We start from the raw sequence: 144,179 nt of genomic DNA on the forward strand, positions 1-144,179 counted from the left end.
CAGGATGGAAGGGAACTTGCACGATAGGCTATCTAACTAGCCAGGATATGGTGTTTAATCAGTCTGAAATCCCCTCAGGAATGCTGAGAACACCTTGGAGGAGAATCCGGGGAGTGGAAAACCCTCTAGTGACGAGGGGAACAAGGTTCCACAGCTTTGTAAGATGGTTTATACCGTTCCTGGGCGTCAGTGAATTGGAAAAGGCAATTGTGAACATATCGGCCACTATAGAAGTGCTTGAGAAATCTACAATCGATGCTATACAAGCACTTCAACAAGAAGTCCAGTCATTAGCAAATGTGGTGGGACAAAATAGAATGGCATTAGACTTATTAACCTGGAAAGAAGGAGGCTTATGTGCAGTGATTAATCAAAGCTGTTGTTCATATGTAAACCAGAACGGAAGAATAGAGAAAGACTTACAAAATCTCATAGATAAAACTCAGATTTTGCATTTGACTGCGCAAGATGACACCACATTCGGGTTTTCTGATCTTTGGGAAAAGTTAACCTCGTGGTTACCTAACTTTGCTTGGCTTAAGCGACTGTTTATCCTTCTAATAGCAATACTTATGTTAGGAACTTTAGTGTGTGCATTAATTAGATGTCTTATGTGTTGTACCAGGGGGGCCAAAGACGAATACATTCAATGGAAGAAGCATCAGCTCCGTGAACGAGTGGAATCTGGGAAGTATTTTAGAAATCAGATGGGGAGGGAGAATGTGTTATAGGTGATTGTAAAAGAATTTACAAAGTTGAAAGAAAAGGGGGGACTTGATTCAGAAAACGAACGGTTACAGGTTGTTAGTGTGGATGTAATACAGCCTGGGAAAGAACAAAAGCTCGGAGCCCCAGCATTCCAAGATAAAGAAATGGCCTTGTGTATAAGATAGCGGGAGCAGCTGCATGCTAAGGAGGTGCTAAGGAGGAACCTAACTGTCTGGAAAGGTGTCCATTTGGTCAGGACTGGCTTTGCGGTTTGGGATCCGGCCAACCCGGCAAATATGGGCCAAAGGTGAAGGTACCCGGTGAAGAAGACTGCGAGCCTTCCTCCAGAAGACCCCGGCCCACGACCACCAGGAGGCAGTGCGCATGCGGCAAGGGGAGGAGATTTATGATAATGAGTTCTTAGAAATAATTAGAATAGTAACGCCTTTAATTATAATAACCTGCCCACCTTAATGAATATGTATGCTTTTCACCATAAATGGACGCTTGCTTCACAAACCGGTGTGCAAGTTTGGTGGAGAAATCCCCCTTGCACCCAGCGCTGCAATAAACATACCTGCTTTATAACTCTCTGCGAGTTGTAAGGTTTGTTTCTGCGCGTCACCACACACTGCCATCCAGCAGACACCAGGTTCTGCTGTTTAAAATATCGAAACCTAAAATATTTTCATAATGAACTTTAATTGCAAAGCGATTAGACGACATGCGTTTCTCGCCCGGGAGCCATAAATTAACCTAGGCAATTTGACATAGATCAGTTCCCCCGTTCACTCTTTGCCGTCCGGATCGCACACCCAGCTTCTGGGCATCTTGTTGTGTTAATATTGAAATTTGTGCTCCCGTATCTATTAAAAACCTTACTAATTGTCTTCGAGGACCAACTGGAATTAATATGTATGGGCCATCATCATTTATCCACTGATAAGCCTGTACTTTCTGGACAGGTAGGCCCAACCACCTTCCGGACATCACTCGTTTTTTGACTCTGTGTCCTGCAATTCCTCCTTAAGAGGAAGAAAGGGATTATTCCCCTTCAAAGAAGTTGAAATACGGTCTCTGTTTTCACCACTATCTCGTTTCTGGAATGCTTCAATTAGCCACAAGATATCACCAGTAGGCTGACCTTGAATCATGACTCTGGGAATGCCTAGTGCTAATGCTTTCCTCCACGCTTCGTTCCTTGTCTGTGTTTGCAAGTTTTTATTTCCCTTTGATTTAATTTCTGTTCCCTGATTTGCGGGCCTTACTTTCTGATCTCCTCCCTGGGATTTCTGTCTTTGTTTTTCAAGTGCTGCAGTATCCCAGCCTGTTTCACGGCCATAGTTAATGATGTCGTGCATTAATTCTGCCCAAGTGGGAAGTCGTCTGGGAGGTTGATTGCCCTGTGCATTAAATTCGGTATCTCTTCTAATTTCATCCCGTTTTTTGACTAGTCGGGATTTAAGAACTGCTGGGGCTCCTCTGATCAGTGGTTTTAACATTTCAAAATCTACTGTAGCAGATAGTGGAATATCATGTTGTCCTCGTTCATGCATGGTTTGTATGCAAGCAGCTTTTGTGATGGCTGTGGGTAACTCACTTAGAGATTCAATGGGGATTAGGGAGGGCTCACCCCGCTCCAGAATGTCAACTCCTCCTGCCCAATAAGCTACTCGGCTGGTGATAGAATGGGGTGTATCTGCCGGGTCGGGTCCTAGATTTAAGATAACTCCCGGATCCCAGTAGCCGCTGGCTTCATCCTGGCTTAACATTATTTGGTCGCCGCCAGTTAAGCATACTCGCCACAAATATTGAGTTTCAGTTTCACCAGCATTTGTGCTATATTTCTCTTGCAAATTTGTCAGTTGCAACAGATCCCCGGGGCTGGTTCTCCCTGAGGTCCTGTAGTTATTTCTCTTTTGATAACAAGTCTGGCTTCATATTCAGGAGGATCTGTGGGGAACAAAGGAACGTCTTCTTCCGGCTCACTATCATTGGGACCACCCCAAATGTCTCCATCCCAATCTTCAGGGGATACTATCAGTTTCCTAATCTGTACAATGTCAGGGGGGTGGGGAGCCTGTATAAGCATCATTTCAACCTTTTCTCCCAATTTTTGCCTTTTCTCCTTTTCTTCCTGCAGTTGTTTTCACAGCTGTTTATTTTCAACATACAGGAGTGACTCATTAGCCCTCCTGCTCTCTATTTCTTTCTTTAGGTCCTGCTCTCTCTTTTTCCTATCCTCCCTGTCTTGATACACAGCTTCCAAACAAGTGCCTAACATCTTGCAGATAACTCCCTTATCTTTTCCATCCTTTGTGCGGCCCCTAATTTCTTTTAAGTGTTCTTCAACAGCTTTCCAATTGTACCAATTATCAGCTTTGTTATTTGCCCCATTGGAGAGCCGGAAGCGGAAGAGCATAGAGGGATCCCACCTGTGGGAAGGAGCAGACAGGACAGGTGACCCAAAACTGACCAACAGGGTATTCCATCCCATCTGCCTTATGCTCAGTATAAAAGCTGAGGGATTAAAGGTTTAGGGCTCTCTTTCTTCAATGGCTGGCATCTGAGGAGTACTCTGTCTGGTTTTTTGCCTTTGATCCTGATCCATGCATTCCTTACTCCAGATCTGGAATCCAGTTCCCGTCCATCACTGAGTCCAGTCTGGGACTTCCCTAGTGCCTGCCGGTGACGTGATCGTCATCCTAGTTGCTCAATACTGGTTTTGTATATATTGTATATATTTCTTTTTTTTTCTTTTTATTTTATTATCGCACCCTCAGAATCATTATGAACCCCTCCCAGACCAACAATTGGACCAGGACCTAGCAATTATTAATATTTCATTGAAGTAGTTTGTTTTTTTCTAAATTCATAAGTTTCTTTCTCTCTCTCCCTCCTCTCCTTGGAGAGAGAGGTGGGGGAGAGCATCTGTCATTTGTTTCAGTGGCCAGTCTGGCCCAAATCACGACAAAACATTAAGATCTGGGCATGACATACATGGTATGAGGGTGGATACTGTCCTTGTTCCAGTGGGGATAGGGTTAATTTTCACAAGGAGTTGGCACAGAACATTTTTGAGCAGTCCGGGGTCTTTCCAGGTCTGGTCTGTGAGTGGTTTTGCATTAATCGTGTTTTTTACATTCCTCTATCAGTATTATTGTTTTCCTCTTTCCTTTGCTGTTCTATTCATTTGCAATATTTCTTGTATTTTTCAGCCTGGCAATTATCTGTAGAGTCAACATGGTTTTGTCTTGCAATGTAGGCAAGCTCTTTTAGTCTTATGAGTAGGCAGAGACAAATATTAATAAATATAGCTAGTCCATTGAAGACATCTATTGGCACAGCCCCAGGTGTGCTTCTGTCTGGTTTGGTACACCCAGCAGCAGTTTGCCATGAGAAAGTGGCTACCAGGTCCCTCTTGGAAGGGGTAGTTGGGCCCCTGGCTAGCCCTGTGCCACGTCCAGCAATGTGGGGCACCTGGAGCAAAAGCTGAGGAACGTGTTGGGCTTAAACCTGCTCCCTTGTGCACTTTCCTGAGGAGAGTACCGACATTTAGACTGAGATCTAAATTTGGACATGTAGAGTCAGTCAGCACACAGGACCTAAGTATTTTTCTTTTTTATACTTTTACTGTTGAGTCCATCCAGGATTTTCTCTGTTTTATCATGTTGCTTCATCATCAACACCATCCTGCTGAGGGCTGTTAGGAAATGGGGAAAGGACAGCCAGACTGACCACAGTGATGGTGCTTCAGATCCACTTCAAGTATCAGATGGTCTCTGTTGCCAGCTGGATGCCACCAATTTAGGTAATGCTAGTAGAGAAAGGCAAATTAACTGTTTACATAATAAAGGTAGATATTAAACTCATTAGTCCATGAGTGGTTGATTGGGTTGAGAATTAACAGTGCTACAAATGCAGAGATAAGACTATGCTGTCTCAAGGGATAGCTGGGTGCTCAAGGCTGTGGACTTCCTTCACCCTGGTGAAGAGCTGGAGCAAATACCACCAGGGAATTGAAGCTGGCTCAGGGCAGATCAGGTTGGAGCCAGACAGGATCCAGGAAAGTCTTCCAGCTTCGTTGATGCCAAAACACCGACAAAAGCAAAATCATTCAAATGTGGCCCAGAGTTTTGAACACACTAAAGCATTTTTCTCTGTGTCCTTTCAAGGAGTGAAGACAGCAGATCTCCATTTCCCATGTGTTGCAATAGGAGTTAGGACCTAAATTTTTTCTGGATCTGAGCAGTAGGAGTGTAAATGCCCTCAATGTCTGTATCACTCTTCAAATTAAATGTAATCATCTTAAACATTTGACCAGATATTGAAACCAAAAGATAGGCATTCATTTCAGTTGGATAACTGTATAGGAATGTTTGATGTCTTCACACCTCTAAAGAATGAACCAACAGATCCTCAAGCCAAATAAGAAGAAAAAAAATCAAAGTGAATGAATGCCTAAATTCCCTTTGAATATTTTTATTTCGATGCCTCTAGTCATTTTCCAAAGCAACTAGAAATTATTTAAGAATTCCTCATTCTGACAAGGTTGGATTCTTCCCTCAGCTTAGCTGTGTTCTTTGCAAAAAAAGAGTAAAAGGGGATGTTTTAATGTTTTAGTGGACAAGAGGAAACTAGATTAACATGAGACTGCTGGTCTGTTTTACAATAAACTGTGAAGTGCTCTTGTCCCTCTATGATGGTTGGACATTACTGGAATGAAGACCCTCTGTGCTGAGAGGGAGATCATGTCCCTCAAGAATTCCCTTGTATAGGACAAGAAAGATTTTTTTCCCATTGCTCTGTTTGTCATCTAGATAGCGAAACAAGTTGTTTAAAGTAGCTATTTTGTACCCATGACCCACTACCCTCAACTTTTTCTAGCCCTGGGAAAGCCCTAGTGATCTTCTTTGCAAAATCTTTGTGGGTATTTATTTGTTCCACAGCTTTGTTGCATTATGTGGACTGGAATCAATCCAGAAGCAAAACTTCTACCCCAGAAGAAATTTCAGCACCTTAGTCCTACCTTTTGCACTTTCTCAACATCAAAACTCACAAGGTTGGTTGTTACTACAAAACAAAGTTCTTCAGGTATTTAATTTTGAAAATGCTAAAAATGCTTTTAAATGAAATATTCGATTTGGAAAAGGCCCTTATGCCTTATTCTGTTTAGGCTAAGACATTTTGGTCTGACTTGTTATTTTTTTAACTTTTAGGTAAAGGCATAACACAACAGAAATCATACAGGCCCATCATACAAAAGGCATTACTAGTTTTCCATTGAAAACTGTGACCAGTGACCAAGTCATTTCTCTATTGGCTTTTTTATTTTATCACATCAGTGTTTTATGAAGGAAAAAAATTGACCTGGAAAATTTCCAGCCAGTGTTACTGGAAACAATGTTCCTGTTGCTGTGTCCATCTCCTTTGAGGTCAGCAGGCTGGTTATTTATTGACAGGAATGTATGACAATGAATATGCCCTTATGTAAAAGTCAGCAATTTCTGCTATTTCAAAAGCAGCAAAGTTTATATAGCACAGACATGAAATCCAAAACTAACAGAAGCTAAGCAGAATATAACCTTGCACAGGCTATGATGACTATGATAAACATTGCTAGCCTCGCTTGTCTACAAAACTGGCTGCTTAACAGGAGGAGCCTTAAATAGCACAGAGGCCTCATGCTGGGGGGCATGGCTTCCCTGGGAGCTCATCACAGGCTGTCTCTGCAGTGCCATGTGTCAAGAACTGCTCATCCACATCCAGCCCTCGGGACAGCAAACCTCTGCCTGCCCTAGGGGCATCTTTTCAGGGCTCCCTTTCTGCTGTAATGGGAGATAGGATGTATATTCTCTCCGTGGCTTTATGCTGAAGTGTCAACGCTTCATTAGCTCCAGGTCTTAATGTAGAAAGTGGTAGATAACCTAATTGTGCCCTATCGGTTAACTGCCTGGTTCAGCTGCCCTCATGTCAGGGAATACTTGTGTGGACCAAAAGCCCATTGCTGTTGACTGTTTGGCTTAAACTGAAGCGTAATTTAGGCCTGTAAAATATTCTGCTAAAATGATGTTTTAATCAATATAGATTAAGGTGTATAAATAACAGGCAAATAATATATTTGCATCAGAGTTCCAACACAAGACTAAGAAATTAAAAGACCCCTCCCAGTAGAAATGCTCACTTTGGTGGAAATGTCACATCTGCTGCTGAATCGTACGCTATGCTCTTCGTTAATCACCTCCATATAGTGATATTGTAGATAGTGTATAGAGAAACCAATCCCAACCGGTGCAGTGCCAATGCTGACAGCAGCTTGAGCCCTAGAGCCACAGGGTGGGCAGTTCTCAGGACGCTGTGTTATGGTAACACTGAAAATACCTCAGAGGGTCGATTTGAAGGAAAGCTAGGGGAGCCTGCAGGTACGAATGCCCCACCAAATCATCCTGCAATACAAATCTCACACAGACAAGGTGTGAGGATGCAAGGCACATTTCCACCCAATGTCCAAGATACAGAGCACAATGATAATATTGCCCTTGCATCCTGCACTGGTGTCGTGGCTTTGGCCGGATTGACCAATCAGAATGACAGATGGCCTCTCCCTCCCATCTCTTCAAAGAGAGGAGAGGAAGAGATAAGGAGATTTATGAGTTTAGAAAAAAACCTAAACTAGTTAAATGAAAAAAATAATATTAAAATTAAAAAAGGAAATAATGAAATAGATACAATATATAAAAAACTGTATCAAGCTCCCAGGATGACGTCACTGGCAGGCACTGGGGAAGTCCCAGACTGGACTCAGCAACAGATGGGAACTGGATTCCAGCTCTGCAGTCAGGAACACACGGATTGGGATCAAAGGCAGATGAACAGACAGGGTCCTCTTCAGATGTCGGCCATTGAAGAAAGAGAGTTGACCCTTTGATCCCTCAGCTTTTATACTGAGCATGGGGCAGATGAGATGGAATACCCCTGTTGGTCAGGTTTGGGTCACCTGTCCTGTCTGCTCCTCCCCACAGGTGGGACCCTTCTATGCTTTTTCTGTTTCCGACCCTCTAACGGGGCAAATAACGAAATGGGCTGACCTTGGTTGTTATAGCAATAAGTATAAGCAAGAGCCTCTCTGCATACCTTTCCTTGGCATGTAGCACAAACATTGGTCTTATCACTCTGAGAACGAGCATTTTTCTCCACAATATGCTGTTAATTTCAGAGAGTTAGAAGAGGCCTAGCTAAGATGTAGAATTACTGAACAGAAAGTTGATTCTGTTTTACCTCAAACCAGGATAACCGGCCTTGTGCAGGCTGTGGAGCAGACCAGTCCTGAGCTGGTATCAAGCTTTCAAGGACAAGTTATTCTTTCACAGATTTTTTGAACAAACGTGGGTGGGTAAACCAAGTTTGTACCAGTTCAGAGCTCTACATACCCGTGAAGGTGATTGATCTGGAAGTAAGGGGCCAGCAAAACAGGCTTAGCACCTCAAACTCCAGAGCCAGTGACCGCTGGCTATTCCTAGACAGACACAACCACAAATGCCTTTACAGAATCTCAGCACTTATAATTATTTGGTTGCATACTTCCCATCTGGCCACAAGGCATGAAGGCCAGTTATCTCTTAATAGGGTCTGAAATCCCTTTATCTAGGAGGAATCAGCCTTTTGCTTGCAAATATACAAATTTATTAGTTTTTTGAATGCTGAAGAAATCTGGACCATGCCATGTACCGTGAGCTATGTCTGAAAGATGATAAGAGCAGGACTGCTTTTGTATGCTAATGCATTAGTCTTGTGCTGACAGCTGTATACCCAGCCCTGATATTCCATTTGTTTGCCCAGGACTGTCTGGTCTTTCCCTTGCTCTTTGCAAGTCTACTTCACGCTTGTAGGATGGAAACCTTTTTCCTAAATCAGACTGTTCACGGAATCACGGAATTCTCAGAGTTGGAAGGGACCTCTAGAGATCATCTAGTCCAACTCCCCTGCTGAAGCAGGATTGCCTAGAGCACATTACTCAGGACTGCATCCAGGCAGGTCTTGAAGATCTCCAGAGAAGGGGACTCCACGACCTCCCTGGGCAGCCTGTTCCAGTGCTCTGTCACCCTCACCGGAAAGAAGTTTCTCCTCATATTTGAATGGAACTTCCTATGTTCCAGCTTGTGCCCGTTGCCCCTTGTCCTGTCATTGGGAACCACTGAAAAGAGTCCAGCTCCCTCCTCCTTCAACCCACCCTTTAGGTACTTGTAAACATAGATAAGGTCTCCCCTCAGCCTTCTCTTCTCCAGGCTAAAGAGTCCCAGCTCTCTCAGCCTTTCCTCATCAGGGAGATGCTCCAATCCCTTAATCATCTTACTACAACATTGCCCTATGTTGGACTCTCTCCAGTAGTTCCCTGTCTCTCTTGAACTGGGGAGCCCAGAACTGGACACAGTATTCCAGTTGTGGCCTCACCAGTGCAGAGTAGAGGGGGAGAATGACCTCCCTCGACCTACTGGCCGCACTCTTCCCTATGCAGCCCAGGATCCCATTGGCCCTCTTGGCCACAAGGGCACATTGCTGGCTCATGGATAGTTTACTATCCACCAGGACTCCCAGATCCTTCTCCTCAGTAGTGCTTTCCAGAAGATCCACCCCTAACCTATATTGGTGCCTGGCGTTCTTCCTCCCCAGGTGCAGTACCCTACATTTGCCCTTGTTGAACCTCATTAGGTTCCTCTCTGCCCAGCTCTCCAGCCTGTCTAGGTCACGCTGGATGGCGGCACAGACCTCTGGAGTGTCGGCCAGCCCTCCCAGTTTGGTATCATCAGCAAACTTGCTGAGGATACACTCTGTCCCCTCGTCCAGGTCATTGATGAATATGTTGAACAAAACTGGACCAAGTAGTGACCCCTGGGGGACACCGCTGGTTACAGGCCTCCAACTTGACCCTGCTCCATTAATTACAACCCTCTGAGTTCTGTCACACAGCCAGCTCTCAATCCACCTCACTGCCCCCTCATCTAGCCCACACTTCCTTAATTTTCTAATGAGGATGTTATGGGAGACAGTGTCAAAAGCCTTGCTGAAGTCAAGGTAGATGACATCTGCTGCTCTCCCCTCATCCAGCCATCCAGTTATAACGTCATAGAAGGCTATCAGATTGGTCAAGCATGATTTACCCTGTTGTGGTATGGCAGCAAGTGGTCCCATCACATCAGTCCCTAAAATATATCTGGAGGGGTGTGTACGTGTGTGCAGAGCGCCCACACCGCTTCATTTGGATTAATTTCCCCACTTCAGTAACTTTCTCAATTCATCTGCCCTCTACCTTGCTCCCATATCCCAGGATAAGCTTCAGGGCCAAAATAAACAAGGTTCTTATTTAATAAGGCTGAATATCAGGCTTTTCAATGCAAGACTAGGAAAAAATTACAAGAAAGGATAGTGTAAATACAGCACTCCAAATGGAAACTGGATAGTTTTCTAGTGCCCAGGCTCTGCTATGCAAGAGCACCCATATGTGAAGCCCAGGGAAAGCAGCAGCTTTCTGTTTACTTCACTTTCTGGAGATAAAGCTGGATGAGCTCTCTGTGCCACGTCCTTTCTGGCTACAGCATGTATCAGCATGAAGGGCCGTGGGCCTTGTTTTGATGTCATAGGGCCCCCGTATGCTCCTCCTTAGCTTTTAATACCCACTTTACCCTCTTCTCCTTTTTAAAACTACTGCTTTGCTACAAAATTTCAGTTCATTTTTCCCCCTGACACTTATTGGAACTAGGGATTTTAGGTAAAAATGCAAATGTTATAGACAGCTCCATTAGGAGGTGGGCTGGTTGGGTGATTAAGGACTCCTGTCTCTGGTTCATCACTGTCAGCTTGCTGTTTAGTTACTGCTGCCCAATTTGGACCATTTAATGCTTGTGCCTGTCAGTTCTACATACACTGCATACTAAATAGTACCAATAGTATGAAAGGACCTAACTATGCATGTGTCCTGTGAAGGTTGTGATCTATGGTGTGTTATCAGCCTCCTAGAGAGACCAAGCAAGGTGCATGAACAATACTGATGACAGACTTGTGAGAAAATGATTTGTCTAGTCCATCTCTTAACCGCCAGCAATTATTAGTATTAGGAACTTTGGTTTCATAGCTGGTCAAAAAACTTTCTTCCACTGAAAAATGGCACTCATACGTTTAGATTAAATATTGGATGCAATTAGGTGAAATATGTTGTCCTGGGTTGAGAGACACAGGACTAGCTTTTCTTCTAATGCTGGGGAAAACTGCACTTTTAGAAGACTCTAGTGTCTGAATTTGTGAAAATATTTACTTTATAGCCAGCCAGGCTCTGTGGGATTCAAGGTTAGTGTTTTCGAGCCTTGCCAGGTGCAGGGACAAGGAGGAGCAAGGCCTGGGCATTTGACCCAGGCTGGCCAACAGGAGTATTTCATACCATGAACGTCACATCCAATATAAATTAGAAAAGTTTGCTGCGTAGCGGGCTCTCTCCCTGATGGCGGCGGTCCGGACAACTCCTTGCCCCGGTGCCGGAGCCCTGAGGCCTTCCCTTCCTCCTGAAGCCATTGCGCTCGCAGTGTCTGATACTTGCTATCCACTGCTGGGAGTGCACAGCTTCCTACTGATATAGATGGCTGAGTATAATTCCTGTATATCTTATATCAGTATCAGGATTAATACTGGTTCTTTAGTATTATTGTTAATTATTTAGTCTTAGTCTATTAAATCTATTTATACTTCAACCCTTGTGTTTCTTTGTGTTCCCCGATTCCCCTTTCCGGGTGGGGAGGGGTCATCGGGTGATAGAATAATTGTCTAACAACGATAGATTGTTATGGGTTCTCTCAAACCATAACAAATTTGGCATGCGGTGTGGTATTTTAATGACCTTGATACTTAATCTGATAGTTTGCATGTAATTTAAATAGTGCTGGGAGAATCAGAGGCTTTAATTTGAGAGTTCTGAAGGGTTGAAGTTGTAAACAGATTTGATCAGATTTGTAAAACAGTCATTATGGATCTGTTGGAGTGGTTTCAATGTACTGTAAGCGGAGTTCTCTGGTATCTCTGTGCAGCTGTATGTGGGCAGCTATGGGAGTGGTGCAAGAGGTTGTTGCCATTTCTCACTGGTTTAGGGAAGCTTATCATTTCTAAATGTGGAGTTAAAAGCATTGCCTTGTTATTGTGCGCGGTGGTGTTTTGCTATGTTATTGGGTCTTCTGTAATTGTTCCGTTTTTTGTCACTTATGTAATTGCATCTCGCAAATCGCCGCGATTAGAATCACCTCAGAACGGGGAAGGATCCTTTTTGGGCACCGTGCATAATTACACCTTGGGTTATATTACGGGCCACTTAGTGAGGGGGGGGATATCTTTTAAGGATTTGTATGTTCCGGTAGCATCAATAGCAACAGTTTTTGAGAGTTTGAAATACCCTTGGAATGTTTTGGTCATTGTGCTTATATTGTTAATTTTTGCGGGCTTGTTCTTTTTTATGGGCTGGATTTACGGTAGCAGGAAGTGTCTGATAGAGATCCCACTGGCCCCCCCCGACAGACATAGCTCCTTCAGAGAATCTGCCGGCCTCCCCCACAGTCAGTGCTCCTGTGCAGCCCCCGCAGACTCCTGCAGCAGATGTTCCTCCCGCGCAGACACCGCCAGTCCCCGTGACAACTACTGTGCCTGTCCAGACCCCACTGGCCCCCCCGACATACATCGCACCCGTGCAGACCTCGCCAGCCCTCCCGACAGACCCTGATCTTATCCAGACCATGCTGGCTCTCATGACAAGACCTGCAGCTGCACCAAGTACTGAATCTACTTCGACCTTAGTAATGGATGATGCAGCTGATCTACAGACTCAATCAGTGCCAGTGTCAGTCAACCCTGTACATAAGAGGAAGCGTGCCGTAGCATCAGATGGCAATGGTCAACCAGGGACATCAGGCAATACAGTAACACAGGAAACTACACGATCATTAACCCTAACTGAGCTGCGAGACATTCGTAAGGATTACAGCCGCCAGGAAGGCGAGCAAGTGATTCCTTGGCTGCTCCGATGCTGGGACACTGGGGCTGATAGTTTGGACTTAGATGGTAGAGAAGCCAAGCGGCTAGCACCATTAGCTAGAGAATCAGGTATTGACAGAGCTTTTGGAAGACCACCACAATCCCTCACCCTCTGGAGGCAACTCCTGTTAAGTGTGAGAAGCAGGTATCCCTATAGGGATGATATCATGTACCAGCCATCCAAGGGGACAACTATTGAGAGAGGTGTTAAGAATCTGAGGGAAATAGCTGTGCGAGAGATGATTTTCAGTGACTTGGATGACCTGCAGACATCATTAGATCCAGATGCACTCAAAATTACTGGACCTGTTTGGCACAAATGGGTACTGAGTGCACCGGCAGCATATGCTAATGTATTGGCATTATTTTGCTGGACAGATGATGAGGCACCGACGGTGGGTGATATGGATGTTCGAATGCAGCATTATGCAAATAATCTTCTTTCTGCCCCACAGGCCAGTATCTCAGTGCTGAAGAAATCATTTGGCAAGGCCAATATCTTAGGTGGGGACAAACCCTTCCCTACTAAACCTGGTCAAGAGAAGCAAAGCACACCACGACACATCCTGTGGTCTACCCTGCGTAATCAGGGAGAAAACATGAGGAATTGGGATGGAAAACCTACTTCAGCTTTACAGACACATGTACGTGAGTTGCGGAGTAAGACACCTCCCAGGAGGGGTTCTTCCAGAAGAAGTGTTGCTCCAGTTTCCAGGGAAAAGTCCCCTAGAAGGCAGAGATGGGCCTCAGAGCCTGATTTACGACACACAACTGTCACAGATGGAAGTGGTGCGCTCTCTCATCAAAACTAGGGTTGCCCTGCCTCCAGCCAGGGGGAGGAGAGGGACAATCGAGTTTATTGGACTGTGTGGATTCGATGGCCTGGCACATCAGAACCACAAAAGTATAGGGCCCTGGTGGACACTGGTGCACAGCGTACCCTAATGCCATCAAATCACATAGGGGAAGAACCTGTCACTATTGCTGGAGTGACAGGAGGATCTCAAGACCTGACTGTACTGGAGGCTGAAGTGAGCCTAACTGGAAATAAATGGGAAAAGTTCCCCATTGTGACTGGCCCGGATGCACCATGCATTCTTGGCATAGATTACCTCAGGAAAGGGTATTTTAAGGACCCGAGAGGCTACCGGTGGGCATTTGGTGTAGCGGCGGTGGAGACGAAAAAAGTTGTGCAACTGTCTACATTGCCTGGCCTGTCAGAGGACCCTTCTATTGTAGGGCTGCTGAGAGTCGAGGAACAAAATGTGCCCATTGCTACTACAACGGTGCATAGGCGACAATATCGCACTAACCGAGATTCTTTGCTCCCTATTCAGCAATTGATTCGTCAGTTGGAAAGCCAAGGGGTTATCAGTAAGACTCACTCACCCTTTAATAGTCCCATATGGCCAGTGCGAAAGCCTAATGGGGAATGGAGACTGACAGTAGACTATCGTGTCTTGAATGAAGTCACACCACCATTGAGTGCTGCTGTCCCAGATATGTTAGAACTTCACTATGAACTGGAGTCAAAAGAGGCTAAATGGTATGCTACAATTGACATTGCTAATGCTTTTTTCTCTATTCCTTTAGCAGCAGAGTGCAGGCCACAGTTTGCTTTCACCTGGAGGGGCGTCCAGTATACCTGGAATCGATTGCCCCAGGGGTGGAAACACAGCCCTACTATTTGCCATGGACTGATACAGACTGCACTGGAGAAGGGTGGAGCTCCAGAACACCTGCAATACATTGATGACATCATTGTATGGGGTGATACACCAGAAGAATTTTTTGAGAAGGGGGAGAAGGTGATTCAAACCCTCCTGGAAGCCGGTTTTGCCATCAAACGAGGTAAGGTTAAGGGACCTGCACAGGAAATTCAGTTTTTAGGAATTAAGTGGCAAGATGGGCGTTGCCAGATCCCAATGGATGTGATTAACAAAATAACAGCTATGTCCCCACCTACTAACAAAAAGGAAACACAAACCTTCTTAGGCGTTGTGGGTTTCTGGAGAATGCATATTCCTGGTTACAGTCAGATTGTGAGCCCTCTCTATGAAGTGACTAGAAAGAAAAATGATTTTAAATGGGGCCCTGAGCAGCAGTCAGCCTTTGAGCAGATTAAATGGGAGATTGTTCATGCAGTAGCCCTTGGGCCAGTCCGAACCGGACAAGATGTAAAAAAATGTGCTGTACACCGCAGCCGGGGAGAATGGCCCTACCTGGAGTCTCTGGCAAAGAGCACCTGGAGAGACTCGAGGCCGACCCCTAGGGTTTTGGAGTCGAGCATATAGAGGATCAGAGGATCGCTATACTACCACTGAGAAAGAGATATTAGCGGCATATGAAGGGGTTCGAGCTGCCTCGGAGGTAATTAGTACTGAAGCACAGCTTCTCCTGGCACCTCGGTTGCCAGTGTTGAACTGGATGTTTAAAGGGAAAACTCCTTCCACACATCACGCAACTGATGCAACGTGGAGTAAGTGGGTAGCACTAATTACTCAGCGAGCTCGAATAGGGAACCCCAATCGTCCAGGAATTCTGGAGGTAATCATGGATTGGCCACAAGGCACAGATTTTGGAGGATCCCCAGAGGAGAGAGTGGTGCGGGCTGAGGAGGCACCACCATATAATCAGTTATCGGAAAACGAGAGGCGATACGCGCTGTTCACTGATGGATCTTGTCGTATTGTAGGAAACCAGCGAAGGTGGAAAGCTGCTGTGTGGAGTCCTGTTCAACGAGTCGCAGAAGACTGAGGGAGTGGGTGAGTCGAGTCAGTTTGCAGAAGTGAAAGCCATCCAGTTGGCTTTAGATATTGCTGAGAGAGAAAAGTGGCCGGTACTTTATCTTTATACTGACTCATGGATGGCGGCGCATGCATTATGGGGGTGGTTAAAGCAGTGGAAGAAGAGCAACTGGCAGCGCAGAGGTAAACCCATCTGGGCTGCTGACTTGTGGCAAGATATTGCTGTCCGATTAGAAAAGCTGTCTGTGAAGGTACGACATGTAGATGCCCATATACCCAAGAGTCGGGCCATTGAGGAACAACAAAACAATCATCAGGTGGATCAGGCTGCTAAGATTAAAGTGTCCCAAGTAGACTTGGACTGGCAACGTAAAAGTGAATTGTTTTTAGCTCGGTGGGCCCATGACACTTCAGGCCATCAAGGAAGAGATGCAACATATAGATGGGCTCGTGACCGAGGGGTGGATTTGACTATGGACACTATTGCACAGGTCATCCATCAATGTGAAACATGTGCTGAAATTAAGCAAGCCAAACGATCAAGGCCTTTGTGGTATGGAGAACGGTGGCTGAAATATAAATTTGGGGAGGTTTGGCAAATTGACTATATCTCTCTTCCACGAACTCGCCAGGGAAAACACCATGTTCTTACTATGGTAGAAGCAACCACTGGATGGCTGGAAACATATGCAGTGTCTCATGCCACTGCTCGTAACACTATTTTAGGCCTTGAAAGACAAGTCCTGTGGCGACATGGTACTCCAGAGAGAATCGAGTCAGACAATGGGACTCATTTCCAAAATAATCTTATAGATGCCTGGACTAAAGAGCATGGTATCGAGTGGATATGTCACATCCCCTACCACGCACCAGCTGCTGGGAAAGTAGAACGATGCAATGGACTACTGAAGACTACACTGAAAGCGATGAGTGCTGGAACATTTAAAAAGTGGGATGAACATTTAGCAAAAGCCACCTGGTTAGTCAACACCAGGGGAACTGTCAGCCGAGCTGGTCCTGCTCACTCGGAGCTTTTACCTACTGCAGAAGGGGATAAGGTCCCTGTGGTGCATGTAAAGAATATGTTGGGAAAAACAGTCTGGGTTACCCCGGCCTCAGGTAAAGGCAAACCCACTCGTGGGGTTGCTTTTGCTGAAGGACCAGGGCATACTTGGTGGGTGATGCAGGAGAATGGAGAGGTTCGATGTGTACCTTTAGGAGATCTGATTTTGGGTGAGAATCCTTAATTTAAATGATACGGTGTCAATTGTTGCCTAATACTAACAGTGTTCAATAAGTGTTTTTCAGGATAACATAATGGTAACGGACCCAGAGTCAGTTCTGTCGAATGGTGTCCAGCGACAAGGAACATGCTGGCCGTGAGCACAACATCTTATATGGATGCACCCAGCTCTAACCATCTGCGATCCTTTATTGAGGCCTGGTCCTGATCCGACAACTGAGTGAATGCCACATCACTTGTTCCTACCCTAAAAGACTATTATGATAGATGGAACTCACAGTTTTGGACTAAAGAAATTTAATGGACCTTTTAGAGGAATAGCTCATAACTTTAGAGGATTATATATGTCTCTCTATATATATATGTATATCAGAAGATAAATATAATAGTACGCTGAAGTGTGACATATATATGGTATGAAATAAGGGGTGGAATGTCCTGGGTTGAGAGACACAGGACTAACTTTTCTTCTAATGCTGGGGAAAACTGCACTTTTAGAAGACTCTAGTGTCTGAATTTGTGAAAATATTTACTTTATAGCCAGCCAGGCTCTGTGGGATTCAAGGTTAGTGTTTTCGAGCCTTGCCAGGTGCAGGGACAAGGAGGAGCAAGGCCTGGGCATTTGACCCAGGCTGGCCAACAGGAGTATTTCATACCATGAACGTCACATCCAATATAAATTAGAAAAGTTTGCTGCGTAGCTGGCTCTCTCCCTGATGGCGGCGGTCCAGACAACTCCTTGCCCCGGTGCCGGAGCCCTGAGGCCTTCCCTTCCTCCTGAAGCCATTGCGCTCGCAGTGTCTGATACTTGTTATCCACTGCTGGGAGTGCACAGCTTCCTACTGATATAGATGGCTGAGTATAATTTCTGAATATCTTATATCAGTATTGGGGTTAATACTGGTTCTTTAGTATTATTGTTAATTATTTAGTCTTAGTCTATTAAATCTATTTATACTTCAACCCTTGTGTTTCTTTGTGTTCCCCAATTCCCCTTTCCGGGTGGGGAGGGGTCATCGGGTGATAGAATAATTGTCTAACGACAATAGATTGTTATGGGTTCTCTCAAACCATAACAAATGTCTATTTTAATAAGCTTGCATTTAGAAAAATGAAAATTAATTGCTTGGATTCATTTTTTACCTTATCAGAACAGAATATTTTCATATTTCATTTTATGTTGCTTAGCTTTGAATTAACATGTTACAAATTATAAAAGTTTATGTTACTTATATTTTCATGGAATTCAGGTCTTGTCAAAGAAAGGTAGCAATCTTGTATGACATGATTATGGGTCTGGTTGACATAGGTAATTGTATTGATACAATAGTTGACATCTTCAAGGCATCCTGCATGACAAGTTGATTAAAACACTTGAATTATGCAATTTATGGGTATCATGTTAAATGGATTAAAAATCAACTCTCTGATATGTTTCAAAATGCGATTGTCACTGAGGAAGTATCAAAGAAGATGCATAGGGCTGATCCTGGTGAGGTTCCTCATACATCTGTTCATGGTCATAAAGTGTTTTATACTCCATATACAGATATAATCTTGTCACAGTCATCATCTAATTATGAAGATCAGCAAATGGGATGTTTAACTGCACACTTAGATCATTATTCTTGAAGGATGAATTAATCTTCTGGATTGAGGCTGGTATGACTTCATGTTTGCAGGAGTTTTTTTTAATAAATAGTTGTGTTAGTCTGCATCTAAAGCAACATCATGACTGTGGACACAGCTGAATCATATGAGAGGGCAAGGGACCTGCCAAGAAAGTGTTAATGTCAGTGTGATCAAACTACTTCCTGTAAGAATGATTGCCAGCCCCTTCAACAGGTACAGCTGAAGGGTCATCTCTAGATCATATCAGTCACAGTATGGCCTGCAAATCTAGTTTCATTTTGTACACTTTTTCCTTTTACCAAAAAAAGAAAGAAAATGAGCAAAAATTATCTTACTGTTTCATTGTATGTTTTTTGCTAAACATCGCAACAATTACAGCATATGTTGCCTCTGACTTTTGTGTGATCACATCTGCATATCATCAAGGTGCATGGAATGAAGTTCCAGTCCATGAATCTGTGAAGGCAGTAATCCAAGTCTCCCATCAGGTTCAGTCCTCTGATAAGAGCAACTGCAATGACCTACTTCTGACTGGGATAGAATCATCACTGCAATTCTCAGTGGCATTTCAGTTTAATGTTAATTGCACTTGTTGCTTCTACATGTCAAATTGCTCCCCCACATATTTATGTATGAAAAATATGTCATCCAAAAAAATTGCTCCCTATTTTCCAAAGAACTATAATTTCCAAAACAATGATTTAAGGAGTAGCAAACAGTCAAACTAGAAAGTTAAAATCTGTCACTTTGTCCTTCTTCAGAGGTTTCTCATTAAAACCTGGATAATCAGGGTAAGAACAAATCCCAACTGCAACTGAGCCACACACAGGACATACACACAGGAGCTCTGTATAACAGATACATACATGCACATAAAAGCATTCCAGATGCAGTCTCAGTCTTTTTCTGCCTTTCATTTGTGCAAGACCATCCTCTGCCCTTGGATATTTAACTATGCTTTCTACTTTCTTTAGTAAGAGCCATGGATATGAATCTCTCCTTTAACTTTCATTACCAAGTCACCAGCTTCTAGGTAATGCTTTGAAAAGCTCCCTTGATTCATATATCAAGAGAGCAACAGTATCATCAATACTGATATCTTGGTCTTCCCTAATCTAGCCCCTGCCATCATCGAGCTTGACTAGATTCATAGTCACAGATATTTTACAGGGAGATTTGGGGCCCAAAGCAATTGCATCCTCCAGAGAACTGGAAACTGAAAATAATTGTTTGAGATAGAGTCACCAGCTGGAACAAAGCTGTTCCATTTCCATTCCAGGTTTGGGCATGGATGATGAAGGTAGGGCTTGACCAGAATGATCTCTAGTTTGTGCATGCCATTGACAATGACAGAGAACAAGACAGGTCTCAAGTTATTCTTTCTTTGTAATGAACCCTTCAATTCATGTGACTGGAGCCAACAAAGTACTGCCTACAGAAACAACACTGTCTTGTTGCTTTTCCATAAAAACCTACTATCCAAGGATTGACTTGAGGCAGTCGGAAGGAATTTGTGAGATTTACATTAGCAGACCTTGAAACACTCACCCCACAGGTGTGAACTCCTCATTTTGAAGACCACAGCTCTTTCCTGTCTTAACAAAACATGTCTACTCACAAAATAAAATGGCAGACCTTCCTAACTGCTTTTTCTTTCAAAACAAGATGTTAACTAGCAGCAGAAAAATTTATAGTCAGTAGAGTCATGTACATCACTATCATTGTTTAGGCTGGTATCCTGGTTTGAAGTAAAACAGAACCAACTTTCTGTTCAGTAATTCTACATCTTAGCTAGGCCTCTACTAACTCTCTGAAATTAACAACATATTGTGGAGAAAAATGCTCGTTCTCAGAGTGATAAGACCAATGTTTGTGCTACATGCCAAGGAAAGGTATGCAGAGAGGCTCTTGCTTATACTTATTGCTATAACAACCAAGGTCAGCCCATTTCGTTATTTGTCCCCTTAGAGGGTCGGAAACAGAAAAAGCATAGAAGGGTCCCACCTGTGGGGAGAAGCAGACAGGACAGGTGACCCAAACCTGACCAACAGGGGTATTCCATCTCATCTGCCCCATGCTCAGTATAAAAGCTGAGGGATCAAAGGGTCAACTCTCTTTCTTCAATGGCCGACATCCGAAGAGGACCCTGTCTGTTCATCTGCCTTTGATCCCAATCCGTGTGTTCCTGACTGCAGAGCTGGAATCCGGTTCCCATCTGTCGCTGAGTCCAGTCTGGGACTTCCCCAGTGCCTGCCGGTGACGTCATCCTGGGAGCTTGATACGGTTTTGTATATATTGTATCTATTTCATTATTTCCTTTTTGATTTTAATACTTCATTAGTTTAGTTCCTTCTGAACTTGTAAATCTCTTTATCTCTTCCCTCTTTTCTTGTGGAGCGAGTAAGTGCAGGGAGAGCATATTCATCCTAAACCTTGACTGCTGGGCTGGCCACTAAATGAACAACAGATGCTCTGTTTTAATCTCTCTCTCTCAAGGGAGACACTTATGGGTTGAAAAGAAAACTAAAACTAATGAAATATTAATAATAAAAAGAAAAGATTATAATATAAATAAGAAAATAATGAAATATATACAATATATACAAAACCAGTATTGAGCTCCCAGGATGACGATCATGTCACCGTCAGGCACTGGGAAAGTCTCAGGCTGGACTCAGCGACGGATGGGAACTGGATTCAGGAACTGTATTCTGGAACACACAGATCGGGATCAAAAGCAGACAAACAGGGTCCTCGTACACTGGCCATTGAAGAAAAGAGACTGACCCCTTGTTCCCTCATCTTTTATACCGAGCATGATGCACATGGGATGGAACACCCCATTGGTCAGTTTTGCGTCACCTGTCCTGTCCGCTCCTCCCCACAGGTGCAACTCCTTTACACTCTTCCTCTTCTGACCCTCCAACGTGGCACATAAGTTAGCTGACATTGGTTGTTATAGCAATAAGTATAAGCAAGAACCTCTCTGCATACCATTCCTTGGTATTAACTATAAACATCAGACATTATTTGCTAGAAGGAGACACTGTCTGAAAAATATGCCATTAATTTCAGAAAGTAGTTTGTTAGAAGAGACTGAACTGAAAAGTAAAATTACTGATAGGAAAATTGGTTTTGTTATACCTCAAACCAGGACAATCATACATATAATATTTACTGAAGTATCATGGAAGCCACATATTATTTTGAACTCCATCCCCAGTTGAAATTCAAGACAGAAGTTACTTGCATTTCTCAAAAAAAAAGTATAGCCAGGAGACTACAGTTTTGGGTGGTCTTGAAACATCTTTAAGAATTCAAAATAGATGGGGAGCTAGGAATTAGACTGGCACTACAGCTAGCGCATACATCTAAGGTCAAGAGTACCTCAAGAAAAGGTCAGGTAGAAATCAACACAATACAGGAGTTCAAAAAATGCCACAGTTTGTGGCTTCAAGTCTTTCTCTGAGGTTTTCTCACAGTACATAACAAGACAATTCCCATGTAGAACTTACTTTAGAGATGCAAACAAAAGCTGACAAACACAAAACAAGCTTTCCCTTGATGACAGAAATGCTTCTGGTGTTAGGTCACATCAATGCATATTCTTTGCTATTTTAGTCAGTCTTATGAGCTGGGTTTCTCTTCATTAGGAAAATGTATTATCAGTGTCAGAGTTGCTGGGAGGTTCTTTTTCATTTTATAGGACTGTTTTCTTTTCTTTTTATTTTTCATTTGCAAGAGCAGCATCAGTGGGTGAACCTATAGCTCTATCCTGCAATGTGTTTTAAAGAAAAATTTTCTGCCAGACCACAGAGCTAGCACATGTTGTGTGTGCAGGGTAAACACAAGAACAACAGTTGTCTGTGAGAAGGAGACAACAGTACCTTTACTCAGAGCTCTTACGCAGCCCACTGCACTGAACACTGTCACTTCCCTCCATTTGTACAGCTGCTGCACGAGAGGAAACCAATAAAGCATCATCTCAGACGTTCTACTCTGCCCACTCAGGATTCAGGCACAGGTCTCAGTCCTTGGGAGGAACAAGTTTATGTGCATCAGCAGAGCCACAATAACAAACTATGTTTTCTCTCAGCCTGAAGCAAGAGTAAAAGGGCGTAGTTTAAGCATCAGTGAAAAGCATCTGACCCTGCATATTTGAGGCTAGGAGTACTGTAGGCACTGTACTTCAACTGGTGCACAAGAACTTCTCCATCACAGGAGCTCAGCTATACCTGAGGCATCTCCCACCTAGTAGGTAACCCCATGACAGCAGCAGCAGTCAAAAAGATCATAAATGAAAGAATGAGTTATAAAAATGTCACTCTGTCACTGCTGCATCTCCATGTGGAGAGCTATGTTCTACAGCTGAAAAAGCAGAGAAGTTGGCTTTTGAGGGCAGTGAGGGGCTTCCTATGTGGAGGATCCCACAGAAACGGGGTTCTCGGTTGAGGCTGGGAAGAAAAGAACAGCAGGGGACATTTTTCTCCTGGTGCAACAGGGACCTCAGTACAACTCTGCAGCAATGCACATTTGACCCAGCTGGCAGCTAAGACCACGCAGTCACTTGTGCAGAAAAGGAAAATAGCAATAATAATAATCATCATGGTAAAAGAATACACAAGACACAAGCCACTCTCACCACCCAGTAAATTGGTGAACTGGTACCGTCCTAAGTAGTGATCACGAGTACCCACCTCCAGGCTAACCCCATTTATATACTGAGCATGATGTCTATGGTACGGAATATTCCATTGGTCATTCCATTGTTCTGTCTATGCTCCTCAACTTCTATGGGAAGCTGAAAAGAGTCCTTGAAAAATATTGTCGTGGTTTTGGCCGGATTGGCTAATCAGAATGACAGAAGGCCCTTCCCCCTCCTCTCTCTCCAAAGAGACGAGAGGAGAGGAAGAGATTTATGAGTTTAGAAAAAAACTAAACTAATGAAAATATTAATAAATAAATAAGTATACAGTATATACCAAACTGTATCAAGCTCCCAGGATGACAATTACATCACCAGCAGGCACAGGGGAAAGTCCCAGGCTGGACTCGGTGATGGACAGGAGCTGGATTCCAGATCTGGAGTCAGGAATGCTCGGATCGGGATCAAAGGCAGACAAACAGACAGGATCCTCCTTGGGCATCAGCCATTGAAGAAAGAGAGTTGACCCTCTGATCCTTCAGCTTTTATACTGAGCACGATGCAGATGGGATGGAATATCCTGTTGGTCAGTTTTGGGTCACCTGTCCTGTCCGCTCCTCCCTACAGGTGGGACCCCTCTACGCTTTTCTGCTTTCTGCCCTCCAACGGGGCAAATAACAAAGTTGCCTGACCTTGGTTGTTATAGCAATAAGTATAAGGAAGGGCCTCTCTGCATACCATTCCTTGGTATAATCAGGTCTTATCACTATGAGAGTGAGCAGTTTCTGAACAATATGCTGTTTATTTCAGAGTTTAGTTAGTTAGAAGAGGCCCAGCTAAAAAGTAAAATTACTGAACAGAAAATTGGTTCTGTTTTACCTCAAACCAGGACAAATACAAACATCACCTGGCAACAACTAAATATGCATTATTGACATTCCTTTCGTACCAAATCTGAAACACAGCAACCACTAGAAAGAAAATTAATTCTATCCCATCTGAGACCAGGACAGTATTTACCCCATATTCTATACCATTACGTCATGACACTTTTCTATAAGTCACCACCACTTCTCCTGTCTTTGAGATATATATATAGAGATATAAATATATATATTTAACCTCAACATAAACAAGTCTATGGGCCCAGATGGGATTCACCCGAGGGTTCTGAGGGAGCTGGCAGAAGTGCTTGCAGAGCCACTTTCCATCATCTACCAACAGTCATGGCAAACTGGGGAGGTCCCAGCCGACTGGCGCCTAGCAAATGTGACGCCCATCCACAAGAAGGGTCGGAAGGATGATCCAGGGAACTACAGGCCTGTCAGTCTGACCTCGGTGCCTGGGAAGGTCATGGAACAGGTCATCCTGAGTGCCATTATGCAACACATGAAAGATGCCCAGGTGATCAGGCCCAGCCAGCACGGGTTCATGAGGGGCAGGTCCTGCTTGACAAACCTGATCTCCTTCTATGACAAAGTGACTCGCTTGGTGGATGAAGGAAAGGCTGTGGATGTTATCTACCTAGACTTTAGCAAGGCCTTTGATACAGTGTCCCACAGTATTCTCCTGGAGAAACTGGATGCTCATGGCTTAGATGGGTATACTCTCCGCTGGGTTAAAAACTGACTGGAGGGCTGGGCCCAGAGAGTGGTGGTGAATGGAGTGAAGTCCAGTTGGCGACCGGTCATGAGTGGTGTCCCACAGGGCTCAGTACTGGGGCCGGTTCTCTTCAACATCTTTATCAATGATCTGGACGAGGGGATCGAATGCACCCTCAGCAAATTTGCAGATGACACCAAGTTGGGTGGGAGTGTTGATCTGCTGGAGGGTAGAGAGGCTTTGCAGAGGGATCTAGACAGGCTGGCTGGATGGGCTGAGACCAACAGGATGAGGTTCAATAAGGCCAAGTGCCGGGTCCTGCACTTGGGTCACAACAACCCCAGGCAGCGCTACAGGCTTGGGGAAGAGTGGCAGGAGAGCTGCCCGGCAGAAAAGGACCTGGGGGTGTTGGTCGACTGTCGGCTGAACATGAGCCAGCAGTGTGCCCAGGTGGCCAAAAAGGCCAACAGCATCCTGGCCTGTATCAGGAACAGTGTGGTGAGTAGGACCCGAGAGGTGATCATCCCCCTGTACTCGGCACTGGTGAGACCCCACCTCGAGTACTGTGTCCAGTTTTGGGCCCCCTACCACAGGAAAGACATTGAGGTGCTGGAGCAGGTCCAGAGAAGGGCAACGAAGCTGGTGATGGGTCTGGAGCACAAGTCTTACGAGGAGAGGCTGAGGGAGCTGGGGTTGTTCAGTCTGGGGAAGAGGAGACTGAGGGGAGACCTTATCGCTCTCTACAACTACCTGAAAGGAGGCTGTAGAGAGGCGGGGGTCAGTCTCTTCTCCCAAGTTACAGATGATAGGACAAGGGGTAATGGCCTCAAGTTACGCCAGGGGAAGTTCAGGTTAGATATTAGGAAATATTTCTTTACTGAAAGGGTTATCAGGCATTGGAATGGGCTGCCCAGGGAGATGGTTGAGGCACCATCCCTGGAGGTATTCAAGAGAGGAGTTGACATGGTGCTCGGGGATATGGATTAGTGTTGGGTGGTGTGTGTGTGGGTTGTGTGTGTGGTTTGTTGTGTTGGGTTTTTTTTGTTTTTTTTTTCATTGGTTGGACTAGATGATCTTAAAGAGTCCCTTCCAACCTAGGTGATTCTGTGATATATTTATTTATATACACACACAGATATCATTCCCTTAGTCTATTTAGTCTATGGGTCATCTCTCTCAAAATGTCCACTGAGTTAATTTAGTCCATGACTTTGGGCTCCATCTCTCAAAACAGTCTTTTAAGGCAGGAGAGATAGTGTGTTGAATTGTGGAATGCTGCTTCTGGAGCTTGCAGTTGGTGCATTTGGCACAGTCCATGCCCACAGTCTGCGGGTTGAAGATGTCAATCTCAAGAAACTTGCCAGCTGTCAGTTGCTGAAGCCAGTTCTGGTTCCATCACTGTTGCACTTCGCTCAGTTTCATCAAAGTTCATTCTTCAGTAATTTGGGCAATTTTTACTGTAATACCATTGATATAGCATATAGCAACAGTAGTGATGACATAGTGGTTATCTAGTAATTAACTACTGGTTATTTATCAATTTAGTCTCTCTCAATCTCCAGTCTCCATCAGACTTTCACACTGGTCATATGGGACTGTTAAATGGTGAGCTAGTCTTGCTGATCACTCCTTGGCTCTCCAGTCGATGAATTAACTTATGAATGGGAATCAGGGAGTCTTGGTTGGTGCGATATTGCCGCTGGTGCACTGTTGTGGTAGTGATTGGCACTAGTTGTTCTTTGACCCTCAGCAACCCCACAATAGAAGGGTCCTCTGAGAGACCAGGCAAGGTAGACAGCTGTTTAAATTCTTCTGTCTCCACAGCAGCTGTACCAAAAGCCCACCAGTAACATTTTGGATCCTTGAAATACCCTCTCCTGAGGTAGTCTATGCCAAGGATGCATGGAGCCTCTGGACCAGTCACCAGTCTCCTTCTGCCTGCTGCACACTGGGCACCTACCACTGGCAGTCCAACTAGAATGGAGCAGCACCTTTACAAGCAACGCTTGTAAAAGTGTTTTTGTGTTTAAGAGCTTCCAGCTTGTGATAACTGTTGTTTCACTTGATAATAGTATTTGTAATTGGTGACTGTACCAGAAGACAGTAAAAAAATGTAAACGGCAGAGAGCACATCTTGTTCTCTCAGGATGGGCTGTTACATACAAGAGTACAGGCAGGAGCTTTAACTTGGTATGTTTGGGGTTTTTTTTAATTGTTTTTGCTAGAGCATCAGTCCCAGAATAATATTATCAACTTTATTCTTTCACGCAATATGTGTGACAGAACTCAGAGGGTTGTAATTAATGGAGCAGGGTCAAGTTGGAGGCCTGTAACCAGCGGTGTCCCCCAGGGGTCAATACTCAGCCCAGTCCTGTTCAACATATTCATCAATGACCTGGACGAGGGGACAGAGTGTATCCTCAGCAAGTTTGCTGATGATACCAAACTGGGAGGGCTGGCCGACACTCCAGAGGGCTGTGCCGCCATCCAGCGTGACCTAGACAGGCTGGAGAGCTGGGCAGAGAGGAACCTAATGAGGTTCAACAAGGGCAAATGTAGGGTACTGCACCTGGGGAGGAAGAACGCCAGGCACCAATATAGGTTAGGGGTGGATCTTCTGGAAAGCACTACTGAGGAGAAGGATCTGGGAGTCCTGGTGGATAAGAAACTTTCCATGAGCCAGCAATGTGCCCTTGTTGCCAAGAGGGCCAATGGGATCCTGGGCTGCATAGGGAAGAGTGCGGCCAGTAGGTCGAGGGAGGTCATTCTCCCCCTCTACTCTGCACTGGTGAGGCCACAACTGGAATACTGTGTCCAGTTCTGGGCTCCCCAGTTCAAGAGAGACAGGGAACTACTGGAGAGAGTCCAACATAGGGCAACTAAGATGATTAAGGGATTGGAGCTGGGGCTCTTTAGCCTGGAGAAGAGAAGGCTGAGGGGAGACCTTATCTATGTTTACAAGTACCTAAAGGGTGGGTTGAAGGAGGAGGGAGCTGGACTCTTTTCAATGGTTCCCAATGACAGGACAAGGGGCAACGGGCACAAGCTGGAACATAGGAAGTTCCATTCAAATATGAGGAGAAACTTCTTTCCGGTGAGGGTGACAGCACTGGAACAGGCTGCCCAGGGAGGTCGTGGAGTCCCCTTCTCTGGAGATCTTCAAGACCTGCCTGGATGCAGTCCTGAGTAATGTGCTCTAGGCAATCCTGCTTTAGCAGGGGAGTTGGACTAGATGATCTCTAGAGGTCCCTTCCAACTCATAAGAATTCTGTGATTCCGTGAATATTGAAACAAGGGCTCTACAATGTGCATGATATATGACCTTCAAAATTCATAAAAAAAACCTCAGATGGGTTAGAGGTGGCGGTTCAGCCCACCCAATGCAGGCATCATTTAGATCCTGTAGTTTTACACATGAAAACAGAGCAGCCCTGTCAAAGTAATCTGACTATGCTGCTCATCTAGAAACAGAAATGAGTAAGAGCCTCAAAGATTGTCCAAGGATGCCTTAGGCAGACCCATTCACCTTCTGAAGGTCGATTAGACATTAGATGTTTGGTCTGTTCTAATATTACATTCATCTCTGGATTGTCACTTGATGAGGAGACCAGTGGAGGTAAGTCTGCACTGGGGAAGGGAATCGCGGCAAAAAGGGTCAGCAAGAAGCTCTTTTTGAGAGCTTTTTGAAGCCCGACAAAGCAGCTAGTCTGTGCCGGAACCTAGCAGCTTGTGGGCGGGCTGCTGAGGAGGCATGGGCGGAGCCAGCACCACCAGCTGCAGATCTAGATGAGGCGTACTCACTGGGGCCACTCCCCTCCCCCTAAAAAGAGGCCTTTCAGGAGCACTGAACAAGCAGTGAGTGGGTGTCACCTGGGAGCACCACCACAAGGTGCAGGGAGTGTGGAAAGTGCATGCAGGAAGGAACTGAAGTTCTGCCAGCTCAACAGGTGAGTCCTGCTGGTGATCATCACCCCCTTGGAAGGAGCTTAGCTATGGTCTCCACCTGGAAGAAGGTCATGCTCTCAACTTCAGCCAGAATGGATGTGGGAACCCAGACAGAGCTCCCACAGAAACATACAGCTATCCAGGTCACAGGCTTCAGGAGGTGCCAGAGCCTTTCACTGGTAATGGGTGGCAGCTATGAGAACTGCTGTGTGTGTTGTGAGCAGGTGAACGATCTGCTCAGCCTGGTGGCTGAGCTGCAAGAGGAAGTCGAAAGGCTGAGGTGCATAAGGGAGGCTGAACAAGAAATAGACTGGTGGAGCCAGGCTTTGCCCTCCTTGAAACAGAAAGAAGAGCCTTGGGAGGGTTGGTGAGGGAATCTGGGGCACAGGTTATTTTTTCTTCACTCCTTCCAGTAGCAGGCAGTGACACTGGGAGGAACAGACGGAGCCAGTCTACTAATACATGGCTCCGTGGCTGGTGTCACTGCCACAATTTTGGGTTTTTTGACAATGGGATGGCCTACATGGCACCAGGCTTGCTGGCATCAAATGGGAGACACCTTTTCCAAAGGGGGAAGAGGGTCTTTGCCCAAGGGATTGCCAGGCTGATTGACAGGGCTTTAAACTAGATGTGAAGGGGGAGGGGGATAATAATATCAGGCTTGTCTGTGACAAGCTGTGGGATAACACATCAGGGTTAGAAGGACGGGGTGCTAGTAAGGGCCTTCAACCTGTTGCCCTGAGGCATGCTGTGGACGCTGCATCACAGTCAAAGTCTTATGGAGATGAGCCAGGGGCTCCTGAGGTAGTTGAAGTCAACAGGGAAACACCTGTGAAACATCTCAAGAGGAGGTGGGGGTTAATAATATCAGACTTGACTGTAGCAAGCTGAGCGATAACACATCAGGGTTAGGGGGACAGGGTGCTAGTAAGGACCTTCAGCCTGGCTTCCTGAGCCAAGCTGATGACACTGCATTGCACTCAAAGACTTATGGAGAAGATCCAGCAGCTCCTGAGGAAGTTGAAGTAAGCAGAGAAACCCCTGTGAGACACCTCAAGGGGTGTTCCCTTAAAAAGGCAGCACAGCCAGCAGCCTAGCTGAAGTGCCTCTACACGAATGCACACAGCATTAGCAACAAGCAGGAGGAGTTTGAGGCTACCATGCTGCTGGAAAGATATGATATAGTGGCCATCACTGAAACCTGGTGGGATGAATCCTACAACTGGAGTGTGGCTACAAGCTGTTCAGCAGGGACAGGCGAGGAAGGAGGGGTGGAGGTGTCGCCTTCTATGTTAAGGAATGGATAGAGAGTGAGGAGATGTCCCCAAAGCCCTCCCTGGGGTCAGATGAAGAGAGAGTTGAGAGCTTGTGGGTGAGGATTAAGGGGCGGGCCAATATGAGGGACACTGTAGTGGGTGTTTATTACAGGCCACCTGATCAGGATGGGGAAGCTGATGAAGCCTTTTACAATCAGCTGAAAGTAGCCTCTCAATCTCAGGCTTTGGTTCTCGTGGGGGACTTCAACCACCCTGATATCTGCTGGAAAGGCTACACAGCCAAGCATCTACAGTCCAGGAGGTTCCTCCAGTGTATTGATGATAACTTCTAAACTCAGCTGGTGGAGGAGCCAACGAGGAGAGAAGCACTACTGGACTTAGTGCTGACAAACAAAGAGGGACTGGTGGAGGACATTAAGGTTGGGGGCAGCCTTGGTTGCAGTGATCATGGAAAGATAGAGTTCAGGATTGTGGGCAGTACACGTAAACCAATAAGTAGGACTGAAACATTAGATTTCAGGAGCACTAACTGACCTTTTCAAGAAACTGCTTGGAGAAATGGGATAAAAACCATGGGATAGGTCTCTGGAAGTTGGGGGCTCATGAGAGCTGGTTGATATTCAAACATCGCTTTCTCCAAGCTCAGGATTGGTGCATCCCTAAGAGCAAGAAATAAGGCAAGGGAAGCAGGAGACCTGCGTGGTTGAGCAGGGAGCTTCTGAAAAAACTCAAGTGGAAGAAGGAAGTTTACAATGAGTGGAAGAAGGGACTGACCACTTGGGAAGATGACAGGAATGCAGTTAGACTATGCAGGGATGAAACGAGGAAAGCCAAGGCCTCCTTGGAATTAAAATTGGCAAGGGATGTCAAAGTTAACAAGAAGGGTTTTTTCAACTATATTGGAGGCAAAAGGACAACTAGAGAAAATGTGGGCCTACTGTTGAATGAAATGGGTGCCCTGGTGCACCTGTCCCAGAGGGGGAAAAGAATTTTGGGGCAGGAGTTAGCAGGGCTCATTGACAGGGCTTTAAACTAGATATGAGGGGGGGAGGGGAACTAACTGGGCCTGTCAGGATTAAACCCAAGGGAAGCATGCCAAGGCTTGAAGGATGCTGGGTTAGTGAGGACTCTTGCTCTGTCATTTCATTTGAGAAAAGGGATAGACATATAGAAATTTCTGCTTGCGAACAATGGGAAAACCCTATCTCGAAAGGGAAAAAGGGTACTAGGCCAGGAGTTAACAAAGCTCATGGACAGAGCTTTAAACTAGAGGTGGAGGGGGAAGGGGATAAAACCAGGCCCACTGGTAATGAGCCTGGGGGTAAAGGGCCAAGGATGGAGGTGAAATCGGGAGCCCAGCTCAAGTGCATCTATGCTAATGCACGTAGCATGGGCAACAAACAGGATGAGCTGGAAGCCATTGTGCAGCAGGACAGCTATGACATAGTCGCCATCACGGAAACGTGGTGGGATGACAGTCACGACTGGAATACTGCGATGAGTGGCTATAAGCTCTTCAGAACGAATAGGCAAGGAAGGAGAGGCGGGGGTGTGGCTCTGTGGCTCTGGGAGTGTTTTGACTGTATAGAGCTAGATTCCAGTGATGATGAAGTTGAGTGTTTGTGGGTAAGGATGAAGGGGAAGGCTAACAAGGGGGATTTTGTGTTGGGAGTCTGCTCTAGACCACCCAACCAGGATGAGCAGGTTGATGAAGTATTCTATAAGAGGCTGGCTGAAGTCTCGCAATCGCCAGCCCTTGTTCTGGTTGGGGACTTCAACCTACTGGACATCTGCTGGAAATATAACACAGCAGAGAGCAGGCAGGCTAGGAGGTTCCTTGAGTGTATGGAAGATAACTTCCTGACACAACTGGTAGGAGAGTCTAACAGGGGAGGTGCCTCGCTAGACCTACTTTTCACAAACAAAGAAGGACTAGTGGGAGATGTGGAGGTCGAAGGCCGTCTTGGTCTTAGTGATCATTAAATGGTCAATTTTTCAATTCTTAGTGAGGTAAGGAAGGGGGTTAGCAAAACCTCCACCTTGGATTTCCAGAGGGTGGACTTCAGCCTGTTCAGAACCCTGGTTGGGAGGGTCCCTTGGGAGATAATCCTGCAGGGCAAAGGGGTCCAGGAAGGCTGGACGCTCTTCAAGAAGGAAATCCTAAAGGCCCAGGAGCAGGCTGTCCCCATGAGGCGCAAAATTAAAGGGCGGGGAAAATGGCCGGCCTGGATGAACAAAGAGCTTTTGATGGGACTTAGGGGGAAAAAAGGAAGGTTTATCACCTTTGGAAGAAGGGACAGGCAACTCAGGAAGAGTACAGAGATCTTGTTAGGTTATACAGAAAAAAAATTAGGAAGGCAAAAGCCCAGCTGGAACTCAACCTGGCCATTAATATAAAGAACAACAAAAAAAGTTTTTATAAATACGTCAACAAAAAGAGAGTTGGGGAGAATCTCCATCCCTTACTGGATGCAGGGGGAAACATTGCGACCAAGGACGAGGAGAAGGCTGAGATACTTAATGCCTTCTTTGCCTCTGTCTTCAATAGTCGGACCAGCTACCCCCAGGGTGTACAGCCTCCTGGGCTGGAAGATAAGGATGGAGAGCAGAACAACCCCCCCATAGTCCAGGAGGAAGTAGCTAATGATTTGCTTATGCACCTGGACAGGCATAAGTCCATGGAGCCGGATGGGATTCACCCAAGGGTACTCAGGGAGCTGGCGGGAGAGCTCACCAAGCCTCTCTCCATTATCTATCAACAATCCTGGTCAACAGGAGAGGTACCAGATGACTGGAGGGTGGCCAATGTGATGCCCATCTACAAGAAGGGCCGGAAGGAGGATCCCGGAAACTATAGGCCTGTCAGCCTGACCTTGGTACCGGGAAAGATCATGGAGAGGATCATCTTGAGTGAGCTCTCACAGCAAGTGCAGGGCAGCCAAGGGATCAGGGCCAGCCAGCATGGGTTTATGAAAGGGAGGTCCTGCTTAACCAACTTGATCTCTTTCTATGACCATGTGACCCACCTTCTCGATGCGGGGAAGGCTGTGGACGTTGTCTACCTGGACTTTGGTAAGGCCTTTGATACTGTCCCCCCCAGCATTCTCCTGGAGAAGCTGGCGAATCATGGCATAGACAAGTGTACTCTTCACTGGGTAGAAAAACTGGCTGGATGGCTGTGCCCAGAGAGTTGTGAATAATGGGGTGAAATCCAGTTGGCGGCCGGTCACCAGTGGTGTCCCTCAGGGCTCAGTTTTGGGGCTGGTCTTGTTTAATATCTTTATTGATGATCTGGATGAGGGGATTGAGTGCACCCTCAGTAAGTTTGCAGATGACACCAAACTAGGTGGGAGTGTTGATCTGCTTGAGGGTCAGAAGGCTCTACAGAGGGACCTGGATCAATGGGCCAAGCCCAATGGGATGAGGTTTAATAAGGCCAAGTGTCAAGTCCTGCATTTTGGTCACAACAACCCCTGGCAACACTACAGGCTTGGGGAAGAGTGGCTGGAAAGCTGCCCAGCAGAAAAGGACCTGGGGGTGTTGGTGGACAGCCGGCTGAACATGAGCCAGCAGTGTGCCCAGGTGGCCAAGAAGGCCAACAGCATTCTGGCCTGTATCAGGAATAGCATGGCCAGCGGGAGTAGGGAAGTGATCGTGCCTCTGTACTCGGCCCTGGTGAGGCCTCACCTCGAGTACTGTCATTGATAAATATGTTGAACAAAACTGGACCAAGTAGTGACCCCTGGGGGACACCGCTGGTTACAGGCCTCCAACTTGACCCTGCTCCATTAATTACAACTCTCTGAGTTCTGTCACACAGCCAGCTCTCAATCCACCTCACTGCCCCCTCATCTAGGCCACACTTCCTCAGTTTCCTAATGAGGATGTTATGGGAGACAGTGTCAAAAGCCTTGCTGAAGTCAAGATAGATGACATCTGCTGCTCTCCCCTCATCCAGCCATCCAGTTATAACGTCATAGAAGGCTATCAGATTGGTCAAGCATGGTAAATCCATGTCAACCACTTCCAATAACTTCCTGTTCTTTAAGATGTTTGGAGATGACATCCAGAACGAGTCGCTCCATTATTTTCCCAGGGACAGAGGTGAGACTAACTGGCCTGTAGTTCCCTGGGTCCTCCATCTTGCCCTTTTTGTAGACTGGAGTGATGTTGGCCTTCCTCCAGTCCTCAGGCACCTCTCCTGTTCTCCATGACCTTTCGAAGATGATAGAGGGTGGCCCAGCAATAACATCTGCCAGTTCTCTCAGGACTTGCAGGTGCATCCCATCTGGGCCCATGGACTTATGGATGTCCAGTTTGGCCAAGTTGTCTCTAACCCAGTCCTCCCCTACAGAGGGAAAATCTTCCTCTCTCCAGACCTTCCCCCTTGTCTCCAGGGTCTGGGATTCATGAGGGACAGCTTTAACAGTTGTGGGAAAGTAACAGAAGATTGGCGAGGAGGACTGTAAATACGCTCAAGTGACTAGCATGTGGGGTGCTGGAAAACACATATATTGCACTAATTGTTGCTTAGTTTTGTGTGCTCAACAAGTAGGACATCTGCACTTAGATAACATAGGCCTGGGATGGACTCAGGGGCACATCATCGAACACACCTGAGATTCCTGCCCTGCTGTTGAAGAGATCAAAGCACAGTGGAAAACTCTGCCTGCCAGAATCCTTGAAATACAGGCCCAAACAGCAAGTGGGAGCTCTCTCGCTCTCTCACTCCCTTGCTAACAAGGACTCTCTTGCTAATAAGGACTCTCTCACGCTCCATGGTGCCTGCGTCCCCTGCTTGCCTGCCTCTGCCCGGGTGCTGCTTCAGAGGTTCCCCGATCCATGAGGTATTGAGATTAAATTTGTTCTTTGCTCTTAATCCATGGTTTTGTGTTTTTTCCTGTGTTCTGCCTGCATCGGCTCACAGAGCAGTGAAGACCAAAGCAAAGGCAGCATTCAGTAACTCCGCCTTCTCTGTCTTCCACCACTAAGGCGCCCACCTCATTCATCAGTGGGCCTACATTTTCCCTAGTCTTCCTTTTTCTATTGATATACTGAAAGAACCTCTTATTATTTTTAACCGTAGTGGCCAAGCTGAGTTCTGCTTGAGCTTTTGCCGTTCTGATTTTCCCCCTGCATAGCTTCACTACGTCTTGATAGTCCTCATAATTTGCCAACCCCATTTTCCAAAGACCATAAACTTTCCTTTTATTCCTGAGGTCCAGCCAAACCTCTCTATTTAGCCAGGCTGGTCTTCTTCCCCATTGGCTCATTTTTTGGGACCTGGGGACGGCCTTCTCCTGCGCTTTTGAGAGTTCCTCCTTGAAGCATGACCAGCCTTCCTGGGCACCTTTGCCCTTCAGGACTGTCTCCCAAGGGACACTCTCAACCATGCTCCTAAACAGGCCAAAGTCTGCCTTTCGGAAGTCCAAGGTGGCAGTTCTGCTGGCTCCTCACCTTGCTTCTCCAAGAATTGAAAACCCTATCATTTCATGATCACTCTGCCCAAGACGACCTCCAACCTTTACATCCCCCACAAGACCTTCTCTGTTAACAAGCAGCAGGTCCAGTAGGGTGCTTTCCCTGGTTGGCTCTCTCACCAGCTGTGTTAGGAAGTTGTCTTCCACACACTCCAGGAACCTCCGGGACTGTTCCCTCTCTGCTGCATTATGTTTCCAGCAGACATTGGGGAAGTTGAAGTCCCCCACAAGAACAAGGGCGAGCGATTGTGAGATCTCTGCCAGCTGTTTATAGAATATTTCATCAATCTCTACATCCTGGTTGGGAGGTCTATAACAGACTCCCACGATGGTGTCTGCCTTACTGGCCTTCCCCTTGATTCTTACCCATAAACACTCAACACTGTCATTCATATTGTTGAGTTCTAGGCAATCAAATCTGTCCCTAACACAGAGGGCCACCCCACCGCCTCTCCTTCCATGCCTATCCCTTCTGAAAAGCTGGTAGCCATCGATTGCAGAACTCCAGTTGTGTGAGTCTTCCCACCATGTTTCTGTGATGGCAACTATATCATAGTTTTCCTGCTGTATGATGGCCTCCAGCTCCTCCTGTTTTTTGCCCATGCTGTGTGCATTCGTGTAGATGCACTTCAGCTGGGCTAATTGTCCTGCCACTTTTTGGGGGGGACAAGCCCTAATTCCCACCTGACTATGCTCAGACCCTTCTGTAGTCGCCAACCTATCGTTACCCCCCATGTCTTTGCTACCATATGGATCATCATCGCCCGCCTCCACTGAGACAACAGACTGCAAGACCTTGCTAGTACTTTTACCCACAAGCACTGGCATGCTGTTCCCAGTCTCCATTTTAGTAATCCCGCTTTCATCCCCATCCCCCTTCAAACCTAGTTTAAAGCCCTTTCAATGAGCCCTGCTAATTCTTGCCCCAGGATCCTTCTTCCCCTTTGGGTTAGGTTTTCCCTACCTGTTGCCAGCAGGCCTGGTGTCCTGTAGATCAACCCATGATCAAAGAAACCAAAGTCCTGCTGGTTGCACCAGTCTCGGGGCCAGGAGTTAATCTGCTGGCTCTTCCTGTTTATCCCCTCATCAATTCCTGCAAGTGGTGGAATAGAGGAGAACACTACTTGTGCTCCTGATCCCTTAACCAGCCATCCCAGGGCCCTAAAGTCTCTCTTCATTGCCTTTAGACTTCTGGTACATACCTCATCACTGCCTATTTGAAATATCAGTAACGGGTAGTAATCTGAGGGTTGGACTAGGGTAGGGAGATTTCTCTGTATATCCTTAATCCTGTCCCCAGGGAGGCAGCTGACTTCCCTGTGGGATGGGTCAGGTCGACAAATGGGCCCTTCTGTTCCCTTCAGAAGGGAGTCACCTACTACAAATACCTTTTTTTTTCTTAGTTGAGGAAGTCCTCAGGCGTGGGGGTGAGTGTCTAGCCCTGGGCGACTCACTGGATGGATCTTCCTCTCCATCCTCATTTACCTGGCCCTCATTTTCCAGAGCCCCATACTTATTATGCAAGGGCAACTGGATAGGTGAGGTCATTTAATTAAACTCTGCTATAGGCTAGTACTGTAATCTTTGATATGCCACTGCCTGCAGGATATCCAGGACACAACTGAAGCAACACGCAAACTATGTACAAAGAAAACCAACATAAAGAACATGCATTAGCATTTAACAGAACAGTTTCCCTAAAATTTCTTTTATCCTATAATGAATTTTCCACAGAAAATATAAAACTATTTACATAATTTTCTATAACCTTCTTAAGGATTCAAGAAATAACTTTACTATAGAATCTTCCCATGTTTTGATTTAATGGTATTCACTTCATTCTTGGTCAATTTCAGTTAACATTTCTTGAAGAAACAATGCCATAAACACCTCTTCCATATGTAACATTTCCAAACTCTACAAAAGTAGCAAAATATTTATGTAAATAATACATATTAAAATTACAGCAATTTTATTTTTTTTACTTACTTTTGAAAATCTGTGTGAACATGAGGAAAACTGTCTTATCTCCAAATTAAAATCTTCATCATTTGTATCATCTTCTTCCTCAGTTTCCATATGGTGGTATGTCTCAGAACAAGCTACAGACAAGGGAAATAAAGTATTTGAATTTATCAGGAAGAATGGGTACCAAGTTTTAATATTAACTAGAAGCAGAATTTTATTCTTAAGATTTTTTTCTCCTGAAACATCAAACCACCAGTGAAATTGCACAGCTGTCAGTGGTTATCATAAAAGAGATTTTCAAAGCAGTAAGCAAATACAAAAGTCAAAGACAGTGATTATTTACACAAGGCATTCATCACATTTTTTTAATACCATGTAATACCTACTGTCAAAATATAACTTGTGTCATCTTCAGACTCCAGTTGTGGAATAAATTCTGCTTTCTGCCTCAGCAGACTATTCCAGTCGAGGCTCCTGAAGAACTGATGCTATGCACCACCTGGGGGAGACAGAGAAAAACACTGAGCAAATGATACCAAATCCTCTGACATTGATTCAGCTAAATCCCTGGTCAAAAAAAGCAAATTAGCATGGAAATGCGTAGTCATCACTGCAGGCAGGAACATCTACTACCCATTCCCACTAGAATCTCCCCTAAACCTGTCAGAGCACCTCCCTATCCCTGTTTTGTTGCTGCCATTTCTTTAACAGTGGTGACATTGCTTTATCTTCTTCCCCACATTAGTCAGAAGAATCAGATGTAGTAATAGTCATCAAAATGTAAATATGTGCATTAGATGAATAAGTGCAAATTAGAAAGCAAAGAAGAATGATTCTTAATAGTTGCTCACTGTAAATACCATTGCTGATCAGAAGCTCCTTTTGATGTTTTACGGCAATAATACACAATTCTATATGAAGTATCTTATAATTTATCTTCTTATGGATTACTGCCTTGGATTACTACTTGTCATAATGCGTGTTAAACAACTACACCAGTTTCAAGTTAAGAAACGACTAATAAGAACACAATGAAGTACTGGATTTTTTGCCGTGGGGAGGTGGGAGGGGATGTTATTAATAAGCATAAATGTAATTCTAAAAACTGAAAAAATAACCTACAGCTGCAAGAGTTACTGCCAACTTGATACTGCATGTTAACTTCCCTATGTCAAGGCTAAGTCAGGAGACAGCCATAGAAAAACTGTGAAGTCTCCAGGATTGGTCTCCAAGTCAGTGTCAAGATTTATAGGTTGGGTTCTTTACTTTTCTGACTATACCAGGGAAAAATTCATAAAAGCCAAATCTTCCCAAAGGAAACCCAAATCATATCTAATTGTAAGTCACTAGCCAAGGAGTGAACATTTCTCTGAACACAGTAATGGAATATTACAGCAGAATTGTATAATTCTTGACTGGGTATCAGACACTTCAAAAACCCAGAGAGGTCTTCTTTCTGTCATTTTCTTTCTTCAAAAGAAGTGTAGTATTTATCTATCTATCTATCTATCTATCTATCTATCTATCTTCTTTCCACTTGACTACGCCACTTGGATCTCCTGAGCAAATACATGATTACAATTTTCATGGAGTGTTATGCAACTGGCTAATACATATTCTATAGGACTGTCATTTGAAATGCATGGTGGAGCCTGGGATAAATCATGCTATTTTCCAGTGCCCCTGTGGGACCTGTCATGTTGCAGCCGCCATTTCTGTAAGTTGCTTCTGACACTTATAAAACTTGTGGTTTCTAAACCAGCAGTGTGCCCAGGTGGCCAAGAAGGCCAACGGCATCCTGGCCTGTATCAGGAATAGCGTGGCCAGCGGGAGTAGGGAAGTGATGGTGCCTCTGTACTCGGCCCTGGTGAGGCCTCACCTCGAGTACTGTGTTCATTTCTGGGCCCCTCACTACAGGAAGGACATTGAAGTGCTGGAGCGTGTCCAGAGGAGAGCCACCAAGCTGGTGAGGGGTCTAGAGAGCAAGTCATATGAGGAGAGGCTGAGGGAACTGGGCATGTTTAGTTTGGAGAAGAGGAGGCTGAGGGGAGACCTCATTGCCCTCTACAACTACCTGAAAGGAGGTTGTAGAGAGGTGGGTGTTGGCCTCTTCTCCCAAGGGAATAATGACAGGACCAGAGGAAATGGTCTGAAGTTGGGGCAGGGGAGGTTTAGATTAGGTATTAGGAAGAATTACTTTACTGAGAGAGTGGTCAGGCACTGGAACAGCCTGCCCAGGGAGGTGGTGGAGTCGCCATCCCTGGAGGTATTTAAGAAATGTGTAGACATGGCCCTTCAGGGCATGCTCTAGTGCCCGAGATTGTTGGTTTGTGTCTGTTTGTGGGTGGGGTTTTTTTTTATTGTTTTTTGGGGGGGGGTGTTGGGGTTTTTTTTGGGTTTTTGTTTTTTTGTGCTTGGACTCGATGATCTCAAAGGCCCCTTCCAACCATGAAGATTCTGTAAACATCCCTCTGTGCTTCAAAGTAATGGCTGCCCAATTGCCTTCTTCGGACTGCCAGCTTTTGAGAAACCACAAACAGTCGAAAAAAATCAGCCTGTAAACAAACTGCATAAATGCTTTGTGTGGCAGCACTGACCATTACAGGACTTAAGCCAGCCTCATTCTAGCCAATTCACTTTCTCAACCAGCTGTAGCAAAACAGAAGCAGAATTTGCAGTCTACTTGTGATCCAGCCTCTCACAGGGTGACAATCTTGCATTAATGATACATTTACCAGGAAAAAGCATCCTGGCAATGAATTGACAATGCCTGAAAGGAGTTGTCCTGGTTTGGCCTCAGATGGCAACAAAGAACCACGTGGCAGCCACTCTCTCAGACCGGACCCCCCACCGCCACCACGGCCATGAGGGGAGAATGGGAAGAAAAAGGCAAAACTCATGGGTTGAGACAAAGGCAATTTAACAGAACAGCAAAGGGAACAAGAAACAACAACAACAATAACACTGACAGAGGAATATACAACCACGAGTACGATACCACCACTTGCTGACCGGACCCGGGACGCCCCAGCCCGCTCTGCTCCCCCATGGTGACTTCCCGTCCCTCCCCTTCCCAGCTAGCTCCGGCTACCCCCTGGGCATGGCTCACATGGGATGGAATACCTGTGTCCCTGCTAGATCCTGGGGAGAATTAACCCTATCCCCACCAGACCCAGGACATCATCCACCCCTTATTTCATACCATTCCGTGCCATGCCCAGATCCTACAGTTTCCAATTAAATGCTATCAGTTTCCCCTATCATATATGTATATACACGTACATATATATCCATACAGGTATAATGTCCTTAGTCTGTGGGCCATCACTCTAAAATGTCCGTTGAGTTCATTTAATCCATGACTTCGAGCTCCATCTGTTAGAACAGTCTCTCAGGGCATGCAGATGGTGTGTGTGGGGCTGGACTGTCGCATGCTGTATTTTTGGGGCTTGCAGCTGATGTATCCGGTGCAACTCATGTCCATGGTCCATGGGTTGAAGATGTCGATCTCAATGAAGTTGCTGGGCGGCAGCTGCTGAGATCAGTTCTGATCTCTTCACTGCTGCACTTTACTTGGTTTTCATCAGAGTCCATTTGTCATTAGTTTGGGTGATTCTTACTATAGTACAACCAATAGCAGTTGCAGAAATGAGGATGTACAGTGGCAGGGTCATTTAGCAATTAACATCATACAGTTTCATTCATTGTCTATTCTCACCCAAAATCAGGTCCCCGAGAGGTACACATTGAACTTCCCCATCCTTCCGCATCACTCACCAAGTGCACCCAGGTCCTCGAGCAAAGGCAATCCCACAGACGGGTTTGCCTTTCCCTGAAGCAGGACTAACCCAGACTGTCTTCCCTAACATATTCTTCATGTGCACTACGGGGACTTTATCTCCCTCCACAGTACGTGGAGGTTTTGATTGGGCAGGGCCAGCTCGGTTGGTAGATCCCCTGGTGTTAACTAGCCAGTGTCCTGGGTTGAGAGACACAGGACTAACTTTTCTTCTAATGCTGGGGAAAATTGCACTTTTAGAAGACTCTAGTGTCTGAATTTGTGAAAATATTTACTTTATAGCCAGCCAGGCTCTGTGGGATTCAAGGTTAGTGTTTTCGAGCCTTGCCAGGTGCAGGGACAAGGAGGAGCAAGGCCTGGGCATTTGACCCAGGCTGGCCAACAGGAGTATTTCATACCATGAACGTCACATCCAATATAAATTAGAAAAGTTTGCTGCGTAGCGGGCTCTCTCCCTTGATGGCAGCGGGTCCAGACAACTCCTTGCCCCGGTGCTGGAGCCCTGAGGCCTTCCCTTCCTCCTGAAGCCATTGCGCTCGCAGTGTCCGATATTTGCTGTCCACCGCTGGGAGTGCACAGCTTCCTACTGATATAGATGGCTGAGTATAATTTCTGAATATCTTATATCAGTATCGGGATTAATACTGGTTCTTTAGTATTATTGTTAATTATTTAGTCTTAGTCTATTAAATCTATTTATATTTCAATCCTCATGTTGCTTTGTGTTCCCTGACTCCCCTTTCCGGGTGGGGAGGGGTCATTGGGTGATAGAATAATTGTCTAACGACAATAGATTGTTATGGGTTCTCTCAAACCATAACAGCCAGGTAGTCTTTGCTAAATGTGTATCCCAATGTTTTAAAGTCCCATCACCCATTGCTCTCAGTGCAGTTTTTAACAGTCCATTGTACCGTTCTATCTTCCCAGAGGCTGGTGCGTGATAGGGAATGTGATAGACCCATTCAACACCATGCTCTTTGGCCCAGGTGTCAATGAGGCTGTTTTGGAAATGAGTCCCGTTGTCGGACTCAATTCTCTCTGGGGTGCCATGTCACCACAGGACTTGCTTTTCAAGGCCCAGGATGGTGTTCCGGGCGGTGGCATGGGGCACAGGGTATGTTTCCAGCCATCCAGTGGTTGCTTCCACCATTGTGAGCACATGGCACTTGCCTTGATGGATTTGTGGGAGAGTGATATAATCGATCTGCTAGGCCTCCCCATATTTATATAGAATCATAGATTCATAGAATGGTTAGAGTTGGAAGGGACCTTAAAGATCATCGAGTTCCAACCCCCCTGCCATGGGCAGGGACACCTCCACTAGAGCAGGTTGCTCAAAGCCCCATCCAGCCTGGCCTTGAATACTTCCAGGGATGGGGCATCCACAACTTCCCTGGGCAACCTGTTCCAGTGCTTCACCACCCTCATAGTAAAGAATTTCTTCCTAATATCTAATCTAAATCTCCCCTCTTCCAATTTAAAACCATTACCCCTTGTCCTGTCACTACACTTCCTGACAAAGAGTCTCTCAGCTCTCTCAGCCATCGTCCTCCATACCAAAGAGGCTTTAACCGCTTGGCTTGCTTGATTGCAGCACGTCTCACATTCATGGATGACCTGTGCAACAGTGTCCATGGTCAAATCCACCCCTTGGTCACGAGCCCATCTATATGTGGCATCTCTTCCTTGATGGCCTGAGGAGTCATGGGCCCATCGAGCTATGAATAATTCACCCTTATGTTGCCAGTCCAGAGCAACCTGAGCCACTTCAATCTTAGCAGCCCGATCCACCTGCTGGTTGTTCTGATGTTCCTCAGTGGCCCGGCTCTTGGGTACATGGGACTCCACACGGCAGCCTTCCACTTTCTATGCTTTCCCACAATCCGGCAGGACCCATCAGTGAACAGGGCATATCTCTTCTCATTTTCTGGTAGTTTATTATACGGTGAGGCCTCTTCCGCAAGCGTCGCCTCCTCCTCTGGTGACATTCCAAATTCCTTGCCTTCTGGCCAGTCCATAATCACCTCTAGAATTCCTGGGCAACGGGGGTTTCCCATTCAAGTTCGCTGCATGATCAGTACAATCCACTTACTCCATGTAGCATCCGTTGCATGATGTGTGGCAGGGACCCTTTCTTTGAACATCCAACCCAGCACCGGCAGTCGAGGTGCCAAGAGGAGCTCTGCTTCTGTACCAACCACTTCCGAAGCAGCTCAAACCCCTTCATATGCTGCCAATATCTCCTTTTCTGTCAGAGCAGAGCGGGCTTTGGATCCTCTGTATCCCCGACTCCAAAATCCTAGGGGTCAACCATGTGTCTCCCCTGGCGCTTTCTGCCAGAGGCTCCAGGTAGGGCTATTCTTCCCAGCTGTGGTGTAGAGCACGTTTTTAACATCTTGTCCTGCCCGGACTGGCCCCAGAGCTACTGCATGGACTATTTCCTGTTTAATTTGTTCAAAAGCTTGTCGCTGCTCAGGACCCCATTTAAAATCGTTCTTCTTCTGGGTTACTTGATACAGAGGGCTCACAATCAGACTGTAATCTGGGATATGCATCCTCCAAAAACCCACAATGCCTAGGAAAGCTTGTGCTTCCTTTTTACTAGTTGGTGGAGACATAGCTGCGATTTTATTGATCACGTCCATTGGGATCTGATGGCATCCATCTTGCCATTTTATTCCTAATAACTGGATCTCCTGCGCAGGTCCCTTGACCTTATGGCAAAGCCAGCTTTCAGAAGGATTTCAATTATTTCATTCCCCTTCTCAAAAACTTCTTCTGCTGTGTTGCCCAATACGATGATGTCGTCAATGTACTGCAGATGTTCCGGAGCTTCACCCTGTTCCAGTGCAGTCTGGATCAGCTCATGGCAAATTGTGGGGCTGTTTCCACCCCTGGGGCAGTCAATTCCAGGTGTACTGGACGCCCTTCCAAGTGAAAGCAAACTGTGACCTGCACTCTGCTGCCAGAGGGATTGAGAAGAATGCATTAGCGATATCAATAGTGGCATACCACTTGGCTGCCTTGGACTCCAGTTCGTACTGAAGTTCTAACATGTCCGTCACAGCAGCACTCAGCAGTGGCGTGACTTCATTCAGGCCACAATAGTCCACAGTTAGCCTCCATTCTCCATTAGATTTCCGCACTGGCCATATGGGACTGTTAAAGGGTGAGCGAGTCTTGCTGATCACTCCTAGAATCTCTAGTTGACGAATGAGCTTATGGATGGGAATCAGAGAATCTCGGTTAGTTCGATATTGCCGCCGATGAACTGTTGTGGTAGGGATTGGCACCTGTTGTTCTTCGACCCTCAACAACCCCACAACATAAGGGTCCTCTGAGAGACCAGGCAAGGTAGACAACTGTTTAACTTCTTCTGCCTCAAAGGCAGCTATGCCAAAAGCCCACCGGTACCATAGAATCATAGAATGGTCCAGGCCGGAAGGGACCTCCAAAGGTCATCTAGTCTGACCTCCCCACAGTCAGCAGGGACACCCCCAACTAGACCAGGTTGTCCAGGGCCTCGTCGAGCCTCACCTTGAATATCTCAAGGGAAGGGGCCTCAACCACCTCCCTGGGCAACCTGTTCCAGTGTTCCACCACCCTCATAGTAAAGAACTTTTTCCTAATATCCAATCTAAATCTGCTCTTCTCCAGCTTAAAGCCATTGCCCCTTGTCCTGTCACTGCAGGCCTTTGTAAACAGACCCTCCCCAGCCTTCCTGTAGGCCCCCTTCAGGTACTGGAAGGCCGCTATGAGGTCTCCCCAGAGCCTCCTCTTCTCCAAGCTGAACAACCCCAGCTCCCTCAGTCTGTCCTCATAGCAGAGGTGCTCCAGCCCCCTGATCATTTTAGTGGCCCTCCTCTGGACCCGCTCCATCAGGTCCATGTCTTTTCTATATTGAGGGCTCCAGACCTGCACACAGTACTCCAGGTGAGGTCTCACCAGAGCAAAGTGGCAGAATCACCTCTCTGGATCTGCTGGCAACACTTCTTTTGATGTGGCCCAGGATGTGATTGGCCTTCTGGGCTGCAAGTGCACACTGCCTGCTCATGTCCAGCTTCTCATCCATTAGCACCCCCAAGTCCCTTTCCTCAGGGCTGCTTTCTAATACCTCATCCCCCAGTCTGTATTTATACTGAGGATTGTTTCTTCCCAGGTGCAGAATCCTGCACTTGCTCTTGTTGAACCTCATGAGGTTCACCTGGGCCCATCTCTCCAGCCTGTCCAGGTCCCTCTGAATGACATCCCGTCCCTCCGGTGTATCGACAACACCACACAGCTTGGTGTCATCTGCAAACTTGCTGATGGTGCACTCAATCCCTCTATGTCGTTGATAAAAATGTTAAACAGTACTGGTCCCAGCACGGACCCTTGAGGGACACCACTTGTCACTGCTCTCCATCTGGAATTCAAGCCATTGAGTACCACCCTCTGGATGCGACCATCCAGCCAATTCCTTATCCACTGAACAGTCCACCCATCAAATCCGTATCCCTCCAATTTGGCAAGTAGGATGTTGTGGGGGACCGTGTCAAAGGCCTTACAGAAGTCCAGATAGATCACATCCATAGGTCGTCCCTTATCCACTGACCTAGTCACTCTATCATAGAAGGCCACTAGGTTAGTCAGGCAGGACCTGCCCCTAGTAAAGCCATGCTGGCTATCTTGAATGATCTCTGTGTCCTCCATGTGCCCAAGCATGGCATCTAGAAGGATCTGTTCCATGATCTTCCCAGGCACGGAGGTGAGGCTGACAGGTCAGTAGTTCCCAGGGTCCTCCTTTCTTCCCTTTTTAAAAATGGGTGTGATGTTTCCTTTCTTCCAGTCTGCAGGGACTTCACCTGACTGCCACGACTTTTCAAATATCATGGAAAGCGGCCTGGCAACTACATCAGCCAGATCCTTCAGGACTCTGGGATGTATTTCATCAGGTCCCATGGACTTGTATATCTTCAGGTTCCTCAGTTGATCATGTACCTTGTCTTCACTAACAGTGGGAGGGACTTTGTCACCTTGGTCTCCAACTTGTGGGCCATCAACATGAGAGCTAGGAGGAAAGGGGTTGCCAGTGAAGACTGAGGCAAAAAATTTGTTGAGAACTTCCGCCTTCTCCTCGTCCGTTGATACAAGTTCCCCACTGTTGCTCATCGGGGGGGTACATTTTCTTTGACCCTCCTTTTCTGGTTAATGTACCTGTAGAAACTTTTCTTGTTTTTCTTTACATCCCTTGCCAAGTTCAGTTCTAGCTGTGCCTCGGCCTTCCTGACCTCATCCCTACACAGCCGGGCAACATCCCTATACTCTTCCCAGGTTGCCTGTCCCTTCTTCCATTTCCTGTGTAGCCCCATCTTGCCCTTTAGTTTGACCAGCAGGTCATGGCTCAACCATGGTGGTCTCTTGCCCTCCTTGCCCAATTTCCTACATGTTGGGATTGAGATCTGTTGTGCTCTATAGAGAGCACCCTTAAAGATCTGCCAGCTTTGTTCCGCTCCCTTGTCCTTGAGGGCCGTTTCCCACGGGGTCCTATTTACTAACTCCTTGAAGAGCTGGAAGTTTCCTTTCTTAAAATTTAGCGTCCTAACTGTGCTTCTCGTGGGCTTCAAACTCCTTAGGACAGTGAACTGCACTAGGGCATGATCACTGCAGCCCAGGCTGCCTTCAACTTTGACATCCCTGATAATTTCGCTTGCATTTGTGACCAACAGGTCCAACAATGCATCTCCTCGAGTAGGGCTGTTAATTTCTTGTCTCAAGAAGTTGTCATCTAGGCACTCTAGGAGCTTCCTGGAGTGCCTGCAGCAAGCTGTGTTGCTTATCCAACAGATGTCGGGGTGATTGAAATCTCCCAGCAGGATGAGAGCCTGTGATCGCGATGCCTCTTCCAGCTGGAGTAAGAAGGCATCATCGACAGGCTCTGCCTGGTCAGGAGGCCTGTAGTAGACTCCTACCACAAGGCTCCCTTTGTTGTCCCGATCCCTAATTCCTACCCATAAGCTTTCGACCTGCTCATGGCTATTCTTTAGCAACAACTCTTCACACTCTAGCCACTTCTTTACATAGAGGGCAACACCTCCACCCCTTCTTCCTCTCCTGTCCCTTCTGAACAGCTTGTAGCCATCGATGGCCACACTCCAGTCATAGGATTCGTCCCACCAAGTTTCCGTAATTGCTACTATGTCGTAGCTTTCCTGTAGCAGGATAGCTTCCAGCTCCTCCTGTTTATTGCCCATGCTGTGTGCATTGGTGTAGAGACACTTCAGCTGGTCTGCCGGCTATGTCACCTTCTTAGAGGGGCACTCCACTGATCCCTCAGGGCGCTTTGTGGCAGCTACCCTCCTGTCTCCTATTTCCTCAGGGGCTCTTGGTCCAGCTCTGCAAAACCTTGCCTTTGCTGCAGTGTTCACAGCATGCGTCAGTGCAACAGGTTGGCAGCCCTTGCTATCATCCCATCCTTCCAACCCCGATGTGTCATCCTGCCACTTGCCACAGACCATTCTGATATTATTGTCATCTCCTGCCTCAAGTGAAAAGGCACGCTGAAGGCTATCCTTAGGCTCATCTCTAGTGCACCTGTGTTTAACCCTCTCCCCCTTCGAGCCTAGTTTAAAGCCCTTTCGACAAGCCCAGCCAACTCGTGTGCTAGGATCTTTCTCCCCCTCTGAGACAGATGTACTCCATCTGTTGCTAGCAGACCTGGTGCCATATAAACTTCCCCAAGATCAAAAAACCCAAAATTTTGTTGGTGGCACCAGCCTCTGAGCCACTTGTTAACCATGCATGACTTCCTATTCCTTTCAGTATTCCTACCTGCAACTAAGGGTATTGATGAAAAAATTACCTGTGCCCCTGATCCCTCAACCAGTTTCCCCAGTGCCTTGAAGTCCCTTTTGATTGCTTTTAAACTTCTGGTATCGACCTCGTCGCTTCCCACCTGCATAACCAGTAAGGGATAGTAATCAGAGGGCTGTACCAGACTAGGCAGCCTTCTGGTAACATCTCTGACCTGGGCCCCAGAGAGGCAGCAGACTTCCCTGTGGGAAGGATCCGGCTGACATATGGGGCCCTCTGTTCAATTCAGAATGGAATCACCAATAATAATTACCCTCCTCTTTTTTTTTAGGGTACAAGTTCTAATGCGAGGGGGGGACTGATTTGCTTTAGGCAACCCCCCAGATGGTGTTTCTTCTACTTTCTCATTTGGCTCACCCTCAACCTCCAGTGCCCCATACTTGTTGTGCAAGGGCAACTGGAAAGGTGAGGGGGGCTGTGAGGGGTTTCCCTTGCCTCTTCTAACAGGCACCTTTAAGGACCCTTTTGGGTCCTTAAAATACCATCTCCTGAGATAATCCATACCAAGGATGCATGGAGCCTCTGGGCCAGTCACAATGGGATGCTTTTGCCACTCATTCCCAGTTAGGCTCACTTCAGCTTCCAATACAGTCAACTCTTGGGATCCCCCTGACACTCCAGAAATACAAATGGGTTCTGCCCCTCTACAGCTTGATGGTATTAGGGTACACTGTGCACCTGTGTCCACTAGAGTTTTATACTCCTTTGGGTCTGATGTGCCAGGCCATCGAATCCACAATGTCCAATAAACCTGGTTGTCCCTTTCCCCAACCTGGCTGGAGGCAGGGCCCCTCTAATACTGGTCAGAGTATCCGTTACTCACTTCTTGCAGAAATGATTTGGAAGTTCCTTCAAGAGGATCAGAACTAAGCTCAGGCCTTCTATTCTGTCTGGGGAACTGCACATTGGAAACTGGGGTGGCACTTTTCCTGGGGAGATCCCCTTTTGTGGTTGTTCTTCCTTGCAATTCCTGTACCCGTGCCCGTAGGATTGAAGTAGGCTGTCCATCCCACTTCCTCATGTCCTCTCCGTGGTCATGCAGGCAGAACCACAGGGTGCTTCGTGGGGTGTACTCCCTGTATTCTCTATCTGGAGTGGAGAAACGTCTGTTCCTAACAGCTGAGATACTGGCTTGTACAGGTGGGGAGTAGGACATATTCTCTTCAAGTTGCTGGACCTTCCGGGACAGTTTCTCCACAGCTGAGACGAGGGGAGAAGAGAGATTTTCTTCATACTGCCTGTCCTGGGTTGAGAGACACAGGACTAGCTTTTCTTCTAATGCTGGGGAAAACTGCACTTTTAGAAGACTCTAGTGTCTGAATTTGTGAAAATATTTACTTTATAGCCAGCCAGGCTCTGTGGGATTCAAGGTTAGTGTTTTCGAGCCTTGCCAGGTGCAGGGACAAGGAGGAGCAAGGCCTGGGCATTTGACCCAGGCTGGCCAACAGGAGTATTTCATACCATGAACGTCACATCCAATATAAATTAGAAAAGTTTGCTGCGTAGCGGGCTCTCTCCCTGATGGCGGCGGTCCGGACAACTCCTTGCCCCGGTGCCGGAGCCCTGAGGCCTTCCCTTCCTCCTGAAGCCATTGCGCTCGCAGTGTCTGATACTTGCTATCCACTGCTGGGAGTGCACAGCTTCCTACTGATATAGATGGCTGAGTATAATTCCTGTATATCTTATATCAGTATCAGGATTAATACTGGTTCTTTAGTATTATTGTTAATTATTTAGTCTTAGTCTATTAAATCTATTTATACTTCAACCCTTGTGTTTCTTTGTGTTCCCCGATTCCCCTTTCCGGGTGGGGAGGGGTCATCGGGTGATAGAATAATTGTCTAACAACGATAGATTGTTATGGGTTCTCTCAAACCATAACAAATTTGGCATGCGGTGTGGTATTTTAATGACCTTGATACTTAATCTGATAGTTTGCATGTAATTTAAATAGTGCTGGGAGAATCAGAGGCTTTAATTTGAGAGTTCTGAAGGGTTGAAGTTGTAAACAGATTTGATCAGATTTGTAAAACAGTCATTATGGATCTGTTGGAGTGGTTTCAATGTACTGTAAGCGGAGTTCTCTGGTATCTCTGTGCAGCTGTATGTGGGCAGCTATGGGAGTGGTGCAAGAGGTTGTTGCCATTTCTCACTGGTTTAGGGAAGCTTATCATTTCTAAATGTGGAGTTAAAAGCATTGCCTTGTTATTGTGCGCGGTGGTGTTTTGCTATGTTATTGGGTCTTCTGTAATTGTTCCGTTTTTTGTCACTTATGTAATTGCATCTCGCAAATCGCCGCGATTAGAATCACCTCAGAACGGGGAAGGATCCTTTTTGGGCACCGTGCATAATTACACCTTGGGTTATATTACGGGCCACTTAGTGAGGGGGGGGATATCTTTTAAGGATTTGTATGTTCCGGTAGCATCAATAGCAACAGTTTTTGAGAGTTTGAAATACCCTTGGAATGTTTTGGTCATTGTGCTTATATTGTTAATTTTTGCGGGCTTGTTCTTTTTTATGGGCTGGATTTACGGTAGCAGGAAGTGTCTGATAGAGATCCCACTGGCCCCCCCCGACAGACATAGCTCCTTCAGAGAATCTGCCGGCCTCCCCCACAGTCAGTGCTCCTGTGCAGCCCCCGCAGACTCCTGCAGCAGATGTTCCTCCCGCGCAGACACCGCCAGTCCCCGTGACAACTACTGTGCCTGTCCAGACCCCACTGGCCCCCCCGACATACATCGCACCCGTGCAGACCTCGCCAGCCCTCCCGACAGACCCTGATCTTATCCAGACCATGCTGGCTCTCATGACAAGACCTGCAGCTGCACCAAGTACTGAATCTACTTCGACCTTAGTAATGGATGATGCAGCTGATCTACAGACTCAATCAGTGCCAGTGTCAGTCAACCCTGTACATAAGAGGAAGCGTGCCGTAGCATCAGATGGCAATGGTCAACCAGGGACATCAGGCAATACAGTAACACAGGAAACTACACGATCATTAACCCTAACTGAGCTGCGAGACATTCGTAAGGATTACAGCCGCCAGGAAGGCGAGCAAGTGATTCCTTGGCTGCTCCGATGCTGGGACACTGGGGCTGATAGTTTGGACTTAGATGGTAGAGAAGCCAAGCGGCTAGCACCATTAGCTAGAGAATCAGGTATTGACAGAGCTTTTGGAAGACCACCACAATCCCTCACCCTCTGGAGGCAACTCCTGTTAAGTGTGAGAAGCAGGTATCCCTATAGGGATGATATCATGTACCAGCCATCCAAGGGGACAACTATTGAGAGAGGTGTTAAGAATCTGAGGGAAATAGCTGTGCGAGAGATGATTTTCAGTGACTTGGATGACCTGCAGACATCATTAGATCCAGATGCACTCAAAATTACTGGACCTGTTTGGCACAAATGGGTACTGAGTGCACCGGCAGCATATGCTAATGTATTGGCATTATTTTGCTGGACAGATGATGAGGCACCGACGGTGGGTGATATGGATGTTCGAATGCAGCATTATGCAAATAATCTTCTTTCTGCCCCACAGGCCAGTATCTCAGTGCTGAAGAAATCATTTGGCAAGGCCAATATCTTAGGTGGGGACAAACCCTTCCCTACTAAACCTGGTCAAGAGAAGCAAAGCACACCACGACACATCCTGTGGTCTACCCTGCGTAATCAGGGAGAAAACATGAGGAATTGGGATGGAAAACCTACTTCAGCTTTACAGACACATGTACGTGAGTTGCGGAGTAAGACACCTCCCAGGAGGGGTTCTTCCAGAAGAAGTGTTGCTCCAGTTTCCAGGGAAAAGTCCCCTAGAAGGCAGAGATGGGCCTCAGAGCCTGATTTACGACACACAACTGTCACAGATGGAAGTGGTGCGCTCTCTCATCAAAACTAGGGTTGCCCTGCCTCCAGCCAGGGGGAGGAGAGGGACAATCGAGTTTATTGGACTGTGTGGATTCGATGGCCTGGCACATCAGAACCACAAAAGTATAGGGCCCTGGTGGACACTGGTGCACAGCGTACCCTAATGCCATCAAATCACATAGGGGAAGAACCTGTCACTATTGCTGGAGTGACAGGAGGATCTCAAGACCTGACTGTACTGGAGGCTGAAGTGAGCCTAACTGGAAATAAATGGGAAAAGTTCCCCATTGTGACTGGCCCGGATGCACCATGCATTCTTGGCATAGATTACCTCAGGAAAGGGTATTTTAAGGACCCGAGAGGCTACCGGTGGGCATTTGGTGTAGCGGCGGTGGAGACGAAAAAAGTTGTGCAACTGTCTACATTGCCTGGCCTGTCAGAGGACCCTTCTATTGTAGGGCTGCTGAGAGTCGAGGAACAAAATGTGCCCATTGCTACTACAACGGTGCATAGGCGACAATATCGCACTAACCGAGATTCTTTGCTCCCTATTCAGCAATTGATTCGTCAGTTGGAAAGCCAAGGGGTTATCAGTAAGACTCACTCACCCTTTAATAGTCCCATATGGCCAGTGCGAAAGCCTAATGGGGAATGGAGACTGACAGTAGACTATCGTGTCTTGAATGAAGTCACACCACCATTGAGTGCTGCTGTCCCAGATATGTTAGAACTTCACTATGAACTGGAGTCAAAAGAGGCTAAATGGTATGCTACAATTGACATTGCTAATGCTTTTTTCTCTATTCCTTTAGCAGCAGAGTGCAGGCCACAGTTTGCTTTCACCTGGAGGGGCGTCCAGTATACCTGGAATCGATTGCCCCAGGGGTGGAAACACAGCCCTACTATTTGCCATGGACTGATACAGACTGCACTGGAGAAGGGTGGAGCTCCAGAACACCTGCAATACATTGATGACATCATTGTATGGGGTGATACACCAGAAGAATTTTTTGAGAAGGGGGAGAAGGTGATTCAAACCCTCCTGGAAGCCGGTTTTGCCATCAAACGAGGTAAGGTTAAGGGACCTGCACAGGAAATTCAGTTTTTAGGAATTAAGTGGCAAGATGGGCGTTGCCAGATCCCAATGGATGTGATTAACAAAATAACAGCTATGTCCCCACCTACTAACAAAAAGGAAACACAAACCTTCTTAGGCGTTGTGGGTTTCTGGAGAATGCATATTCCTGGTTACAGTCAGATTGTGAGCCCTCTCTATGAAGTGACTAGAAAGAAAAATGATTTTAAATGGGGCCCTGAGCAGCAGTCAGCCTTTGAGCAGATTAAATGGGAGATTGTTCATGCAGTAGCCCTTGGGCCAGTCCGAACCGGACAAGATGTAAAAAAATGTGCTGTACACCGCAGCCGGGGAGAATGGCCCTACCTGGAGTCTCTGGCAAAGAGCACCTGGAGAGACTCGAGGCCGACCCCTAGGGTTTTGGAGTCGAGCATATAGAGGATCAGAGGATCGCTATACTACCACTGAGAAAGAGATATTAGCGGCATATGAAGGGGTTCGAGCTGCCTCGGAGGTAATTAGTACTGAAGCACAGCTTCTCCTGGCACCTCGGTTGCCAGTGTTGAACTGGATGTTTAAAGGGAAAACTCCTTCCACACATCACGCAACTGATGCAACGTGGAGTAAGTGGGTAGCACTAATTACTCAGCGAGCTCGAATAGGGAACCCCAATCGTCCAGGAATTCTGGAGGTAATCATGGATTGGCCACAAGGCACAGATTTTGGAGGATCCCCAGAGGAGAGAGTGGTGCGGGCTGAGGAGGCACCACCATATAATCAGTTATCGGAAAACGAGAGGCGATACGCGCTGTTCACTGATGGATCTTGTCGTATTGTAGGAAACCAGCGAAGGTGGAAAGCTGCTGTGTGGAGTCCTGTTCAACGAGTCGCAGAAGACTGAGGGAGTGGGTGAGTCGAGTCAGTTTGCAGAAGTGAAAGCCATCCAGTTGGCTTTAGATATTGCTGAGAGAGAAAAGTGGCCGGTACTTTATCTTTATACTGACTCATGGATGGCGGCGCATGCATTATGGGGGTGGTTAAAGCAGTGGAAGAAGAGCAACTGGCAGCGCAGAGGTAAACCCATCTGGGCTGCTGACTTGTGGCAAGATATTGCTGTCCGATTAGAAAAGCTGTCTGTGAAGGTACGACATGTAGATGCCCATATACCCAAGAGTCGGGCCATTGAGGAACAACAAAACAATCATCAGGTGGATCAGGCTGCTAAGATTAAAGTGTCCCAAGTAGACTTGGACTGGCAACGTAAAAGTGAATTGTTTTTAGCTCGGTGGGCCCATGACACTTCAGGCCATCAAGGAAGAGATGCAACATATAGATGGGCTCGTGACCGAGGGGTGGATTTGACTATGGACACTATTGCACAGGTCATCCATCAATGTGAAACCTGTGCTGAAATTAAGCAAGCCAAACGATCAAGGCCTTTGTGGTATGGAGAACGGTGGCTGAAATATAAATTTGGGGAGGTTTGGCAAATTGACTATATCTCTCTTCCACGAACTCGCCAGGGAAAACACCATGTTCTTACTATGGTGGAAGCAACCACTGGATGGCTGGAAACATATGCAGTGTCTCATGCCACTGCTCGTAACACTATTTTAGGCCTTGAAAGACAAGTCCTGTGGCGACATGGTACTCCAGAGAGAATTGAGTCAGACAATGGGACTCATTTCCGAAATAATCTTATAGATGCCTGGGCTAAAGAGCATGGTATCGAGTGGATATATCACATCCCCTACCACGCACCAGCTGCTGGGAAAGTAGAACGATGCAATGGACTACTGAAGACTACACTGAAAGCGATGAGTGCTGGAACATTCAAAAAGTGGGATGAACATTTAGCAAAAGCCACCTGGTTAGTCAACACCAGGGGAACTGTCAGCCGAGCTGGTCCTGCTCACTCGGAGCTTTTACCTACTGCAGAAGGGGATAAGGTCCCTGTGGTGCATGTAAAGAATATGTTGGGAAAAACAGTCTGGGTTACCCCGGCCTCAGGTAAAGGCAAACCCACTCGTGGGGTTGCTTTTGCTGAAGGACCAGGGCATACTTGGTGGGTGATGCAGGAGAATGGAGAGGTTCGATGTGTACCTTTAGGAGATCTGATTTTGGGTGAGAATCCTTAATTTAAATGATACGGTGTCAATTGTTGCCTAATACTAACAGTGTTCAATAAGTGTTTTTCAGGATAACGTAATGGTAACGGACCCAGAGTCAGTTCTGTCGAATGGTGTCCAGCGACAGGGAGCATGCTGGCCGTGAGCACAAAATCTTATATGGATGCACCCAATTCTAACCATCTGCGATCCTGTACTGAGGCCTGGTCCTGATCCGACAACTGAGTGGATGCCACATCACTTGTTCCTACCCTAAAAGACTATTATGATAGATGGAACTCACAGTTTTGGACTAAAGAAATTTAATGGACCTTTTAGAGGAATAGCTCATAACTTTAGAGGATTATATATGTCTCTCTATATATATATGTATATCAGAAGATAAATATAATAGTACGCTGAAGTGTGACATATATATGGTATGAAATAAGGGGTGGAATGTCCTGGGTTGAGAGACACAGGACTAACTTTTCTTCTAATGCTGGGGAAAACTGCACTTTTAGAAGACTCTAGTGTCTGAATTTGTGAAAATATTTACTTTATAGCCAGCCAGGCTCTGTGGGATTCAAGGTTAGTGTTTTCGAGCCTTGCCAGGTGCAGGGACAAGGAGGAGCAAGGCCTGGGCATTTGACCCAGGCTGGCCAACAGGAGTATTTCATACCATGAACGTCACATCCAATATAAATTAGAAAAGTTTGCTGCGTAGCAGGCTCTCTCCCTGATGGCGGCGGTCCGGACAACTCCTTGCCCCGGTGCCGGAGCCCTGAGGCCTTCCCTTCCTCCTGAAGCCATTGCGCTTGCAGTGTCTGATACTTGCTATCCACTGCTGGGAGTGCACAGCTTCCTACTGATATAGATGGCTGAGTATAATTCCTGTATATCTTATATCAGTATCGGGATTAATACTGGTTCTTTAGTATTATTGTTAATTATTTAGTCTTAGTCTATTAAATCTATTTATACTTCAACCCTTGTGTTTCTTTGTGTTCCCCGATTCCCCTTTCCGGGTGGGGAGGGGTCATCGGGTGATAGAATAATTGTCTAACGACAATAGATTGTTATGGGTTCTCTCAAACCATAACACTGCCAAAGTCGGGCAGCCACCTCATCCACTGTTGGTCCCTCTTCGCCTTTCCATTCCATCACTGCCAGCGAGTTGGCATATGACGATGGGGCGCTCCGTACAAACTTCCACCACATGGGCCTTGTGCATTGGATCTCATCAGGATCTGTGGGAAACTGGGCATTGTCCAGGTCATGATAAATCATCTCCCGCACGGCTAATTCTCTCAGGTACTGGATACCTCTTTCCATGGTGGTCCACTTGCTTGGATGACATGCAACATCTTCACTGAAGGGATACCTTTCCCTCATGCCCGACAGGAGTCGCCTCCAGAGGCTGAGGGCTTGTGTCTTTTTCCCAATTGCCTTGTCAATGCCTCCTTCTCTAGACAGAGATCCCAGCTGCCTGGCTTCCCTACTCTCCAATTCCAAGCTACCGGCTCCGTTATCCCAGCATTGGAGCAGCCAGGTGACAATGTGCTCGCCTGGAAGTCGGCTGAAATCTTTTCGCATGTCCCACAGCTCACTCAGGGATAGGGATCGAGTGATTATCTCTGGTTCTGCCTCTTCCTCCTGTTCTCATGATGACCCTGGATCATCGTCATCCCTCACTAAGCGAACTGATTTCTTGGTGTATCTCTTCTTCTGGATAGGGGCAACTGATATGGGCACAGGTTGGTTTTCTGGTTCAGTTGCAGTGCCTGTCACCAGGGTTGGAGTAACCACATTGCCTGCCACTGGGGTTGGAGTAGCCACAGTGCCTACCACAGGGGTTGGAGTAGCCACAGTGTCTGTCGCAGGAGTGGCAGTAGCCACACTGCCTGTTGGCCTGGTTTCCATCTCTTTCTCCCGAGGATGCTGCGCAGTATTGAGCAATGCTTGGTAGATACTGGCCAGGGCCCAGCACAATGCAGTGAGTTGTGCCTCTCTGGAGTAGCCACAGCATTTTCCTTTCAAATATTCTATCACTTTATCAGGGTCCTGTAATTGTTCGGGGGTGAAATCCAAGACCATTGGAGGTGAAAAACTCTCTAGATACCTGCCCATGTTCTCCCACATGCCATGCCACCCATGACTATCCAGCCTCGGGGCAGATCTCTGGGTGGGAGTCTTAAATAATTGCTTAACCCTAAACAAGAACTGAAACACATTCAGGAGACCTAGCAATAGGACCAAGCTGGTTTGCATGTCCCAAGAGTATTCAAAATTCTCGAAAACTGGCATACCCGGCATGAAAGAGAAAAGGGAGGTGAAAGAGCTGGGGAAAGTATCCCCCCCTGCTTCCCCCATAGACTCAGTGTGATTATTAATAAATTCCCCGAGGTATGGGCAGGAAAGCAGTGCCGAATAAATGCCCCAACATAACCGTCTGAACAGTGATGCTATCATATCATAAGTTGATATCACACAGGACAGCAAAATCATAATCCTGATCCCTCTCCCAGAGGTGATAAACAGCATCACGGGGAGTACATAGAGCATGTAAGAGTTTACATAACACAGCCATGAGAACAAATGAAGCAACATTGTGCCCAGCAAATAATACAATAAATACAGATAACAAATTTGTTTTAACATGCTCTGGTCAGATCTGTCGTTATCTCAACCCTCCGAGTGCCCCATATTGGGCGCCAGAAAGGACTGTCGTGGTTTGGCCTCAGACGGCAACAAAGAACCACGTGGCAGCCACTCTCTCAGACCGGACCCCCCACCGCCACCACGGCCATGAGGGGAGAATGGGAAGAAAAAGGCAAAACTCATGGGTTGAGACAAAGGCAATTTAACAGAACAGCAAAGGGAACAAGAAACAACAACAACAATAACACTGACAGAGGAATATACAACCACGATTACGATACCACCACTTGCCGACCGGACCCGGGATGCCCCAGCCTGCTCCGTCCCTGGGCATGGCTCACATGGGATGGAATACCTGTGTCCCTTCTAGATCCTGGGGAGAATTAACCCTATCCCTGCCAGACCCAGGACAGGAGTATACTCGAAAAAAGGGAATGGATCTAGTTGTGGCTCTTCATTTTGCCTTTGGTGGTAGTGCCCTTTGCAGCAGATGAAGCAGGCAGCAAGTGGAGAAGCTGACTGGGGCATGATACCTCCCTCACTCTTATCTTGTTCAACATGAGGCAAGAGAGAACAACAAAATTTGTTGGATGTCACTTACTCCAAGACCATCAGCTACAGTCAAGTCTAAGTCTACAGAGATACCAGATGCTCAGGGAGCAAGCGACATGCAATTCACTTATCTGTCATGTCACCATGTCCCAAAGGAAGACCTGTCATTTGGGACCACATCAATAGTACTTGAGGTCTGGGTTATACTCACATTACCCCTGAGTGACTGTGGTAAGGCCAGTTAAAAACTGATTCCCAAAGCTCCTTTTTATATTATCTCTAAAAATACGCAGTGCAATCTGACTGCTGAACTCAGTTTTGCCAGCAATTTTCCAAATACTGTCATGCTGATTCAACCTGCCACTTGCTTTCCTTAGCGTCCCCAATAAATTTATGTTCATGGCTTACAGTATTCACTGTAAATGAATTCTTTTACATAGGAGGCCATTTTGCTGTCTTTATACAGTGCTTTGCCCAGTGGGATGGCAGTCAGTGACTAGGGCTCCATACTTTAACACTTTAAAAATGTGCAATATTCTTCATTACTGCCTCTCACCCAAATTCCCAAATAAATCCTGTACCATCAACTAACAAATAAACTCTATTACATAAATGAACAGTGCTTTCATTATTCTATTGTCCTGGTTTGAGGTAAAACAGAACTAATTTTCTGTTCAGTAATTTTACCTTTTTAGCTGGGCCTCTTCTAACTAACTAAACTCTGAAATTAACAGCATATTGTTCAGAAACTGCTCACTCTCACAGTGATAAGACCTGATTATACCAGGGAATGGTACGCAGAGAGGCTCTTGCTTATACTTATTGCTATAACAACCAAGGTCAGCTAACTTTGTTATTTGCCCTGTTGGAGGGTCGGAAGCGGAAAAGCATAGAGGGGTCCCACCTGCAGGGAGGAGCGGACAGGACAGGTGACCCAAAACTGACCAACAGGGTATTCCATCCCATCTGCATCATGCTCAGTATAAAAGCTGAGGGATCAAAGGGCCAACTTTCTTCCTTCAATGGCCGACGTCCGAGGAGGACCCTGTCTGTTCGTCTGCCTTTGATCCCGATCCGAGCAATCCTGACTCCAGATCCGGAATCCAGCTCCTGTCCATCACCAAGTCCAGCCTGGGACTTTCCCCTGTGCCTGCTGGTGATGTGATCATCACCCTGGGAGCTTGATACGGTTTTGTATATACTGTATACTTTTTTCTTTTTCCTTTTTTAAATTTTCTTCTTATTATTTATTATTTCATTATTTATTAATAATTTCATTAAACTAGTTTAGTTTTTTTCTAAACTCATAAATCTCTTTATCTCTTCCTCTCCTCTCTTTTTCTTAGAGGGGGGAGGGAGGGGCCATCTGTTTTTCTGATTGGTCAATCCAGTCAAACACATGACATCTATGCAGGCTCACTGCTCCTAATACTATATGCTGTCGCGACGGAGGGAAGACAGGGCCACTCAATATGAGTGATCAGCAAGCTTCGTTTATTGATTCACACAGTTGCCTTTTATGTCCTAACATAATTAGCTCATACATATTACAAAAGTTAAGCTCATGATTGGTTAGTTCTTAGAAAGATCAACTCCGCCCTTGGTTCCTTCTTTACAGTTACTTTCATCCTCTTTTCCCATGCCTGAGCAGCTGCAATCTCCCTGTTATCATACAACAATTATAGTCAAGGACAAGGTGTCCTTACCAGCCCAGCAGTTATGGGGGCTGAATCCGATGTTTCTCAAGCTTTTGCTCGGCCAGCTGGATCATGTCTACGTGACCCTTCTCAGCTAGCCATTCTCCCACAATTCCCCCGTTTTTATTTTGAATGACACAGGCTTGGTTAAACATCCGTAACACAAGGGTTTTCATACAAGACAACATACAACTCACACAAAGCAATGCTATTAGTACAATGATTAAGACTAGCAATCCTGTCTGTAAAAGGTTTCTCAGCCATCCGGACAGACCCAACCAGACTCCAAGAGCACCCCTATAAGGCACGTAGTAAATGGGGAGCGGGGTGTTGCTAGGCTTGCACAAAAGCTGGTTGTGTTGAGTGACCGAGCTAAAGTTATCCACACATTTTCTCGTGGGTCAAACATCTCGCTATATGGGATGGCTCTTATGCTTACAACTAAGGCAACTACTATAAAGCTTTCTATACCTAAATTAACCATTTTCTCTGTTTCAACTTCTAAGCAAATAGCATGCACATAATACCTAGGGGTTACAGACCCCACAGACTGTACAATTAATTTCTGTCTTTGCGACCTCGTGGTTCACACTCAGGCGCAGCAGTCTCAGTCCGTTGGTTTACGGTGATTAGTCGGGTCACCTTCAGCGGCGACTTCAGGGTGGTCGATGGCGGGCCTTACCCAACGGCTGGCAACCCAGATGGTGCCTGTATCGGTAGAAACACAGACATAACCACATCCTACGTAAACCACCTCTGCAGGACCCACCCATTGTCCTGTTAGTCCATCGCAAAAGGGGTGACTTGCGAGCAAGGGTCAATCCTCCTACTCCCGTGACCGTGGCGCTGCTCGCGTAGGTCGGCCATTGAGCCGGCCACTTATGCGTGCTGATTATGGAAATGTCAGCGCCAGTGTCTAGAAGAGCAACAAGTGATATAGTTAGGTTGGCGTATTGCACAGCAACCGGGCGTTGTGGCCTTTGGCGCAAGCCGACAGTTAGTAGGGCCATTTGTCCTGTAGATCCAAAGGCTCCTTGCCCTCGTGGCTGCTCTTGCAGCGGTGGAAGGGCTCCCGCAAGATGTGGTAGGGGAATTAATTGCGCCACCTTGGTGCCTTTAGTGATGAAGAGCGGTGGGAATAACGTGTGGGCCATGATCTGGATCTCACCGTGGTAATCTTTATCAATCAGTCCCACCAACACATTAAGTCCCAGCATGGTGGCCGATGAACGGCCTATAAGTAGTGCTCCGACAGCTTGTCCATTGATACAGATTGGTCCTTGAGTACTAGTAGCAATCCGGACAGGCTTTGAGTCCAACAGGGTACAATCTACTGCTGTTGCCAGGTCCAAGCCGAGGCTTCCACTTGTGGCTGGTCTGAGCTGAAGGGATTGAGTGCTGCCGGATATGCAGCCGCTTTTTGTGTCGGCGTGGGGCGGCTTTTCCCGCTGAATCGTCCGTTTCCCGGTTTAGAAGCGCGACATGCAGTCTCATTGTGGTTGTCCGACCAGCAGTTTCTGCACCATACTGAGCCGGCGTTGCAGTTCCGTCTGATGTGTCCAGCAGCGCCGCAACGGTAGCATCGTGGGCGAGATGATTCACTAGCATTTAATTGTTGAACGGAGGCTTGCAAAGGAGCAAGGGCTGCAAGAACTTGACTCTGCGTAGCCTGCGCATGTTCCTTTAAACTATTCCCTAGTTCCTTTACTGCCTCAACTAACATTGCCTGTGGCCCTACCGGTACCTGAGCCATCCTTTCTAGTCCTTCCTCGATAGTCCATGTCCCTGGCAATGTAGCCAAGATGTTGCGTGTGGCCGGATTACTATTTTGTATAGCACACTGCTTTAGTATAGTGCCTCTGAGATAATCGGGCACCCCGGCCGCCTGTATGGCGTCTGCTACTCGATCTATAAATAGGCCAAATGGTTCCTCTCTTCCTTGCTTAATACCCATATATGAAGGCACACCTCCAGGTTCCTTAAGACGATCAAAAGCCTTTCTTGCCAATGTCATTGATTCTTTTACTTTATCCGGTCCCATAAGTGCCTGTGCTTCTGGCCGCAGATAGGGTCCCACCCCCAATAGCTCATCAAGGGTGACTCCGTGTAACGGATCTCCCGGTTGCCTTACTGTGGCAACTGATTGCTGACAAGCAGCCTGCCAATGCGCATTAAACAACAGCTGCTGGTGTTGTGTCAAAATCAGCTTCATAATACTACGTACATCCCCCGGGAGTAATATATTGGTGCCCCAGATAAAGTCTAGCATTTGCCTTGTGGGCTCTCCTTTGATCCCTGAGTCACTCACCGTGGATCGCAACTGAGTTAATAACTTCCAATCTAGGTTCTGAATTGTGGCAGTTATTCGCCCTTGGTCATCTGGCTGGTAAGTTACCGGGAATGCCTCATGTACAATGCTCGAGGCAAATTCTCTATCTCCGGAGGCCATCGCCTCCTCTGCAATTTGCTGCCACATCCTCTGTCTTTCTGTGGTAATGCTCTGCCCCTCCGTGGAGGGATTATGACTCATTCTTTTCCCTGCATAACTTTCTTCTGACTTCTCTCCCTTTTCTGTTTCCATTGTGGGGGCCGATGGGTCTTCACTATCTCCAGGTGGCTCGGGAGGAGATGGAACAAAGACCGAGTGCTCCCACGCTCCCGCTACCCCTTGAGGGACGACTATAGTGCGAACCGAGGGAGGCAACGGGCAACTCGAGGGAAGGGTAGCTGGCTTTTGTTGCGAGGCAGTTGCACCCGTCCCAGTTGATCCCCCTAACCTTTCAGACGCAGCAGCAGCAGCTCTCTGCTCTGCTTTATGCATCACCAGAGCGTTCGTAACTGCACGCCAAGGCTTCATCAGTTTCTTGGCTAACTTCTCATCACTTATTACTTCATCAAATAATTTATCCCCATATCTCCGCCACTCCTCTTCCTCAAAAACTGTATCGGGATTGGCAAAGAATCCTCTAGCTACCCCATAAGCTAATAACTCTGGTAATTCCTTCTTACAATGTAAACCTTCTATGCTCCGCTTTTCTAAAAAGCATTTGAGCAAATCGTACGCCGCTTGTCTGTTCATACCTTCGTTATCTATACCCTAAATGCTCCACTTTTCTAAAAAGCATTTGAGCAAATCATACGCCGCTTGTCTATTCATACCTTCGTCAGCGCGCTGTTGCAGCCTTTCAGACTTCGGCGGCGCGTAGCCGGCAGGACACTCTCTATAGGTGCTCCTGGGCGCGGGGACCTTTTCCTTTAATCCCTTTCGCCTCCTGCGCTGCTTACAGGACAAGCACTGAGACTCCGTTGACCGTGGCTCGCAGGTTCAGCCCTCTGTAGGGTCCCTGTTCGGGCGCCATTTGTCACGACGGAGGGAAGACAGGGCCACTCAATATGAGTGATCAGCAAGCTTCGTTTATTGATTCACACAGTTGCCTTTTATGTCCTAACATAATTAGCTCATACATATTACAAAAGTTAAGCTCATGATTGGTTAGTTCTTAGAAAGATCAACTCCGCCCTTGGTTCCTTCTTTACAGTTACTTTCATCCTCTTTTCCCATGCCTGAGCAGCTGCAATCTCCCTGTTATCATACAACAATTATAGTCAAGGACAAGGTGTCCTTACCAGCCCAGCAGTTACGGGGGCTGAATCCGATGTTTCTCAAGCTTTTGCTCGGCCAGCTGGATCATGTCTACGTGACCCTTCTCAGCTAGCCATTCTCCCACAATATGCCAGGTTTTTCACTTGAAATGGAATGAGCAAAGCACTGAATAATTACAGTGGAATAAGCTGGCAGCTTGCATTCTCACCGATATCCATTTACTTCCTTGACATTCACACTTTTGGTTTTATTTTTTTTCATGCAAGGCAGTAGTGGTGAATGAGAATGACAAGACCTTTCACAAGACAACCTCAGACATTAATTTCTGAATAATTAATTTGATTACTCATCAACCACCCAATTTTAGTTAACTTCCCTGTTTGTGAAGACACTCTTATCCCTATCTTATCAACCCTAAAGCCTGGAGGAACTAATTTGCCAGGTTAAGATACTTCTGGAAAAAGAAGCACCAGTTGTGTATTGATTCCCCTTCTCTTTTTCTGTGTTGAGTTATTTAATACTGTATTCATGAAGAAATCCCATACAATGGCTAACTGGGTCTTTGAGAGGTTTCTGTTTTACTTGTCAAAGAGAAGAATAAATGCAAACGACCACATGTAAACTCTGCAAAAGGACAGTCATCATCTTGTTAAATTCATATTACTGGTTTGAATCTATAAAATACCCTCTGCTATAATAACATGTTGTCATGCTACTTGCCCTGACAGATGTATACCGGGCAAAAGAAATAGGTGAACAGAAGCTCCCGATGCCGAATGTAGAAGCTATTTCTATCACACTAACAGTTTAAAATAGTGCCTCCAAACCTGTTCCCAGTCTTTCCAAAGGATTCTGCCTGAGCAGCAGGGTAATCAGATCCTGGGCATCCAGAGGTGGTGCTTCATCCTTTTCAGGCCAGTTGATTTCATCTAGCAAAACAGGAAGTTGTTTGTTATTATTAAAGTCTGATCCCAATATTCACCAGAAACTGTGTGAAAGCTCTTGTAGTGAGCTAGCAATAAAGTCAGAATTAAGGCAACTTTTTCAAGTTGCTCTCTGTTGCATACCAATTACTTCTGATTTTAATACTCTCTAGTATTAAAATCAGACTCCATAAACATATTTTTATGGTCCCCTTTTCCTTGGAACTATCCTTTTACCCAAAACCATGTTTAATAACAGAATATAGGAATGCTATGGAAAACTATTGCAAAACACTAGCATACTTGTATGCTGTCCCTTCCCTCTCCCCCCCCTCCCCAGTCATCATGGTTTAAATTTTAGTTCTGTTCCACAGAAACTACTGATAAGATGGACACAGCTGATGTGACTGACCAAGCAGTCATTGCTCACATCTGTAATCATTCTCTAATGCTAGTAGATTCATTGAAGTCATTACGTCCATGACTAAGGGATGAAGTATTGGACTCTGCTCTGGAGAGATACATGCCAATGTAGCTTTTTTCCAAGTCTCTCATACTTCAGAGGAAAAAAACCTCACTCTACTGATTCTTATACTACTAAGGCTTTTGCACTTCATAGCAAGTTGCACCTAAATCTTGCAGTCAAGATATTAAGCCCTGCAGCATCCAGGTAAGGCTGAATAAGAATTCTGCCAAACCTTAATTTAAACTAAACAATGGAATATTATGCCAGTTTCAATATGAACATGAACTTTATAAAAGCTTGCACAGCAAGTTTTGTCTGATTTTTAACAGAAGCTGCCTCTACAAATTTAATATATTACAGGTTGACACAAAACTCTGCAGAAGTTTCTTGGGAGGTACGAGGATTTTGGCATCAGAGAAAAAGAATACTAGAAGCTCAGGAAATACATAAGACTGTTAAGGATTTTGTTGTAATTATATGATCTAGATTTTTCCTTCAAAATTATCATCATTGGAGAAATAATGATCAGAAGCTATACATGAGATTAATCTTTGCATTTCAGAGTTTAAAGAAAGGTACTGAAATAAACAGGCATGAAATGTAACCTGTCTCTGGGGGCTTATTTTTAACCATGATCATTTTATGCATCTAAGTTTACACTGAGGCTGCCCATGTACTCATACAACTCAGGGGAAGGAAAGACAACCTACAACGAAGGAGAAATGAGCTAAAATGAGGGGGCAAGATTTAAAAGTAGATTTAAAAGTAGAATGTAGATTTCACCCACAGAAACTGAAATAAAAGTCTATGCTATAATTTGGATTTTGTAACATGACTTTTACAGTTGAATATAAGGGGACTATATATGTTAGCACAGGAGGAGTTCCCAGCCGACTGGCATCTAGCAAATGTGACACCCATCCACAAGAAGGGCCAGAAGGATGATCCGGGGAACTACAGGCCTGTAAGTCTGACCTCGGTGCCTGGGAAGGTCATGGAACAGATCATCCTGAGTGCCATTATGCAGTGTGTAAAGGATGCTCAGGTGATCAGGCCCAGCCAGCACGGGTTCATGAGGGACAGGTCCTGCTTGACAAACCTGATCTCCTTCTATGACAGTGACCCGCTTGGTGGATGAAGGAAAGGCAGTGGATGTTGTTTACCTGGACTTTAGCAAGGCCTTCGATCCAGTCTCCCACAGTATCCTCCTGGAGAAACTGGCTGCCCATGGCTTGGATGGGAGTACTCTCTGCTGGGTTAAAAACTGGCTGGAGGGCCGGGCCCAGAGAGTGGTGGTGAATGGAGTTAAATCCAGTTGGCGTCCGGTCACGAGTGGTGTTCCCCCAGGCTCGGTATTGGGGCCAGTTCTCTTTAACATCTTTATCAATGATCTGGACAAGGGGATGGAGTGTACCCTCAGTAAGTTTGCAGATGACAACAAGTTAGGTGGGAGTGTCAACCTGCTGGAGGGTAGAAAGGTCTTGCAGAGGGATCTGGACAGGCTGGATCAATGGGCCAAGGCCAACGAGATGAGGTTCAATAAGGCCAAGTGATGGGTCCTGCACTTGGGTCACAACAACCCCATGCAGCGATACAAGCTTGGGGAAGAGTGGCTGGAAAGCTGCCTGGCAGAAAAGGACCTGGGGGTGTTGGTCGACTGTCGGCTGAACATGAGCCAGCAGTGTGCCCAGGTGGCCAAAAAGGCCAACAGCATCCTGGCCTGTATCAGGAACAGCGTGGTGAGTAGGACTCGGAAGGTGATCATCCCCCTGTACTCGGCACTGGTGAGGCCCCACCTCAAGTGCTGTGTCCAGTTTTGGGCCCCTTACCACAAAAAAGACATTGAGGTGCTGGAGCAGGTCCAGAGAAGGGCAACAAAGCTGGTGAGGGGTCTGGAGAGTAAGTCTTATGAGGAGGGACTGATGGAGCTGGGGTTGTTCAATCTAGAGAAGAGGAGGCTGAGGGGAGACCTTATTGCTCTCTACAACTCCCTGAAAGGAGGTTGTAGAGAGGTGGGGGTAGGTCTCTTCTCCCAAGTCACAGGCAATAGGACAAGAGGAAATGGCCTCAAGTTGCGCCGGGGGAGGTTTAGATTGAATATTAGGAAAAATTTCTTCACTGAAAGGGTTATCAAGCATTGGAACGGGCTGCCCAGGGAAGTGGTTGAGGCACCATCCCTGGAGGTATTCAAAAGACGATATGACATGGTACTCGGGAATATGGTTTAGTGTTGGTGGGTTTTGGGGGTTTTTTTGGTTTTTTTGTTTTTTTTAAGGTTGGACTAGATGATCTTAAAGGTCCCTTCCAACCTAGGTGATTCTGTGATTCTGTGAATCTTATCCAACAAAAGTTCTTCTGCAGATACTGACAGTAAGAATGATTTCACTAAGTAAGGATGTTAAAAAAAAAAAAAAAGAACAAAGCCTGACAAGTCAACATCAAAGCAAGAAACTAAGCTGACCAACACTCCTGGAGAGTGAGTGGGAATGGATCAGGTTTACAAACACACACTTCTACAGATAATTTCTGGAAGATAAATGGACACATTCAAACAGATAAAGTTATTTACATAAGTATCAGCTAGTTTGTAACACGACAATTTAGTTTTCAAAATATAAAATTAATACAACGTGAAATAAAGTCTAAAGTGCAAATTTTGTCATTAATTTTAGACTATTCCCTCCCCTCCTCCCAGTCAGAAAGCATAAAGATAAAAACCCACGTGCATGTGTCTAGAAATGCAATAAAAACATGAGTTATTTCCATGTTTACCTGCCTACAGCTTCCACTGAAGTTTAAACCTGATTTGGAAAATAAAGCATGAATATGTATCACAGCCATGAGGCATCCAGAACAAAGCCAGCATTTGTTGCTTGTATTAATTAAACAGTTGATTCTCCTTGCCACTCAGGCCTTGGTGTATTGCATCAGAAAACAGCATAGTTATAAATCCATAAACAGCTAAGATGTTGTACAAAGGGATCATATACTAGAAGCAACTGAGAAATCTATTTCATTACCGTTTACAAACATGCCTGGGTTTCAACTTTAGAGATGGAGGAAAGCAAGATGATGACAGAGTGTCTCCTTATGTACAAAAGGGAATTTGTTGCATTCTCAGAGAACAAGGAACTGAAGGTGTGGTAGGTTTGTTTCTATTGGATTTTTTGTTTGTTTGGTTGGTTGGGGTTTTTTGGTCTTACCTAATGGACCTTTTCCAGTAACGGAGGTGCCATTCTGTTAAACTTTTGGAATAAATAGAGGCCTTCTACATCTATGCATCTGGGAAATTTATGGAAATAGCAGGCAGGATAGTAAATGATTCTGTTCAATTATCATTCAGTTTTGCCACAAGCTACATAACCTGCAAGATGACTCTAAGTATTGTTAATATCTAAAAGGTTATTGAATTTTAAATGAAAAAAGAGCAGCTGTTACAGGAATAACATTACACTATAACAGTCACCAATGAAATCATTAACAATTTGTGAATTGAATTTGTTTCCTTCTTTCTCATTATTTATTATTTGGTACTCATTTGGTCTAGGGTTTTATTACATCTTTGTTAATTTCTTCATTGTGCCATGAGGGATTTTCCCATTTCTGCAAATTTATGCTAACTGTTTATTCTCTGGTGTAATTTCTCTTCTAAAGACTGAAAACACTGTGCCATAGTGGCATGACTTTTCTACTATTACTGCTTTTCTTTTTAAAACAGTGTAGCTTAACCATTGTACTTTACTGCATTTCTGTACTTGGCAACAATATACAGTAAATTCAGATATTAATTCAAATTTATTCTTATTGCTGTGACAGCAAATTGTATATTACAATATTACAATAATGGAGTCTTTTTTTTTTTTTGAGCAAAACTAGATTGAAAACCTAGTGTCTCAGTAAAGTTGTAAATCTTTACTATTAACATCAATTGAAATGTATCACAGCAAGCTAAAAAATCTGTTTATTTGTGATGATCCTCATCACTGATTACTTGTCCAAACAGCTCTTCTGGTGTATCTCCAAAGAACGGCACACACCCAACAAGAAATTCATAAAGAATAATTCCCATAGCCCACCAGTCCACTGGTTTTCCATAACCCTGTCTCAGTATCACTTCAGGAGCTACTTCAGGTGTACTGCAGACCTAAAAGAAAGAAAATAACCATGATGGTGAAAGAAGTCTAGTGGTACTACTTATATCATGTAATTTATAGTTTTTGAAATGTAAAATAATGTGGAAACATGGAAAAATGGAATTCCGTAGGTTTTAGTCTGCTGAGTTTGCATACCATCTAATGTTTTTAGAATGACCTAATATTTGAGTGCACCCTCAGCAAGTTTGCTGACGACACCAAGCTGTGTGGAGTGGTCGGCACGCTGGAGGGAAGGGATGCCATCCAGAGGGACCTGGACAGGCTTGAGAGGTGAGCCCGTATGAACCTCATGAAGTTCAACAAGGCCAAGTGCAAGGTCCTGCACGTGGGTTGGGGCAATCCCAAGCACAATACAGGTTGGGCAGAGAATGGATTGAGAAGGACATGGACCTGTTGGAGCACCTCTCCTATGAAGACAGGCTGAGAGAGTTGTGGCTGTTCAACCTGGAGAAGAGAAGGCTCCGGGGAGACCTTATAGCAGCCTTCCAGTACCTAAAGGGGGCCTACAGGAGAGATGGGGAGGGACTCTTTATCAGGGAGTGTAGCAATAGAATGAGGTGTAAACCGAAAGAGGGGAGATTTAGATTAGATTAGATATTAGGAAGAAATTCTTTACTGTGAGGGTGGTGAGACACTGGAACAGGTTGTCCAGGGAAGTTGTGGATGCCCCATCCCTGGCAGTGTTTAAGGCCAGGCTGGATGGGGCTTTGAGCGACCTGGTCTAGTGGGAGGTGTCCCTGCCTGTGGCAGGGGGGTTGGAACTCAACGATCTTTAAGGTCCCTTCCAAACCAAAGCATTCTACGATTCTATGATTTATGGGCATCATAATCAAATTTGCATATCTGTCATGCAAAGGATAGTTTGCTTTTCGTACATGGAAGTCCATCACAGCAAATATTTTATTTAACTTAAATATATCCTTATGTAACCTTACATGATAGTTGTGGTGGTTTTATCTTAAGTAACTTTTACAGCAAACAGATTGTGAGCAATGGTAATGAGGCATGCTTAAAGGGAAATGAGCTATAGTAAGTATTTTAGCACCCTTGGTTGAACAATGCATCATGAGCTCCATAAGTACTCTGCTGAGACTTCTGAATTCCTTATAAAAACAGTTTTACATTTGTGTTTCTCACAGATCCTCATACACACAATTACATTGTTCATCTTACTAATAGATCTTAAAGTAGAACAAAAAAAGCCTTGAATAACATGCAGGGCATCAGTAAAAGTAACTGACATACACAATTTGAACATTAATGCAGAAATAACAACAGTTTATACAGTATTACAGTACATTCTGCTGGCAAAACATCACTTCATTTGAACACTCGACATAGAAATTAAAAAAGCTCTGTCTTACTTGTTTGTCAAGGAATTCTCTGGCATCCTTCTCAATGCGACCCTCATACAGATTGGTAGTCAAACTCATTAGTCCCACCTTTGACAGGCCAAAGTCTGTAAGCTTTATATGTCCCATGGATGTTACCAATAAACTGAAAATTAGAATGATCTGAACTTACTGTGATATAATCCAACATTATGTGCTTAGTATTATTATTCTTGAAGGAAAATGTTTCAGGATGGCAAAAATATAAAGACAGCTTAAAAAGTAATTTAACCAGGTACAAAAGTTAAAAGTTAAAAATCTGATAGTCTTTTGTTTGTTACTATTATTATCAGATGTAAACAAACTTTTTACATGCAATTGCACATCATCTTATAGAACCATACAAGTGTCGAGAGTTGAATGTTAGATGCTTCAAACAAAAAGGGTCATTCTGAAAGAGCTAGAATAGAATCAATTTAGCTTTTGAAGTGAAGTGGGCATTTTCTGTCTGTAACAATCTGGGTCATTCATTTGGAAAAAAACCTCAGGTATTAAGTTAGCTGGTAATTAACACTACATTCGCCTGAGGTTATCATGCTATGAAGGTATTGTCATTCAACACATGTGACTCCAATTCGTTTTTTTTTCTTAAATATGAAAAAGGAAAAAATTAATGGGGACACAACAGTCATATTTTTCACTACAGCTACTTGCTGTGATGTTATTTACATGTATAGGAGATATACTGTATTTCTAAATATTGCAAAAAAATGAAACAAGAAAGATTTCCCATCTGGTCAATCTTATCTTTGTATATGCAAATATCTGCAAGTTGATGATACTTTGTATTAAATGGTATTTTAAGCATACTTTGAAAGATATTTTCCTTAATGACCAAAATGCATTTCCCTCCATTTCAGCCAGAAGAGTAAGTACAGTTTTCTTTAGCTACTTTGATAGCCTCTCCCATCTTAAAGGATTTTAAAGAGCACTTTTGGAAAAAACACATTCTCTGTAACTGCAGGTAATGAAAATTCACATATTTGGCAGAAATTGTGAATCTACATAACATTCACGATAACAAAATCATTTCATGCATAGCAAATTTACACCTTTCATATTTTATATTTTTCCTCCTGGTTATATTCTATATACATACTTGTCTGGTTTCAAATCCCTGTATGTAATTCCATAATTATGAAGGTATTCCAAGGCCAGAACAGTTTCTGCAAAGTACATCCTTGCCATGTCTACAGGTAAGCGACCCATTTTCTTCATCAAAGTAGCACAGTCTCCACCTGTGAAAACAGGACAAATGTTACAGATGAAGCTATAAATTCTGAGGTGTATCAGTATAAATAGACACAAATTGTAGTCATAAATGTTTATTTTCCAGTCAGATGATCCAATTGAACATGTAAATCCACCAACTACTGTACTGAAAAAACAGTGTGAAGCTGGGAGCAAGCAATTCAAGCAAGCAATGGGTACAGCTGGAAACCAATAAAGCCTGTGCTGCTACTTTAAAAAAAAATTTAAAAAGCAAACACCACACACACACACAACCATAGCCTGGATATCTCATCTCGCACTGTCTCTGTCCACTGTCTTCCTTCAGCATTAGTACCTTTTCAAATTGCTTCTTCTTCCCTCTTTCTTTGTAAAAATAACTATTACAAATACCCCAACACATGCTAATGAAAATTTAAACTCCAGAAAAGCAAACAGCATTTCCACATGAACTTTGAATGCTAGGACACTTACGATTACAGTCTATGAGGAACTTATTCAAAGAGCAATTATTTCCCATTACAGCTGGAGCATAAGTGTTTTACAAGCTCTCACCAGTAGATGATGACTGGGCAAAAAGCCACCTTGTTGTTGGATTTAGATCCTTAATCTGTATTGCCAGAGGAGGGCCTTTCTAATGCAAGTACCATACAGCTTATTTTTCTTCCTTGATGTAAGAAAACCCTCCTTTTCCTCTGTAAAACAGAACAAACACTTTACCTTCTACATATTCCATGACCATGCATAAATAACGTTGTTTCAAAGGAGCAATACATGCTGACAACAAATGGATTTTCTGCAAACGTCAGGATATCATGCTCAACAAAGGCCTGTTGAATCTGGTTTCAGAGGATGAGATTCTGCTTATTAATTTTCTTCATGGCAAACCTTTGTCTGGTTTCTTTATGTGTCACAAAATAAACCACACTGAAGAAGTTCAAATGGGAGAGAAAAAGAAAAAGGACTGAATAACTGTATTAAAAATGTGTTTTTAAATACTTTTTTTAACAAATAAATATATATATAAACACTATATAAATATTATATAAAATACTTGGTTTTAATTTAATGTAGCTAACCAGCCTTTCACATTAGAGAATGGCTACAGACCTCATTTTGTTTCATAACCAGGATGAGTTTCAGTCAACACAAATTAGTACACAAATTAGAAAAAAAACACCAACAACCCCCCTCCAAACCCAAAACAAACAGGTATAGCAAATGCCTCCTCCAACAGATATAGCAAACTCTCTCAGCTCAGACAGATTTTGGGCATTTCCATCAGTATAGGATTATATACAAACTCCAGCTATGGTACAGTGTTATAAATCATTCTGAAAAATGCCTATTCTCTGAGTGTGCTGTCAGATAATTATGACTCAGACTCTGGTCCAGGAGATTTTAAAACATGTCACAGATTTCTCATGAAGGCTGTTCAGAAGTTGCTCGATGGGGTGGCTCCCTCATTGCTAGGTACAAAATCTTCTGTACTTGTGCAGTCCCTGACATCAGCACTGATCCATATCAGGCGCAGGTCACCAGTAGGTAGCCCGAAACAAAGATAACTGCATGGTAATGTGGGATTAAGATGTATCTCGACATGCAGAATTTCCACTGGTGTACTGGGTACAAAGTTTCCTATAACCTTAGTTAGATAAGGTCAAGGCAGGGGGGGAAGCAAAGTGAACGAAAACCTCATGTGGACAAGCCTTCTTACTTGCAAGGCTCAGGAGAAGGAATCACTGACATGAAACACTGACATGGGACATTACTGCTGTGTTTCTCAAAAATCCCTTGTGGCAAATTCTGAAAATGTTTGCCTTGCTTGAAATCTACTTTGTAGCATTTAAGTATATAATTACCACAGTAGTGAATGTTTATGGAAAGGAGAAAAGAGAGGGGGAGGGAGGATGACTCAATTATGTAGTTTTTAAATTCAGTTTGTTGCTCCCATGAGGTCCTATTATCAGCATACAATTATTTAAACACAAAAAGCAATTCTTGCTTTACTATTTTTATGAAGATCTTCACACAGCTACCAAAGTTACAGACACTGAAAAACATTAACACTGTTTCTGCTTTCCTTTGTGGAGGAAAACTTTTTCTCGACAAGGAAGTTTCTCTTACTAATTCCAAAAGCTTTCATTAATCCTTTGCTCTTGTCTGAGTGTAGGGCAGGTTAAGAGACATTACACCATTATGAAAGTAGGGGAAAATCACCTTGGGCAAAACCCAAGACAAACCTCACCCTTAGTGCCTCCTACTAAGTCTCACTCCCTCTTGCCCCTCCCAAACTCAAATAAAGACCGAGTTGTTCAGCTCCATTACTCCTCCCTGGTGGCTTCATGCCTTTTGTCCTGCACCTCCTCCTTCTGCTCACCTCATACTCATTTCTCTCTTCATCCCTTCCTTATAACTCTTTTCCTTTGCTTTTCTTTCTTTACATTCTGGTTTTCCCCACTCTTTTGTTCCTATCTCCTGTCAGTCAGTCTTAGCTTCTTCATCTCATCTTTTCCCTATTTCAGTCCCCTTGCACACTCCAGGCATGTAAAAAAGTGAGCCCTTGGAGTGCCCGAAGCTTTATTCCTTTAAAAAAAAACAAAAAAAAAAAGGAAACGTTGCTTTTTGGAAAGCAACGGACACGTTGAACTGATGAGCTTATGAACTTTGTGTAACAGAAGAGATACCGAAATACGGAACAAGCTAGTACAGTCTGAAGGTCAACATGAAGGAGGAAATCACACGCTGATACTGAAACTGCTACTCTTCAACAGATGCTGAATGTGTATTAGTAAAAGATTGACTTGGCATAAACAGTAACATAGTGTAGATAATGTTACAGCTGTGTTTAACCAATAACAGTTTGTGTGTATAAGTTTAGAAGCCAATGAGCACAGAACACGGCGCTAACCCACGTTGTAGTAAAGTATATAATGGTTTAAGTATTTTAATTAAACGGCTTCAGCATGATCATATTGGTCTGTGTCTGACTCCCACTGCATTTGGTGCCCAACGCGGGGCGGGGGCACCACGCAATTTCTTACTGAAATTGGCAGTTTGAGATTTAAGAAGAAGAAGAAGAAGAAGAAGAAGAAGAAGAAGAAGAAGAAGAAGAAGAAACAGGCTGTGAGACAAGAAGCTTTTGTTAATTGTGGCCACGAGAAAAAAAAAAGGTGAGCAGCCGAACGCGATTTGGGTCATACGTTATCATGGGTAATAATTTAAGCTATGAAGAGCGAGCTATCTTGAAGCTTTTGCAACATTTCCTCTCTACGAGAAGGCTTAAGTATGACCCTGTTATCTTAAAGAAATTGCTTTTATGGGCAAAAGAAACGGGCATAGTGAAGGACGCCCAAGATATTTTCCAGATGGCTATATGGGATAGCCTTGGACAAGAATTATGAAAAGATATCTGGTCTGGAAAAAAGGATCTGATGCCTCTAGCAATATTATGGAAGCTGCTTAAAGATACAGTAGCAAGTATGCAAGCAGAGAAAAATGTTACATTGCAAGCGTGTGCGGCTTTTTCGGATACTGGGCAAAACCAGGACGGGGTGAGGGATGTACAAAAGGTAGTGCGCCCTAAGGTCCGCATGTTTGATGACCCCCCTCCACCCCCCGTGCCGATGGCCGCGCCGCCGCCGCCTCCGGCCCCACGCGCACTGCGGCCGCCCCGCCCACCGGGTACTGCTCCGACGCCTCTGGCTCCTCCTGTACAAGGAAAAGAGCCGCCTATGCAGCTGCCCGGTCTTCTGCCAGAACCAACGGCACCTCCGTTGGAGGGTTTTCCTGACGATACTCCCGGAGGTATATCCTCCACCACCCTCCTCTCTAGAACTTTTGGAAAAGGACTGGCATATTCCGGTTCAAAATGAAGACATAGACAGACAGTTGACAAACTTACATCGACGCTTAGAACAATTGACGATGCCGCAACAAAAGAACATTAATCCCTGTAACATTCCATTACCTGATGATTTACCTCTTCCACCAAAAGGCAAGCCGTCGGCAGATAGTGCAGCTGCCCACCATTGGAAAGGAGTTATAAAGGACGCTATGATAGATGGGGTTATTTTGCCTCTTGATTTGCCTCAGGCTTTTCCAGTAACGATTAATGCTCAAGGGCAAAGAGTATTGCAGAATTTAAACTGGAAGACTTTAAAAGAACTGAAAAATGCTATTGCACAATATGGGTTGACATCTAATTATACACAGCAAATGCTTGGTGCGATGTTTTCTACTGCACTTTTGGTGCCTAATGATTGTTATCATTTAGCTAAGATCTTGCTTACTCCTTCACAAGCGTTGCATTTTAAAAGTGCCTTTGAAATTTTAGCAGATCGCGCTGCAGATGATAACGTGAATCGTGGGGATAACGATCCGTTACGCGGAGTTACATATGACATGGTGGGTCGAGGTCGGTTTAGCTCAGAAAATGCACAAATGCACATGGCTGTTGAAGTTTTGCAGCAATCTCAGGAGCTTGCTTTGTCAGCTTTTAAAGCAGTTCCTGAAGCTGGAACACCTACTCCATCTTATGTTTCTGTTAAGCAAGGACCAAATGAATTGTATATGCAATTTATTGATCGGCTTACTGCAGCTATTGAGAGAAATGTGGATCTGGCCCCCGGAGCAAGGGAGTCAGTGTTGATGTCACTTGCAGTAGAAAATGCTAACCCAATTTGTAAGCGTATTTTGCAGGTTTTGCCGAAATCGGCGGGATTGCAAGATATGATGGATGCACGTGCAAAAGTAGGAACAGCTGAAGAGAAGGCTGGATATCTTGCCAATGCGTTTGCTGCTGCCGTTAAACCGCTGCTTAATCAGGGGAGAGGAGCCAAAGGATCCTCCTCTAATATACGCTGTTACAATTGTGGTAAGATGGGGCACCTACAGCGACAATGTCCACAAGGTAGGCCAGTACAGGCTAGAGGACTTAGTGTAAATCAGAAGCCTCCTCCTACTCATCCAGCCAGGTGTAATCATTGTGATAAATTTGGTCATCAGAGTGCAGATTGTTTCTCATGTTTTAAGAAAGATGGGTCTCCTTTGGGAAACTCCAGTCAGAGCGTGGAATCGACACCCCACGCGATGACAGCAAATCAGGGTGTCTGGACCGCGTCTCCGCTGCTACAAAAGGAAGTGCCGGCGTGGATGTGGCAACAGCAATAGATTTTACTCTTCCTGATACCTCTGTACATTGTATTCCATCTGTTCTCCAGGGTCCTTTAGGTCATAACCTCTGCGCGCTTTTACTTGGTCGATCATCCACATCTCGAAAAGGGATTTTTGTATTACCGGGAGTTATTGACGCGGATTATACAGGCACAATTGGCATTATGGTACAATCATGTTCTCCACCTGTAAGTATTCCAAAGGGATCAAAAATTGCTCAACTAGTACCCTTTGAGGCAAAAGTGCCTAAAAGTGATCTGAGAATTAGAGGAAATCAAGGATGGAGATCTACGGGAATGCCCCAAATAAATTTTGCTGTGGATATCTTGAAGAACAAACCAGAGGTTAAAGTCACCCTTCAAGGACCTGGAGACGAGACTATGTCTTTGTCTGTGTTAATTGATACTGGTGCTGATGTTACTATCATCCCACATGAGAAATGGCCTAAGACATGGCCTTTGATGACACCAAATAGCGGAGTAATGGGTATTGGAGGAGTTCAGATTACTCAAGTCAGTAGGCATCTGATTAAAATAATTTTATCGGATGGCAATGTCGCCAGCGTAAGACCCTATATCCTTTGCACCACTATTGCCCTACTGGGCCGAGATGCTCTTAGTCAACTAGGCTTGAAATTAACAAATGAGCATTTTTAGTGGCGGCCATTGAGGGACGGCCAACCTGTAAGCTACAATGGCTAACAGATACGCCAGTATGGGTTGATCAATGGCCACTCACTGAAGAGAAGCTGTCCCATATCCATCAACTAGTTGAAGAACAACAATTGGCTGGACATATCAGGCCATCTAATAGTCCCTGGAATACACCAATATTTACTATACCTAAAAAGTCGGGGAAGTGGAGGTTGTTGCATGACCTCAGAGCAGTAAATGCGGTAATGAAGGATATGGGAGCCTTGCAGCCAGGACTACCTAGTCCGGTCATGATACCAAAAGAATGGAATGTGTTGATAATTGATTTGAAAGATTGCTTCTTTACCATACCACTACATCCAGACGACTGTGAAAAATTTGCCTTTTCCGTACCAGCTATTAACAAGAGTGAGCCATCAAAGAGATATGAGTGGGTAGTCTTACCTCAAGGGATGAAAAACTCTCCTACTATTTGTCAACTATATGTTTCTTGGGCTCTGCAGCCACTACGGAAACGATTTAGTACCTTTGTGATTTATCATTATATGGATGACATTTTAATTGCGGGAAAAGAATTAAATCCTAATATTGTTGTACCTATTTTTCAGCAGGAGTTAGCAAAGGCTGGATTGGTTATCGCTCCAGAAAAGGTGCAGCAACAATCACCATGGAAATATTTAGGTTGGATCATATCTGGAACTACAGTTACTCCACAAAAAGTAACTCTAAATGAGAAAATAGAAACACTATCTGATGTCCAAAAATTGATGGGTGATATCCAATGGGTGCGCGCAATATGTGGTATCACTAATGATGACCTTGCACCACTTATGCCTTTGCTAAAGGGATCTCCCGATGTGGGAGAACCTCGACAGTTGTCTCAAATGCAGAAGAAGGCATTACAAAATATTGTCAATAAAATCTCTATGTCCAAAGCCAGCCAGTGGAACCCTGAGCTACCAGTTCAAGCCTTTATTTTTAATGGTGGTATTCAGCCGTTTGCTATCTTGGCACAATGGGATGAAAACCAGGTTGATCCTTTATGTATCATGGAATGGATATTTTTGCCATATCGATTGTCAAAAACCATTGTAACTAAGGTGGAAGCTATTGCCCAAGTTATCATCCGTTTAAGAAAACGATGTCGAGAGAGAACTGGTTTTGACCCTGCTATTATCTATGTCCCTATTATAGTGGAATACTTTAATTGGGTATTGCAAAACGATTTTGTGTTAGCCCTGGCCTTGAATGCCTTTATTGGAGATCTTACCATCAATTACCCAGCTCACTGACTAATAAAGTTTTTACTCCGTTATGGTTTTGAAATTATTCCAAAGTTCTCTAAGAGACCGGTTAACGGACTGACCGTTTTTACAGATGCTAGTAAAAATAGTCATCAAGCCGGCTATGTGTGGCATCACAATGGGCAATGGCATTCACAATGCTTGACGGGTGAAGTTACTGATTCCCTTCAAACGTTGGAATTATATGCTGTTCTTGAAGTATTTAGGAATTGGTCAACAGAGCCTGTCAATGTTGTTTGTGACTCTTTGTATGTTGTTGGCATAGTGCAACGACTAGAACGCGCAATCTTGAAGGAGGTGAATAATCGTCGACTTTTAGTCAACTTTTAACCGAGTTATGGCAACTGATAAATTGCCGTAAGCATGAGTATTTTATCGTCCACATTCGTAGCCATTCTGGCCTTCCTGGTAGTTTAGTGGAAGGTAACGAGCGTGCCGATCAATTGGTGGCCGCTGTATGGAATGGTCCGCCTCCTAATGCATTCCAGCAGGCTCGAAACTCACATATGTTTTTCCATCAGGCTCCAAAAATGTTAGTTCGACAGTTTGACATTCCATTATCTGACGCTAAAGGAATTGTTCAAGCTTGCCCTGACTGTCAAGGACAAGTGTTGGGAGTGGGCTTAGGAGTCAACCCCCGGGGCCTATGGCCATTACAGCTTTGACAGATGGATGTTACCCATGTACCCAGTTTTGGTCATTTGAAATATGTACATGTTACAGTGGATACCTTTTCTCATGCTGTTTGGGCTACCCCTTTGTCTGGGGAAACAGCTCGACATGTAATGCTACATTTACGTGGATGTTTTGCCATGCTAGGAGTTCCTCTTGAAATTAAAACAGATAACGGTCCTGCTTATACTTCGCAGGCCTTGCAGCGATTTATGAACCTCTGGGGAGTTAAACATGTTACAGGTATTCCTCATTCCCCCACAGGACAGGCGATTGTAGAACGTGTGCATCAAGTAATCAAACAGTTACTGTTAAAACAAAAAGGGGGAGAAGAGGAGAATTTGCCTCCTGTAGCACGAATACAGAAGGTAATATATGTGATGAATTTTTTACGGTTAGTGGGAACAGACACTGAGCCCCCCGCAGTGATTCATAGTCAAGCTTTGGGCTCGGGACATAAAGAACAGAACCATGGTATTTTGGTCCAGTATAAAGACCCTGAAACTGGAGTATGGAAAGGTCCCACTGAACTGCGATATATTGGCCGAGGGTATGTTTGTATCGTTACAGAAAAAGGTCCTCGTTGGATTCCAGCCAGATGGATCAGGCCATGGAAGGGTCTGGCTGAAGACCCGGTCGTCCAGGAGCAAGACAAAGAATAGCTAGCCAATCGCATCATGGATTGACGTGTGATCACCTATGTTGACTGTTTGAAATGTGAACTTTGGGTGCTTTGTACTTGTGAAACATGTGGTAAACGACGATATCAGCGTGCGTGGCTGGCGGGTCGATGGTGTGATGTGTGTTTCCAAAATCAGTTCGCAAGGTATTGCAGGCTGTGCATACTGCTGTTTCTGTAGGCCGATAACATGGCCTTTTGGATGTTAATCTTGTGTTTTGGCCTTCTTTATGAAGGAGTGGGAAGTATCTTTGACATTTCAACGAGACAGAATATGTGGATAACATGGGCCAACCAGACAGGCCAAGAGGCTTTTTGCCTGTCAATGGCTACGTCTTCTGATCCTTTTCGAACATGCTTGATCGGTTTTCCATATATGCGCTTAAAAGATTTTGAAGGTTATGTTAGCAATAGTAGTCTATTAAACGAGAGTTTAGTGAATGATGCTCAAGCTAATGACATTTGTTATAGCCTTTCAATTTAATCTTACCTCGGATATCATTAGTGCATTATTGACAGATGTAGATAGTGTTAGGCATGCTGTATTGCAAAATGGCGCTGCTATTAATTTTTTTTTCTGCTTTTAGTGCAAAGTCATGGCTGTGAGGAATTTGACAGTACGTGTTGTATGAACCTTTCTGACCATTCGACTTCGATTAATAAGCAATGAGATCAGCTCAGAGCTAATATGCACAAGTTAACCAAGGATCGCTCATGGCTTGACGAATTATTTTGAGGGATGGGGATTAACAGGATGGTTAAAAGGGATCCTAAAACAAGGGCTATTGATTCTTCTTATAGTGCTGATAATCTTGATACTTGTGCCATGTATAATATCTTGTGTAAAGCGATCGATACAGAAATCTTTAGAAGAAGTTTGGGCCGCCGAACTAAAACAAAAAGGGGGAATTGTGGGAAACTTTTTGGAAAGCAATGGACACGTTGAACTGATGAGCTTATGAACTTTGTGTAACAGAAGAGATACCGAAATACGGAACAAGCTAGTACAGTCTGAAGGTCAACATGAAGGAGGAAATCACACGCTGATACTGAAACTGCTACTCTTCAACAGATGCTGAATGTGTATTAGTAAAAGATTGACTTGGCATAAACAGTAACATAGTGTAGATAATAAATTACAGCTGTGTTTAACCAATAACAGTTTGTGTGTATAAGTTTAGAAGCCAATGAGCACAGAACATGGCGCTAACCCACGTTGTAGTAAAGTATATAATGGTTTAAGTATTTTAATTAAACGGCTTCAGCATGATCATATTGGTCTGCGTCTGAATCCCTGCTTCAGCATGATCATATTGGTCTGCGTCTGACTCCCACTGCAGAAAGTTATATGAATGAACTGAGGACTGGCTGAGGACTCAGTATGTGGATCTTTCTCAGAGCTTTAATTTGGAGAGCACGTCAAGATGAACTCCTGAAAGGCTGATATTAACAAGAGCATGTTATTACAGCATCTTAATAAATCCCCTTTGCAGATCATGTGGATCCATAAGGTCATTACTGCCTTATTTAAATATGAAAAACTAGTAAGTTCTAAGAACTAATCAATCCAGTAAATATGTGGGACATCCTGGTTATGTTTCCCCAGCTCTTTAAGTTGTATTCTCCAGTCTTATATTCACAGGCAGGTAATTGTATAAATTTCCACTAGGATTCAGTTATGCAGAATTCCTCAGAAAAAAATTTGTTTAGTTCAAGTGTACCAGACTCATGAGACAACTGCAATACAATTGCCTCTCTCATGTTTATAGATGCATACACTGTACTATATAAAATGATTTTAAATGATTTTCAACATATTGCCGAGGAGATCAGCTGCAGTGGAGGTAAGCAGCACTGTGGGAAGGGATCGCAGCAAAAAAACCTTAAAAAGACCGGCAAGGAGCTCTTTTTGAGGGCTTTTGAAGCCGGTAAAAGAAACTGGTTCCTGCAGGAACCCAGCAGCTTGTGGGCGGGCTGCGGAGGTGGCGTGGGCGGAACCACTCCCCCCCACAGCTAAAAGAGGCCTCTCAGGAGCACAGAGACTGGTTGCTGTGCACCGAGACAGCATGCAAGTTGCGGGGCGTAGCAAGGCAAAGGGCACGCACGGAGGAACCCGAAGCTCTGTCGGCTAGACAGGTTGAGTCCTCCTGGTGATCATCGCCTCCCTCGGTAGGAGTTTAGCCATGGTCTCCACCCGGAGGAAGGTCATGCGCTCGACCCTAAACAGAATGGATGTGGGAACCCAGACAGAGCTCCCACAGAAACATGTGGCCGTCCAGGTCACAGGATGCAGGGAGTGCCAGGACCTTTTACTGGTAACAGGTGATAGCTGTGAGACCTGCTGTATAAGATGTGAACAGATCAATGATCTGCTTAGCATGGTGGCAGAACTGAAAGAAGAAGTTGAAAGGTTGAGGGGTAACAGGGAGAAAGGCAGCAAGGGTCCAGGAGCCCCTGTAGGCACCCTTGGTCAGGATGAAGGCGAAAGTGTAAATGAAAAGAGCAAGTGGAAGCAGGTTTGTGGTTGGGGCACCAGGCAACCTCCCACCTTACCTACCTCGTCCTGTGAAGTACCTCTGAGGAACAGATATGAGGTTCTGCTTGAGAATGGCCCGTCGAGTGAGGAAGTAGGTAAGGAGCACCCTATAACACGGATGTCTCCTAAGCTAAAAAAGCATATACCCCGCATCACCACCACACCCTCTAAGAAAAAACAAAGGGTTACAGTTGTTGGGGACTCCTTCCTGAGGGGGACAGAGGGCCCAATATGCCGGATGGACCCTCCTCAGAGGGAAGTCTGCTCTCTGGGTGAAGGATGTCACCAGGAAACTTCCTGGTTTAGTACGGTCCTCAGATTACTATCCACTACAGATATTCCATGTAGGTGCAGAGGAGACAGCGACTCGAAGCTCAAGAGCTATAAAGAGAGACTTCAGGGAGTTGGGGGGCTTAGTAAAGGAATCCGGGGTGCAGGTGATTTTTTTGTCACTCCCTCCAGTGGCAGGCAATGATGCTGGGAGGAGCAGACGGATCAAATCAGTCAATACATGGCTCTGTGGCTGGTGTTGCCACCATAACTTTGGGTACTTTGACAGTGGGTTGGCCTATACAGCACTGGGCTCGTTGACAGGAAATGGAAGACGCCTCTCTCAAAGGGGGAAGAATATTCTGGCCCAAGAGATTGCGGGGTTGATTGACAGGTCTTTAAACTAGATGTGAAGGGGGAGAGGGGTGATAACATCAGGCCTGTCCTCAAGGCTCCTGAGGCAAAAGGAATCCAGGAAACACAGATAAAGCACCACAAAGGAAGGCCACCTGAAGAGCAACATGAAGGAAATGGAGCCATTCCAGCCAGTAAGTCAGCCCCATTGGGTGCCCAGCTGAAGTGCCTTTACGCAAATGCATGCAGCATGGGGAACAAGCAAGAGGAGTTAGAGACGTACGCACGCCTCCAGGGCTATGATCTTATTGGCATTACCGAGACGTGGTGGGATGGCTCTTACGACTGGAGCGTTGGAATGGAGGGTTACAGACTCTTCAGGAAGGACAGGCTGGGCAGACAGGGTGGGGGGTGTTGCCCTCTATGTCAATGATCAGCTGGAGTGTGTGGAGCTCCACCGGGGGATGGATGAAGACCCAACAGAGAGCTTATGGGTCAGGATTAAAGGGAGAACAGGGGCAAGTGATGTTACAGTGGGGGTCTGCTACAGACCACCAGATCAGAGTGACGGGGAGGATGAGGCCCTCTATAGACAGATAGGAGCAGCATCGCGTTCACAGACCCTGGTACTCATGGGGGACTTCAACCACCCTGATATCTGTTGGAGGGACAACACAGCAGGGCACGTGAAATCCAGGAAGTTCTTGGAATGCGTTAATGATAAGTTTATTCTTCAAATGGTAGAGGAGCCAACGAGGAAAGGAGCTGTGCTGGACCTTGTCCTTACCAACAAGGAGGGGCTGGTGGGGAATGTCAAGTTCAAGGGTAGCCTCGGCTGCAGCGACTACAAAATGGTACAATTCAAGATTCATAGGGCAGCGAGGAGGGTGTGCAGCAAGCTCGCTACCCTGGACTTCAGAAGAGCAGACTTTGGTCTCCTGAGAGATCTGATTGGCAGGGTAGCGTGGGAGAAAGAACTGGAGGGGAGAGGGGCCCAAGAAAGCTGGTTGGCATTCAAGGATCGCCTCCTCCAAGCTCAGGAGAGGTGCCCTGCCTATAACACCAGTCCTGGAGCCATGAGTTGACCTGTTGCCTCTTGCTGTTAATTTCCTCATTCATGGTTGCCACTGAAGGGATAGAGGAGAACACAACTTGCGTTCCTGATCCCTTAAGCAGCTGTCCCAAGGCTTTAAAATCTCTTATTTGATTTTGGCCTCCTTCTACCCACTTCCTCACTACCCACCTGAAATACTAACAGGGGGTAATAATCAGAGTGGTTTACCAGGGCAGGAAGTTTTTCCAACACGTCCCTAACCCGTGCCCCAGGGAGGCAGCAGACTTCCCTGTGAAGTGGGTCAGGGCGGCATATTGGTCCCTCTGTCCCCCTCAGTAGAGAGTCACCCACAACAATGACCCGTCTGCTTTTCCTTTTGCAGCTAGTAGTGATGCCGGGTCTATGGTGACTTGTTCTATCTGACTTCTCCAGCCCGGGTGTACCATCCTCCTCTCCAACAGCCAGTTCCTCCTGCAGGACTCCATACCTGTTCTGCAAGGGTACCTGGGAAGGTGGGAGGGGCCGGGAGGGGACTCGCCTGCTTCCCCAAGCAGGGACCTGTTTCCATTCCCCCTCTTCTCTGAGATCTCCTCCTATTGCTTGGTGACAAGAGGGGAAGGGGGTTCTCTGATTTATGTGGGGCCTCAACCTGTTCCCTTATTCTCAGGGAGTGGGCCCACCAATCAATCTCTCTCTCAAACTCCCTGATACTCCTCAGCCTCTCCACTTCATCCTTCAGCTCAGCCACCAGGCTGAGCAGATCATTCACCTGTTCACATCTGACACAGGTGTTGTCTCTGCTACCCTCCATTGCAAGTGCCAGGCCCCAGCACTCTCTGCAGCCAGAGGCCTGAACGCCCACATGTTTGCGTGAGGCCTCTGTCTGGGTGCCCACAGCTTTTCTAACAACAGTCTTTGACCGGGTAGCAACCATGGCTGGATCTCTACCAGCAACTGACACCTTGCGACTCGAGGGTCAGTGGGGATGAGCCCCTTAGTCCTCTGGCCACTTAGAGGGATTGAATTTACCTCGTACGCTGGTAGAGGCTCAGCACCCTGCTGTACAGACTGCAGCCGGCTGGGGCACTTGCCGGGGCACACACATAAGCACTGGGTGCTCACTCGGTGGGCAGAGACTAGTCCTTGCCCTCTCTGAGGCTTCTTATAACCTGGAGGCTTGGTGAACCCAGGGTGGTGGTGGCTCCACCCAGGCTCCCTCAGCAGCACCTCCCACCAGCTGTCAGCCCCAGCACAAGCAGAGGGCTTGTCCCGGCTTCAAAAAGCCCCAAAAAGAGCTTCTCGTCGGCCTTTTTTGCTGCAGATCCCTTCCCCAGTGCAGTCTTACCTGCCCTGAAGCTGGTCTCCGTGGCAATGACTGTTTGGCACGTTAATGGGTCATTTAAAACACAGTGAGTCCTCAACACAGGAAGGACATAGACCTGTTGGAACGGGTCCAGCGGAGGGCCACGAAGATGATCAGAGGGATGGAGCACCTCCCCTATGAAGACAGGCTGAGAGAGCTGGGGTTGTTCAGCCTGGAGAAGAGAAGGCTCCGGGGAGACCTCATAGCAGCCTTCCAATATCTGAAGGGAGCCTACAGGAGAGCCGGAGAGGGACTCTTTGTCAGGAAGTGTAGTGACAGGACAAGGGGTAATGGTTTTAAATTGGAAGAGGGGAGATTTAGATTAGATATTAGGAAGAAATTCTTTACTGTGAGGGTGGTGAGACACTGGAACAGGTTGCCCAGGGAAGTTGTGGATGCCCCATCCCTGGCAGTGTTCAAGGCCAGGCTGGATGGGGCTTTGAGCAACCTGGTCTAGCGGGAGGTGTCCCTGCCCATGGCAGGGGGGTTTGAACTCGATGATCTTTAAGGTCCCTTCCAACTCTAACCATTCTATGATATAGATCCACACCAAACCTTCAGTTCTGTCACTCCACAGTGCTGTGGAACAAAGGGATTTCATTAGAAAGCATAATGGATAGCAGATCTTCATCAAGTGAAGTTACAGAAGCATGAAAGCCAAAGCCATGTATGATAGCGGAGCTGGAAGATGTGCACATCTTAGGTTGAAAAATCATTGTGGAAACGAATCAAAATGAAGATAATCTTTAAAGAATTTTTTACAGATTGACATCTAGCCACCTTACATAAATCAGAAACTTATAGTATCTCTGCCTACTGTTACATTCCCCAAGAGTTTTCTTTTAATGTTTCCTGAGGGGAAAAAGCCTATGGAAACATAGTATTTGTCTGCCTCTTGTTTCTTCAACTTCTGAAAGCTCAGTTGCTCTGTGAATTGTCAGTGAAATCAGATACAGTGAAAGTGAGACATTTCATCAAAATTAGCAGCCAAAATTGATGGAGCCACACTTATGCTGTCACTGAGATAAAAGCAGCTTTTAGCCTGTATGTAGAGTCTAGTGGACAGAACTGTAGCTCTACAATATATACAGCAACCACAACCACAGGAAAGCTTGTTCATTTCAATACTAATAGGAAAGCATATTTAAGATATCTAATCAGTGAGGGAATATAGACCAGCTTTATCACAAACTATTTGAACGAGGTAATGAAAATCCATCACTTGGTTTTCATGATTTATTTTCCAAGATCTTGTTTACCTATAGAAGCTATGCAGCGTTATCATATGAACTTGCACATTACTTGAGAAAACAGGGAAAGCAATTCTCCCATTTTAGAGTGTTAGGAGCTAAAGATGCCTTGTTTAAAATTATGAGAGTGATAAAGACAATTCATTAATAATTATTAATATACATTGCATTTCAGAGAAATGAATTCATTTTAACAGAATCAATTAACATCCATAATGTCATCATTAACTACTAATAAGGCTTAATAATTCATATATTATTTTAGACACTGTAGACAATAAAGATTTTAATACTCAAAGTATCAAAGCTACAGTATTTCATGTACATAGCTTTATTGCTATAAATCTTTGCGTATACTACCAGAATGAAGTACATATTTCAAGAAGTCATTTGATAAACTACATGTGTGCTCTATGTTGTTCAAATTCTGATATTCTTAATAATAATAATATTATTGCTTCCTTAGTTCTCATCATAAGAATCAAAAGTAAACATCTCTTCATAAATCACCTGTATTCTCCTCACCTGACTTGATATTATACATTCCATTTTAGCACAAAGAATAGATATTATAGTAATGCATTCAATATATTCAAGAAGTTTTAGGTAGCTAAATTAGTCAAATTTTCTCATGTTCATCTTGGATCACAAGATTTAATCCCTTAGAGGTGTCGTGGTTTCGGCTGAATTTACCAAAACTGGACCGGCAGATGGCCCTTCCCCCCCCTTCCCCCCCCTAAAAGAGGAGAGAGGAGGAGAAAGAGATAAGGAGATTCAGAAGTTTAGAATGAACTAAACTACTTTAATGAAGAATTAATATTAAAATAAAAATAAAGAAGAAAAATAATGAAATAGATACAATATATACAAAACCGTATCAAGCTCCCAGGATGACAGTTACATCACCGGCAGGCACTGGGGAAGTCCCAGACTAGACTCAGTGACGAATGGGAACTGGATTCCAGCTCTGGAGTCAGGAACACACGGATCGGGATCAAAGGCAGATGAACAGACAGAGTCCTCTCTGGACGTCGGCCATCGCAGGAAAAGGGGTGACCCTTTGATCCCTCAGCTTTTATACTGAGCATGGGGCAGATGGGATGGAATACCCCAGTTGGTCAGGTTTGGGTCACCTGTCCTGTCCGCTCCTCCCCACCGATGTGACCCCTCTACGTTTTTTCCGTTTCCGACCCTCTAAGGGGGCAAATAACAAAATTGGCTGACCTTGGTTGTTATAGCAATAAGTATAAGCAAGGGCCTCCCTGCATACCGTTCCTTGGCATGGAGCACAAACATTGGTCTTATCACTCTGAGAACGAGCAGTTTTCTCCACAATATGCCGTTAATTTCAGAGAGTTAGAGGAGGCCTAGCTAGGATGTAAAGTTACAGAACAGAAAATTGGTTCGGTTTTACTTCAAACCGGGACATTCCACCCCTTATTCCATACCATTTGCATCATGCTTAGATTACAACTACTATCATCTATAAAATCTATACATACATACATATATAGATAGATATATGTAAATCACTCAGTTATAATTTATCTCTATATACAAAAGCTTAAGTCCATTTCACAGTAGATCAGGTTCTCAGGGTAGGAAAGACAGTGTGAAATTCATTATGGTTCGTGCCCATGGGTAACATGTCTATCTCGGAGAAGTTTTACTAGACGCCACTTGATCAATCCGGCTAGGTTTCATCCTGAAAAACACTTATAGAACACTGTTAGTATTATAAACAACTAACATCATACTCGGAATTAAGTATTCTCACCCAGGGTCAAATTCCCTTGAGGTACACATTGAACTTCTCCATTCTTCAGCATCACCCACCAAGTACATCCAGGTCCTTGAGCAAAAACAGTCCCACGAATGGGTTTGCCTTTGCCCGAGGCAGGAAAAACCCATACAGTTTTCCCTAGCATATTGCTTTCATGCACCACAGGGACTTTATCCCCTTCTACAATATGTAAAAGGTCTGATTGAGCAGGACCACCTCGATTGATGGATCCCCTGGTATTAACTAACCAAGTATCTTGCGCTAAGTGCTTGTCCCAATTTTTAAAGGATCCACCACCCATCGCTTTTAGGGTAGTTTTTAACAATCCATTGTATCGTTCAATTTTTCCAGAAGCGGGTGCATGATAGGGAATATGATATATCCACTCAATACCATGTTCTTTTGCCCAGCTACTTATAAGATTGTTTTTGAAATGAGTTCCATTGTCAGATTCAATTTTTTCTGGAGTACCATGTCGCCACAAGACTTGCTTTTCAAGGCCCAGGATGGTATTCCGGGCAGTGGCATGGGGCACAGCATAGGTTTCCAACCATCCGGTGCTTCCTTCCACCATTGTAAGCACGTAACGCTTACCCTGGCGGGTTTGAGGGAGTGTGATATAGTCGATTTGCCAAGCCTCCCCATACTTGTATTTCAACCACCGACCTCCATGCCACAAAGGTTTTAACCTTTTAGCTTGCTTGATTTCGGCGCATGTTTCACAATCGTGGATAACCTGCGCAATAGCGTCCATGGTTAAATCCACCCCTCGGTCACGAGCCCATTTGTACGTTGCATCTCTTTCTTGATGACCTGAAATGTCATGGGCCCATCGAGCTAAGAACAATTCACCTTTATGTTCCCAGTCTAAATCTGTCTGGAAAATCTTAGCTGCTCGGTCCACTTGCTGATTGTTTCGATGTTCCTCAGTGGCTCGACTCATAGGTACGTGGGCATCTACATGGCGTACTTTCACGACTAGTTTCTCTAGCCGGTCAGCAATATCTTGCCATAATTCAGCAGCCCAAATGGGTTTACCCTTGCGCTGCCAGTTGCTCTGTTTCCATTGTTTTAACCATCCCCACAGGGCATTTGCCACCATCCATGAGTCAGTATAAAGATAGAGTATTGGCCACTTTTCTCGCTCAGCAATGTCTAGGGCCAGCTGGATAGCTTTTACCTCTGCAAATTAACTTGATTCACCTTCTCCTTCAGTAGCTTCTGCAACTCGTCATGTAGGACTCCATACAGCAGCTTTCCATCTTTGATGCTTTCCTACAATACGACAAGATCCATCAGTGAACAAAACATACTGTTTCTCATTATCTGAGAGTTCATTATATGGTGGGGCTTCCTCAGCACGTGTTACCACCTCCTTTGGTGGCATTGTGAAATCTCCGCCTTCGGGCCAGTTTGTGATCACTTCTAGAATTCCTGGACGATTTGGATTTCCTATTCGAGCTCGCTGTGTGATTAAGGCAATCCACTTACTCCAGGTAGCATCGGTGGCATGATGAGTAGAAGGAACTTTACCTTTGAACATCCAACCTAACACTGGCAATCGGGGCGCCAGGAGGAGCTGTACTTCAGTACCAATTACTTCTGAAGCAGCTCTAACTCCTTCATACGCTGCCAAGATTTCTTTCTCGGTCGGAGTATAGTTGGCCTCGGAGCCTTTATAGCCTCGACTCCAAAATCCCAGGGGTCGACCTCGAGTCTCCCCTGGTCCATTCTGCCATAGGCTCCAGGTAGGGCCATTATCTCCAGCTGCAGTATACAGCACATTTTTAATGTCCTGTCCTCTTTGGACGGGTCCAAGTGCTACTGCACGCACAATCTCCTGTTTAATTTGTTCAAAGGCTTGTCGTTGCTCAGGACCCCACACAAACTCATTTTTCTTTCGAGTCACTTCATAGAGAGGTTTCACAATCTGACTATAACCTGGAATATGCATTCTCCAGAAACCCACAACGCCTAAAAAGGCTTGTGTTTCCTTTTTGTTAGTAGGTGGGGACATAGGTGTTATTTTGTTAATCACCTCCATTGGGATCTGGCGACGACCATCTTGCCATTTAATTCCCAAGAATTGGATGTTTCGTGCAGGTCCCTTGACCTTACCTCTTTTCACAGCAAAACCTGCTTTCAGAAGAATCTCAATTACTTTCTTACCTTTCTTGAAAACTTCTTTTGCTGTATTACCCCACACAATGATGTCATCAATGTATTGCAGGTGTTCTGGAGCTCCACCCTTCTCCAGTACAGTCTGGATCAGTCCATGGCAAATAGTAGGGCTGTGTTTCCACCCCTGGGGCAGTCGATTCCAGGTATACTGGACACCCCTCCAGGTGAAAGCAAACTGTGGCCTGCACTCTGCTGCTAAAGGAATAGAGAAAAAGGCGTTAGCAATGTCAATTGTAGCATACCACTTGGCTGCCTTCGACTCTAGTTCATATTGCAGTTCTAGCATGTCTGGCACAGCAGCACTCAGTGGTGGTGTGACTTCATTCAGGCCACGATAGTCTACTGTTAGACGCCAGTCACCATCAGACTTGCGCACTGGCCATATCGGGCTGTTAAAGGGTGAGCGAGTCTTGCTGATCACTCCTTGAGTCTCCAGCCGACGAATCAGGTTCTGAATGGGAATCAAAGAATCTCGGTTAGTGCGATACTGTCGTCGATGCACCGTGGAAGTAGCAAGTGGTACCTGCTGTTCTTCAACCTTCAGCAATCCTACCACAGAAGGGTCATCTGAAAGGCCAGGTAAGGTAGACAGCTGTGTAACACCCTCAGTCTCTACAGCTGCTATACCAAAAGCCCACCGATACCCTTTCGGGTCTTTGAAATACCCTCTCTTGAGGTAGTCTATGCCAAGGATGCACGGAGCATCTGGGCCAGTCACAATAGGATGCTTTTCCCATTTATTCTTATTCAAGCTCACTTCAGCTTCCAGTACAGTCAGTTCTTGAGATCCTCCTGTCACTCCTGCAATAGTGACTGATTCTGTCCCTTTATGGTTCGATGGCATTAGGGTACGCTGTGCACCAGTGTCCACCAGGGCTCTATACTTTCGTGGCTCTAATGTGCCAGGCCATCGAATCCACACAGTCCAATAAACTCGGTTATCCCTCTCCTCCTCCTGGCTGGAGGCAGGGCAACCCTAATGCTGAGGACAGCATCTCCAATTGCAAGGTGAGTTCCTGTCTGGACAGGGACAGTGCATATTCTGAACTGGAGCAGCCATATTCATGTAACCATCCTTTCTTCTGTTTGCTTTACCTTGCAACTCAAGCACTCGTGCCTGCAGGGCTGAAGTAGGCTTTTTATCCCATCTCCTCATGTCCTCTCCATTATTGCAGAGGCAAAGCCACAGGAAACCTCGGAATGAGTCCTGTTTCCCTTTGGTTGGTCTCATAGGAGGGCGTTTTTTCTTAATGGCTGCAACTCTGGTCTTAACTGCAGCTTGGGTCTGAGCAGGCACCTCAGTCTGAGCTGCAACTTGGATCTGAGCAGGAACTCGAGCCTGAGCTGCAACTTGAGCCTGAGCTGGAGAAGAGTAAGATTCTCTCCCAATCTCAGCAAGTTTTTCAAGCAGTTTGTGAAAAATTGTCTCGTTTTGCTCAACTATTGCCTTGGTCATTTTCTCTATTGTCTCATTCTGTGTCTTATTCATATTCTCTATGGCCTCAGTCTGTGTTTTATTTTGTTCAGCCATCTTCTCAGTTTGTTCAGCCACTTTCTCAGTTTGTTCAGCCACTTTCTTAGTCAGGTTTTCTATTGCTGCAACACCGATGGGACGAGAGAGACTATCTTCGTACTGTCGCACCCTATCAGCAACCTCATTTACAGTTGGTGTATCAGTATCAGATGTTCCCCAGACCATTGTTGACAAAGTGTGGGAATACACTGATGGTGCACTCTGCACAAACTTTTTCAACAAAGGTCGTTGACATGGCATTTCATCAGGATTTATAGTCACTTGCCAATCACCATAAATCACTTCTCGAATAGCCAGTTCTCTCAGGTATTTAATACCTTTCTCCATGCTGGTCCATTGCCTTGGACGGCTTTGGCTATCATCCTTAAAGGGATATCTGCTCTTTACAGCTGATAACAATCGCCTCCAGAGACTGAGAACCTCTGCCTTATTCCCAATCGCTTTATCAATACCTCCCTCTTTGGCCAGATTTCCCAGCTGGCTGGCTTCTCTACCATCTAAGTCTATGGAATTAGCTCCACTGTCCCAGCATCGGAGCAACCAAGAGAGAAGTGGCTCCCCATCATGACGAGTAAAATCCTTCCTCAGATTTCGTAAATCCTTTAAGGACAAAGAGTTAATAATTACATCTACATCTGAGGCATCATCCTGTACCGAGGCTGGTTGAGAAGGACCCTCTCCCCTATCTACCTGAGAAGGAACTGTTGACTGTGTTGTAAGAGGGGGTTTTCCTTTATCTACACCAGACGGACCCTGTCCTGCATCTTCATCAGAAGAACCCTCTCCCGAGCTCTCTAGCTTGGGCATGTCCTTGTCGTAAGGAGCAGGGGACGGAGCCAACCTCTTTTTCTGCTTCCTGGTCACCGGAGCAACTTGTGCCGGTTCTGCTGGCGCTGGGGGAGCGGCAGTGCTCGGTTTGGGAGCTGGAGCAGTGACAGCGCTGGCTGTCGGGGCCGGAGCAGCTGGTGCAGCTGCGGGCGTAGGAGGGGCTGGCGACGGAGATGCGGGGGGTGCGGGCGGCGGAGCCACTTTTACCGTCGGCTGCGGAGTGACCGGGGCCGGGACGGGCTGGGGCGCGGCTTGTGCCGAAGCCGGTGCCGGAGCCGGTGGGGGGGCGACCGCTGCCGCTGGGGCCGGTGTCGGCGGGGCCAGGGGCGTGGCTTTCGCCGGGGCCGGAGCCTTGGCTTGTGCCGGTGGCTGTGGGGGAGCAGCTGATGCCGTTGGCACCGGTGTCGGCGTGGCCTTGGCCGGTGCCGCTGGCTTGGCTTGGGCCGGGGCCGGGGCTTGTTCTGTTTGTGTCTGCACTGAGACTCTCGCTGGGGCAGCAACGGTTTGCGTCCCTGCTGTGACTGTCACCGGGGCTGGGGAAGTAACTGTTTGCGTCCCTGCTGTGACTGTCACTGGGGCTGGGGGAGCAACTGTTTGTGTCCCTGCTGTGACTGTCACTGGGGCTGGAGGGGCAACTGTTTGCGTCCCTGCTGTGGCTGTCACCGGGGCTGGGGGAGCAACTGTTTGCGTCCCTGCTGTGGCTGTCACCGGGGCTGGGGGAGCAACTGTTTGCGTCCCTGCTGTGGCTGTCACCGGGGCTGGGGGAGCAACTGTTTGCGTCCCTGCTGTGGCTGTCACCGGGGCTGGGGGAGCAACTGTTTGTGTCTCTGTTGTTTGAGTAGCGAGGTTGCCTGTCACACAATGCTCATTCTGATACTCCTCAAGTCTAATAAGATCTAACGCCTGCAGCACATTCAGTGTCATAAGTATCAAAATCAGGCCCACATGACAGAGACAATCATAACAATCATTCTCTGTCCAGCCCGTAGGTTTTCCACCCCTTAGTTCAATTGGTACCATTTTTAAATAATCATGAACAGGCAAAGTAAACTTTCCCCAGGCAAAATCAAAAGTATAATTAGCGGCAGAATCTATTATACGATGCCCGAAACATGAAGATACCCTACCAAATGCAAATCTCAGATTATACACCTGAGCACCAGCCCACACCAACATAGCACGCCTATACCACCGTATCCAAACACAGAACAAATATAAACCTATCTCAATACAACAAGTCAATATGTCCACCCAGTTAAGCACCACTAAATCAATCAACTTCATACAAAAGTCCCTAAAAATATCATATACCATATCCTGTAGGTACAACATGGTGAAAGCTGTCAGTTCTCCCTGAGCAAGCTGGAATTCAAACTATTCAGGCAATCTTATCAAACCACAGTCGTCGTGCCCCACGTTGGGCGCCAATGAATCTGTCGTGGTTTCGGCTGAATTTACCAAAACTGGACCGGCAGATGGCCCTTCCCCCCCCTTCCCCCCCCTAAAAGAGGAGAGAGGAGGAGAAAGAGATAAGGAGATTCAGAAGTTTAGAATGAACTAAACTACTTTAATGAAGAATTAATATTAAAATAAAAATAAAGAAGAAAAATAATGAAATAGATACAATATATACAAAACCGTATCAAGCTCCCAGGATGACAGTTACATCACCGGCAGGCACTGGGGAAGTCCCAGACTAGACTCAGTGACGAATGGGAACTGGATTCCAGCTCTGGAGTCAGGAACACACGGATCGGGATCAAAGGCAGATGAACAGACAGAGTCCTCTCTGGACGTCGGCCATCGCAGGAAAAGGGGTGACCCTTTGATCCCTCAGCTTTTATACTGAGCATGGGGCAGATGGGATGGAATACCCCAGTTGGTCAGGTTTGGGTCACCTGTCCTGTCCGCTCCTCCCCACCGATGTGACCCCTCTACGTTTTTTCCGTTTCCGACCCTCTAAGGGGGCAAATAACAAAATTGGCTGACCTTGGTTGTTATAGCAATAAGTATAAGCAAGGGCCTCCCTGCATACCGTTCCTTGGCATGGAGCACAAACATTGGTCTTATCACTCTGAGAACGAGCAGTTTTCTCCACAATATGCCGTTAATTTCAGAGAGTTAGAGGAGGCCTAGCTAGGATGTAAAGTTACAGAACAGAAAATTGGTTCGGTTTTACTTCAAACCGGGACAAGAGGTCATTATATACAATGTGACCTTTCATTACTAAATCAAAATTAAACAGAGAGATGACTTGTCTCTAGTTCTCCTTTCTTCTGTCCTTAAAATCTCTGTCATGGCATTTATGCACCTCTATATATTTGCGTAAAGTCTCTTTTCAGGGCTTAGAAAAAGTATGGAGTAAATGCTCCCTGTGAAACCAACAGCTCCCTTTCAGGGCTCAACATGATGACCCAATATGATGACCCTGAACTTCAGAAGAGCAGACTTTGGTCTCCTGAGAGATCTGATTGGCAGGGTAGCGTGGGAGAAAGAACTGGAGGGGAGAGGGGCCCAAGAAAGCTGGTTGGCATTCAAGGATCGCCTCCTCCAAGCTCAGGAAAGGTGCACCCCAAAAAAGAAGTAGTCAGGCAAAATAGCCAGCAGGCCTGTGTGGATGAACAAGGAGCTGCTGGACAAGCTCAAGACCAAAAGGGAGGCCTATAGAGGGTGGAAGCACGGACGGGTAGAATGGGCAGAATATAAAGAAACTGTCCAAGTGGCCAGGAACCAGATCAGGCAAGCGAAAGCCCAGGCAGAACTAAATCTAGCCAGGGACATTAAAAACAATAAGAAAAACTTCTATAGATATGTCAGGGACAAAGGCAAGACTAAGGAAGTTGTGGGCCCTCTCCGGAAGGAAACGGGAGACCTGGCCTCCCAGGATATGGATAAGGCTGAGCTACTGAACAACGTTTTTGCCTCAGTCTTCACTGGCAAGGGCTCTAACCATACTGCCCAAGTCACGGAAGGCAAAAACAGGGGCTCTGAGAATGAAGAACTGCCCACAGTAGGAGAAGATCAGGTTCGAGACCACCTAAGGAACCTGAAGGTGCATAAGTCTATGGGACCTGATGAAATCCACCCACGGGTCCTGAGGGAAATGGTAGACGAAATTGCTAAGCCACTTTCCATCATATTTGAGAAATCGTGGCAATCTGGTGAAGTTCCCGCTGACTGGAAAAAGGGGAACATAACCCCAAAATTCAAAAAAGGGAAAAAAAGAAGACCCAGGGAACTATAGGCCAGTCAGCCTCACCTCTGTGCCTGGCAAGATCATGGAGCAGATCCGCCTGGAACCTCTGCTAAGGCACATGGAAAATAAGGAGGTGATTGGAGACAGCCAGCATGGCTTCACCAAGGGCAAATCGTGCCTGACAAATTTGGTGGCCTTTTACGATACTGCCACAGGCTTGGTGGACAAGGGCAGAGCAACAGACATCATCTACCTGGAATTATGCAAAGCATTTGACACTGTCCCACATGACATCCTGGTCTCAAAATTGGAAAGTCATGGGTTTGATGGATGGACCACTCGGTGGATAAGGAACTAGCTGAACAGCTGCACTCAAAGGGTTGTGGTCAATGGTTCAATGTCCAAGTGGCGGCCAGCGACGAGTGGAGTTCCTCAGAGGACGGTACTGGGACCAGTGCTGTTTAATATCTTTGTTGGAGACATGGCCAGTGGGATAGAGTGCACCCTCAGCAAGTTTTCCGACGACACCAAGCTCGGTGGCATGGTTGACACGCTGGAGGGAAGGGATGCCATCCAGAGGGACATGGACAGGCTTGAGAGATGGGCTCATGCAAAGTGCATGAAGTTCAACCAGGCCAAGTGCAGGGTCCTGCACCTGGGACATGGCAATCCCAGGCACAAATACAGGTTGGGCGGAGAATGGCTGGAGAGCAGCCCTGAGGAGAAGGACTTGGGGGTGTTGGTGGATGAGAAGCTCAACATGAGCCGGCAGTGTGCACTGGCAGCCCAGAAAGCCAACCGCATCCTGGGCTGCATCAAGAGAAGTGTGGCCAGCAGGTCGCAGGAGGTGATTCTACCCCTCTACTCTGTGCTTGTGAGACCCCACCTGGAATACTGTGTCCAGCTTTGGAGTCCTCAACACAGGAAGGACATGGACCTATTAGAACGGGTCCAGCGGAGGGCCACGAAGATGATCAGAGGGATGGAGCCTATGAAGCTTCCCCTATGAAGACAGGCTGAGAGAGCTGGGGTTGTTCAGCCTGGAGAAGAGAAGGCTCCGGGGAGACCTCATAGCAGCCTTCCAATATCTGAAGGGAGCCTACAGGAGAGCCGGAGAGGGACTCTTTGTCAGGAAGTGTAGTGACAGGACAAGGGGTAATGGTTTTAAATTGGAAGAGGGGAGATTTAGATTAGATATTAGGAAGAAATTCTTTACTGTGAGGGTGGTGAAGCACTGGAACAGGTTGCCCAGGGAAGTTGTGGATGCCCCATCCCTGGCAGTGTTCAAGGCCAGGCTGGATGGGGCTTTGAGCAACCTGGTCTAGTGGGAGGTGTCCCTGCCCATGGCAGTGGGGTAGGAACTCGATGATCTTTAAGGTCCCTTCCAACTCTAACCATTCTATGATTCTATGATTCAATATCCCTTGGGAAAAGAAAATAGACATGCTTCACCAGCCAAATTTTTTCAAGACACTGCTTCCTATAAGACCCCAGCTACAGCACTGAGAAGGCACTGCTGGCCTGACAACAAAACTGTGATCTCTTAGAATTCTTTTCCTATATCCCCCCCCTTCAGTATTATAATCCCACCTCTGCACACAGAACAAATCACATTACTCCTTTTATATCTCATATATTTCAGAAGTAAAGACTTTCAGGGAACGTATGCTGCATGGATTGATAGAGTGCTGTTCAATTTGTGTTCCCCTTCACCATCACGGCCCATGGCCATTACATTACACAAAAACATGTTCAGACAAGCCAGGCCGGTTTGCTGTGAATCCAAGAGAGCACTCCATCTACTCAGTCCAGCAATGCATTAATAGAGATTTTACTATTCTTCTGAGCCACTGTATATTACTCAGAATACACATCACGAGCAGGGAGAAATTAAAGATTCCTTAGTTAGCAAAACACTAATTCTCTTTTTCTAGAGCTAATAAATCTACAGAAGTGAAAGCCACAGGTCAGTCTAGGACTGCAACAATTTGTTACACAAAAGAGGAGTACAGATGACTGTAGTTGTTTCTTAAGAAAATACTATTGGTTTTCTGATTGTATCTTAAGGTTCTTGAAAATAAACTGCTTTTTCATACTAAAGCACATATACCTTGCCAACAGCCTTGATTATACATGTAAGAGTAGCCATGAGAAAAGGATGCACATTCCATGGACAGTGTAGGTACACATTGGGTTTTCATGCCACCTGCTCGACAAAATCCTACTTGCACCAACTCATTTCTGGTTTAGTGTCCTGGTTTGGAGAGGAGCAGAGCCAACTTTCTGTTGAGTGAGAGAGGCTCTTGCTTATACTTGTTGCTGTGGCAACCAGGGTCACCTGACTTGGTTATTTACTCTGTGGAGGGGTCACACCTGTGGGAAGGAGTGGAAAGGTCAGGTGGCCCAAACTGACCAATAGGGTATTCCATTCCATTTGCCATGCTCAGTATAAAAGCTGAGGGAGCAAAGGGTTTTGGCTTTTTTTTTTTTAGTGGCTGATGTCTGAGAAGGATTCTGTTTGCTTATCTATCTTTGATACTGATCTGTGACTTCCTCAATCAAGAACTAGAATCCAGTTTCCATCTGTTGCTGAGTCCAGTCTGGAACTTTCCTGGTGCTTGCTGGTGTCCCGGTTCGAAGTAAAACCGAACCAATTTTGTTCTGTAATTCTACATGTTAGCTAGGCCTCTTCTAGCTCTCTGAAATTAACGGCATATTGTGGAGAAAACTGCTTGTTCTCAGAATGATAAGACCAGTGTTTGTGCTCCATGCCAAGGAATGGTATGCAGAGAGGCCCTTGCTTATACTTATTGCTATAACAACCAAGGTCAGCCCATTTTTGTTATTTGTCCCCTTAGAGGGTTGGAAATGGAAAAAATGTAGAGGGGTCACATCGGTGGGGAGGAGTGGACAGGACAGGTGACCCAAACCTGACCAACAGGGGTATTCCATCCCATCTGCCCCATGCTCAGTATAAAAGCTGAGGGATCAAAGGGTCAGCTCTCTTCCTGCGATGGCCGACATCCGAAGAGGACTCTGTCTGTTCATCTGCCTTTGATCCCGATCTGTGTGTTCCTGACTCCAGAGCTGGAATCCAGTTCCCATTCGTCACTGAGTCCAGTCTGGGACTTCCCCAGTGCCTGCCGGTGACGTGACTGTCATCCTGGGAGCTTGATACGGTTTTGTATATATTGTATCTATTTCATTATTTTCTTCTTTCTTCTTTTTATTTTAATATTAATTTTTCATTAAAGTAGTTTAGTTCATTCTAAACTTCTGAATCTCCTTATCTCTTTCTCCTCCTCTCTCCTCTTTTAGGGGGGGGAAGGGGGGGGAAGGGCCATCTGCCGGTCCGGTTTTGGTAAATTCAGCCAAAACCACGACATCTAAGCACGATGCAAATGGTATGGAATAAGAGGTGGAAAAAATCTGCATCTCTTTGTCCTTCTGCTGCGTTTGGTTATTCAGATCAATTACAGACTGGGCCAACTCCCCACGTTTCTTATGTAGGCCGAATTTACCAAAACCAGACTGACAGATGGCCCTTCCCCCCCTCTCCCCCCCCAAAAGAGAGAGAGAGGAGAGAAAGAGATAAGAAAGAGATAAGGAGATTCAGAAGTTCAGAATGAACTAAACTACTTTGATGAAGAATTAATATTAAAATAAAAATAAAGAAGAACAACAATGAAATAGATACAATATATACAAAACCGTATCAAGCTCCCAGGATGACAGTCACGTCACCGACAGGCACTGGGGAAGTCCCAGACTGGACTCGGTGACGAATGGGAACTGGATTCCAGCTCTGGAGTCAGGAACACACGGATTGGGATCAAAGGCAGATGAACAGACAGAGTCCTCTCTGGACGTCGGCCATCGCAGGAAGGGGGTTGACCCTTTGATCCCTCAGCCTTTATACTGAGCATGGGGCAGATGGGATGGAATACCCTAGTTGGTCAGGTTTGGGTCACCTGTCCTGTCCACTCCTCCCCACCGATGTGACCCCTCTACGTTTTTTCCGTTTCCGACCCTCTAAGGGGGCAAATAACGAAATTGGCTGACCTTGGTTGTTATAGCAATAAGTATAAGCAAGGGCCTCCCTGCATACCATTCCTTGGCATGGAGCACAAACATTGGTCTTATCACTCTGAGAACGAGCAGTTTTCTCCACAATATGCCGTTAATTTCAGAGAGTTAGAGGAGGCCTAGCTAGGATGTAAAGTTACAGAACAGAAAATTGGTTCGGTTTTACTTCAAACCGGGACATTCCACCCCTTATTCCATACCATTTGCATCATGCTTAGATTACAACTACTATCATCTATAAAATCTATACATACATACATATATAGATAGATATATGTAAATCACTCAGTTATAATTTATCTCTATATACAAAAGCTTAAGTCCATTTCACAGCAGATCAGGTTCTCAGGGTAAGAAAGACAGTGTGAAATTCATTGTGGTTCGTGCCCATGGGTAACATGTCCATCTCGGAGAAGTTTTACTAGACGCCACTTGATCAATCCGGCTAGGTTTCATCCTGAAAAACACTTATAGAACACTGTTAGTATTGTAAACAACTAACATCATACTCGGAATTAAGTATTCTCACCCAGGGTCAAATTCCCTTGAGGTACACATTGAACTTCTCCATTCTTCAGCATCACCCACCAAGTACATCCAGGTCCTTGAGCAAAAACAGTCCCACGAATGGGTTTGCCTTTGCCCGAGGCAGGAAAAACCCATACAGTTTTCCCTAGCATATTGCTTTCATGCACCACAGGGACTTTATCCCCTTCTACAATATGTAAAAGGTCTGATTGAGCAGGACCACCTCGATTGATGGATCCCCTGGTATTAACTAACCAAGTAGCTTGAGCTAAATGCTTGTCCCAATTTTTAAAGGATCCACCACCCATCGCTTTTAGGGTAGTTTTTAACAATCCATTGTATCGTTCAATTTTTCCAGAAGCTGGTGCATGATAGGGAATATGATATATCCACTCAATACCATGTTCTTTTGCCCAGCTACTTATAAGATTGTTTTTGAAATGAGTTCCATTGTCAGACTCAATTCTTTCTGGAGTACCATGTCGCCACAAGACTTGCTTTTCAAGGCCCAGGATGGTATTCCGGGCAGTGGCATGGGGCACGGCATAGGTTTCCAACCATCCGGTGCTTCCTTCCACCATTGTAAGCACGTAACGCTTACCCTGGCGGGTTTGAGGGAGTATGATATAGTCGATTTGCCAAGCCTCCCCATACTTGTATTTCAACCACCGACCTCCATGCCACAAAGGTTTTAACCTTTTAGCTTGCTTGATTTCGGCGCATGTTTCACAGTCGTGGATAACCTGCACAATAGCGTCCATGGTTAAATCCACCCCTCGGTCACGAGCCCATTTGTACGTTGCATCTCTTTCTTGATGACCTGAAATGTCATGGGCCCATCGAGCTAAGAACAATTCACCTTTATGTTCCCAGTCTAAATCTGTCTGGAAAATCTTAGCTGCTCGGTCCACTTGCTGATTGTTTCGATGTTCCTCAGTGGCTCGACTCATAGGTACGTGGGCATCTACATGGCGTACTTTCACGACTAGTTTCTCTAGCCGGTCAGCAATATCTTGCCATAATTCAGCAGCCCAAATGGGTTTACCCTTGCGCTGCCAGTTGCTCTGCTTCCATTGTTTTAACCATCCCCACAGAGCATTTGCTACCATCCATGAGTCAGTATAAAGGTAGAGTATTGGCCACTTTTCTCGTTCAGCAATGTCTAGGGCCAACTGGATAGCTTTTACCTCTGCAAATTGACTTGATTCACCTTCTCCTTCAGTAGCTTCTGCAACTCGTCGTGTAGGACTCCATACAGCAGCTTTCCATCTTCGATGCTTTCCTACAATACGACAAGATCCATCAGTGAACAAAACATACTGTTTCTCATTATCTGAGAGTTCATTATATGGCGGGGCTTCCTCAGCACGTGTTACCACCTCCTTTGGTGGCATTGTGAAATCTCCGCCTTCGGGCCAGTTTGTGATCACTTCTAGAATTCCTGGACGATTTGGATTTCCTATTCGAGCTCGCTGTGTGATTAAGGCAATCCACTTACTCCAGGTAGCATCGGTGGCATGATGAGTAGAAGGAACTTTACCTTTGAACATCCAACCTAACACTGGCAATCGGGGCACCAGGAGGAGCTGTACTTCAGTACCAATTACTTCTGAAGCAGCTCTAACTCCTTCATACGCTGCCAAGATTTCTTTCTCAGTTGGAGTATAGTTGGCCTCGGAGCCTTTATAGCCTCGACTCCAAAATCCCAGGGGTCGACCTCGAGTCTCCCCTGGTCCTTTCTGCCATAGGCTCCAGGTAGGGCCATTATCTCCAGCTGCAGTATACAGCACATTTTTAATGTCGTGTCCGCTTCGGACTGGTCCAAGTGCTACTGCACGCACAATCTCCTGTTTAATTTGTTCAAAGGCTTGTCGTTGCTCAGGACCCCACACAAACTCATTTTTCTTTCGAGTCACTTCATAGAGAGGTTTCACAATCTGACTATAACCTGGAATATGCATTCTCCAGAAACCCACAACGCCTAAGAAGGCTTGTGTTTCCTTTTTGTTAGTAGGTGGGGACATAGCTGTTATTTTGTTAATCACCTCCATTGGGATCTGGCGACGACCATCTTGCCATTTAATTCCCAAGAATTGGATGTTTCGTGCAGGTCCCTTGACCTTACCTCTTTTCACAGCAAAACCTGCTTTCAGAAGAATCTCAATTACTTTCTTACCTTTCTTGAAAACTTCTTTTGCTGTATTACCCCACACAATGATGTCATCAATGTATTGCAGGTGTTCTGGAGCTCCACCCTTCTCCAGTACAGTCTGGATCAGTCCATGGCAAATAGTAGGGCTGTGTTTCCACCCCTGGGGCAGTCGATTCCAGGTATACTGGACACCCCTCCAGGTGAAAGCAAACTGTGGCCTGCACTCTGCTGCTAAAGGAATAGAGAAAAAGGCATTAGCAATGTCAATTGTAGCATACCACTTGGCTGCCTTCGACTCTAGTTCATATTGCAGTTCTAGCATGTCTGGCACAGCAGCACTCAGTGGGGGTGTGACTTCATTCAGGCCACGATAGTCTACTGTTAGACGCCAGTCACCATCAGACTTGCGCACTGGCCATATCGGGCTGTTAAAGGGTGAGCGAGTCTTGCTGATCACTCCTTGAGTCTCCAGCCGACGAATCAGGTTCTGAATGGGAATCAAAGAATCTCGGTTAGTGCGATACTGTCGTCGATGCACCGTGGAAGTAGCAAGTGGTACCTGCTGTTCTTCAACCTTCAGCAATCCTACCACAGAAGGGTCATCTGAAAGGCCAGGTAAGGTAGACAGCTGTGTAACACCCTCAGTCTCTACAGCTGCTATACCAAAAGCCCACCGATACCCTTTCGGGTCTTTGAAATACCCTCTCTTGAGGTAGTCTATGCCAAGGATGCACGGAGCATCTGGGCCAGTCACAATAGGATGCTTTTCCCATTTATTCTTATTCAAGCTCACTTCAGCTTCCAGTACAGTCAGTTCTTGAGATCCTCCTGTCACTCCTGCAATAGTGACTGATTCTGTCCCTTTATGGTTCGATGGCATTAGGGTACACTGTGCACCAGTGTCCACCAGGGCTCTATACTTTCGTGGCTCTAATGTGCCAGGCCATCGAATCCACACAGTCCAATAAACTCGGTTATCCCTCTCCTCCTCCTGGCTGGAGGCAGGGCAACCCTAATGCTGAGGACAGCATCTCCAATTGCAAGGTGAGTTCCTGTCTGGACAGGGGCAGTGCATATTCTGAACTGGAGCAGCCATATTCATGTAACCATCCTTTCTTCTGTTTGCTTTACCTTGCAACTCAAGCACTCGTGACTGTAGGGCTGAAGTAGGCTTTTTATCCCATCTCCTCATGTCCTCTCCATTATTGCAGAGGCAAAGCCACAGGAAACCTCGGAGCGAGTCCTGTTTCCCTTTGGTTGGTCTCATAGGAGGGCGTTTTTTCTTAATGGCTGCAACTCTGGTCTTAACTGCAGCTTGGGTCTGAGCAGGCACCTCAGTCTGAGCTGCAACTTGGATCTGAGCAGGAGCTTGAGCCTGAGCTGCAACTTGAGCCTGAGCTGGAGAAGAGTAAGATTCTCTCCCAATCTCAGCAAGTTTTTCAAGCAGTTTGTGAAAAATTGTCTCGTTTTGCTCAACTATTGCCTTGGTCATTTTCTCTATTGTCTCATTCTGTGTCTTATTCTGTTCAGCCATCTTCTTAGTCAGGTTTTCTATTGCTGCAACACCGATGGGACGAGAGAGACTATCTTCGTACTGTCGCACCCTATCAGCAACCTCATTTACAGTTGGTGTATCAGTATCAGATGTTCCCCAGACCATTGTTGACAAAGTGTGGGAATACACTGATGGTGCACTCTGCACAAACTTTTTCAACAAAGGTCGTTGACATGGCATTTCATCAGGATTTATAGTCACTTGCCAATCACCATAAATCACTTCTCGAATAGCCAGTTCTCTCAGGTATTTAATACCTTTCTCCATGCTGGTCCATTGCCTTGGACGGCTTTGGATATCATCCTTAAAGGGATATCTGCTCTTTACAGCTGATAACAGTCGCCTCCAGAGACTGAGAACCTCTGCCTTATTCCCAATCGCTTTATCAATACCTCCCTCTTTGGCCAGATTTCCCAGCTGGCTGGCTTCTCTACCATCTAAGTCTATGGAATTAGCTCCACTGTCCCAGCATCGGAGCAACCAAGAGAGAAGTGGCTCCCCATCATGACGAGTAAAATCCTTCCTCAGATTTCGCAAATCCTTTAAGGACAAAGAGTTAATAATTACATCTACATCTGAGGCATCATCCTGTATCGAGGCTGGCTGAGAAGGACCCTCTCCCCTATCTACCTGAGAAGGGGCTGTTGACTGTGTTGTAAGAGGGTGCTTTCCTTTATCTACACCAGACGGACCCTGTCCTGCATCTTCATCAGAGGAACCCTCTCCCGAGCTCTCTAGCTTGGGCATGTCTTTGTCGTAAGGGGCAGGGGACGGAGCCAACCTCTTTTTCTGCTTCCTGGTCACCGGAGCAACTTGTGCCGGTTCTGCTGGCGCTGGGGGAGCGGCAGTGCTCGGTTTGGGAGCTGGAGCAGTGACAGCGCTGGCTGTCGGGGCCGGAGCGGCCGGTGCAGCTGCGGGCGGAGGAGGGGCTGGCGATGAAGATGCGGGGGGTGCGGGCGGCGGAGTCACTTTTACCGCCGGCTGCGGAGTGACCGGGGCCGGGACGGGCCGGGGCGCGGCTTGTGCCGAAGCCGGTGCCGGAGCCGGTGGGGGGGCGACCGCTGCCGCTGGGGCCGGTGTCGGCGGGGCCTTGGCCGGTGCCGCTGGCTTGGCTTGGGCCGGGGCCGGGGCTGGGGCTTGGGCTGGTTCTGTTTGTGTCTGCACTGAGACTCTCGCTGGGGCAGCAACTGTCTGCGTCCCTGCTGTGACTGTCGCTGGGGCTGGGGAAGTAACTGTTTGCGTCCCTGCTGTGACTCTCGCTGGGGCTGGAGGGGCAACTGTTTGTGTTCCTGCTACGATTGTCGCTGGGACTGGGGGAGCAACTGTTTGTGTCTCTGCTGTGACTGTCACTGGGGCTGGGGCAGGAACTGTTTGTGTCCCTGCTGTGACTGTCACTGGGGCTGGGGGAGCAACTGTTTGTGTCTCTGTTGTTTGAGTAGCGAGGTTGCCTATCACACGATGCTCATTCTGATATTCCTCAAGTCTAATAAGATCTAACGCCTGCAGCACATTCAGTGTCATAAGTATCAAAATCAGGCCCACATGACAGAGACAATCATAACAATCTTTCTCTGTCCAGCCCGTAGGTTTTTCATCCCCTAATTCCGTTGGTATCACTTTGGGATAATCACTAAGAGGCAAGGTAAACTTTCCCCAGCGAAAATCGAAAGTGTGATTAGCAACAGAATCCATCACATGATGCCCAAGATATGCAGGTAGCATAGCAATCCAACTGACCACATTATACATCTGGAGGCACATCCACACGAATACAGCACGCTTGACCCACCGCATCCAAACACAAAAAACAAATAAACCTTTCAATATATTCGGCCAGTTTAACACCACTGTGTCAATGAACTTCATACAAAGCTCTCTAAAAATACCATACACAATATTCTGTAGGTACAACATGGTGAAAGCTATCGGTTCTCCCTGAGCAAACTGGAATTCAAACTATTCAGGCAATCTTATCATACCACAGTCGTCGAGCCCCACGTTGGGCGCCAATAAATCTGTCGTGGTTTTGGCTGAATTTACCAAAACCGGACCGGCAGATGGCCCTTCCCCCCCCCTTCCCCCCCCTAAAAGAGGAGAGAGGAGGAGAAAGAGATAAGGAGATTCAGAAGTTTAGAATGAACTAAACTACTTTAATGAAAAATTAATATTAAAATAAAAAGAAGAAAGAAGAAAATAATGAAATAGATACAATATATACAAAACCGTATCAAGCTCCCAGGATGACAGTCACATCACCGGCAGGCACTGGGGAAGTCCCAGACTAGACTCAGTGACGAATGGGAACTGGATTCCAGCTCTGGAGTCAGGAACACACGGATTGGGATCAAAGGCAGATGAACAGACAGAGTCCTCTCTGGACGTCGGCCATCGCAGGAAGGGGGTTGACCCTTTGATCCCTCAGCCTTTATACTGAGCATGGGGCAGATGGGATGGAATACCCTAGTTGGTCAGGTTTGGGTCACCTGTCCTGTCCACTCCTCCCCACCGATGTGACCCCTCTACGTTTTTTCCGTTTCCGACCCTCTAAGGGGGCAAATAACGAAATTGGCTGACCTTGGTTGTTATAGCAATAAGTATAAGCAAGGGCCTCCCTGCATACCATTCCTTGGCATGGAGCACAAACATTGGTCTTATCACTCTGAGAACGAGCAGTTTTCTCCACAATATGCCGTTAATTTCAGAGAGTTAGAGGAGGCCTAGCTAGGATGTAAAGTTACAGAACAGAAAATTGGTTCGGTTTTACTTCAAACCGGGACATTAGATTACAACCACTATCATCTATAAAATCTATACACACATAGATATATAGATAGATATATATGTCAGTTATGATTTATCTCTATATACAAAAGCTAAGTCCATTTCACAGCAGATCAAGTTCTCAGGGTAGGAAAGATGGTGTGAAATTCATTGTGGTTTGTGCCCATGGGTAACATGTCTATCTCGGAGAAGTTTTACTGGATGCCACTTGATCAATCTGGCTAGGTTTCATCATTGCAGTGTCATCCTGAGAAACACTTATAGAACACTGTTAGTATTATAAACAACTAACATCATACTCGGAATTAAGTATTCTCACCCAGGGTCAAATTCCCTTGATGTACACATGGAATTTCTCCATTCTTCAGCATCACCCACCAAGTACATCCAGGTCCTTGAGCAAAAACAGTCCCACGAATGGGTTTGCCTTTGCCCGAGGCAGGAAAAACCCATACAGTTTTCCCTAGCATATTGCTTTCATGCACCACAGGGACTTTATCCCCTTCTACAATATGTAAAAGGTCTGATTGAGCAGGACCACCTCGATTGATGGATCCCCTGGTATTAACTAACCAAGTATCTTGCGCTAAGTGCTTGTCCCAATTTTTAAAGGATCCACCACCCATCGCTTCTAGGGTAGTTTTTGACAATCCATTGTGTCGTTCAATTTTTCCAGAAGCTGGTTGTTATGGTTTGAGAGAACCCATAACAATCTATTGTCGTTAGATGACCCCTCCCCACCCGGAAAGGGGAATCGGGGAACACAAAGAAAACACAAAGGTTGAAGTATAAATAGATTTAATAGACTAAGACTAAATAATTAACAATAATACTAAAGAACCAGTATTAATCCCGATACTGAGATAAGATATTCAGAAATTATACTCAGCCATCTATATCAGCAGGAAGCTGTGCACTCCCAGCAGTGGATAGCAAGTATCAGACACTGCAAGCGCAATGGCTTCAGGAGGAAGGGAAGGCCTCAGGGCTCCGGCACCGGGGCAAGGAGTTGTCCGGACTGCCGCCATCAGGGAGAGAGAGAGAGCCCGCTACGCAGCAAACTTTTCTAATTTATATTGGATGTGACATTCATGGTATGAAATACTCCTGTTGGCCAGCCTGGGTCAAATGCCCAGGCCTTGCTCCTCCTTGTCCCTGCACCTGGCAAGGCTCGAAAACACTAACCTTGAATCCCACAGAGCCTGGCTGGCTATAAAGTAAATATTTTCACAAATTCAGACACTAGAGTCTTCTAAAAGTGCAATTTTCCCCAGCATTAGAAGAAAAGTCAGTCCTGTGTCTCTCAACCCAGGACACTGGTACATGACAGGGAATATTATATATCCACTCAATACCATGTTCTTTTGCCCAGCTACTTATAAGATTGTTTTTGAAATGAGTTCCATTGTCAGACTCAATTCTTTCTGGAGTACCATGTCGCCACAAGACTTGCTTTTCAAGGCCCAGGATGGTATTCCGGGCAGTGGCATGGGGCACGGCATAGGTTTCCAACCATCCGGTGCTTCCTTCCACCATTGTAAGCACGTAATGCTTACCCTGGCGGGTTTGAGGGAGTGTGATATAGTCGATTTGCCAAGCCTCCCCATACTTGTATTTCAACCACCGACCTCCATGCCACAAAGGTTTTAACCTTTTAGCTTGCTTGATTTCGGCGCATGTTTCACAATCGTGGATAACCTGCGCAATAGCGTCCATGGTTAAATCCACCCCTCGGTCACGAGCCCATTTGTATGTTGCATCTCTTCCTTGATGACCTGAAGTGTCATGGGCCCATCGAGCTAAGAACAATTCACCTTTATGTTCCCAATCTAAATCTGTCTGGAAAATCTTAGCTGCTCGGTCCACTTGCTGATTGTTTTGATGTTCCTCAGTGGCTTGACTCATAGGTACGTGGGCATCTACATGGCGTACTTTCACGACTAGTTTCTCTAGCCGGTCAGCAATATCTTGCCATAATTCAGCAGCCCAAATGGGTTTACCCTTGCGCTGTGTTGCGTGAAGAGGCAAAATAGTTCTGGCAGAAAATAAACCCCCTTGCGTTCTAACGCTCCTCACCGAGGTGGGAGGCTAGGGGCGGCTGGGTTTAAATTCTGAGTGATGCCCAATTCACCACTATCAGTCCAGTTGCATTTAATATATTAAACTATCACGATTCTGGATACACTAATAGTGGACTGCACCTTCAGTCTAGTTGTGCTCACGAACTAGCACGGCCGCACTTTAGTGTCTGGTCGTGTTCAGTGAGAAACCGAAATGGCTAACTACTTAAACAGTGCAGCTTATTTAAGCAACAGATATAAAGGTTCTTTTGGTTTGCCAGTGATAAGTACAGTCTGCAAAGCATGTGCAAGTAAAAGAAAAAATGTTAATGGTACAAAGCGCGCGACAAAGTTACAAACAATACAGCCTGGCTATAAACGTAACAGGTAACCCTCTAGAGAGATTTCTAAGTTTCCCGAGGAAGCACTTGGTATAGTCTAAGTCTTACCCACAGGCGTCCCTATGGGGGGGAAGAAAGGCTCAGCCCGTCGACTGGTCCCGGGAGTCAGAGGCAGTCTGTGATGGGGTCCTCCCTGACTTGTTTCCGATGGTGTCTTCCCTAGCATCCCCCCTTTCTCGGGTTATTTTTATATTATTTTTTACCTTCAAGGTGGAGTTTGAGTGACTTTAGTCATACATACCTTTATTATGATTGGTGTAAAATTCTCTCGCCTCACATTTAAAGGTATAGTTTACGAAAAATTCAGGGTGCAGACTCAAGGAGGAGTGGTCGCACCTTGGAGGTGGGTAGCCTTCGGGCTGGAGGTGTGTTTTGGTATTATAATGACATTATAATGAGCAAAGTTCGCACAAAGGACAGCATTTCATCAAAATTTGACAGACTGTTGGCTCAGGGTGGCAAGCATGCCGCTTATCACTTCCATAGGATCACCTTGTTCCCATTCTGCTGTGTAATCACAGAGCTTGGCCGTGGAATCTTCACTCCACTCCATCCTCCGTGTTGCTTTTGCTAGCAATATTGTTCAGGGAGTCATAGATGTAGCGGATTCCTTGCATACCAGCTGCTGCTGTGTTCCACCCTGGAAACGTTTCGATTTTACACCTTTCCTTAATGTGTGAACAATGCTATATATTTTTAATAAAAATTATATTTTAGGAATTATTCCACACGCTGCCAGTTGCTCTGCTTCCATTGTTTTAACCATCCCCACAGAGCATTTGCCACCATCCATGAATCAGTATAGAGTATTGGCCACTTTTCTCGTTCAGCAATGTCTAGGGCCAGCTGGATAGCTTTTACCTCTGCAAATTGACTTAATTCACCTTCTCCTTCAGTAGCTTCTGCAATTCATCGTGTAGGACTCCATACAGCAGCTTTCCATCTTTGATGCTTTCCTACAATACGACAAGATCCATCAGTGAACAAAACATACTGTTTCTCATTATCTGAGAGTTCATTATATGGCGGGGCTTCCTCAGCACGTGTTACCACCTCCTCTGGTGGCATTGTGAAATCTCCGCCTTCAGGCCAGTTTGTGATCACTTCTACAATTCCTGGACGATTTGGATTTCCTATTCGAGCTCGCTGTGTGATTAAGGCAACCCACTTACTCCAGGTAGCATCGGTGGCATGATGCATAGAAGGAACTTTACCTTTGAACATCCAACCTAACACTGGCAATCGGGGCACCAGGAGGAGCTGTACTTCAGTACCAATTACTTCCAAAGCATCTCTAAATCCTTCATATGCTGCCAAGATCTCTTTCTCAGTTGGAGTATAGTTGGCCTTGGAGCCTTTATAGCCTCGACTCCAAAATCCCAGGGGTCGACCTCAAGTCTCCCCTGGTGCTTTCTGCCATAGGCTCCAGGTAGGGCCATTATCTCCAGCTGCAGTGTACAGCACATTTTTAATGTCCTGTCCTCTTCGGACTGGTCCAAGTGCTACCACACACACAATCTCTTGTTTAATTTGCTCAAAGGCTTGTTGTTACTCAGGACCCCACACAAACTCATTTTTCTTTCGAGTCACTTCATAGAGAGGTTTCACAATCTGACTATAACCTGGAATACGCATTCTCCAGAAACCCACAACGCCTAAGAAGGCTTGTGTTTCCTTTTTGTTAGTAGGTGGGGACATAGCTGTTATTTTGTTAATTACATCCATTGGGATCTGGCAACAGCCATCTTGCCATTTAATTCCCAAGAATTGGATGTTTTGTGCAGGTCCCTTGACCTTACCTCTTTTCACAGCAAAGCCTGCTTCCAGAAGAATCTCAATTACTTTCTTACCTTTCTTGAAAACTTCCTTTGCTGTATTATCCCACACAATGATGTCATCAATGTATTGCAGGTGTTCTGGAGCTCCACCCTTCTCCAGTGCAGTTTGGATCAGTCCATGGCAAATAGTAGGGCTGTGTTTCCACCCCTGGGGCAGTAGATTCCAGGTATACTGTTCACCCCTCCAGGTGAAAGCAAACTGTGGCCTGCACTCTGCTGCTAAAGGAATAGAGAAAAAGGCGTTAGCAATGTCCATTGTAGCATACCACTTGGCTGCCTTTGACTCCAGTTCATATTGCAGTTCTAGCATATGTGGCACAGCAGCACTCAGTGGTGGTGTAACTTCATTCAGGCCACGATAGTCTACTGTTAGACGCCAGTCACCATCAGACTTGCGCACTGGCCATATCGGGCTGTTAAAGGGTGAGCGAGTCTTGCTGATCACTCCTTGGGTCTCCAGCCGACGAATCAGGTTCTGAATGGGAATCAAAGAATCTCGGTTAGTGCGATACTGTCGTCGATGCACCATCAAAGTAGCAATTGACACCTGCTGTTCTTTAACCTTCAGCAATCCTACCACAGAAGGGTCATCTGAAAGGCCAGGTAAGGTAGACAGCTGTGTAATACCCTCAGTCTCTACAGCTGCTGTACCAAAAGCCCACCGATACCCTTTCGGGTCTTTGAAATACCCTCTCTTGAGGTAGTCTATGCCGAGGATGCACGGAGCATCTGGGCCAGTCACAATAGGATGCTTTTCCCATTTATTCTTATTCAAGCTCACTTCGGCCTCCAGTACAGTCAGTTCTTGAGATCCTCCTGTCACTCCTGCAATAGTGACTGATTCTGTCCCTCTATGATTTGATGGCATTAGGGTACACTGTGCACCAGTGTCCACCAGGGCTCTATACTTTCGTGGCTCTAATGTGCCAGGCCATCGAATCCACACAGTCCAATAAACTTGGTTATCTCTTTCCTCCTCCTGGCTGGAGGCAGGGCAACCCTAATGCTGAGGACAGCATCTCCAATTGCAAGGTGAGTTCCTGTCTGGACAGGGGCAATGCATACTCTGAACTGGAGCAGCCATATTTATGTAACAATCTGTTGGAGTGGGAGACGGACCTGGAGTAACGATGAGTCTCAATATGAGTATGGTCGTTCTCACTTTATTCAAGTTCACACAGAGTATATAAAGACAGACAAGCAGAGCACACGCTAGCAACAATTATACGATTGGCTTACAGTCTCTGTTCACGCGCCTAGAGCGCTCACACAATTAGTGCAGACCTCTTGTCCACGCGCAGCAGATGTTTCTCTATCTCCCGGAGGCAGTACCGCTTATCACTTACTTATCATGTAGCTACTTCTTCATACTTCTGTTTCTCAAGGACAGTTCACAGCCTCCTCCAGGCTTTCATCCCTATCAAAGACTGGGTTGCTCATTGTAATCAAGTCATGCCCTTTTTCACTCAGCCATTCCTCCACAATTCCCCCTTTTTGTTTTTGAGCAATCCAGGCTTGGTTTACTACTTTTAACATAGCTCTCTTAATACAACTAAGCACTGAACATAAGCACAGACCTATAATCACAAGAGTTATTATAATGCGCAAGCCTTCAACAAGCAAGCCTACTAACCATTGTGGCATATTCCCAAACAAGTTAGTCAGCCACCCATCTAAAAACCCATGGTTTTGATGAATTTTGTTTGCATGCTCTTTTAACCACTGCAACTGTTTATGAATTGATTCACTGTGATCGGACAAATTCATACAGCACATGCCTTCAAAATCCTCGCAACCATGACCTTGAGCTAATAGCAAAAAGTCAATTGCCGCTCTATTCTGCAAAATTGCGTGGCGTAAGCTATTTTGATCTCCTAACAGAGTTTCTATTACCTCAGTGGTGACTTTAGCTTGTTTTTCAGCCCAACAAGCTAACCGTCCTATCTCCTTCAAAGCTCTGCCTGCTGCTGCCCCAGGTACAAACAAGGATAAAAACACTCTCTCAGTGGGATTAGGGAGTAAGGTAACTTCATCATTGCAATTTGGTGGGAGACCCGTGACCGCCCGTTTCGTACGTGCGGCATTTTCTCCCTTGGTCACATTTTTCCACCAGTTTTGATTTGGGGCCAACAACGTTAATTTGCCAAGATAACATGGACCACCTATCGCATTTTTCGGAATTCCCTGCCATGCCCTGTCACCACATATCAAAATCACGTCTGGCGGCAAGGCTTTTGGGGTGCCATTGTTCCAAATTTGCTGTTCCCCTTTTGTTCCAACCCCAAGGGCTCCCAGTCCTTGTTTTGATGTGTCATTTGTGCCACAAAATGCGCCTTTATATCTATAGTCATAGTAGTTTGCTTTCGGAGTGACGTTTGTCCACCCCATCCAATTAAATGATCGATAATAATTTACGCCAGTAAAGGCAGGTCCTCCAAAAAATATGCAGGTTTGAGTCCAGTTCTGGGAGACATTTCCAATTCTCATTGATCCTAACAGTTCTAATTCTTGAGGGTCCCAAGGCAGCGTAACATTCAGGCTATTAAGGAGCGTGGCACTACAATTACTAACATTCTGAGAATTAATACAGTTCTGCTTACTATACTTGCTAAAGTCTTCTACCTTAAAACCAGGCACTCCTATCAAACATGTCCGAAAAGGCTCTGTAGCAGAAGCAAGCGATAGACAAAAGGCTTGTTGTCCTGTCTTATTCGCCCAGGTGACCCACATGTTTTCCCTAGGTTCAATCTTGTGGAGGGTCATTACCGCCGGGATCAATATCCCCAGGGTCAGGATCTTGAACATCTTGGTTGTCAGGCGGATCATGTCGAGTCAGAGCAGGTTTTACAGCTCGACTAGACACCCACACTGGACCGCAATCTGTGGAGACAGCAGTGGGGTAGCAGCAGTGCTCGGTTTGGGAGCTGGAGCAATGACAGCGCTGGCTGTCGGGGCCGGAGCAGCCGGTGCAGCTGCGGGCGTGGGAGGGGCTGGCGATAGAGGGGTGGGGGGTGCGGGCGGCGGAGTCACTTTTACCGCCGGCTGCTGAGTGACCGGGGCCGGGACGGGACGGGGCGCGGCTTGGGCCGGAGCCGGTGTTGGTGGAGGTGCGGGCCTGGCCGGTGCCGGAGCCGGTGGGGGGGCGACCGATGCCGTTGGGGCCGGTGTCGGCGTGGCTTGGGCCGGGGCCGGAGCCTTGGCTTGTGCCGGTGGCTGTGGGGGAGCAGCCGATGCCGTTGGCACCGGTGTAGGCGTGGCCTTGGCCGGTGCCGCTGGCTTGGCTTGGGCCGGGACTGGGGCTTGGGCCGGAGCCGGAGCTGGGGCTGGTTCTGTTTGTGTCTGAGTAGCAATAGTGCATGCCACACAACGCTCACTTCTGCACTGATATTTCATAGCAAATACTGCCTGTATTACATTCAGTGAAATCGACAGCACTATCACGATTAAGTGACCATAACAATAATCACAATCATTCTCCAAAGAGCCCACAGGTTTTTCATCCCCTAATTCTGTTGGTATCACTTTGAGATAATCACTAAAAGGCAAGGTAAACTTTCCCCAGCGAAAATCGAAAGTGTGATTAGCAACAGAATCCATCCCATGATGCCCAAGATATGCAGGTAGCATAGCAATCCAACTGACCACATTATACATCTGGAGGCACATCCACACGAATACAGCACGCTTGACCCACCGCATCCAAACACAAAAAACAAATAAACCTTTCAATATATTCGGCCAGTTTAACACCACTGCGTTAATGAACTTCATAAAAAGCTCTCTAAAAATACCATATATAATATTCTGTAGGTACAACATGATGTAAGCTGTCGGTTCTCCTTAAACAAGCTGGAATTCAAACTATTCAGGCAATCTTATCATACCACAGTCGTCAAGCCCCACGTTGGGTGCCAATAAATCTGTCATGGTTTTGGCCGAATTTACCAAAACCAGAGCAACAGATGGCCCTTCCCCCCCTCTTCCCCCCCAAAAGAGAGAGAGAGAGGAGAGAAAGAGATAAGGAGATTCAGAAGTTTAGAATGAACTAAACTACTTTAATGAAGAATTAATATTAAAATAAAAATAAAGAAGAAAATAATGAAATAGATAGATACAATATATACAAAACCGTATCAAGCTCCCAGGATGACAGTCACGTCACCGGCAGGCACTGGGGAAGTCCCAGACTGGACTCAGCGACGAATGGGAACTGGATTCCAGCTCTGGAGTCAGGAACACACAGATCGGGATCAAAGGCAGATGAATAGGAAAAAACAACGGTTCAACTTATGGCTGAAAGGCTGGAGTAAAAGCCAGGACTTTGGATTCTTTGAGCATAGGCAGACTTATAGGTCACCAGGCGTGGTTGCGGCAGGTGGGGAAAGCCTAAGCCAAAGGGGAATAAGGATATTGGGACAGGAGTTAGCATGGCTCATTAAGAGGGCTTTAAACTCTTTTTGAAGGGGGACGGGGTTGGAACCAGGGTCACTGAAGTGGTACCCGGGAGTAAACTAGAATCAAAAGGGGAAGGGGAGGATACCAGGCCCATTGGTAACGAGCCTGAGGGGAAAGAACCATGGATGGGGGTGAAATCGGGTGCCCGGCTTAAGTGCATCTACACTAATGCACGTAGCATGGGCAACAAACAGGATGAGCTGGAAGCCATTGTGCAGCAGGACATCTATGATGTAATCGCCATCACAGAAACATGGTGGGATGATGGTCATAGCTGGAATGCTGTGATGGATGGCTATAAGCTCTTCAGGAGGGATAGGCAAGGAAGGAGAGGTGGGGGTGTGGCTCTGTACGTTAGGGAGTGTTTTGATTGTATGGAAATTGATTGCAGCAATGATAGAGTTGAGTGTTTATGGGTAAAGATGAAGGGCAAGGCTAGCAAGGGAGATCTGGTGCTGGGAGTCTGCTATAGACCACCCAACCAGGATGAGGAGGTAGACGAGGCATTCTATAAGCAGCTGGCTGAAGTGTCTCGATCGCCAGCCCTTGTTCTGGTTGGGGACTTCAACCTACCGGACATCTGCTGGGAATACAACACAGCAGAGAGCAGGCAGGCTAGAAGGTTCCTTGAGTGTATGGAAGATAACTTCCTGACACAACTGGTAGGTGAGCCAACCAGGGGAGGTGCCTCTCTAGACCTGCTGCTCACAAATAGAGAGGGACTAGTGGGAGATGTGGTGGTTGGAGGCCGTCTTGGGCTTAGTGACCATGAAATGGTCAAGTTTTCAATTATTAGAGAGGTAAGAAAGGGGGCTAGCAAAACCTCAACCTTGGACTTCCGGCGGGCGGACTTCAGCCTTTTCAGATCACTGGTTGGAAAAGTCCCATGGGGGGAATCCCTGAAGGGCAAAGGTGTTCAGGAAGGCTGGGTGTTTTTCAAGGAGGAAGTCTTAAAAGCCCAGGCGCGGGCCATCCCTACGCGCTGTAAAGCGAGCCGTCGGGGGAAAAGGCCGGCCTGGCTGAGCAAAGAGATAGGGTCACAGCTTAGAGAAAAAAGGAGAATTTATGACCTTTGGAAAAAGGGGCAGGCCACGCAGGAAGATTACAAAGGTATAGCAAAGTTATGTAGGGAAAAGATTAGGAAGGCCAAAGCCCAACTAGAACTCAACCTGGCTTTGGATGTTAAAAACAATAAAAAGAATTTCTATAAATATATCAATAGCAAGAAGAGATCTCGGGAGAACCTCCATCCTCTACTGGATAAGGGAGGTAACATAGTAACCAAAGATGAGGAGAAGGCTGAAGTCCTAAATGCCTTCTTTGCCTCAGTCTTTAGTAGTAGGATAGGGGGTTCCCTAAATATCCAGACCCCTGAACTAGCAGGCAGGGGCGGGGAGCAGAGTGAAGCCCCTGCAATTCAAAGGGAGGTGGTGAGGGACCTGCTCCAACACCTAGATGCAAACAAGTCTATGGGACCAGATGAGATCCACCCGAGGGTACTGAGGGAACTGGCAGAAGTGCTTGCGGAGCCACTCTCCATCATTTACCAGCAGTCCTGGCAAACTGGGGAGGTCCCGGCCGACTGGCGTCTGGCAAATGTGATGCCCATCCACAAGAAGGGCCGGAAGGATGATCCAGAGAACTACAGGCCTGTCAGTCTGACCTCGGTGCCTGGGAAGATCATGGAGCAGATCATCCTGGGTGCCATCATGCAACGCATGAGGGACACCCATGCGATCTGGCCCAGCCAGCACGGGTTCACGAGGGGCAGGTCCTGCTTGACAAACCTGATCTCATTCTATGACAAAGTGACCCGCTTGCTGGATGAAGGAAAGGCAGTGGACGTTGTTTATCTGGACTTCAGCAAAGCCTTTGATACAGTGTCCCACAGTATCCTCCTGGAGAAACTGGCTGCCCATGGCTTGGATGGGAATACCCTCTGCTGGGTTAAAAACTGGCTGGAGGGCCGGACCCAGAGAGTGGTGGTGAATGGAGTTAAATCCAGCTGGCGTCCAGTCACGAGTGGTGTCCCGCAGGGCTCGGTACTGGGGCCAATTCTCTTCAACATCTTTATCAATGATGTGGACAAGGGGATCGAGTGCACCCTCAGTAAGTTTGCAGACGACACCAAGCTGGGTGGCAGTGTTGATCTGCTGGAGGGTAGAGAGGCTCTGCAGAGAGATCTCGACAGGCTGGATCGATGGGCCGAGACCAACGGGATGAGGTTTAACAAGGCCAAGTGCCAGGTCCTGCACTTCGGTCACAACAACCCCAGGCAGCGCTATAGGCTGGGGGCAGAGTGGCTGGAGAGCTGCCTGGCAGAAAAGGACCTGGGGGTGTTGGTCGACTGTCGGCTGAACATGAGCCGGCAGTGTGCCCAGGTGGCTAAGAAGGCCAACAGCATCCTGGCCTGTATCAAGAACAGTGTGGCAAGTAGGGACCGAGAGGTGATCGTCCCCCTGTACTCGGCACTGGTGAGACCCCACCTCGAGTACTGTGTCCAGTTTTGGGCCCCCTACCACAAGAGGGACATTGAGGTGCTGGAGCGGGTCCAGAGAAGGGCAACGAAGCTGGTGAGGGGTCTGGAGCACAAGTCTTATGAGGAGAGGCTGAGGGAGCTGGGGTTGTTCAGTCTGGGGAAGAGGAGACTGAGGGGAGACCTTATTGTTCTGTACAAGTACCTGAAAGGAGGCTGTAGAGAGACGGGGGTCGGTCTCTTCTCCCAAGTCACAGATGATAGGACAAGGGGTAATGGCTTCAAGTTGCGCCAGGGGAAGTTCAGGTTGGATATTAGGAAACATTTCTTTACTGAAAGGGTTATCAGGCATTGGAATGGGCTGCCCAGGGAGGTGGTGGAGTCACCATCCCTGGAGGTATTTAAGAAACGTGTAGACATGGTTCTTCAGGGCATGCTCTAGTGTCCAAGATTACTGGTTTATGGTGGGGTGCTGTGTGGGTGGGTGATGGTTTTTGGTTTGGTTGTTGTTGTTGTGTGTTCAGGTGGTGGGTGGTGGTTTTGTTTGTGGTGTTTTTTTGTTTTTTTTTTTTTTTTTTTTTTTTTACTGTTGGTTGGACTCGATGATCTCTGAGGTCCCTTCCAACCACTACGATTCTGATTCTGATTCTGATTCTGATTCTGAACAGACAGAGTCCTCTTCGGATGTCGGCCATTGCAGGAAGAGAGCTGACCCTTTGATCCCTCAGCTTTTATACTGAGCATGGGGCAGATGGGATGGAATACCCCTGTTGGTCAGGTTTGGGTCACCTGTCCTGTCCACTCCTCCCCACAGATGTGACCCCTCTACGTTTTTTCCGTTTCCGACCCTCTAAGGGGGCAAATAATGAAAATGGGCTGACCTTGGTTGTTATAGCAATAAGTATAAGCAAGGGCCTCTCTGCATACCATTCCTTGGCATGGAGCACAAACACTGGTCTTATCATTCTGAGAACAAGCAGTTTTCTCCACAATATGCCGTTAATTTCAGAGAGCTAGAAGAGGCCTAGCTAACATGTAAAATTACAGAACAAAATTGGTTCTGTTTTACTTCGAACCGGGACAGCTGGTGACATCTCCCTGGGAGCTTGATATGGTTTTGTATGTTTTGTATCTTTTTCATTATTTCCTTTTTTTATTAATTTTTCATTGAAGTAGTTTAGTTTTTTCTGAACTTGTAACTCTATATCTTTCTCTTCTCCTTGGAGTGAGGAGGGGGAGAGTGTCATCTTGTCATTGGTCAACCTGGCTCAAACTGTAACATTTAGCCATTCAGTGGGCCTAGAAAGATAATAAATCAGTCATGAAAATACCAGAAGAAAAATAATTGCTGCAGAAGCAAACTTATGTTTTCAAGAAATAACTTTTAAGTAATCAACCTCCCATTCAATAACAATATATAGGAGAATGTTGCTTACAACAGGCAAAACCACTGAAGTTGAAGTGTCTTTTGCATCAAATATTGTTTCTTATTGCAGCAAAATGCATAGATGAATGATCAATCCAACTATGATAGCAAGCCCTCCAATTTTTCTATAATTATACAATAGCATAAAATAAATTTATTTCTAAAAGCACAGGCACATAATGATTACAGTCTAATTTCTCTCATGGACATCTTCAACAAGAACAGAGAAACTACATACATACCAAAGTGTTCTTCCTTTTAAAAATTGCTGAACTACTTGTCTCAGTATTCCCCCAAGGATTACCAAACAATAAATGTACAGGAGTTATGTCATTTTAAAACTGAAAATTTGCGGTTTCATATATATAGCTCTCTTTTCAGAGAACAAATAAAAAGACTGTTGGAATGGGTCCAGTGGAGGGCCACGAAGATGATCAGAGGGATGGAGCACCTCCCCTATGAAGACAGGCTGAGAGAGCAGGGTTGTTCAGCCTGGAGAAGAGAAGGATCTGGGGAGACCTCAGAGCAGCCTTCCAATATCTGAAGGGAGCCTACAGGAGAGCCGGAGAGGGACTCTTTGTCAGGAAGTGTAGTGACAGGACAAGGGGTAATGGTTTTAAATTGGAAGAGGGGAGATTTAGATTAGATATTAGGAAGAAATTCTTTACTGTGAGGGTGGTGAAGCACTGGAACAGGTTGCCCAGGGAAGTTGTGGATGCCCCATCCCTGGCAGTGTTCAAGGCCAGGCTGGATGGGGCTTTGAGCAACCTGGTCTAGTGGGAGGTGTCCCTGCCCATGGCAGGGGGGTTGGAACTCGATGATCTTTAAGGTCCCTTCCAACTCTAACCATTCTATGATTCTATGACTCTGAGATGACTTTAATATACTGGCATTTTCTAACAATCAGTTCAATAGAATATTTCAGATTCTGTATACATTAAAGGAAGAAAAGTCTTAAATTCTCAAGGCAAAACAATAATAATGGCAATTACATTCTGAATAATCCCTCCTATCTACTTAGAAGTTTGGTTCTTATGTGAAAAAAAATAATAGGTAAGCTGCATTTCAAGCATAATTATTAACCTTGGGAAGGATTTAGGTTCTTGTTTTATCTTTAAATCACTCTGAGCAGTGAAGCATTTAGTCTCTTTTTTTTTTACGTCTGATTTTCCTTTTTAAAGGCATTTAGTCTCAACATTGCATTGTAATAATGCAATATTTTCGCAATGAGAAAATTTTCTCACTAGTAATGTACTTTCCCATAAAGATATATAATTCTTCTTAATGTGTTTTGCCTGTTTCTTCCACTATAAGACCTAACACTTCCTGCTGCATGATCATTCTTCTTTACAGGAGCACCCTCCTTCCTTAGAGAGCAGCAGTTAAGTGTTTCAACATTCAAATTAATTCAGAAGGTAGTTCACCTTGCCAAAGTATTGATTACCCACATATCTAAGATCCATTACAAACCAGACAAACTACGGAAGTTTGGAATAAAAGGGAATGCTTTCCTACTGATCACTAGTTTTAATTTTTCCTGTATTTAATAAGAAGAGCATGTATAACAAGCATACCAGAAAACACTTATTCACAGCTACAGGTTTCTGGGAAAGCATCATCATCCTAGGGAAGTTTGTTCAGCATATGCTCTTATTTGCCACATAATGATGAAATACACTCAAATCCAATTCCACTTTAGTTGTAGGTTAGACATCTTAGTTAACTTCAGCTCACTCTTTCCTCCCTTATTTACAGCAAGGTATCTCATAATTCAACTTTGTTTCTTACTACCAACTTTCACCCTTTATTTGAATAGATAACCAAGCACAAAAAATTAGGAATCCATGATCACCAAAGTGTATATTACTATCAAACTATTCCATCCATACAAAGCCAATCATAATTTTTGAATTTAACTGACCATATATTGTACTATGTATATGTATACATACTGTACACTATGTACCATATAATTGCAGATATTCAGCAATGTTAAAGAGGTTAAATGTATTAATGAGAGAAGAGCAGTTAACCAATCTCCTGCTGATTATTACATTTTTTTACTCAAGTGACACTAGGTCGACTTGAGCGCATATCTAGGTTTCCTGATCTCCACAACATGGAGGTTCCTACCTGCTTCCACAGAACAGAAGCACAATTTACATTAAGACATCTGATTCCATATGAACATACAAAAAAAGTCTGACTAAAACCCAGAGGTACAAATACCCAGCAGCATGTGTCAAGGCCAAACTGTGGCAGTCAACCCACTTAAATTTTTAAGTCAGTAAAGCTGCATCTGCTTTTAAGCCTAGAAACATAAGAGATGAAAGGTAGCGGTGCATCATCCAACACAAAAGTAGGCTCTGCAATATGTTCTCAAATTGAAAAATGCCTGCAGAAAAATCTTAGCTATGCACCTTTGCTTGTTTGGAACTAAGAAAAAAATTAAAGAGGAGGAACTTCCATTTCCACCAGAGAGAGCTAGATAAACTACATTTCCTCTCTTCACTCCAGTGCCTGTAAGTCAGCTGTGTCATTCAACTCTGAATCTCTTTGTTTTGAGTGTTATAGCCATCATCAGAACCATGGGAGTACTTCAGCTTGAGATGAGTTATTGTTCCCCTGATGTCTGCTTCCATCCTCTGTTACATTACAATCACTTTGCAAGTACCATAGGCATGAAGACGTTGACAATACAGAGTGAGAGGAAAACAAAAATGTTACTTCATCAATTTAAAAATGTGTCATATCTAGTTATTCTTCAATCTGAGGATACTGCCCCACAGCTAAAAACTTAGCAGAAAGGAATATACCTCATCAGCTTCCAAGCAAAGTTCACCATTTTAGGTCAAACCACTAGGAAGTTCAAAGAGTTTCAGTATTTGCATTTTTCTGTTAACTGAAACTGCCACACCAGAAATCGTTTCCTACAGTGTTAATTACTCTCAAGCAGCATCAAGAAGAAAGTTCTACAGTGCTCAAGATTGTTTCCTGACAATATATAGTTTCACTATTAAAATTCATATCGGTGGATCAGTACCTTATCCTCTGCAGCAATTTTTTAAATTAATCATCTCATCCTAATTATGCATAGGTACCAAATTGCTAAGACTGCTAAGAACAGTCAGAGAGGTTGTAAGTGCCCCAGAAGAACTCCAAATAATGCCCTAACCTACTGCTACCCACCTAGGCAACACAGGGAGCACTCACGTTGAGGTTATCAACACCTTTCACTACACCTTCAGATCCTGAATGCTGATGGAAGAACTGTATACAATGATTTTCCTACACTTATAATGGTATTCCCCCATGCCTACTTTATCTCATTTATTTTAAAGTCAGAGCTGTGAGTGACATTAGTTTATAATTTTATCATGTACTTCCAACAGTGGAAATCAGACCATTAACAGCAGATTTGTACGTCAGCACACACTCCTCAAGCAAAGGAGAACCTCCTCGCAACTTGCTATTAACTATTTTCTCATTAAATGTTGAAATCTATAGATGAATCAGTGTTTGAATTATCACCTTAACTGGCAATATGAAATCATGAATCACCATCAATGAAATCACAGTAGTCAGTTTTTCTTCTGCTTTTTCTGATGAGGACCAGGAGACAGTATTATAGCTAAATTTTCCTAAATCCATCCCTGTGTGAGTCATTTTTCCATTCTCTATTCTCTTCCTGCTCCTCACATCCTTTTTACCCTTTTTATCCCACTCCCTTTTCCATCCCTTTAAGGGGTTACAGAAGATTTTATCTAAGGCCAGAAAGGGCCATCACTATACTCCTGAGTCTTATTCCTTGTTAATCACAGATTATGATGTTTTATCCAGTTATCCTCTAAGCAGAGTCCAACAACAAGCTGAGAAAGCTTGTATTCCCAGAAAGGCATCTAAACTTCAAACACTATAAATTTATTACACATCAATTTCTTCTGGTTGTATAGTTAATTGGTAAACCACCATTACTCCCTTGTTTCTCATGTGGCTAATTTTATGAGCATGAAAGTTTGTGACCTCACTTCTGCAATGCTTACCACTTTTCCCACTTTTTAAGAGATACTGGCAACACAATTCTAGATGACATTTTAAGATAACCATCACTAACACTACACACAAAGAATCACAGAATCACAGAATCTTCTAGGTTGGAAGGGACCTTTGAGATCATCGAGTCCAACCAACAAAAAAACAAACAAAAAAAAACCCAAAAAAACCCCACAACACCAAACATCAAAACCAAAACAAAACAAACACCCACAACCACGCACCACACCCACCCACAAACAGACACAAACCAACAATCTCGGGCACTAGAGCATGCCCTGAAGTGCCATGTCTACACATTCCTTAAATACCTCCAGGGATGGTGACTCCACCACTGCCCTGGGCAGGCTGTTCCAGTGCCTGACCACTCTCTCAGGAAAGTAATTCTTCCTAATATCTAATCTAAACCTCCCCTGCCCCAACTTCAGACCATTTCCTCTGGTCCTGTCATTATTCCCTTGGGAGAAGAGGCCAACACCCACCTCTCTACAACCTCCTTTCAGGTAGTTGTAGAGGGCAATGAGGTCTCCCCTCAGCCTCCTCTTCTCCAAACTAAACATGCCCAGTTCCCTCAGCCTCTCCTCATAGGACTTGTTCTCTAGACCCCTCACCAGCTTGGTGGCTCTCCTCTGGACATGCTCCAGTACTTCAATGTCCTTCCTGTAGTGAGGGGCCCAGAACTGAACACAGTACTCGAGGTGAGGCCTCACCAGTGCCGAGTACAGAGGCACGATCACTTCCCTACTCCTGCTGGCCACGCTATTCCTGATACAGGCCAGGATGCTGTTGGCCTTCTTGGCCACCTGGGCACACTGCTGGCTCATGTTCAGCCGGCTGTCCACCAACACCCCCAGGTCCTTTTCTGCTGGGCAGCTTTCCAGCCACTCTTCCCCAAGCCTGTAGCGTTGCCTGGGGTTGTTGTGACCGAAATGCAGGACCCGGCACTTGGCCTTATTAAACCTCATCCCATTGGCCTTGGCCCATTGATCCAACCTGTCCAGGTCCCTCTGTAGAGCCTGCCGACCCTCAAGCAGATCAACACTCCCACCTAGTTTGGTGTCATCTGCAAACTTACTGAGGGTGCACTCAATCCCCTCATCTAGATCATCAATAAAGATATTAAACAAGACTGGCCCAAAACTGAGCCCTGAGGGACACCGCTGGTGACCGGCCGCCAACTGGATTTCACCCCATTATTCACAACTCTCTGGGTACAGCCATCCAGCCAGTTTTTTACCCAGTGAAGAGTACACTTGTCTATGCCATGATTCGCCAGCTTCTCCAGGAGAATGCTGTGGGGGACGGTGTCAAAGGCCTTACCAAAGTCCAGGTAGACAACGTCCACAGCTTTCCTCCCATCGAGAAGGCGGGTCACATGGTCATAGAAAGAGATCAAGTTGGTTAAGCAGGACCTCCCTTTCATAAACCCATGCTGGCTGGCCCTGATCTCTCAGCTGCCCTGCACTTCCCATGAGAGGTCACTTGAGATGATCCTCTCCATGATCTTTCTTGGTGCCGAGGTCAGGCTGACAGACCTGTAGTTCCCTGGATTCTCCTTCCAGACCTTCTTGTACATAGGCATCACGTTGGCCACCCTCCAGTCATCTGGTACCTCTCCTGTTGACCAGGATTGTTGATAGATAATGGAGAGAGGCTTGGTGAGCTCTCCCGCCAGCTCTCTGAGTACCCTTGGGTGAATCCCATCTGGCCCCATGGACTTATGCGTGTCCAGGTGCATAAGCAGATCATTAGCTACTTCCTCCTGGATTATGGGGGGTTGTTCTGCTCTCCATCCTTATCTTCCAGCTCAGGAGTCTGAACAGCCTGGGTGAAGCTGGTCTGACTATTGAAGATGGAGGCAAAGAATGCATTAAGTATCTCATCTCAGCCTTCTCCTCATCCTTGGTCGCAATGTCCCCCCCCCGCATCCAGTAAGGGATGGAGATTCTCCCTGACTCTCTTTTTATTGTTGATGTATTTATAAAAACTTTTTCTGTTGTCCCTTATATTATTGGCGAGGTTGAGTTCCAGCTGGGCTTTTGCTTTCCTAATTTTTTTCTCTGTATAACCTAATGAGATCTCTGTACTCCTCCTGAGTTGCTTTTCCCTTCTTCCAAAGGTGGTAAACCCTCCTTTTTTTCCCTCACTCCCATCAAAAGCTCTTTGTTCATCCAGGCCGGCCATTTTCCCCTCCCTTTAATCTTGCACCTCACGGGGACAGCCTGCTCCTGGGCCTTTAGGATTTCCTTCTTGAAGAGTGTCCAGCCTTCCTGGACCCCTTTGCCCCGCAGGATTATCTCCCAAGGGACCCTCCCAACCAGGGTTCTAAACAGGCTGAAGTCCGCCCTCTGGAAGTCCAAGGTGGAGGTTTTGCTAACCCCCCCTTCCTTAACTCACTAAGAACTGAAAACTTGACCATTTCATCAACACTAAGCCCAAGATGGCCTCCAACCTCCACATCTCCCACTAGTCCTTTTTTTGTGAACAGTAGGTCTAGCAAGGCGCCTCCCCTGGTAGGCTCACCTACCAGTTTTGTCAGGAAGTCTTCTCTATCTCACCACTCGCAGGAATTGATAAGAGGATAAACAGGAAGAGCCAGCAGATTAACTCCTGGCTCCGAGGCTGGTGTAACAGGCAGGACTTTGGTTTCTTTGATCATGGGATGATCTACAGGACACCAGGCCTGCTGGCAATTGGTGGGGCAAGCCTTACCCAAAGGGGAAGAATACTGGGGCAAGAATTAGCAGGGCTCATTGAAAGGGCTTTAAACTAGGTTTGAAGGGGGATGGGGATGAAACCAGGATTACTAAAGAGGAGCCTGGGAGCAGATTACCAGTGCTGATGGGTAAAAGCGCTAGCAAGGTCTTGCGGCCTGTTGTCTCAGTAAAGGTGGGGGATGGTAACACATGTGGTGATGACATCAGGGATAGTGATAGGTTGATAACCACAGAAGGGTCTGAGCATGGTCAGGGGGGTATTGGGGCTCAGCCCCCCCATGAAAGTGGAAGGAAAATTAGCCCAGCTAAAGTGCATCTACACAAATGCACGCAGTTTGAGCAACAAACAGGAGGAGCTGGAGGCCATTGTACACCAGGCAATCTATGATACAGTTGCCATCACAGAAACGTGGTGGGAAGACTTACACAACCGGAGCACTGCAATCGATGGCTACCAACTCTTCAGAAGGGATAGACAAGGAAGGAGAGGTGGCGGGGTGGGCCTCTATGTTAGAGATAGCTTTGAATGCCTAGAACTTAATAACGTGAATGACAGTGTAGAGTGTTTATGGGTTAGAATCAAGGGGAAGGCCAATAAGGCAGACATCATGGTGGGAGTTTGTTACAGACCCCCCCAACCAGGATGTAGAGGTTGATGACATATTCTATAAGCAGCTGGCAGAGGTCTTGCGATCGCTCGCCCTTGTTCTCTTGGGGGACTTCAACTTCCCAGATATCTCCTGGAAATATAACACAGCAGAGAGGCAACAGTCCCAGAGGTTCCTGGAGTGTGTGGAAGACAACTTCCTAACACAGCTGGTGAGCGAGCCGACCAGGGAAAGTGCCCTGCTTGACCTGCTGCTTGTTAACAGAGAAGGTCTTGTGGGGGACTGAAAGGTTGAAGGTCGCCTTGGGCAGAGTGATCATGAAATCATAGAGTTTTCAATTCTTGGAGAAGCAAGACAGGGAGCCAGCAGAACTGCCACCTTGGACTTCCAAAAGGCAGACTTTGGCCTGTTTAGGAGCATGGTTGAGAGTGTCCCTTGGGAGACAGTCCTGAAGGGCAAAGGTGCCCAGGAAGGCTGGTCATACTTCAAGGAGGAACTCTCAAAAGCGCGGGAGAAGGCCATCCCCAGGTCCCATAAAACAAGCCGACAGGGAAGAAGACCAGCCTGGCTAAATAGAGGGCTTTGGCTGGACCTCAGGGAGAAAAGGAAAGTCTATGATCTCTGGAAAAGGGGGTTGGTTACTTATGAGCAATATCAAGGTGTAGTGAAGATATGCAGGGGAAAAATTAGAAGGGCAAAAGCCCAAGCAGAACTTAACTTGGCTACCACAGTTAAAGATAACAAGAAGAGTTCTTTTCAGTATATCAATAAAAAAAAGGAAGGCTAGGGAAAAAGTAGGCCCACTGAAGAATGAGGTGGGTGCCTTGGTGGTGGAAGACACAGAGAAGGCGGAGTTGCTGAATGCCGCATTTGCTTTGGTCTTCACTGCCAAAGCTGCCCCTCATGAATCCCAGACCCTGGAGACAAGGGGGGAGGTCTGGAGAGAGGAAGACTTTCCCTCTCTTGGGGAGGACTGGGTTAGAGACCACTTGGCCAAACCAGATATACACAAGTCCATGGGCCCTGATGGGATGCACCCACAAGTGCTGAGAGAACTGGCAGATGTTATTGCTGAGCCACTCTCCATCATTTTTGAGAGGTCCTGGAGAACAGGAGAAGTGCCTGAGGACTGGAGGAAGGCAAATATCACACCAGTCTACAAAAAGGGGAAAGAAGGAGGACCCAGGGAACTACAGGCCAATTAGTCTCACCTCCGTCCCTGGGAAAATAATGGAGCGACTCGTTCTGGATGTCATCTCCAAACACATTGAAGATCAAGAAGTTATTGGAAGTGGTCAACACGGATTTACCAAGGGTAAATCATGCTTGTCCAATCTGATAGCCTTCTGTGACGTTATAACTGGTTGGCTGGATGAGGGGAGAGCAGCAGATGTCATCTACCTTGACTTCAGCAAGGCTTTTGACACTGTCTCCCATAACATCCTCATTAGAAAATTAAGGAAGGGTGGGCTAGATGAGGGGGCAGTGAGGTGGATTGAGAGCTGGCTGTGTGACAGAACTCAGAGGGTTGTAATTAATGGAGCAGGGTCAAGTTGGAGGCCTGTAACCAGCGGTGTCCCCCAGGGGTCAATACTCGGCCCAGTCCTGTTCAACATATTCATCAATGACCTGGACGAGGGGACAGAGTGTATCCTCAGCAAGTTCGCTGATGATACAAAACTGGGAGGGCTGGCCGACACTCCAGAGGGCTGTGCCGCCATCCAGCGTGACCTGAACAGGCTGGAGAGCTGGGCAGAGAAGAACCTAATGAGGTTCAATAAGGGCAAGTGTAGGGTCCTGCACCTGGGGAGGAAGAACCCCAGGCACCAATATAGGTTAGGGATGGATCTTCTGGAAAGCACTACTGAGGAGAACGATCTGGGAGTCCTGGTGGATAACAAACTTTCCATGAGCCAGCAATGTGCCCTTGTTGCCAAGAGGGCCAATGGAATCCTGGGCTGCATAGGGAAGAGTGTGGCCAGTAGGTCGAGGGAGGTCATTCTCCCCCTCTACTCTGCCCTAGTGAGGCCACAACTGGAATACTGTGTCCAGTTCTGGGCTCCCCAGTTCAAGAGAGACAGGGAACTACTGGAGAGAGTCCAGCGAAGGGCAACAAAGATGATTAAGGGACTGGAGCATCTCTCTTTTGAGGAAAGGCTGAGAGAGCTGGGACTGTAGCCTGGAGAAGAGAAGGCTGAGGGGAGACCTTATCTATGTTTACAAGTGCCTAAAGGGTGGGTTGAAGGAGGATGGAGCTGGACTCTTTTCAGTGGTTTCAGCAATAGGATGAGGGGCAACAGGCACAAGCTGGAACATAGGAAGTTCCATTCAAATATGAGGAAAAACTTCTTTACGATGAGGGTGACAGAGCACTGGAACAGGCTGCCCAGGGAGGTTGTGGAGTCCCCTTGTCTGGAGATCTTCAATACCCGCCTTGATGCAGTCCTGAGTCATGTGCTCTGGGCAATCCTGCTTCAGCAGGGGAGTTGGACTAGATGATCTCTAGAGGTCCCTTCCAACTCTGACAATTCCGTGATTCTGTGAAGGTCTGGCAATTCAGCTTCACCCAGCTGCTTGTAGAATACTTCATCTGTGTGCTCATCCTGGTTGGGTGGTCTGTAGCAGACTCCCAGCACAAAAATCTCCCTTATTTTCCTTCCCCTTCATCCTTAACCAGAAACACTCAAGTCAACGGGAGGGTCTCCCTGACAGCTCTGTCTGACCCTGTCCTCTATGCAGTAAATAACCAAGTGTTCCTTGCCATCTCAAATCTTGTTAAAACACTTGCATTTATGATCAAACTTTGTTAGATCCCTGGTTTATATAAATAAATATATTGCTGCTTCTCTGTACGAGTGAAGTGCATCACCCGATCCATGACAACTGGGTGCTATTGAAAGGCATTTAAAGGAAAATGTAGTTATCAGGCACAGTCAACATGGGGTCACAAAGGGAAAGTCCTGTCTAAGTCATTTGATATCCTTCTACAATAAGGTCATCTGCTTATGTAGATGAAGGGGAGATGGTGGATATACTTTATCTGGATTTTAGTAAGGCTTTTGATACGGTCCCTCACAGCATCCTTCTAGAAATGTTGTCCAACTGTGAGATAAGCAGGTTCACAGTGCACTGGCTGAAGATCTGGCTGAATGGCTGGGCTACATCTGGCTGGTGACCAGTCATCAGCGGTGTTACTCAGGGCTCAGTTCTAGGGCCAGTTCTGATATTTTTATCAATTATCCGGCCGTGGGAGTTGAATGCACCATTAGCTAGTTTGCTGACGATAGTAAACTGGGAGGTGCTGCTCACTCTCTCGAGTGACATGAGGCCTTACAGAGGGATCTAGATAGCATTGGAGCATTTGGCAATCATCAATGACATGAAATTTAGCAAGAACAATTGCTATAATCTGCACCTGGGACAGAGTAATGCTGGACACAAGTATAGATTGGGAGAAGACTAGCTGGATAGTAACCCTGCAGAAAGGGATCTGGGGGTGCTGGTTGAGTCAGGAGTCAGCAGTGTGCCCTGGCAGCCAAGAGGGCAAACCGCATTCTGGGGTGCATTAAACACAGTGTAACCACCTGGTCAAAAGAGGTGATCATCCCTCTGGATTTAGTGTTGGTGTGGCCTCATCTTGAATATTGTGTGCAGTTCTGGGCCCGGCTTTTTAAAACAGACGTGAAGGTCCTTGAATGCCTCCAGAGGAGGGCAACAAAGCTGGTTGAAGGGGTTGGAAGGCATGTCCTATGAGGAGCAGCTAAGGAGCCTGGGTTTGTCTAGTTTGGAGAGAAGGAGGCTGAGGGGTGACCTCATTGCTCTCTACAGCTTCCTGAGGAGGGGCAGTGGAGAGGGAGGTGCTGATCTCTTCTCCCTAGTATCCAGCTATAGGACACGTGGGAATGGTTTAAAGCTGCATCAGGGGAGTTTTAGACTTGACTTTAGGAAACATTTCTTTACCAAGAGGGTAGTCAAACACTGGAACAGGCTTCCTAGAGAGGTGGTTGATGTCCTATGCCTGTCAGTATTTAAGAGGCATCTGGGCAATGCCCTTAACATGATTTAACTTTTGGTCAGCCCTGAATTGGTCAGGCAGTTGGACTAGATGATCACTGTAGGTCCCTTCCAACTGAACTATTTTATTTTCTAAATGTATTAATGATGTAGTCATTAACAGTGCAAGTCTTGCAGCCTTGAGAACTGAAATGGTCTATCCGTAATGCATCTGCTGTCACGGAGACCATTACATTAGTACCTCTTCAAGCACTGTCAGGATGCACATCTCTGTTTTGGAGATTCAGTTCTGTCTTGTAGGATAACTAGGATATCCTGTTCAGTCTTTGGTAACACAAATGTGTTTTGGAATGACAGTTTTGACATTTGCATAACCTTAGGACTTTTGTTTACTACTTACCTTTAGCTCTGTAAATAAAGTATCACCATTATTATTAACATGCCACAGACATAGTGAATTTGCAAGACCTCAGGACTGAGGCTTCTCAGACTAATTTGTCTGAACCTTTTTTGGCCTGCTTTTTTTTTTTACAAGGTTTAGCTGCAGCAGCAATATTTCTGAAGAACAGATGACTATACCAAATTTGTTTTCCTTTTCCTTGTCTTTGTATAGTGCAATCATAGTTTTTATGTAGATAGCAGTAACAAGTGGTTATTCTGTGTAGAATTAAATATTTATGACTGGCATAATGATGTAGTATAGAAGAACACAGGCCTGATGCTGGTCTGCCTCACCTCAATCCCTGGGAAGGTGATGGAGCAGCTAATCCTGGAAACCAATTCTAGGCACATGAAGGACAAGAAAGTCATCAGGAGTAGTCAGCATTGAATTTACCAAGGCGACGTCATGCTTAGCCAACTTGATAAACTTCTTTGATGGCCTGGTAGATGAGGGGAGATCAGTGGACATTGCCTACCTGGACTTCAGGAAGGCCTTTGTCCCGGTTTGAAGTAAAACAGAACCAATTTTCTGTTCTGTAACTTTACATCCTAGCTAGGCCTCCTCTAACTCTCTGAAATTAACGGCATATTGTGGAGAAAACTGCTCGTTCTCAGAATGATAAGACCAATGTTTGTGCTCCATGCCAAGGAATGGTATGCAGAGAGGCCCTTGCTTATACTTATTGCTATAACAACCAAGGTCAGCCAATTTCGTTATTTGCCCCCTTAGAGGGTCGGAAACGGAAAAAACGTAGAGGGGTCACATCAGTGGGGAGGAGTGGACAGGACAGGTGACCCAAACCTGACCAACTGGGGTATTCCATCCCATCTGCCCCATGCTCAGTATAAAAGCTGAGGGATCAAAGGGTCACCCCTCTTCCTGCGATGGCCGACGTCCAGAGAGGACTCTGTCTGTTCATCTGCCTTTGATCCCAGTCCGTGTGTTCCTGACTCCAGTTCCCATCCGTTGCTGAGTCCAGTCTGGGACTTCCCCAGTGCCTGCCGGTGACGTGGCTGTCATCCTGGGAGCTTGTTATGGTATTGTATATATTGTATCTATTTCTTTATTTTTATTTTAATATTAATTCTTCATTTTAATATTAATTCTTCATTAAAGTAGTTTAGTTCATTCTAAACTTCTGAATCTCCTTATCTCTTTCTCTCCTCTCTCTCTTTTGGGTGGGGGGAAGGGCCATCTGTCAATCTGGTTTCGGTAAATTCGGCCGAAACCACGACAGCCTTTGATGCTGTCTCCCATAAGATTCTCATGGAGAAGCTGCTGATGTATGGGCTGATGAGCAGACAGTGAGATGGACTGAAAACTGGATGAATGGCTTGGCCCGGAGAGTGGTGATCAGCAGGGCAATGTCTAGTTGGAGGCCAGTGACTAGCAGTGTACCCCAGGGGTCAATACTGGGTCCTGTTTAACATCTTCATTAATGGTCTGGATGTTGGAGCAGAGTGTACCCTCAGCAAGTTTGCTGATGACACCAAAACTGGAAGGAATTGCTGATTGCCAGAGGGTGAGGCTGCCTTTCAGAGGGACCTGGACAGGCTGGAGTAATGGGCTGATGGGAACTTCATGCAGTACAAAGGGTATTCTTGCACCTGGGGAGGAAGAACCCCATGCCTCAATATATGATAGGGGCCAGCCAGCTGGAAAGTAGCTTTGCAGAAAACACCTGGGGGTCCTGGTGGACACCAAGTTGAACATGAGCTAGCAATGTATCTTTGTTGCAAAGGCGGCTAATGGTATCCTAGGCTGCATTAGGAAGAGTGTTGCAGCAGGTCAACAGAGGTGATCCTTCCTTACTTCTCAGCACCGGGGAGACCAGTTCTGGGCATACTGGAGAGAGTACAGTGAAGGTCTATCAAGATCATGAAGGGACTGGAGCATCTTTCATATGACGCAAGGCTGAGATAGCTGGTACTGTTTAGGCTAGAGAAGAGAAGTCTCAGGGAGATCTCATCAAGTTAAATCAATACCTGAAGGGAAGGTGCACAGAAGAAGCAGCCAGGTTCTTTTCAGTGGTGTCCAGTGACATAAAAAGAGGCAATGGGCACAGACTGAAACACAGGCTTTTCCTTCTGAACATCAGGAAACCCTTTTTTACTGTGAGGGTGACTGAGCACTGGAACAGGTTGCCCAGAGGGGTTGTGGAGTCTCCCACCTTGGAGATATCCAAAAGCTGTCTTGACAAGGTCCTGGACAACTTGCTCTAGGTGGCCCTGCTTGAGAAGGGGAGTTGGAGCTGATGACCTTCAGAGGTTTATTCCAACCTCAACCATTCTGTGATTTTGGGGTGTAAAATATATTTGTAATCAACGACAATCTTGACTAGTGTGCCCACATTGTCATGGTTTAACCCCTGCTGGCAGCTAGGACCACACAGCTGCTCGTTTGTTCCACCGGTTGGGATGAGGAACAGAATCAGAAGAGTAAAAGTGAGAAAAAACTCATGGGTTGAGATAAAGACATTTTAATAAGTAAAGCAAAAACCACTCATGAAAGCAAAAGCCACACATACAAGCAAAGCAAAGCAAGGAATTCATTCAATGCTTCCCATGGGCAGGCAGGTGTTCATCTATCTCCAGGAAAGCAGGGCTCCATCACGCGTAATGGTTACTTGGGAAGACAAACGCCAAAACTCCAAACATCCCCCCTTCCTTCTTCTTCCCCCAGCTTTATATACTGAGCATGATGTCACATGGCATGGAATATATCCTTGATCAGTTGGGGTCAGCTGTCCCAGCTGTGTCCACTCCCAACTTTTATTGCAGTCCCAGCCTACTCACTGGGGGGGCAGTATGAGGAGCAGAAAAGGCCTTGACTGCTTAGCAACAACCACAAACATCAGTGGACTATCAACACCGCTCTCATCCCGAATCTAAAACATAGCCCAACACCAGCTGCTAGCAAGAAAGTTAACTCCATCCCAACTGAAACCATGAGACTCATGTAGGTAATAGTGGGCTGTTTTCACAGAAAGGCTAAGTGAATCGTGCTCCAAATTTGTTAACGGACTTCAGATTTCTATGTAATTTATAGATACCCTAATTTTAAGGATAATTTGATGGTAGAGTGGAAATGGAATTAAAATTGTCAATTTTCTTGTCGTGTATGTACTATTTCTATTGCTTACGCATTTCTTTTTACAGGCTCATAACAGCCAAGGCTGTTATGCTTGAAAGCACCAGTATATAGAGCAGTAGGATCATTGGCCCTTTTCAGGATCACTTTGCATAACCCTAGGAAATGGAGGAAATTTACTGAGACATTCTGAAGAATAAATTTCATTGATTTTTCTTATTAACCTGAACTCCCAGAGCCATGAATTGTTATGAAAGAACTTTGATTTTCTTTAGAGGAAAGACTGTGACCATTAGAAAGGCCATTACAACGCCACCAACTGAAAATAGTCGTACACTCTGAATGCAATAGCATCTATAATGTGACTCTCTGCTTTGACATCTTTTATGCAAGTTTTCTAGGGTCTGTGCACAAAGCCAGGATCTGCTCCAGGTCCAGCGCCTCCCCTTGTTCATCTGTAGAGAATGTCTGACTCTTAGGGAAGTATGTTTTCTTCCTTCGTCTATAACTACCATCTCTCTCTGAAAGAAGTGTATAATATGAAATAGCCATTTCTGGATATTTTGTGTATACTGCCTCCATTTTACTCAAATGAACAGATCATATACTTTCTTTTTCTTCTTTCTTACCTCCCAGTTAATCAGCAATATGAAGAGGGATAGATTCGCTTCAACACTGATCACTGTGAATGGGATAGAGCAAATGAATAGTTAAGAGACCATGTAGAACAAGGGCATGATTCATACTGTGACAAAGACAGGGTACAGAATATTTTTTTATTTTTAGGAAAGAAGTTAAAAGGTAAACAGAAACCAGTTTTACTTGGATTTCTCAAAGATAATCAGAGAATCACATAATGATATGGGGTTGGAAGGGACCTCTGGATATCATCTCGTCCAACCCCCCTGCCAAAGCAGGTCCACCTAGAGCAGGTTGCACAGGAACATATCCAGACAGGTTTTTAATGTCTCCAGAGAAGGAGACTCCACCACCTCCCTGGGCAGCCTATTCCAGTGCTCTGCCACCCTCAAGGTAAAGAAGTTCCTCCTCGTGTTTAGGTGGAACTTCCTATATTCAAGTTTGTGCCCATTTCCTCTTGTCCTGTCACTGGGCACCACTGAAAAAAGACTGGCCCCATCCTCTTGACACCCACCCTTTAAGTATTTATAGGCATTGATCAGATCCCCCCTCAGTCTTCTCTTCTCCAGACTAAAAAGACCCAAGTCCCTCAGCCTTTCCTCATAAGAGAGATGTTCTAGTCCCCTAATCATCCTTCTAGCCCTCTGCTGTACCCTCTCCAGCAGTTGCCTGTCCTTCTTGAACTGGGGAGCCCAGAACTGGACACAGTATTCCAGATGGGGCCTCACCAGGGCAGAGTAGAGGGGGAGGATAACCTCCCTCGACCTACTGGCCACACTCTTCCCTATGCAGCCCAGGATCCCATTTGCCCTCTTGGCGACAAGGGCACATTGCTGGCTCATGGAAAGTTTGCTATCCACCAGGACTCCCAGCTCCTTCTCCTCAAAACTGCTTTCCAGAAGATCCATCCCTAACCTATTCTTCATGAGCTGATCCAGCGTGTGTCCCCCACGGGGTCAAAAGTCCTGCCAGCAAACCTGCTCCATTGTGTGGTCTCCTCTCTCCATGGGTCCACAGATCCTGCCAGGACTCTGCTCAAATGCGGGCTTCCCACAGGGGTCACAGCCTCCTTCGGGCACATGCACCTGCTCCGGCGTAGGGTCCTCCATGAACTGCAGGTGGATATCTGCTCCACCGTTAACTTCTATGGGGGGACAGCCTGCCTCACCATGGTCTTCACCACGGGCTGCAGGGGAATACATGCTCTGGTGCCTGGAGCACCTCCTCCCCCTCCTTTTTCACCGACCTTGGTTTCTACATAGTTGTTTCTCTCACTTCTCTCTCCTGGTTGCTGTCGCGCAGTTAGTTTTCTTTCCCTTCTTAAATATGTTACTACAGAGGTGCTACCACCATCGCTGATAGGCTAAGCCTTGGCTAGCGGCAACTCTGTCTTGGAGCAGGCTGGTATTGGCTCTATGAGACACAGGGGAAGCTTCTAGCAGTTTCTCACAGAAGCCACCCCTGTAGCCGCCCCCACCCCATCCTCCCCAGTACCAAAACCTTGCCATACAAACCAATACACCCTCCACTGCAGGCCTCCCATCTTTTCCTTGCTTCTGCATCACATTTAATTTACTTACTATAATGTTCACAAGAACCTTTTTGAAATGAACAACTGCTCTCATTGCTTCTGATCAACACCATACAGAAAGCAATGGCAGTGTAGAGCAGAGACTGCAAAAAGTGACCCTTCCAGACCAAAGGGAAATAGTTTACTTGCTCTCAGACTGTACAAACAAGATTCTAGTACTGCAGACTACCTCTTCCCTCATCCTCCACTACTCCTGCTCAGTCACCACCTCTTCTTAGAGACACTCATTCAACCACAAGCCCTACCAGATTTTCTAAAGCTTTTTGTCTTAATTCACATAGCTCCTTCCCTGTAATTTTTCTGGTTTTTAAATGATAGCTTTTTTTTTTACTTTGCCTGTTAGTCTATTGCATTTGATTTACCAGCAGAATACCAGCAGCCAAGTGAACACCTACTTCTTTGAGCCAAGTGAACACCTACTCCATTGGCTTGCAAGCTGTGACAGTGCTTGGAGTGATGGAGAAGCTGTGGTACAGGAAAGAGCTGCAATCTCCTGTGGAGAAAGAAAAAAGGAGAGAGAGAAGAGTTAGTATTTAATAAGAGTTCAGTTTGCACGAGGTTCTGCAAGAGTAAGATGTGCCATTATTCTGTTAACAAAAAACTGTAAGCAGTCATAATAAATCAGGACCGCAGAACATGGAATACAGCCATGTGCATTCCATTTAATGCTGATGACCTTGCTGTCCATGCTGTTAGTCTTAAAACAGGGTGGGTTCCTGTAATTTGTATGTGGTTCTTCAGGCTTTATTACCTCCTTCGTGCTCTTCAATATATTCATCAATGACCTGGATGAAGGGATGGAATGTACCCTCAGCAAGTTTGCTGATGATACAAAACTGGGACGGGTGTTTGACACACCAGAAGGCTGTGCTGCCATACATTGAGACCTGGACAGGCTGGAGAACTGGGCAGAGAGGAACCTGATGAAATTAAACAAGGGCAAGTGTAGGGTGCTGCACCTGGAGAGGAAGAACCCCAGGCACCAATATAGGTTAGGGATGGATCTTCTGGAAAGCACTACTGAGGAGAACGATCTGGGAGTCCTGGTGGATAACAAACTTTCCATGAGCCAGCAATGTGCCCTTGTTGCCAAGAGGGCCAATGGAATCCTGGGCTGCATAGGGAAGAGTGTGGCCAGTAGGTCGAGGGAGGTCATTCTCCCCCTCTACTCTGCCCTAGTGAGGCCACAACTGGAATACTGTGTCCAGTTCTGGGCTCCCCAGTTCAAGAGAGACAGGGAACTACTGGAGAGAGTCCAGCGAAGGGCAACGAGGATGATTAAGGGACTGGAGCATCTCTCTTTTGAGGAAAGGCTGAGAGAGCTGGGACTCTGTAGCCTGGAGAAGAGAAGGCTGAGGGGAGACCTTATCTATGTTTACAAGTGCCTAAAGGGTGGGTTGAAGGAGGATGGAGCTGGACTCTTTTCAGTGGTTTCAGCAATAGGATGAGGGGCAACAGGCACAAGCTGGAACATAGGAAGTTCCACTCAAATATGAGAAGAAACTTCTTTATGGTGAGGGTGACAGAGCACTGGAACAGGCTGCCCAGGGAGGTTGTGGAGTCCCCTTGTCTGGAGATCTTCAATACCCGCCTTGATGCAGTCCTGAGTCATGTGCTCTGGGCAATCCTGCTTCAGCAGGGGAGCTGGACTAGATGATCCCTAGAGGTCCCTTCCAACTCTGACAATTCCGTGATTCTGTTAACTGCAGCCCGTGGGAAGGACTCACATTGGAGAAGTTTGTGGGGAACTGTCTCCTGTGGGAGGGACCCCACACTGGAGCAGGGGAAGAATGTGAGGAATCTTTGTCCTGAGGAGGAAGGAGCAGCAGAAACAACATGTGATGAACTGACCGCAACCCCCCATTCCACGTACCCATGTGCCGCTTGTGAGGAGGAGGTAGAGAATTTAGGAGAAAAGTTGAGCCCAGGAAGAAGGGAAGGGTGGGGGGAAGGTGTTTTAAGATTTGGTTTTATTTCTTATTACCCTTCTCTGATTTGATTCGTAATAAATTAATTTCCCCGAGTCGAGTCCATTTTCCCTGTGATGGTAATTGGTGAGTGATCTCCCTATCCTTATCTCGACCCACAAGCCTTTCATTATATTTTGTCTCCCCGTCCATTTGAGGAGAGGGAGTGATAGAGTGGCTTTGGTGGGACCTGGTGTCCAGCCAGGGTCAAGCCACCACAGAGGGGAAAGAAGAAAGTCAGCTTCCCCAAAATTAGAAAGTAGGAAATTTGCAGTAATTAGCCTTTGACCTGTAATTTTCTTATTTAACTCCCTGTTTCATAGTCGTATAAATTAATTATGAGTTCATTAGGTATCACTAACTTTGGGTTCTTTGGAAATCTCGTTGTAGGAAGATATTTTTTCTTCCCCATACAAGGAAGCTCTTAATCAAAGCTATGAGATGTGTGAAAATGACCTGAGAACTCACCACCTAAACATCATATGGACTCCTGAATTACCTGGATTTATGGAAAACACCGGATGGCAAAGTGGAATCCAGAGCTGTTTTTGAAGGTAGATTTGATGTGCGTGATGAGGAATGCTGCTCTACAAGTACTGAAGATTTATTGCTGAATGGTAACCAATGAACACCATCTCTCTTATCAAATTTGGCTGACATTCACACATGAACACAAGTTAGTGATAAAACACTAGTTACAAAATCATGGCAAATTATTTTGGGGGGGGCTGTGTTTTCGTTTGGTGTTTCATTAGCTCTGAGAACTGTAGGGTCCCAGTTCATGGCTGGGACTCATCCCTGCCATTAGCAAATAAAAACAAGAGGTGAAAGCTGGGGAATGGAAACAACATAAAATTGGGCATGGGAAATACCTGATTGGATTTAAAAGACAGAATAAAAAATATTCATGTAAGTTGTCTACTCTGCCCACATAGATTGCACCTCAGGAAACACAGATAACTAATGAATTACTCCCTAGTTATAAACAAAAGCAATTAAGATATTAATTAATGGCAATAAACTTAAACAGAAAGGAATTCTGGGGAGACATGCATCAGCTAGATTGTGTCCAATGGGAAGTGATGACCTATCAGTGAAGAGTGGCTTGAGTAGCCATGAATACAGGTAGAATGGTACTACAGAAGCATTATATCAAATTATGGCTTTATTCCAAGAGGAACATATGCAAGTAAAACTTAGAGAGAGACAAAGAGAGATATTGGTGTAGTATCAGGAAATTGGGGGGAGTGGGGGGGAGGCCTGAATGATCACAGGAGATAAATTACAGAATGAGACAAAAATGCTCCAAAGGTTTATTCTAATTTTGAAAATTTCCTCCTGATCCCAAAATTTGTTCAATAGCTTAATTCTGAGTGCATAAGTAAGTCACAAAAATCAAATATGAGAAAATATTTCCAAACTGAGGAAGTGCAGCAGTCCATTCCAAACAACACCCTGAGTCTAGCTATGGTCAAATAAAATGAAAAATCCCTAGGATTTGTCAGTCGAAAGGGAGAATTGCTCCATGATCCCAGAGGCAGTCAACAGAAGATTAGAAAAAAAGAATATTTAATGAAAAGTACAATATAAGCAATATTGTGAGCATATTGAAAAGATACAGAATTACTCATCTGCTGTCAATCCCACACATGAATTTATCAAGTTCCATTTTGAAATAGTGTCGTTTTCTTGCTCCCAAATGTCCTATTTAAAATTTGTACCACAGCAGTACTCCTCCGGTGATTAGAAACCTTATTCTAATTTCCAGTCTAGATTTGTTCATGATCAGTTTATATTCACTTTGTACTAGCATTCAGTGATTAATCATATTCCCTTTCATTTTGGTTTTCTGGGCTACAGATGCACTTTTGTTATCCCCATAGAGAAAATTATGAATTCCTGTTATCTCTGTTCTGATTCCAATTGAAGTTAACCTTATTTTTTGCTAGAAGAAACTAGAGATATATTTAATATTCCAGATGAGCTCTTATGACTGGCCAGTAAAATGATGCAGAGTCTGTTAGGTTATGTGATTAAAGTTCATCTGCACACCCACAAAGGAGCACCAAGAGACAATGGCAAGGGGGAAGCCCAAATAATACCTTGTCCAGCTACACCCAGGCCCATCACAGGAACCATCAGCCCATAAAAGGCTCCAGGAGCCCAGAGGAGCACAGAGCCCCCAGGGCAGGTGGGAACCCAAATTAAGTACTCAGATGAAGGGACACCCTGTCTAGACTCCTCCCCGGGCTGTCCCAGGAGAGCCTCAGTCCCATGGTCCAGATGTGATACCCATCCCATAAAGATGAGTCAACACTAGAGCACAGGTTGGACTGAGGTGGGAGTATAGGACACATTATAGGATGCAGGGGAAGAGCATTTTGGGATTGCACAGGATTTATGGGATGTTTAGGGGAGGAAACAAAGGTGGGGAAAAGTAGGGATCTAGGTGATTTGGGGGAGGAGCAAGTGTAGGAAAATAGAAGGGTAAGGGGATAAAAAGGGACAGTCACATATAAATAGCTTGTTGGTCTGTGTAGCGGTCACAGTTATGATCTATGAGGATGTCTGAGGATGTCTGACCTGCGGATGTCTAAGATCATGACCATGGGGTTCTCTGGATTTCATAATACACAAGGACACAGGGGTTTGGGTTTCAGTGAATTCCTTTATTACAAATGATTACTAGTAAAACAAATATATATTACAAGTTGCTACAAAATGACCACTAGTAAAGCAAATATACATATATATAAAAAATAAGGAACCTGTAGAAAATCTTCTGCATTGTCTTGGGTCTGTGCAGGACACTGAAAGACATGGAGAGTCACAGATGTGCAGGGTGGCTAAGTCCAGAGGAAGAATGGCCCTTTTCACTTCCACTCTGCATATTCAGTCCTGATAAACTAGATAAATTTTTTTTTAAAGGATTCTATACTACTGTGTGGAAAATCTCGTTGCCAGAGGTTGGTGTTCACAAAGGAGACAGAGGAGTCCTGGAAACAGTTGACTTTATTCAAATAAAGGGAGAGTCCACTGGGGCATTCCCCTGTGGGGTCTCTCAAAATTACCGGAGGACACAGCGTCCTTTTTATGCTAACTCCCTGGCTGCATATGAACCTCTTCCTTTCCCCATTGGCTGAGGTACTTGGAAGGTACAGACTTCCTGATCCGCCTACTACATATTTTCCTCTAATTTGTACCCCCCCCATCATACATATCATATATCACATGTATCATTAACTCTACCTTTATGCCACCCAGAGGTGAACTTCATTCATAAGCATATTAAGCATGTGCACTAAACTCAAAAGGTGAAAAGTTCAACTTTTTTGGTTTTTTAGTTATCTAACTTCTGCAGTTTCAGTTAATCCCCCCTATTTGTAAAGACACTCCTATCCCTACCTTATCAATCCCTCCTCTTTTTTTTATTTTAATATTTGTCTTCACAAAGTTTAGTCACCATTAACTGGATCTTTTCTTCTTGACTTATTTTTGGTTTTGTAACTATTTGCAGAGAAATCATCTTTTGGGTCGCTAGGCATGGCTATTACTTGCATTCTTTTGATCATATGTTGAATAAGCTGCATAAGACAAGATCAAAGCTGTTACTGCACAAAGAAAGAAAACAATATGCATTTAATCCATGGTCCAACAGGCAACCATGAGAACATGTCTAATTCCCCTCTTTTCCAGGTTTGAACTGGCACATGAGCCAGTTTCCTTATTCCTTTTGTTATCTGTTTTACTACCTTCCTGTTATCATCAATTTGTAAATAACAGCTGGATTCACCCAGGGTGATGGGTACAGTCCTCTCTAGGAGATAGTGTCCATTCACAGATACTCTTTCCTACATGCACCCTTCCTCCCTTTGTCCTATTTAGGCAATAAATACCTTTCCCTGGAAAACAAGTGCCACAGACTCCCTTCCTCAGTCCAAAATTCAGTTCCATTATGAACTGTGCTCATATTACTAACCCACCATTTGGGCTGGACAGGCTGGGCTACCCACGGCAAATCTTCAGCTCCTCCTGGACTTACACAGACCCAGCAATTACTAAGTTTAAAAGCATTGGCTACCTCTTCCCCTAAAAGTATAAATCAATTTTCTTCTGTTTGACTCTTACCCTGCTGGCAAGATAAAAATATAAAAATAATTTTTAAGAATATCATCTTGAACTTAGCAAAGACGGTTAGCAAAATACACAGAAACTAACAATATTAGCTCTAGCTCACCAGTCGCTGGAAGTTCAAATGAGGGAACTCCTTATGGATCTATGGATCTATACCATAGATCCTTTGGGTAAACACATGGAACTCCTCCCGAGGTCTATCCGATGGCTACTGGTCTGATCTATTCTTACGAAGAGTCAGTTTTAGTCTCCCACCCTAGACTAGGACAAACTTCATTTTTTCACTTTTTCAAATCAAGGTCTGGTATGGCATGTGCTTCCACTGCTCAACACCTACTGGATTGCAGCCAGTAGCGGAGTTTACAATTTCTTGTTGTGGCAAACAGAGGTCAATCCAGTCTTGCCTTTGATTTTAACTTATCAAGTACTACTAATTCAGGTCTTTTTCTATGGAAGGTTACCTGCAGTTTCCCTTCCTCCTCCTCTAGCTCCAAAATCCAGTTTTCCGGGGCCTTGGACATCTTGAATCGAGTATGATGAGTCCACTCATGTTCGGCCATCTTAATTGCTGTTTCAGTGGTTAATAACACTTGGTATGGTCCCTGCCACTTTGCCACCAGTGGTGCTTCTTTC

Source organism: Numenius arquata, chromosome W (assembly GCF_964106895.1).
Source record: "Numenius arquata chromosome W, bNumArq3.hap1.1, whole genome shotgun sequence".
NCBI classification, from domain to species: Eukaryota; Metazoa; Chordata; class Aves; order Charadriiformes; family Scolopacidae; genus Numenius; species Numenius arquata.